Raw genomic sequence first — 121896 nt, 5'->3', positions numbered from 1 at the left:
TATTGCAAAAGAATAGAAACGGAAAGGGAGAAAGGGGGAACGGAACCCCTTTAATGTAACTCGAGTCGATAATAAATGCAAAAAATGCTAACATATATATAATCTTACCATCCCCTCGCTACTAATGCTACTAACTAAATATTACCCGATATACACCGATTATCCACACACACACACCGTGCAGTCCACGCGTGAGGCAATAGGAACAGCGTTAATAATGTACTTGCTCTACGGCGTTTGAAGCGTGATCGCGTCCCCAAACTAATCAGTCGGAAGAACCACTCATGTCTTACTCTATATACCCGGCAGCTAAAGACAAACCATCAACCAACTACAAAGCAATGAGCAAACCGTAGACAAAACAACAGAAGCGAACGTTTAATAAAAACAAACTACAAATAGCAGAACAAACAAAACACTAACACATTTTAATACAACTCTATTACAGCAGCTGTAAAAACCACGAAAACCAGCAAAAAAGTATCGATTCTCAGTGTAACGTTTTTGCAGAGTCAACATAAAGAAGCCGAGGGAAAGCAATGGAAAAACTAAGCATAATAGTATTTGTAGTTCAGTGTTCAAGCTCTCCTCCTAACCTTAACCCCCGAACGGCTAACCAAACAAAAACGCAAGCAAAAAAAGCAGGCAGGCAATATAAATTTAACTCGAAACGCAAGAAACACACCGCCAACGCAGCGAGACGGCGAGATTTTCTGTGACACAACAAAATGAAAAAAAAAACCACAAGCGGAAACGGAACTCTATTGTTTATCTCCCACGCGCAGGACGCCCGGGCTGGTGGACACACGGAGGGAGGACAAACTAGATGAGCAATCCTTTTTTTCTGTTGTGTTCTACCTTGGGCGCGCCCGGACGGGATGAACTTTCCAACGGACACTACCCAAACTTACTAACCACCCCCGCCAGATAAGCACGCCCCCCTTGTGTGCGTGTGTGTGTGTGAACGCAATAGCATCGTCTATGGAAAAGCAATTTCACAATAAGCAATTGCCAAAGTGCAATGTCGTAAGAATGATTTAAAAATTGGTAATTCAACCTCCGAGCTGGTTTTCTTGTGTTTCGGGCTGGGCGAGTTGAAAAACGGCAGAACTTCGCAGCGGAGGCAGCGATGCGCAGCTTCCGAACTGTGTCCGGGGGGGGTCGTAGATGGGAGCGCACTTTTGCTCAACTTTCCCTTTTTCTCAAACCCAACCCAAGTGAAAGACAAACACAATGCGTATTCAGTGAGGGGGAACGGTGGTTGGCAAAATAGACGAAATTCCTCGATGACACGAGATCAATCGTAGCTCCTTTGGGTAAATTTTGGATCCTAATTTTAGAACATTTTTCACGAAATAATGGAAAAAACCATAAAGTACGGCAATTGTCAAGCGCTCTTTTATCCGTGCTCCCTTCTCTCGGAGAGGTTGCAAGATAATAAATGCGGCGGGGCGGAAAATAGCGTTGAGCTGACGAACGCAGAACGGCCCCGCGCAGAGATGATGATAAGCATATAAACCAACTTAAAAACTGAATAATTAAACATAACTGATAAATCGCGTACGGTTTAGGTATTTCTAAAAGCAAAATGTAAAGCAGCAATTAGGAACTGATTCGACATACAAGAAGAGGAAAAAAAGAAACGAAACACGCAACAAAAAGCAACAACTACACACTCCACCACATGAGCGGCGACACACGCGCGCAGAGAGACGGCGGTGTGACGGCGGACGGACTTTAGAGGGGGGAACCAGATGGGAAAATGTTTTTTATACTTGTAGCTGACATTTTTTAACAAAAACTAAATCATTCAAAAAATACAAACGTCGTGTGTGCATGGAACACGGGAAGCGCGCAAAAGCAAAATACACGCAATCAATTCGAGTTACGCACGCGCAACACGCGTGACGCGTTCTTACCCTTAAACCTACACAGGCTATCTATGGGCTAATCAGAGGAGGTACAGTGGACACAGAACCCCCCGTGCCACTCCACACTTTTCCCACTGAGTGAACGAGAAGTTTGCGTTGTTCGTCGGCTGTTGTTCGTATTACTAATTTTTCTGTTCCATTATTGCGCAGCGCAGACTGGGTGTTTTTCAATCGGCAACCATTACCAAAAGCAAGGATTGTTTTTATACGGCCAAACAAAAATTACTAAATAAACTCGTGCAATACACCAGTTTGGTGTACTAGTAGAAGGAAGCTTCGCAATCGGTCGAATAAGTTTGATATAAAAAAACGAAAACTTGAAGAAAACACAAGAAAAATGCGACAAAAGAAGCGGCGGCGGTCGGGAGGGCAAGCGGGAGAACCCAACTGCAATCCACACTTTACACCACTCTGTCCGCGACGCGATTCGTTCCAAGTGTTACATAGTTTTGTTGTCTGTTACTTAGAGTAGGGTGGCGAGAAGGAAAGCAAACAACAGCTTCAACAAAAAGCTTTGTAAACCAATGGTGTGGTCCAATGAATGTGCGGTCCCAACAAGATGTGCTTGTTTACTACACTTCTGTTTTTAGCCCAAACATACATAATATGCGCCGCAATGACGATTTTCCTTTGGACGAAACATTGCAATGAGTTTTGTAGGCGAGCAGCCGCTTGAAGCCGCTAAGTTTGTAGCAAATTTTATAGCAAATGTATTCTGTTCTTATTTAGATTGTAAAACAAAACACAGACACGCGTTGTAAGCACGTTATCGCCCGCGAAATCGTTGCTTTTGGCTACCGTTAGCCTTGTTTAGATTTTTGTTACCAGAATCGGATAAGTCACGTTCCAGTTCGGTAAGTGGTGTTCAACGGCACTTACAGAACGATACACACACTCGTAATGCGTCCGAATATCAGTTCAAAAGACACTTGTAGCCATTTACTTGAATTTGAAACACGATATCATCGATTCCGTAGCGCGGATATACTTGTTAATAAGCTTACGAAAGAAGGGAAGGCAGTAAGGCTAGAAAAACCAAGCTGGAAATGGAAATCTCATACCCTACACCACAGACCTACACCGACTCACCTTCATTTTCTATCCCAAAGTCCCAAACACAACACACAGCCACACGCCCACTCGAGAACAGAAAGGATGGGATGGTAAAAATAAAATGTCTTACAAAACGGGCAAAGAATAACACTTACACAAACATTGGACAGAACTCACAGAAACAAACAAAAAACTGGAAGCAAAATTACTAGCGAATAATAATGAATAATTATAACAATTATTAATTAATAATAATAATTATAATAAAAATAAAGAATGAGAGAACAGAAAACGGGAAGGAAACATCCAACAAAAAAAACACATTATACATGTAGGGAGCGGAAGCAAAACAACAAAAAAATATTTAGAGGTTTATTACTGTTCTAGCTGTTTTTTATTACATCCGTCTATATAGACCAAATGTAGGCGCCATAGTTTGATGAACCTTTTTTTACAGTTTAGAGTGTAGGTTCTAGAGAAAAAAAAGAAATTAAAAGAATAAAACAAAATAAAAGTAACAATATATTTAGACAAGCAGGAAATCTGATTCAAAGATAAAGAAAATTAACAAGAGTATAATAAAGCAAAGGCAAAACAAACAAAAAAAAACAAAAATCGGTAGACGGCCGGCGCATAGCCGCGCGCGCGTCCACAGGATGCGATAAGACACAGGCTAACAAAGAAAAGTACCAGAAACCCGGCCACCACGAAGGAAAGATGCAGAAATATGGGCGACTAAATGCGATCCGAAACGAAAAATGAGGGGATAACGTTAACTCATTTCAAAAACGGCCACAACGATTTGATATGACGCATTATAATATGGCAACGGAATGGCAACGGAAACCGTATATGGCGCAACCTTAATGGGCCACTGAGGCTCAATTGCGAAACACAAAAGACCAATACAAAAATTGCACTCATTTCTGCAACGATCGGATACGGAAGGATGCGTGTCGTGGCCAAGGCGGGGCAACACAAGGAAGAAAGTATATGAAAAGAGCGAACAGAGAACCACACAAATAAAAGAGTAATAAAGATGAAGAATACGCAAAGCGCCGCGAATGTGCTGTTTGATGTTTGAAAGAGGAACAGATCGCGATCGCGTGCCGGGCTAATGAACACGACGACGCGATTAAGTGTGAACAGTGTAAACAAAGGCTAACACACGGGTTTGCAAGCGAAAACGAAACGCAAATGATTTTGGAGAGCCGCGCGCAATACATAAAAAGCGAAAGAAGGAGTCGAAGAAGAAGCAGAAGACGAAAAGAACAAAGGTAGAGCAAATTTTTGTATTCCTATCAAGGTAGTTTAATTTTTTAACTATTTTTTACTGATCAAATGAAAAAGGTAAGAAAAACTGAAAAATAAAAAAGTACTATTTTTTATGCTTCAAAAAAGAAAGCCGTGTGTTTTACTTGGAATTCGCCTTCATATCGTGGGAATGTCACAAGGTGTCCGCTCTTCTCAGTGTGCGGACAAGTCATAATCGTCGGTGTCCTTGTTCGTGGCGTGAATCGCTCGTCCTTGGTCGGAGATTTTTATGTTCTCTACTCATCATCATCAGGTTTGCCGAGCTCCACGCTGGGAGCATAGTGCCGTCATCAGAAGCTTCCGTCCTGGGCGATACGCAGCCAACGCCTTAACCTGCGTCCAGGTCCAAGTCGGGTCGACTCTCCTGATGTCATCATTGAGGCTGCGACGCCAGGTGCCTCGAGGTCTGTCTCTGCTGCGATGTCCTTGCGCCAACCCATCGCCACATACGCTCCAGGATCTCTGTTAATATCATTCTCTGGTGGCATCATCGGTGGAGCTCAGCATTTTAGATCCAGTTCTGTGGCCACCAGGTCTGAATTATACATTTCAGGCATCGATTTATCAACACCCGTAGTTTCTGCGTTTTTTTTTGTCAAGCTCCCAAAGGCAGCCTTCGCCTTCTTGATGCGTGCACAAATGTCGGCCCGCCATCAAACGCTATCTGGCTGCCAAGGAATTGGAAATTATCGACCCTCTCAACTGCTTGTCCATCTACTGTAAACCTGGAAGACTGTTCTCTGTTCTAAAAATAAATAAAGATCATTTAAATTTTGTATCCATTAACATCATCATTTAAATGTTCATGCTGTACAATGAAAACAGTGGCGCCCTCTGTATGTCAAACTGATGAAACGTTTTCGCATCACCCTGTAGCAGAACGTCAACAAACCGAACTGTCACTAACCGGCAACGCGGGATGTAAACAAACCGAACTCTGGCTATTGTTAGTTTCGAAACGGCGGCACCATGAACGAGATTAACCACAAAACCGTGTTCGTGCTGGACCACACGCCGTACTTTGGCATCTCGTGCGAAAGTCCCATCGATTGTGATTTTATCAAGAGCAAGCTGCCGATCCCGCCGATCAGCAAGAGTCTGTGGACGTGCGCGGTCGAAGCGTCGGTCGAGTACTGTCGCATCGCGTACGACCTGTTCCCGGCCGGCAAGCTGATTCGGTTCGTGGTCAGCGACTCGGCAGCGCACATCGTAAACACGTGGATGGCCGGCACACAGAACCTGGCGCACATCATGAACGCCATGTCGATGGTGGGGGTTCCGCCACAGCAAACCCAAACGAACGAGTACTCCGTTATCCACGGGCTGCGGGCGGCCATCGAAGCGCTGGCCGAACCGACCGAACCGCAGCGCGAACAGTTGGCCGCGCACGCCAAAAACGAGGGCTCGAAGCTCGTCAACCGGGGGCGCGTCATTTGTATCACCTCGGCCCGGGACGATGGCAGCATGAACAATTTGGCCGACATCTTCCAGACGGTGCTCGAGAATCAGAACGCGATTGCGGCCGGCCACAAGGAGTACATCCGGATCGATCAGTGCCACCTGGTGATCATCAACCTGTACCCGGCCAACATGGAATCGATGGTCACGAACCGGGCGCCGATCGACATCTCGCCGATCCTTCGCTCCGAGATCCACTCGAACAAGGCGAACAAGATTTCGAACAAACTGACGCGCCTGATTCTGCTGCACTTCGATCTGGCCAGCACCACGGTCACCGGGATCCCGATGAAGGAGGAACAGAACGCTAGCTCGAGCGCCAACTACGACGTGGAGATCTTTCACGGCCGCACGGCCCACTCGGTGTTTCTCGGCACGGAACTGGTGCTTCCGCACAGTCTCAAGGTGGGGCTGGACTACGAGACGGTGACGCTCAAGTGGTGCACACCGCGCAGTTGCGGCTCGTCCGAGATGCAGCCGTGCCTGGCCCAGTGCCGTGTGACGCCCGTCGATGTAACGTCCCGGCCGAGCTCGTGTCTCATTAACTTTCTGCTCGGCGGTCGCTCCGTGCTGCTCGAGATGCCGAAAAAGTCCGGCGGCAAAATTACGAGCCATCTGCTGTCGGCACACGGGGGTGAAATTTTCATCCATTCGCTCAACACTGCTCGCAGTTGCCTCGAGGACCCGCCGTCGATATCGGAGGGTGGCGGTGGGCGCGTAACCGACTACCGCATACCGGACTTTGGCCAGCTGATGCAGCAACACCGGCTGGTGCCCTTGAAGCCGCTGCCCGAAAGGCAACTGGATGAGGGACTGCAAAAGATGCGCACCAAACTCGGGCGCAACTCGCGCTACTGGCCCCTGACGCTCGGGCGGACCGTGCTCTACAACGTGCGCCAGTTCGTCGAACCGGTGCTGGTGCTGACACAGAAGCCGGACCTCACGGAAGAGGAGAAGATGCTGTGCCTGAAGTCGATCTACAATCTGTCCCAGCTCGAGGAGCGCCAGGAATCGCTGGCCATTCCCAATATGGGCCACCGGTTGAAGGGGAGTAAAAAGGAGGAACAGTACCGGTTGCTGTGGTGCGAACTGGAAACCATCGTCAACTGCAACGGATCGTCGCCGGCGCACAAAGCGATCGTGAGTTGCATTCGCGAGTGCCGCCGGCTGTACCCGTCGGCGGATGATGGCCACGGTACGGCCGGCGGTGGTACGGGCACCGGCAGTGCACTGGACGGTGGTACGACGACGGTCGATGCGCACCGTGCCAGCGTGATCCGGGCGACGACCGATTCCCCCATGTCTCCACCGCACTCAATGGGGACGGGTGACTCTTCTGCCGCAGCGGCAACCCTGCTGGGCGGCCGGGAAGCGTCCGGTTCGACGGTCACCAGCGCTCTGGCGTTGCTCGGGGCACGCGGCGTGGCGGGAGGGAACAAAAAGCTGTTCAACACCGGCGCCGCCCGATCGCTGCTCGATGTGCTGGCCACGACCGAGCGCACCCTCAGCCAGAAGCGCATCGATTTCAGCGGTCGCCTCTGTACACCCCCCGGCCAGGTGGCCAAGCTGTATCCACACGTGGGGCCGAAGGATCCCGACGCCGGCCAGGGACGACCGGCGGATGTAAAGTAAGGGTAAAAAGGGCAGATAGGGATAGGTCTACGTTGCGGAAAGGTTGTACATTTGTTTTTGACCCCCCATAATGCGTAAATAAAACAAAACATACTTTTAAGTCACTTCAAACTCATTTTTGGTTCGATTGTTTGAATTCCCTCGACCGAAAATTGTCCGCCAATAAAATTGTATGAAACGGCCAAACAATATTTCCGCCAATATTTCAATATTAGTGCGAGTGAAATATTTTGGTACAACATTTTCCGGGGAAAGCTTGCAAGGAAATATTTCGTAGTAATATTGCATGAAACTATATTTTTGGCAATATTTTAGTATTATTGCTTGCCAAATATTTGAATGCAATTTTCCGGTTCAAGTTTCGTCACTGGTGCTACCTACCAGTCGCTCCTGTTCCCCTAGTGTTTTTGACGCTTCAGAAACCCGAATTTTTTCGGGTCTTCTGGCCGAGACGGCGAAGTTTTGTCGAGAAGAAAAGGACGAGGAGCGTTTTCCTAAATGTTTTCCCTGGAGCTTCGGACGGAAACTGATTTTCTTTCGTGCGTTGCTACGAGTCTTACCATTCTTTCCTTGCCTATTCCTTTCGGTGGCCGATTTCTTTCCAATACCAGCGGAAAATCTAACGAAGGCTTTTGCGGTTTTAAGAGAAAATGTTTGGAATTTATTTTCACGGTCACAGGGTACAGGCCGAGGGTCTAAGGGAGAAACACTAAAATGAACAGCCCCATCACACAGCTGGACCCTGATCTCCTGCGGTAGCCGCTCCACGTCCACTCATGTCCTCGATCACGTCCGCTGCACCCTCCGCCAGCTTTGGTGGATAGTCCGGGTGACCCTGACGGCCACAGTCGACCGAGAGGCCGCCGGCGGTAGCAAACATAGACACCATCTTGCCCCACGTGATGTCCGCCTTGAAGAGGTCGCGGGCGATGGCGCTCAGCAGCACCGAGGCCTTTTCCAGCGTTTTTGGCTCTCCGCGCGCGATTCCGGTGTAGATGCGCGGCTACATCCGCTCCGGCTCCTCGCTCACCTGGTAGGAAGAAAGTGCAGAAGGACGATATCTGACACATCCACTGGGTGACGGGAACAGGCTGCTGCTAGTTACGTTGACCGAGGGCGTTCCGACGATGCTCTGGATCTGCTGGAGGCCCAGCTTCCGGTTGAACACCCCGGCAGCGGATGTACCGGCCGCACAGGCACTTGCCCTGCGAAGGAAACGCTTGCTGCTTCCAGCCGATCGTGCTCGACAGCATGCGGGTTACGACGTCGCTGACGTTGCTGAGACGGTGGCCCGCCGAGAGGGCCGTGCTCGAGGCAGTTCCCGTTGCGCCACTGATGGCGAGGCGATACAAGATTGGCGAGGGAGCTGAACTTACGTGAATTTCCGTCGCTACGAAAACAAACCTATGGCCCAGATCATTGCTATTTTCTTCCATGTTTAACACCATTACATTAAAACAGAATAAACACCACGTAGTAACAGAAATATAAGATTATCTATATTTATCTTTTGGTCGAACTACAAAAAAACGCAAACTTTTCGCTAACTCTCCGTACCATCGGCACGTGCACCGCTACTCACTTGGCCCTGTGTGTTGGCCTTTTTTGTTTCTACCGTATTCATCATTCTTTTGACTATCAATCGCTCTAAACAAGGATCAATTCAACTCGAGGCAAACAGAGAATAAATACTTCGCCCTTATTTCTGCGTAAACTTTCCGTTCCGTGTGGCAGGTACGATGTTCCGATATCTCTCTCTGTTGTTGTTGCACTACCCGTTGTTGCAGGGTTTCCCCATTTTCGTGTGCCCTTTTTGCGCCCCTCAACTCGATGTCGGGTAACGCGTTTTGTTGTCTTACATTCTGAATTCGTTTTCGGGCAACAGTTTTACTATTTGGTTGGTTTTATTTGGAAACAGTGCAACAAACGTGTAGCACGTGTCCACACACACACACACACACACACATACACAAACACACAGACAGACACTGTCGGTCTCTGCTCGCACTGTTGCGTGGAGCGCAAACACACACGCGCGTAAGTACGTCTTGCATGCCGTCTTAGGATAATAGCGCTCCAACTGACCTCCACATCGACGAGACTAGTGATCCTGTCCAATGTCCGAAGCGTCCACCACAGGACGGGCACTCTTCGTGCACTGTGTGCAGTTCGATACACTTTGTTCGCTTTTTAACTAACTTTTTGCCTTATTTTACAAACCATTTACAGAGGGGACAGTACTTTCCCCCGGGTCGTCGTTCGGCGGCACTCTTCGGATGAGCATACTTAAACCGGACAGTAGGGTAGAGGATGGTAAAAACGAAAAATGCGACTTCAACTATCAGGAATTCAGCACACACGCGCGGCTCAATAACACTCCCAAGGGGTGTGGTGGTAATCGTAGCGATCGAGAATTAGTAATAGTTGTAGTAATGGTAGTAGTAGTAGTAGCAATAATAATACGAGTCAAAGTCAACGTGGAATAAGGAACGGCAGTTGCGCCTCCCAGCGCTCGGGTCCCCCTAAAAACTCCTGCGCGGCGACAAGTGGGGATAGAAAACCGACGCGCTCACCACCGAATGAGGCGTCGTGTACGGGCGGGCGAAGTGGTAACACTAGAAGAGGAGTGTGGCGGAGCTGTACTCCAGTACGACGGCGACAGGATGGTAGGACGTGCGTTATGGCTTGGACAGGAGCGGAACACTGCTAGGGTCCGTGGAATCCGACGACTTTCGGTTTCCAGCAGCAGTAGTGCCCGTCGAACTTCCGCCGGTAGTTGGCGATGTCGCTGCGAAAGGAAAGGCAAAGTCAAGGGAGAGACCGAGAAAAAGAAACAATTACATTAGAACGGCGGTGATCCTGTTAGCACGACGGAAGAGGCCCCCCTAGAGCCCGAACCCGCAACCCTTTGTGCGAGTGCTGCCGGGTCTCGGAAGTGGGCACTTTAAGTGTGTGTGTTTGTGTGTGACAAAATGCATTTGCCAGCCTCTCTACCTATATTATTCTCGTTGACAGCAGCGGCACTGGAAAGATTGGCGTGCACTAATACTGTATGGTTGTTGGTAGGCACATTGAAATTCGTTTTGTTAGTATGATCCTTGAGATATGGGAAGAGATGAGAACATAGAAAAGAAAAGGAAACGGTTATTACGGTCACACAACAAAGAGCGTTATCACAAGGTGGTTCAGTTTCGGCCCCCAACTGTGGACAATCCCCGATGTCGATGTCGAAACACATGTTCGGAACATACAGAAACACTCAGAAACATATGTGAAGGATAACAAACCGGTCGATGGCCACTGGCCACTTACATTTAAGGCCATCGTCGGTGAAGCTGCCTTGCTGGACGCTTTGCTGGCCTTCGTGCCGGACTGCACGGTCAGGTTCGTCGTGTCGGCCGTTATACTGTGATCATCTTCATCAAGCGAGTGAAGCAGCTGTTGAATTTAGAGGCAAAACATGATTATTCGTATGAAAGCGAAACAAAGCTTGAGTCGCATTGGCATCCAGACCTTCTCAACCTCCGCATCCAGTGGATCCATCTGATCGCTGCCCATACGCTGCGAGCGTTCCATGAGCGTCGCACGCTTCGCCGCCAGGTACAGATTGCGGCTAATCTGCAAATGCAGCACCTCCGTCACCGCCTTCACCGTGTAGTCCGGGATGAACGTGTGGCGCAGGCTCGCATCGCGGTTCAGCGACTGCAGCGAACCCATGATTTGCTGCGGCGTATCAACGGCAATGTCTGTTGGATAGTAAACATTACAGCCAAATGAATCCAATCATCGTGAACTCCACAAAACAGTCAGCCCCGCGTACCGTAGCCCACGTTTTGCGTAAGCGCTTGCACACCAAAGTACGTGAATGGGCCACTCTCGAAGATGAGATTCTCCTTGCCGACGGTAACCTCCACGCGCCCCTCCAGTATCAGCACGAAGTAATCGAGCTGCGTCCCGCGGGTGATGATGCTGGTGCGAGCGTCGTTCTTTTCCTTGCCCTTGAACTTGATGTGATGCACAATGTCCTGGTTGAGCAGCCGACGCAGGATCGTGTCCGACACGTAGTCGCTCTTGAACGCATCGACAGCTGAAAATGCACCACCACACTTGGTCAGAAGGGTCTTTAGCATGGAAGAGAGCCACCATCCCACCAACAAAACTCACTCGTCGTAAGGTACTGGAAGGTGGCCAGTGTGAGCTGCGGTGAAATGCGCAAACGCTGCGTATTCGTGTCACGGCTCTGCGCGAACACGGTAAAGTCTTGGCGCTTGATCCGATCGCGGCGCACCTTGCGCGTGTTGTCGGTGAACACGTCCGTTTCGTCGATGATCTCCGCCTGTATCAGCTCCTCGATCACGTCCTCGAGCGTGACCAGACCGATCGTCTCGTAGAACGGATCCCCTTCGCCCTCGCTGTTGACACGGTGCACGAACGCCATGTGGCCTTTGTGGCCCTCCTTGAACTCCTTAAACATTACGTCGAGCGTTAGATCGTAGAACACGAAATGGCACGGGTTGCGATAGAACTCGCACAGCGTTTTCAGTGGATAGTTTTCGTCTGGATCGACGAACGCGAGGTCCTTGATGTACATCAGTGCGATAATGTTCTGCCGGTCCCCTTCGTACACCGGAATGCGCGAGAATCCTGCCGGCATCCACCAACCGTGGGAAGGAACAGCACACTCAATAAACTATCATGTAGGGCAAGGCAAAATGGGACTCTCGATCGTTACCCGATTTCATGATTTCGGTGATGGTTTCGAAATCCAACACCGCATCCAGCGACAGCATGAACGCGTCCTCGAGGCGCGTCATCACCTCGCTGACGGTCTTTTTGCGCAGCTCCAGCACGCCCGAAATGACGTTCACTTCGTCCTTATCCAAATCGTTCATATCGTTGGTAACCTACGGAGAGACACAGAACAAAGAAGGCCGAACCCGTTGCGAAAAACCGAAACGAAAACGAAACACTGGCGGCCCTAACTCACCTTTACCAACTCCTTCAGGCGCTCTCGGTTGTAAAAATTGCCAATCTCCTCGCCCAGCAGATAGTCCAGGATCTTCGAGGTGGGATACGAGAGCGGGAACGTTATCAGCATCACGCACTTGGTGGCGAAGATCGTTTTGGCACCGACGGCCAGACCGTGACGAGAACAGACAGCCTGCGGGGGATCCACCAGAAATGGAATAATTTGTTGTATTGCACAGGCGAACAAATCGAGCCCCGAGGTTCGAACCGACCTGCGGAGTGATTTCACCGAAGATGACGATTGCTATCGTGGAGCAGATGACGGCCACCAGGCCCGACGTGAGACTGTCCAGCAGAATGGTGAAGGTCGAGTTGACCAGCACGTTACCGAGCAGAATGCTGCACAGCAAGTAGTTCCCGTGATCGCGCACCGGTTGAATCGCTTTGGCGTACTGTTTCTCCTGCTCCGTACCCGTGTTGCACAGGATCTGGTGGTGAAGGTGGACAATGTTTGTCGGTCACTGTTTGTTTGCTGGAAGCCGCCGGGTGAGGATACCATACCTTAAGATCCGTCCGATCCAACGACATGAGACCTAGATTGAGCCCGGAGAAGAGGGCGGAAAATACGAGGCACACGCAAATGATGATCAACGATAGCCATAGGGGCAGAAAGGGCTTGAAACTCGTCATTCGCATCCACGGTTCCGAACCCTGATGGATAAACGGCTGAACGGTACCAAACACCTACGGAGAAAAGCATAAACAGTGACACAGTTGAATCAGAATGAGATTTGACGGAAAAATGAATAAAAAATAAAACTTAAATTCAACTTCGACATAACCATACGACAACATCCGCCATACACTGTCGCCATACGCTCCACGCGAAATGTCGCCGACGTCATCGCTCGCGCTAGTTTCAACCGCATGGTCCGCGGTGCTTACAATATTAGATTCTTCCATTATATAATCATCGCCGTTCGCCGGAGGATTTAAACTATGGCGCGGTGCATAACACGTGGCCCGGAGAGGCCATTAGAACCGCGAGTGCGATGGACCGAATAGCGTGCAGCGCAGACGGCACAAACCGGCTCCGTTATGTCCTTTCGTACCTGTTGCGTCGTGGTGGTCGTCGCGGTCGTCGCGGTTGACACTGGGTCAGTGGCCTCGTACTTGGCGCACAAGTAAAAGTACTTGTGCTTCGTAACGTCCGGCAGCTCCACCGGCACCAACCCGCTCGTTCCACTGACGTCGGCCTCCACAACCTACGGTGGGGGTAAACAACAGGATGTGTGTGAGTATTTAGATGCATAATCCATCCGTCCTATGATTCTCACTCGAAACTTCTCCGTCACCGGCACCTGGCACGGTCCACCGTGGCGCTGCTGCTCGTGCGTAAAGATGATCACCGTGCCGCGGGTGATTCCCGTGCCAAACAGGCGCAGCATCACCGGGGAATTACTGTGCACCGACGGAACGCCGCCGTCCTCCGTCTCGAGGTGCTTATCCGAATGCTCGACGCGGTAGCCGTCGATACGCGGCTCGTCAAACTGGTCCGTGTCCGCCGGTTGGCGCTTGATGGCGTTTTTGCTGCCCGCAGCATGGTGGTCGATGTTTCGTTTGGGACGCGGCGCATCTCTGCAATTAATATGTTGTTTAATCAACGGACAATTTTAAACATTAATTCGATCGGCGTGTTCGATCGGCCAAAAAATAAAAAGGCGTATTTCTAAAACAACCAGCGTGTCAACCACGGACGGAATGAATAATCCATTACACCTCCGAGCCGGCGAATCGGCCGGCAGAAATGAAAAACAGCTCAACCTGCCAAGGTCCCGTCGTCGCTAGTAATTAAATACATATTGGTAAGGATGGGACACCGAACATAGAAAACTCGAGCCCTGCGACAAGATGGAAACAACTTGAATCCTGGCAAGATGATCATCGCAGAAGTGTTGCCGCGAACAGAACTGAAAGGCGTCGAATCCTGCAGAAGATGCGAAATCGGGGGGAAAATAGGGTCGCCTTGGCCTTTCGTTTTGACAAGAGTGGGATAAGATTTACTCACAAATGTTACTGAAAACCCGTTTGACCATTCTATGCGCTGAACTTTTCACTTTCTGCACTTTCACACAAAATGTTTGCATGAAAAAGGCACAAAAAGCGAATAAACATGAGAGCAATATTGGCATTATTTTCAACTGGGACAACAGTAGATATTGAACAGACAATATTAAATCGTTGAAACCTGTTGTATTTTAAAGGGTTAAGGCACATTAACGAAACCACATTAGTGGATCAAAACAAATTACATGACTAATTCTAGTGACACGAGACTTGATTCGTGAAACGACTTCTTATCGGCGAAGAAACACGGACTTAGCGAACGGAATGAGGATCCCGAACTCGCATATCGATAAGCAGGCACTCATAAAGTTCGGCAAACAGTCGGTGATAAGTCGGTTTTCAGGTTTTTATACTGACATAAAGATAAAATGGTCCATTATCTCTCTCCAGCACCGCCACCAAGCGCGTCATCAGCATAGAGAGGAGTGTTATGTGCCCGGCCGGCCGGTAGCATGTTACCGACCGGGGTTAGGACCAGGACAAATCAAATCAAAAGGCAAACTTGTTTAATCAAGAAACACTCCTAAGCCACCCACCCACCCCCGGGGGAATAATGACTCAAAGGAGCGAGGATTACTGACTCCAACGTTTCCGTTTCTGTGCTGCTGCTACCGAACGCTACTGCAGCAACAAATCGGTCGATCGCGTGATTTGGACGCAATTTCAACATGCGCCTGGTGGGATGGTACAAGGACGAACTCTGGATGCGTTTGTGGCACACAGCCCTCGACCTCGTAGGGGGGTCGATGTCTTCATAAGTGTGGCAAGGTGTAAGTGGTATCCGACCTCTTGACACCAAAGAAATCACCGAGTGAGTTCCCGCAACAGCTGATAACGAACAGAATACGATAATACTGCGGACGACAGTGGGCGTCTTCGTGATGTGCCATTATAAACCCGTTAAGGTGTGGCCGGCTGCACAAGGGAATCACCGGAGGAGTAATTGAGCGGTTTGCATCAACCGAGTACGCAGATATCAGTTGACCCATCAATCATTCATGCGGAGAGGTTCACAAAGAAAGAATCCAGTAATTAGTAACGGCGTTACACGATCTTGACCCGTCTTCATTCCTACGCACATATTTATTTATCAAGAGGGAAAGAAAGAAGGGAAATATGATCGATACTAAACGGAAATGACAACCAGCTAAATGTCAGTCACTCTGCTACTGCTAAAGGAGTCCAAACAATTTTGGCCATAAACAAAATAAGAGTGGAAAAATATGGCGTTTTCAACACGAAGTGAACACCGTAAACATTGATCGCTGTAGCATTGCAACAACGTAACGGTCTCAATGATGACTGTTTAAAGGAGGCGAGAGTCGTACGAAAAAGAATGTACACCAAAGAAAACGAAGCCTAAAGCAGCAACGATTCGCACATTTTTCATTTCATGGTTTTCTTTAATGGAATGTCACACGAAAAGGACCGGGAATCAGGCAACCGGGTGGGCCACCAAGTATGCGCATTCCGCGGGTGAAGAATATGCTGACAAATTGCATAGCTGCGGTGCTAGGTGAGCTTAAGGTTAACTCGCGTGATCACCAGATCGCGCGTAGCGACAAAACGGCAGCGCCACCTTCGTGTTCTTTGTAGCACTGGTTCTGCGAATTGGAAGGAAATCAAAGAGCCCTTTGTGAAAAATGAGACTGTAAATATGGTAGGTTCCGAAGCAGAGCGGAAGGGAATGTTGGTTTCGTGAACTAATTAATTTTCATTGTCAAAACAAGAATGAAGAACGTCTAATAGGAACCGCATTCACGGGAAGTCGTCGAGCGTTAACCTGCTGGTAGTTTTAATAATTTTTTACGACTTTGTGTGTGGTTTCGAAAATGTTATTCAATCGATCAATACATTTTAGTGACCTCTACCGTTTACTAGTAATCCCCCCGCGGGTCGCCCGTTCCGCGCCGTAGTGTATCGTCGTGGTGTGACAGCGCGTTCTAAATCGTAGACCCCGCGAACGGTCGGTCGAACATAATCGAAGGCCACGGACGCTCGCGTCGTAAGTATGTTCGCTTTCGGCATCATAACGATTTTTTTTACTGTTTTTTCGCTGTCTCTTTCTTTCTATCAAGTGTCAAGTGGCCAAGCCCTGCCGAGTGCACCCGAACGCGGAGAACGCTGACCCACTGACTGCGGAGAGTAGAGTTGCCCCCCAACCCGCTGTCGCCTCCGCTGCGGTCACTTGGAGCCCTTCTTCTCAATAGAAATCATTTAAACGGGTGGCGGGTTCGTTAATGAAAGTGAGTTTCTTGGCATCAGCCGAGCGACGCGACGGCCGATGGTTGAATCAAAAGAATCAAGACACTGCGGCGGCGGCACCGCGCTGCATGCTGGGCTTTTGGGTTATTATTTCGTTGTTTTGTTGTTGTTTCTGTTCCGTTATTTCCGTTAACGGTTCCCTATTCAAATTATGTTGTGGAAAGAAACAAAGAAACTAATACTTACCGGTTTTCAAACACAATCGCAACCTTTTCTCCCCAACCCGAGATGCAATCGAGGGTCGTTCCACCCGGTTCCAGGTTAAGCCCAAGAAGGGGTCTTCCTCCGTCCTTGTCCAAAATCAAACCCACCGCAGTAGTAGTAGTCCGTTCGCCCGTTTGCCCTTGGACGAGGGCCACTTCCACACGCTGCCTGACACCACCCGCCGGCCACGTGTCGCACACCAAACGACGCAAATCGGGCGGCACGTCATCCGTTCTGCCCAATAATCCATCCGCCGCCGCTGCCGCGTCACCGATCGTCCAAAATGCGCCACCGAAGGAATCTCCGAACGGGACGGCCCGTACGTGCGTCGTGACGAGATCCGGAGTCGCGCCGGAGTCCGGTGATCCGGAGCCGGTCAGCGTCGTCGTGAATGGTGGTGCATTCGGCGTCGTCGCGTGGACATCGCCATCGGTTGGCAACGGTTGGCCGCCAGGTGTAACGCAGAGCAACAACAGTACGGCGGGTGCGAGGCATGGTAGGAATATTATTTTTAACATATTGCACTCGCCGCGCGAGGAGGAGGCCATCACAAAGGGCGCGCGCACCCAGGCCCCGCACTGTCCGCACGCGGGTTTCTTGTGGTGCTGTGTGTGTGTGTGATGGGGACGCGCGCGCGTACCTTATTATTTTGATGTTAATTGGCTCGTTCTTTTTTAACCACGCTTTTTCGCGGGTGGACCACTCGGCGGCCACTCGGCTGCGGCCTCTCTCACTCTCTCTCTCTCTCTCACTCTTTTAGCTCGTTAGCTCACAACCAGCTCCAACCAGATTTTTCCGTTGCAAAACACACGGAATTGCGATTTAAACCGCTAACCAAACACACACGGAACACGGAACCCGCACGGAGTACACAAAATCACGCTCCGCAGGATTTTAACAATTGGTCACCGAGCTGTTCTCGGCCGGATTCAATCGATCTGTTGCCGCCGCCTCTCGGTTCGATGCGGCACCGAAGAGTGAATGAATCGGGTGGATCAGCAGCAGCAAACGCACAAGTGTCCGGCAGTCCGATGGCCCGAATGACTCACCGTGGACACCAGCAGAAGCAGCAGCAGCAACCGCATCGGAGTGCCGTATGCGCCTCACGGGGTATATTTTTGCGAGAAATGGACACACAATTTTCACGCACACGTCTTATGCGCACACACTTCCAACGAACCCTCCATTCTCTTGCGCTGCGGCCGTAGCGCGGCTACGGCACAACAATATAAACATTTCACTATCAACCCACCGCACCGTAACCCACTTTTTATTCGCTCCCCGGTCCGGCACAAAGTGACCGGAGCCCGATTTTATCTCCGCGTTCAAGCACTTGACGTCGAGCGCGGCGTCCACGCAGAGGAAACAAAAAAACAAATCATCAGTACGCACGGCGAGCGGGCGAGCGCGAGTTCTGACCGCGTAAAGTGTCCCGAGACGAGAGAGTGTACCGTATCCGCCGTGGCGGCGGAGCGCAGAAACTTTTGCTGCGGTCCGGTCACCAAAACAGTGCTTCTTTGACTGACACAACCGAGCATCTGACAGCTGTTCGATAAGCAGCCGCCGCCGCGGCCGCCGAGTGAGCCGCCGTTGCCGCATCGCCAGCCGCCGGATTCCGGTTGTTTTGAACGCGCGATGATCGCTTCTCTGTTAACCCTCAACATGGGGCGTACGGCAGTCGGGAGAGATTCGGTGTGAAAATGATGGTACGATGGTTGGTTAGGTGATTACCTTTTTCGGGTTTATCGGTGCATTCAACTCCGTCCGAAGACTCGCCAAAATTGCAATTAAAATGCAAGCTAATTTTGGCAAGTGATTTGCATTTTTCAGATCCGAATCACGTGCAGGATGCGGTGGAAGATCACCAAACACATTCGGCATGATGATATCCTATGACTATGGTATCCTATGACTATGATATCCTATGACTTTGCCCATTAATGTGGGGATTCTGGAGGAAACAAAATTCTTCCATCAGTTCGGAAGAAACCGGTCCAGCGACTTCCACGAAAGTTTGTCCTCTGTAAAAAGGATGATGCAATAGCAACAGCATATGATATCACGCTTTGTTTCTCAATTCACCGCTCCTAATCCGCTGGTAAACAAAGTCGGAATCACAACGTCCAGTTTGGAACGAACCATAAATTTCTCCAGAGGGCACGGTATAACGATAACATTTTTCGCAAGCCAGCATGTTCAAAATAACTTAGAGGGGTTTTATTGACTTTATAATTTTCATATTCATCCCTAAAGTGGTCCCTCCGCGTTTCAGTCGGAACGGAATTTGAAAAAATACTATCTCAAGGTTCAGCAAAAGTGCATACTGTTGAAGTGTTCCCGATTCTTGAAGTGCGGACCCCAGTTTCCATTGGAGCCCGTCTTCGTGCGATCCGCCGCCGAATTTTGGTTTTGACCCGTGCTCTTTTTCATGTTGCCAACCGCGGGCGTATTGTAGGCAGACTTTTGGCTCTGTTTGGTCGCGGTGCACGAACGGTCCTGCATTGTGAAGCTTTCGGTTTCGGCTCGTTACTCTATCAGGGCACGTACTGGATCTGTGTGAGCACCTGGAACTCAAGATGATTGCCGGAGTTTCCCGTGCGGCTACCCTTGCGGATGTTCAAGTTGTTGATGAGCCTGCAAAGAGGAATAACAAATGCGTGCAACCGTTTAGCAACGAGCAGAAGTTGAACTTTTGCGCACCGAGAAGCATCGGTTTCGCAGTTCCAGTGGAACTCTCCTCACGTGAACCCATTACCCAACATTGCGATCTAATCAACAAAATTTAGAACCATGAAGAGGCCCCAACGGAAGACTGTATCGATCGTTCCATTAACCCATTGTAATTTCATTGGCCTGAACTGCAGCGGCCATGCCACGAAAAAGAAAGGAAACATTATCCCGAAAAGCTAGAGCTGCTATATTCCACGTAGTCACGCTTCTGGGAGCGTGCAATCTGGAACCGGTTTAAATATCACTCGTTGCACATCGTAGCGTAGTAGTAAAGGATGAACCATCGGAGAAGATCCTCAATTCGATCAATTAAAACAAAATGAATTACATTTGACCGTGCCAAGTTGAAGGAGAAACCTTCCTATTATTGCCAACTGAAGTGAACAGTCTGCTAGAATTCTCCTTTCGGCGTTAGTTCCCTAAAACTTTGCGCACACGTCACGAGCAGCTCCCGGAGATCGGTTAGAGAAAAAGAAGCAGTATGTACCTCACGGATGGCAGAAACTTGAGCGTTGAGTCTGGTTTGACTATTAACATTGACACCAATTTATTTTTTGCTTAGATTCGACAGTAAATGCAACATGCAGCCAATTTGGAATGGTTGCACTCTCGTGAAACAATCAGAACACGACGGTTGCGGACAACGGACTGACGGTTCCGAACGTTGTCCCCTTACTTTTATACGACGAGTGCTGCGCCGGGTTCGTGCGGCCGCACACGGAGGGACGGCAAGGCAGCCGGTCATCTCCACTGGTGGTGACCGTGTTCGTGGTTTTTCTCGCCGCAAGTTTGCCGCCTTTTTCTAAAAAATGCGAATCAAAAAACTGGTTCCCGTCTTGAAACGGCCACTAGTTAGTTAGGTGGCAGCCTTTCCGTCTACGCTCCGTCCCGCGCCCCCCGCAGCCCAACGCCACGCTGGTTTGTGTGGCGGTCCCACGAACGGGTTTCCTACTGATGAATTAATCAGTACACCACTGTTACAACAAGATCGTTGTAAAACGACGCTGACGGATGGTTGAAGGGACCACCGCTACAGGTTGCTGATGTCGGTCTTCGTTTGGTCATAAAGTGTGTATGGTCATGGTAGGGTGCGTATCGGAAGATGACCTTAACCTGTTGTTGATGGAAGAACTCATCAAATTATTGTTCACAATTTTCGAATATCCATACACACTCAAAGCACAACTGGGAACATTTTGTATGACGTATTAGTCGAAGAATAAAATAAACTGTAGGTACAGATACAGAAGTGCTTACGTGCATATTCTAACGTTATTCTCCACGCTGCATCACGTACTGGATACGGGTGTATGCATAATCGAACAATTGCCAAAGGATTAGGAGAGAACTGGGCCTTGGGAAATTCCGCAAACCGGCTTGACCTGGAGCAGCAGCATGCAATGAATTCTTACGATAGTTGCCGTAGTAGCCGTTGCACGTATACTTAGGAATATGAAGTTATATGCTGCCTACAATTCAATCCCTCTTGACTTTTTATGGCAAGCATTGCAAACACGCTGTTAACTAAAGATAGTTCGAAGGTTTAAAAACATCATAAAGAATTATCTTCCTATAAGTTCAAAGTATAAAGCAACTTGAACTTGATGCGACACAAATGGCGCGAGAGTGCACAATTAACGTGAATGGAAAAGTTTGGAAGTCAATTTTTGATGCCATCGCGCTTGCGAAGGGTACAAAGGTCGCTCGCGAACCAACCGATAGCCAAAGCCGGCCAAAAGGATGAAAACCAACAAAACAAGGCCTCCACAGCAAAACACACATCGCGCAGTAAGTAAAACTAGAAAACGAACGAACTGCAATACGTAAGAAAGAGAGAAGAAACTGTTAAAAAAGTGGCCGCATACCGAGTCACACAAACACAGAAGAAAAAAACCCGATACTTTGTTGACACTTTTCCGATAAATCGGCGCACCGCCTCGTCGTCTTTTCCATGCGAACCGGTTAAAAGCGGTTCGGCGGATCAGCGGATCTGGGTCTCATCATCATTCAAGCGAATTTGCTACCGCCACCACCAGAGTGCCACCGCGGCCGCCGCCGACGCTTAAATCCCATTCCGGTTTGTCTCGGGGCGGGTGCTACGTCACCCGTACGTATGGGGCCCGTTTTTAGGGGATGGATATCGTTTCACTAGCAAAGCGCGAGCACGCGGTCGGTGCATGATCAGTCACAGCTACGGTGCGGGCTGAACCCGCGCGCCAATGCCAAGTGAGCAGGACACACCGCACCGCACCGAAAGGAAAGAGAAGATGAAAATGCGTACCAAAACGAAAAGTAAAAACAAACCGGCTTCCCGGGAGAAAGGTTCTATTGTGGCGAATTTGGTTGGGTTGTCGGAAACGTTGCTCCGATCATGAACACAGGTTTTGTCGGCAATTATCACACTGCCAAAAAAAAAAATAAAACACTCGTTTGATTGTATAAAACCTGATCGGGAACTACACTAACCGGTTGTGATACTTAAAAAGCATTTTTATAAAGGTGTACGATAAAAAAGTAAGCAAAAGAAAGCGCAAGGATGAAACGGTCTGTGTTCCTCCAGGTGGTTGCTTAAACCAGTTTATAGTCCACGTAAGTAAACTGTTCGTCGAAAGACAACCGCTTGCCGTCCTTGATTCACCAGTCCATCTGCTCACAGGGCCGCTGCCTTGGTCTTCCTGGTGCGCAGATGACACACGTCCACCGAGCCGCCCTTTTCTTCGCGGCCTTGAGCCCTGGCGACCGCACAGTCCGTAAACTGGGTTAGACGAACTAACTGTGAACCTGATGGCTTATTGACGCCTTCGGACGATCATACACACACATTCTGCACGCCAAACATGTTTATACATTACTTTGCCTAATATTATATTTCTTGCGATCAATTGTTTTGTTGCCTTACTCGCTAACGTTGCGTCTCTGATTGTTATCATATGTTTCCGTGTTACGGCGTCCATTGTTTCACGCGATCGTTACTCACGAGTGTAAGATCCGCTCACGCTCCGCGATCGCTCTTTACTCGTCCCACAGTGGCGTTGCGTCGCCGAGGGTCTGCGAAACGTTTGGTGTCTGCTGGGCTTGAGCTGGGGGCGGCCCGGACGGTGGTGGCATTGGCGATCGGCCACTGGATGAGTACCTGGAAGAGTTCGCTTTCGGTGTCATGCGATGATCGTGCGAGTTGGACGACGACACCGAATCGCTCGATCTTCCGCCGTGATGCTGACGGTAAGATCCAGCACCGGACATTGAGCTGCAAGGAGGAATCGAAAGAGCAATTAAAGCATCCGTTGCACGTACTAACAACTCCTTAGCACCACAGTAATCTACCTTCGATCGGACGATTGATGGTGTCCCTTTGCCATGCTACTCCCAGTGCCGGCGCGATTGCTCCACGAGTCGGTCGCCTTCGACCAGCTATCGTACTCGACGCTCCGCGGTGGCTGTGTTCGATAGTGATGGTCGCTGCTGTTGGAGTACGGTGAAGGTTGCTGCTGGCTGCTCATCATCATAAGGCTGCTACTGCTGCTGGCCACACTGCTCGCACCGCCACCCATGCCCGTGCGGGAGGATGACGTTTTGTACGCGTGACTGCTTGGCGGATGGCCCGAGGCGGACATGCCTCCGTAGGACGATTTGTTGGAGTACTGCGACGGCGTCGAGGTGCCGTAGCCAGGCGTTTGCGAAAAGTGTGGCGTTTGCTGATACGGCGTCATATACGGCGTTTGACCGCTCGGTGTGTAGGGCTGTGAAAGTAGGGCAAACAAAACGGTAAGCGATCTCCGTATGATCTCCACCATTCGCGATGCATACCGTGGTGACATAGTTGCTCGATCCGTACTCCAGCGGGGTGAAGGAGTAGTGCGGTGTATTGTGTGCCGCGGCCGACAGCGAGCTTAGCATGTGGGCGGGCATGTTCTTTGCTACAGACTCGATGGCTTCACCTGGGAAAAGGGAACGTGCGTGTTAGAAAATGATACCGCGCTGTCGATCAATCGTGAACTTACTGTTAAGATCGCTAAACTTGGGCGTACTGCCGTACGGGGTGCGGGACGCCGACAGGCTACCGATCTTGGGTGTACTCTTGGGCGTCTCGATCGGTATCGGATCTCGGAAGTGCTCCTTGAACCACTTGAGCAGCGAGTTGACGGAATCGAACGCCTGGTGCCGGAACCGGTACCCGTCCGGAGTGATCGTCACGTATTCGTGCCGGAATTTGGTGCGCGGAAGGTACGAGAGCAGAAAGCGGCCCGGATACTGCTTCGAAACGGAGACGATGTAGTGGATCTTGCTCGGGTTCTTCTGCTTCTCCGCCCGTATGATCTCCTCCGCCTTCTCCTTCGAGCCACCGTCCGTGTCCCGGTAGTATTTGTAGTTGAGCAGATCGCGCACGTACGTCGCCATCGGGGTGATGTGGCGCGCAATGATTTCGTCCAGATCCTCGAACTCATCGTTACCGATCCACAGCGATTGGCCGAGACTGAACACGTTCTCTTTGCCTTCCTCGCGCACATCGATGTGTTGGTAGATACCGTCCGTCACCTTCCAGGTGGCGGTCAGGTGGTCCGAGCCCTTGCTGGACGGTCGTACGATCACGTCGCCCTGCTCGAAACCCTCCAGCAGCTTGAGGGCTTCCGCGTAGGAAATGTTATGAAACGACGGGTGCACGATGACGCGCTTCACGTACTGTTGCCGGGCTTGCTGCTTCTTGGAGTCGGCCTCCTTCTTACTGTCCGTCTCCTCCTGGTCCTGATCGTAGCACGGGTCTTTCCGGGGGCGCCATTCGTTCTTGCGATCGCACAGATCCGAACTCTTCGACGAGCACTCGAGCGAGAAGCGCTCGATGTCAATCTTTGTCACGCGCACGTGTACCGTCTGACCGACCTGTACCCGTTCTTCGGGATTCTTCACATGCTTGTCCGACAGGTTTTTGATGTGAATAAAGCCATTCAGTCCGTTGTCGAATCGTAACCGCACACCGGTTGCCTGGCCAGGGCATTCGCCCGCATCGAAGTGGTTCCACACCTCCGACAGCTCGGGGAACTCCGTCTTCATGCAGAACGGGCACTGCCAGAAGCCGGTGTCGTCGTTGCGCACCGGGTTGGCCTGATCGAGCTGATCACCTTGCGGTTTCCGGTACGTAAACCCGGCGACCGTGGCCAGCATCATCTTGCCCACATACAGCGTTTCCGGTGTCTCTTTCGTGAGGTAATCGAACAGTTCTTCCGCCGTCACCGAGCGGAACGGTGTCCGTAGGTCTTTGTACCGCGAGTTCAGCTCCGCACGAATATCGTACAGGGTTATGCTCTTGTTGCCGAAACCCTGTCGCTCGAGTTCGATTGCGAACGCGTCCAGATCGAGATCCTTGAGCCGTTCGGGCGCCTCCAAGATTTCCTCGAGCGCCCCGGCCGGATTGGCATCCTCGTCGTCGTACTCGAGCGCATCGACCGCCATTTTGCGTGCCCATTCGTACGTCTCCGGGTGCACCCGGGACCCATCCAGTACCTCCACGTACGCCTCCGTGCTGTCGCCGAGCGAGTTCGTGTCAATCTTGATGAAGCCGGAACAGTTGATAAACACCTTCGGCCCCATGTGGCACGTGGTCACGAGCTGCGTCCGGTTCTCCAACCGCTGGTTCGTCTGCTTCAGCACCTTCAGCAGGGCCTGACCCTTGCGTGGTCCCAGGCCGCAGATAAACTGCACCAAATTGGCCGTCAGTGGGTTCTGGACCGCCAGGTTCACGTCCACACCGACCTCGTTCGTGCGGTTAATAAACTCCAGATAGATGCTCTCCAGCAGTTCCTCCTTCGGGAGCTGATCCTGCAGCGTGTGGTAGCGCAGACACAGTATTTCCTCGTCCGTGTTGCACAGCTGCGAAAACTCCACCAACGGGTCCTGGACACGCCGGGCCAGCGATATCGCTTGCCGCAGCAGCGCCGGGTACTCGCGAAAATCGGTGCCCCCTTTGGCCGAGTTGGCGTACACCTTGGCCAGCTCGTTGTCCACGATCTCGACCGCCACCTGCGGGAACTGTTCGTCCTCCTGCAAGCGCTTCAAGCACTCGACAAAGTCCTGCTGCACCATAATGGCGTCCTTCGACTCACCGCCGATCACGATCACGTGCGGTTTCTTGCTGCGTATGAAGTTGGTGATCGTGCGCAGATCCGTCTCCTTGCACTGCTTCTCGGACTCGCGGTACGCGTTCTTCTTCTTCAGTAGATGCGGAATGCGCAGATAGTCCGTCACTTCACCATCCGGTGCGATGATCGCACCGAATGCGGACTGCGTGAAGTCGGGCACGTACGCCACGCCCATGACGCGCACACCCCGTGTCGTTTCCCACTCGTAATCGTCAAAGTCGGGCACGGGCGGCCTATACGGGGCCACCTTGATCCAGTTGTACAGCTTACGGCAGCAGACGCGCAGCACCGCATCCTTCGCCTCGGCCAGCAGGGTGTTGTGCAGTTCGCGCTTTAGTTCCGGCACCACCATACGGTTCACGGCCAGCACCACGCACTCGGCCCGCAACCGGTTCCACTCTTGCACGTTCTTGGCAAACTCATCCCGATAGTAGAGGGCCTTCAGTTCCTCGAGCAAATCGGCCGACGCGTTACCCTCGATCCGGTCGACGATCTCGATCGTCAGCAGTTTGTCTTCCTGGGCCATGGTCAGCTTCAGGTACTGATCACAGGTCAGATCGCGTACCGGCTTTTCGCGCAGATACTTCAATCCGTAGCACGGGTGCGTCTCGTCCATCTCCTTCATGCCCTTCTTCGTCGGACGCACGTTCAGTTTGGCGCGCTCGAAGAACAGCTCACGGATGCACTTGCGCAGCAGCGGTTCCCGGGCGAGCTGGCGCGCCACCATAAACACGCCACCCTGCAGTACCTCTTCCGGCGAGGTGAAGCTCGTCCCCATGTACTCTTTGGCCACCTCGAGCGGATCCTTGGTCTCCTGTTCCACCTCGTGCCGCTGATAGCTGTCGCGCACGTTCTCTGCGTACTGCTCCGGCGTCAGTCCGAAGCGTTTCGTCAGCCCCGTGAGCCCCCGCTTCCGACAGATTGCGTACGGTCCGATGTCGATGTTTAACCGAATTTGATCCTGACCGCCCTCGTCGCCCTCCTCGTCATCCTCGTCCACCCGCGGCTCATCCTCGTCCCCTTCATCTAGCGTCTCACCTTCTAGGGTTGTCCCGCCGTCCTCCTCATTCGCGTCGTCCTTCTCGGGATCGCCGTCCGCTGACCGTGGTGCGGGTTTGCGTGCCGCAGCATTGGGGCGCTGCTTTTTCTTCGCCCGTACCTGCTCGCGTGACTTTTCCTTCAACCGCGTCTTCATTGGGGCGATCTCGTGCGCGTAGTACAGCAGGAAGTGCAGATGGACATCCTTCAGCTCTTCGGGCGACTGAACGGCTCGCAACCGCTCCAAGTCTTCGTCCCGTATGACGCGCATCTCCTCCGGTATGGGCGCGTCCGGGGTTTCCATCAGCTTGTCCAGCTGGTAGTTGCGCATGTTCTCGTACAGCCGCTGCAGGGACGTTTTGCGCCCGAGCAGCTGACACCACATCGAGTCGTACTTGTAGATCTTCCACAGATCGTTAATGTTCAGGTCGGGCTGCACGTACTCCTTGCGGTAGAAAGCGATGAACGGAACCTCCAGGTGCTGGTTGCGCATAAAGTCGAGTGCCTGCTTGATCTTTGGCACGTTCGAGGGCGGCTTCCGTGTGACGGGGCCCTGATCGGAGACGTGCGGTTTGCAGAACGCTTGCGTGTAGATCCATTCCGCTTCCTCCTCGAGCTCCACCGAACCTTCGGCAATACCGGTCACCGGCACATCGCGAAGCTGCAACCGTTCCGGTATATCGACACGCCGCACCTCATTGTCCAGATCGGTAAAGTGACCCCGCTTCAGTTCGCTCGGCTCGTAAATCTCGTAGATCGACTTCTTCAGCGTGCGCTTGCGGGAGGCCTGTTTCGCGCCCTTCTTTCCACGACCCTCGCCGGCGCTCGGGCGATCCAGCTGATCGAGCTGCTCTTCCTCGTACTCGTCTTCGGCCTCCGAACCTTCCTCGTACTCATCGCCATACTTTTCAAACTCATCGTAATCGAAATCCACACCGAATATGTCCTGCCCCTCCTGCAACGAACTGTGGAGGGCCATAGGCCGTTAGCAACGACAACCATCCGTTTGCCCACCGTTCCGTGCCCTCTACTTACGCATCGGTGAAGATGTGCTTCCGCTTCTTGCGCTTATCGCTGATCGGAACACCGTCGTCATCGACAATAAAGTCGTCCGCGTCCGATTCTTCGTCTTCCTCTTCGTCGCCGTAGTGGTCGCGTGCGCTCTCCAGTTTATCACGCTGCCCCTCGTGGTCCGAAGTTCGATCTTCATCCTGGGGAAACGGAAGCAGCACATTAATATCCGTATTGCGATAACCATTACCACCACCGTCCTTACTTCTTCCGAAGCAGCCTCAAACAATCGATTCTCGATCGTTTCACGTATCATGCCCTCGTCACCTGACTCGCCATCGCTTCCATCGTCGTTGGTGAATTTTTTCAACCGTTTGAAGCGTTTCTGTAGGGGGGTAATAAAACGAAGTTAGCGTACACGGCTAGGGGACGAGCTCCTGTAGTAAACTAACCCGTTCGACCTTGACGCCCAGATTCTCTTCGATCAGCTCATAGTCCTCGTCCTCGAGCCGATCGTCTAGCTCGTCGTCGCTCTTCTTGCGCTTCTGATGACCTCCCTCGGACCCATCGTCCGAGTCGTCATCGTTGTCACTCTCCTCGATCGGATTATCGTCGATCAGATCCTTCAGTTCCTCGCGTAACCGTTCTTCGTCGTCTGGAATATCGATACAGTATATCTCGTGAGTGCATTGTATCGTAAGGGCTTATGCAATGGATGCTCCTGTTTCGTCACTCAATGCACTGCGCCATTTACTGTTTTAGCTCCCGACATTTGCCTTCAACATTGTTCTCGTTCGCGGTCTGCGATTCACATAACCGGTACAACCTGTTCCCGCCGTCACGATGGGAATTACGAGGCGGCGGTGCACATTCAGTAGGATGCGACACTATGCAAATTGAGTATCCACACGTGAATTATACCGTACTTTCCGCCTTTTGCCGGTTTTACAAGGCATCGGCGTAAATGAAGTGGTTCCGATAAAAATAAACCCGCCATTGCGAAAACTGGTCAAATCCAGTTCGGAACTGCAACAATGAAGGCGGCTGCGTCTCCGTGTGGCCATATAAAGAATGTGTCAGTCTGCCGAACATCAGTTACCCGGCAAACGATCCGTACGATAGATGGCTCTTTCTGGTTTCCATACATAATGACCTCAAAAAGGGCCTATTGCGGTGTTTTTGCTGTGCCCTTTTCGATGCACAAAAATCCGACATTTGTCCGTTTTGTTTGTCTTGTGGCTATCAAACATCGTTGAAAAGTTTGGAGCACACGTCCTTTTGATTCTGAAAACATCTTCAACTTTCCACTCAAAGGTTACTGGGATAAATAGGTTGGGTGGCTCTGGTGGTTATGTCAAATCAAATGACGTACTGTTCATTGAAAATCGCTTAAAGATAATATTACGTGACTTGCGTTTATGATACGACAATCAGCTATCGATCGTTTATGTTAGTTTGTTCTCGATATTGATGTCGTACAATTTTTCTGGATTAAACGCTTAAAAGACGATTTTTGAACGAATTGAATTCTAAATCCTGGTTTGGCGTACAACTCAATGCCTTTTTCTTACTGAATAAGAAGTTTCCATTTCTAAGAGACAGTTGCTGACTAACTCGATAAGAATTTTTGTTGTTCATTGAAATAAAGGAAAATTGTGGAGTGAGAACTGTCGGCTGCGCCGATAAACTCTTGCCCTCTGCACACTCACCGTCCTCCTCGTCCTCGCTGTCCGACACGGCTTTAGCTTTCCGGAGCTTCTTGCGCTCATGCGGTTCCAACTCCTCCTCATCCTGCAAAGGCAAAGGCAATAAACCAAAATCAGAAACATCCCGTGTGTAAACAGACAATTCCTTCGTTGACCCGGACTTCTTCCTTGTGGGACGAAAAAATGCGTGTTCTTCTTACAATCCTTTACCCGTTGACAGTTCGATACGACGGGTGCAGAAGAAGAAGAAAACACAATCGAAGGACAGGCCGACTTTCGGTGGATTTCTTACCTCACTCTCCTCGGCTTCGGAATCGATAAAATCGGCCATGTCTCGGTGCGAGCGTCCGTCACAACCGCCCAAGGAAAACTATGGCGCAGGAGAAGCAACTACCGCGCTTCCCGCTACCCACCCCGTCTCCCTAACGTTCAGCGCACCTACGAGAGACGCTTCCTTTGGCCGCCTATGAAAGCGCGCCCTGCATCTGCCGCAATCCGCCGTCCGTGGGCTGTTGTTGCTTGCCGCGCTCGGAACGGACCGACCAGAAAGCGATTTCTGCAGACCAAGCCGCCTTCGATGCTGACGACGGCGATGATGTGACGGTGTACCGTGCGTCCGTGCGTGCACACACGGTACGATAATCGCCACTTTTTACCCACCCGTTGGTCGTCGGTGTACCCTCTAACGAAACAGGGCACGCGCCTCTACACGATCCCGTGAAGAAACGCGGAATAGTGGGTACTTTTCGCCGTTTTTAGCACCGAATAAAATGGAACACACCGGACTAGCCTCCTGTTTTCTCGTTTGCTAAGAGTCCGTGCATGTTTGACAGCAAGCGACGTTTGGCTTGAAGTGAAAAATGCCACAGTTGATCGAGGCTTCTGCCGTCCACCGAAAATTCTATGCTCTATGAAGGTACCGTAATTGCTGATGCGTCAGAGAACAACAGAGAACATAAATCAGGTCACGTTCACAAACTGTTGCACTTTTAGAATCGTTTTATAGCGATCCCCACGGCCTGCGGGATCGCATCAGTCGCATAATTATCGTAAATCCGAGCGTAAAAATGGCAATTGATTTTGTGCAAAACGACATAATTCTAAATCTACTAGGTTTATATCTGCAGGTTCAATTCTTTTCCAATTTTGATACGCCTTATTATTTGCGCAAATGTTACATCATTATTTCTATATTTAATTAAATCAATAACAATAATAACAATAAATCAATCGCGTTTTCCGGCAGTATTAAACCAAACTTTCAAATTAGAAAAAATTCACTCGGTTATAAAACCAATTACCCAAATATAGAATATATATTAGCGACCTACATGTGCGAAGGATGTGTCCACCTGACTCGATCGCGCGATCCGCCTGCATATACGTGGATCGAACAGAAAGGCAGTTTTGGCAGCACTGTCGAAGTCGACCTCGGGTTCATTGTGCAGCGTCGGGTCACAAGGCATGCATTTTCTACAAACAATCCATATCACACAAGGGATTTGTGCATAACATTACCAAACCCAATCGGTTACCACAAACGTCTGCAACAGGTTCGCGTTTTTCAACCTCTTCCTTTCGAAACGGGTTTTTAAATTTGCTATCAACAGCGCACTCTGGATGTCAGTAATGGAAGCACCCGGCCATTGTGCGCCAGTGAGAAAAAGAAAGAGAAAAAAAGAAGAAAGAGTGCTGTGTTTTTTTGTTGATAAACGTCAAAAATACAAAAATTTTATATTTTCGTCGCGAATTAAGGCCCGTTCATTGTTCGCACGTTCGCCGACGCCAGTGAAATATGCGAAGGTAAATGCGCCGAGCCACAGGCAGGGCTTCCCCCCTATCCGCTCGTGTTGCAGCGCAGTGCGTCCGTGTGATTGCGTGCGTACCCCCGTAGCCCTCGTTTCGTGCGTGAATGCGTGCGTGCGTGCGTGCGTGTCCCCTTCGTGGAAGCGTGTCGCGCAGCGGAAGGGACGACGACGACGACGGAAGGGACGGGGTAGGAAAAGGCAAATATCCAATGGAACGCGCTGTGCTGCTGTGCGGGGTGCAAATTGCATTGGTATGTGGAATATTATTTTCGTCGATCAACGCCGCCAAACGGGGACAGCGCCACCAGCAGCGCCAGCAGCATCTCCCCGTAGCGCCAGCAACGTGAAAAACGCCATGGAATATTCGATAATCAGTGCGAGTCTCTTCCGGACGGGCAGCGCAGCGAAATGTGGAATGTGGAATTGAATGCAAATTTGTGTGTATGTGCGGCGGAGTTGTACCTGTGTGCGTGTGTGTGTGCGCTTTTGTGGTGGCCCCGTGAACGGGTTGGAGAAGCAAACCTGGCCTCCACTGTCTCGAGGTGCCATTTCGAGTAAACAAACGAACAAATGGGGCTTGCTCGGTCGGGAATGCCCGTACCCCTGTCCAGCAGGAGCTGTATATGATCATCGTCCCGATCTACACTCCCGATGTCCACTCTTGTCCTATTGGTACTTATCGCACAGTCGAACGGAGGTGGTGGAATGTGTTGCCCCTGCACCGCTCGGCAACACTTTTACCGTTCGTCGGGCGGATTAAGAGGAAGCAAAAACATTCCATCAGCGATGCGCGCTCGCTGTGTCATCGCAGGTTCCAGGCGGCCTCAACTAGATTCCCGGATTATGCAAATTGAAACGAAATCGTCCGCTCTGTTCGAAGGAATGCTATCAACCCCGGGCAGGCGCGCTCGCTTGAGTAATCTCTATTGCTTGCAATTCCTAAACAGCCTACTGTGTGTTTATTTTTTCCTGGCCCGTCTCTCTCTCGTCGTCATTGCCTTCTTTGCTGGCGAGTTTCTTCCTTCATCGGCACGCAACGGCTGGCGGCCGCTTGCGTGGACTTTAAAGCGAGCAGTGTAAGGTCAAAGATTTCGTTGCGGTTGCATTTCGTTGGAATTGGCGACAAGATTCTGCGGTCCGCTTCTGCTGCTGCTGGCCGATCCGGCCACACGGTCCGCACGAAAAAGCCCACACCACCTTCCCGTGGTTCTTTTCTCTCAACACACAGTGCAACAGTTCGCGGTGGGACATAGAAGATCGCGGCATGTGTGGAGAAAAACGGCCCACCGAGTGTGACGTCTTCCTTTTTTGCCAATCTTTTCTGTGCTTTTTTTACATTCCGTGCATTCCACGAATAATTAGAATAAACCGAACGCGCATGAAAGTGTGTGCGTTTTTATGTGTGTGTGTGTGAGTGTACCGTACATACACGCACACACGGTGTCTCTATAGACAGGGTCGCGACGGCGATGGTCGTTCTACGTGAGTCACGGTCTATGCAGTTGGTTTATTTCGTTTCATTGTACATTTTTCCCCGCCATCGGCGTAAATCCTGCTCCGGAACCGTCACCGTACGGTGGTTCGACCCCAGGCCGGGCTCCGGACAAGGATGTGATGATATGTTATGATGTTATGAAAGAGCATCCTTTGATCCTTTGATTAGTTTGGATTGCTTTGGATGACAGAGCATCCTTTGATTGGTTCGGAGGATGCTGGGTTGGACTATTTAGAATTGAACTTATTTCTGCCAATTTCTGTGTTCCGGTTAGCAACTCACTACAATGCCACTATTCCCTTTTTTGTTCTCTTTCCCCGTGCCACAGTTTTAGGAAATAGCAATAAGTTATGCATATTATAAGTCAAGATGAATGGAAAAGGCGGCAAAGTCCCGTCGTCAGTGGCGCGCCACTCGACGTACAACGCGATCGCACTGGAGCAGATCAAAAACGAATTGATGCCCTACGAGACGGGCCAGCCGTTGGGTGGTAGTCAGGTAAGTTCCGGGTTTTGTATTTTGTGTTTCCGTTTTCGGCCCACGGCAATGACAGCACCGGCCAATGACCGGCCAACTATCCTTTTGCAGATCACAGCCCCTCTGAAGCGCAAACCGAGCATCGAGAAGGATGCACCCCAATCGCCGCTGCACATGCAGCGAACCAGCCCAGCCCTCGATTCCGGGGCCGGCAGCTCGCGATCGAATAGTCCGCACTCGCAGCAACCGTTCGTCGCGCTCGGGCGCAGCTCGCAATACTCACCGTCGCCGTGCCCGACGAACTTTAGCGATGCGCCTCCGATCCCCCCGCCCCGCTGTTCTTCGACACCGTCGACTCCGCAGCCACCGAACCCGATGCATCTGCTGAAGCGCATGTCGCCGGCATCGGTGGCTTCGGGGCGGAACGGTCAGTTCGGTGCATCGCAGTCGCCGGCCCGCGGTTCGTCGCCCATCTCGAGCACCAACCAGCTCCGGCAACCGATCATCGTGCAGAACGGGCCGCAGGTGCAGCAGCAACTGAGCCAGCAGATGGCCGTGTACACGGGAAGCGAACCGCCACCACCGTACCCGCAGATCGGCCCATCGTCCCCGCCAAACTATTTGACGTCGTTTCACAGCCGCCAAAGTCCGACCCAATCGTCGCAGGATTTTCGCAAAAGCCCCAGCTCCGGCTTTTACTCGAACACCTCGATCGGGTCGTCCAGCCCGATCCCCGTCTCGCAACCGGGCGGAGGTGTCGGCTCATCCGGCGGCTCGTCCGCGGCATGCGGCGGCTCGATTCAGCGTCCGATACCGTTGCAACCGAAACCGTCGGCGCATGCGGGGCCACCGCCACCGAAGAGTGCCCAGCATCCGATCATCATGCATTCGGTCAAATCGACGCAGGTCCAGAAGCCGATCCTGCAGACGGCCGTGGCGCCACCGGCACCGGCCGGCGCTGGCGGAGGCCATCCACTGCAAGCCATCGATCGGCACAATCCACCACCACCATCGTATGCCGTCTCGGTGCAACACAAGCTCAGCAAGGCGTCCGGCTACGGGATGGCTACCAGCGTTACACCACCGCCACCGTCACCATCTGCCATGAGCGCGCACGATACCACGAGACCACTGGCCGGCGGGTCCTCCTCCGTCGGTCCGAAGCAACCACCACAGCAGCTTCGCGCCAAACTCACGCTGCCCGGTATGCGGGAGCATCCCACGAACGCCGGTACACCACCGTCGGCTAACGGCGGTGGCGGCGGCGGCGGATCGTCGTCGTCTTCGTCGTCGGCCCAGCCACAGGTGGTATCGGGTAACGGCGGCGGCGGCGGCGGCGGCAGTGGTAACGGAACTCCCACGGCCATGCACAGCGGTGGCGGCAGTGGCGGGAACTCCCCGCACGATCCGCCGTCCTACGATTCGACGATGATTCTGCTGCAAAAACACTCGTCGCCCGGCAAAAAAGAACCCCCGCCCTATCTGCATGATGGAGGGTCGGCGCCTCCACTGCCACCGCCACCCAACTGCCACGACCAGGCCGCGGCGGCGGCAGCAACCAACGATCACAGCAATGGCCTCGAGCATCACCAGCATCATCATCAGCTAAGGGCCGGAAGTGCCGGCAGTGTTGGTGCCAGTGGCGGTCACAATCTGGGGATGAGCGAGAGTGGCGGAGTGCCAAACGGAGGCAACCATCTGCCACCCAGCGGCAGCGGCGGCGTCAACAGCAGTAGTAGTCATAATGCTAACGCGAATAATATTAACAACAACAACACTAATGCTAATGCAAATAATAATAATAATAATATGAATAGTATGCATAATCACAATAATCACGATACTAGCACGATGATGCACAACAGCGTCAATAATAATGCCATCAGCAATGGCAGCAAGGCTAGCCAGAGTCAGGTAGCGGCGGCGTCGAATTACGGAAGCAGCCGGACGCACGGCGATGATGGGCTATCGCAACACCATCTGCACCACCATCATCACGCCGCCGCCGCCGGTCACCATCAGCAGCAGCACCACCCGTCGGCGAAGGTGATGAAGGGTCACATGAATGGACCGTATGCCCACAAAGGGCCCGCTGTGATGCATCAACAACAATCGCCTCACCAGCAACATCATCACCAGCAGCAGCAGCAGCAGCAACAGCAGCACCGTCTTCCGTTGCCACACCAGCAACATCAGCCGGTATCGCACGATATCAAGCAGCAGCGTGGAATGGCGACAGCGTCGGTGCGAAGCACTCTTCTGAAAACGGTGCGCTTCCCGACCATCAGCAGCAACGGTCCCGCTCCGGCCTATACCAATGGCGGTGGTGGTGGCAGTGGCATGACGGCGCACGATAGCAATGGGAATGAAAGGGAACCCTCTTCGCCATCGGCCGTTCATCCACCGGCGGCACCGACGAGTAGTGGTGGCAACACGGGAGCCGGGTCTGCCACCTCTTCCAGCGCCGGCAGTGGTGGCACCGGTACAGGGGACGATAACCCGCGGAAGATCAAACACCAGTCACCGATCCCGGAGCGCAAGAACCTGTCGAAGGAGAAGGAAGCGGAGCGCTCGGAGTGCAAGGTGAAGCACTACTCGCCCCAGGCGTACAAGTTCTTCATGGAGCAGCACATCGAGAACGTGCTAAAGTCGTACTCGCAGCGCAACTTTCGCATCAAGCAGCTGGAGAGCGAAATGTCGAAGCTCGATCTGCCGGAGGAGACCAAGATCGAGATGCGCAAGCTTCTGTGCCAGAAGGAGAGCAACTACATTCGGCTGAAGCGCGCCAAGATGGACAAGTCGATGTTTGCCAAAATCAAAACGATCGGCGTCGGGGCGTTCGGGGAGGTGACGCTGGTGAAGAAGATCGACACCACCAACCATCTGTACGCGATGAAAACGCTGCGCAAGGCGGACGTGCTGAAGCGCAACCAGGTGGCTCACGTGAAGGCGGAGCGGGACATTCTCGCCGAGGCCGACAACGAGTGGGTCGTGAAGCTGTACTACAGCTTCCAGGACAAGGACAATCTTTACTTCGTGATGGACTACATACCGGGTAGGTTCTCACTGGGAATGGAACCGGATACTCGACTGGAGTTCTTCAACCGCGTCGTTTCATCTATCTTTACACAGGCGGAGATCTCATGTCGCTGCTGATAAAGAAAGGCATATTCGAGGAAGACCTGGCCCGATTCTACATCGCTGAACTGACGTGTGCCATCGACAGCGTGCACAAGATGGGATTCATTCACCGGTACGTTGTACAAGTTTAAATGAGTGAAACACACTCCTTAATTTCTAACTTTCTCTCAACACCCCCCGCGAACAGCGATATCAAACCAGACAACGTACTGATCGACCGAAAGGGCCACATCAAGCTGACCGACTTTGGTCTCTGTACCGGTTTTCGCTGGACGCACGACTCGAAGTACTACCAGAAGAATGGTGAGTGTGTTTTCGGTCGTCTGTTTATGTCCGCGCGAACATTCTGTGTCCCCTAACGATCGTTCCGCCGCCCACTTTTCTAGACCATGCCCGGCAGGACTCGATGGAAGCGTGGAGTAAGTTCGGCTCCGATATTCCACCACCACTAGAGAGGTTCGTACACAGTGGCCCTCGAAAGAGGTGTTCCGATCGTTCATTGTTCGCTCTGTTTCCTTTTTAGGCGGAAGTTCCGCGAAAAGAATCGCGCCAAGGCGCACTCGATAGTGGGAACTCCCAACTACATTGCACCGGAAGTGCTGCTGCGCAGCGGATACACGCAGCTGTGCGATTGGTGGAGCGTCGGTGTCATACTGTACGAGATGCTAGTCGGACAACCTCCATTTTTAGCAAACACGGCAGAAGAAACACAGATTAAGGTACGGTACGGTGCCCTGCGACAGCGCTGAGTTTGTGTGAAAGAGTTTCGGCGAAATCATGGATGGTTCTCCCGTTGTTGTTCTCTAGGTAATACATTGGGAAAAAACACTGCGAATTCCAGCGGAGGCGCAGCTAACGCCAGAAGCCAAGGACATCATACTGGGGCTGTGCACGAAGGAGGAGGATCGGATTGGGCGCAACGTGGACGAGATTAAATCGCATCCGTTCTTCCGGTCGATCGACTTTAGCAAGGACCTGCGCGGCCAGCAGGCACTGTACGAGCCGAAGATCAAGTACCCGACCGATACGTCCAACTTCGATCCGATCGACCCGGGCCGGCTGCAGGACTCGTCGTCGTCCTGCGACGACGGTGGTCCGGGGGGCAACCTGGACGAACTGTGTGACAGCGGGAAACCGTTCCACCACGGGTTCTTCGAGTTTACCTTCCGGCGGTTTTTCGATGACGATTGTGATCACAAAATCACGCTCGACTCGAGCGAGGGACAGGCGGAAGCTATTTATGTATGATAATTACTCTAATATTATTAACTCTATTATCCCATTTATACAATTACTGTACGTAAAGGATATAACAAAAGGAAAAGGGAAACCGCACGCGACAGACGCGGGTTGCGCTCGAGGACAGCGAAACACAGCGGAAACAACCCATGCGTGCGATAAACAGTATCAATCCGTCGCTCCCTGGCAATAGCTTGTTCGGCACAGAGCAAGGCAGCAGCATAAGTGCACTTACAAGGATATCAAGAGTGATTCTTGGCTTTACAGAGAGAGAGAGAGAGGGAGAGTGAGTATACAACACCGGTTCCTCTCCAGGAGATAGAAACGAAAATAGTTCGTTCAAAACTAGACACGAGTAAATTAGCAAACGCGCCGTGCGGCTTCGTTATTCGAGCTTAAAGAAAAGGGACGGGACGCTATGCAAAACAAACGCCCCAGCGCGCGCACTGTGGGAGCTCATACAGGTTTAGTTTCTCTTCCTTGGATTATCTCTACTACTATTTTATTATTTTTTAATACGCGAATTCGTTGTACAGTGCAAATATGTGTGATTCTGGATTTAGAGAGTATTTAGAGCGTAAGAGAAGAGAGGCCGGATAGGGAAAGCGAAAAGAGCAAAACACCGGGGGGCAGGGTGGAAGCGTGAAGGGGCAACGATAAACGATAGAACCGTATTCTGAATCGTAATACTCTACAAAAGCGAAAATATAACTAAAACGCGAACAACGGATCGAAAATCCCACACCGGAGGCGGAGCGGAGCAGCACCTCTTGAAGCTCAACGCGGATCGGGAAAACAACGAGCTGGAATCAAAAATGGAGCAAACCGAGGGGGTGGACAGAGAGAAAACAAAATCCGTGCACCTGAGAGAGTTAGATGGAGGGCGAGCGATGTAGATGTAATTTAGAGCAGCCGAAGGGTCAAAAGCACCGTAGGAATTGGGGCGTATCTTTGTTCGGGGTAAGCGTATAGTATAGTCAAAGAGAAGGATAGGGAAAAAATCGACACCACGAAACCAGAAACTAAAAGCAACAATCAGAGTTTGGCCTTAAACTATTTATACACCATATGTGTGGAATCGGAAAGGGGGAAAGCAAAATAGCTGCGGTTTCTTTTTCTCATCACAAATAAAAAGGAATAAAGTGTAAAAGCAGAGCCAACTAGATGTTTTCTTAGCGATACAAAGGCCAGAGCGCACACGAGTCCTTCTTATTGAATCGCTCGCTCAACGGAATGGATAATTTGCGGTTCTCGGCATAAATAATTCTAATTTGATTCTCAGCTAATCAAAACAGTTGACGGGATAAATGTCGGATGGGTTTTTTCGGGAAATTGCGCTCGTTACCTGTCGCCACTAGTGAACACGAGGAAGGTTGCTTCGACTTCTATATTATTGTTTCGTTCACTTGCAGTGATGTCAATATGACATGGCCAACCAATCCCAATCATCCCCGAAGAAGTAATGACGATCGGTTTGTGTCACTATTTTGAGCACTATTTTCTAAATTCATGATTATCGATTTGCGACGAGAGGTACCGCGTGGCTCACTCAAGCACAATGACATCCATCGGATCGGTGGTTGCTTTCGCTGGTTGTCCTCCGGAACTCGTACCGATGGAAACGTTTTCCGTTTCGCGTGCCTTGTTCGCCTTCTGGCGCTCGGCCAGCTTTTGTTGCAGCGTTTTCGCTTGCTGCTGATTCGAACTGCTGTTGTGGAGTTGGAAATGGAAATAGTCATTAAGGTCTCTTTCAGGTCGGCAAGTAACGTGTTTACCTTCCCAACTGCTGCAGCATGGTCACCGACGAGGACGGCACGGATGGTGTGGCTGTGATCGACATGCCGGACGTGTTTGTTGCGGGCCTTCCGTAGCTGTCGACTGAAAATCCCGAAGGTAGTGGCGTGATGGTGGCCCCGATACGTGGAATATTAGTAGGGCCGGCCGTACTAAAGCCTCGATTGCCGGCACCGGACCCCACCGTGGTCTTTGTGGAAGCTTTGTTCGATTGTTTCGCCGACTTTGCGCGTCCTCCTCCGGTCGTTGTGCCAGCCCCACCGGCGATGACGCCGACACTGGCTGACTTCGATTTAAGCAAACTGGTCGCGGCCGAGAGGTCATTGCGATTGTTGTGCTGTAGCAGCAACGAACGGGCCATGTGCGGATACTTTTGCAGCAGCTCTGTGTAGGACGCAACTAGATCCATCATACTAGTGCCGGCGCCCGCGGCTTTCTCCGCTAGGCCTGCATTCGGATTGGATGTGGCAGTTGACGGCGGCTTACCTACGCCCGCTGTGCCCATCGGTTGCATTAGGGGCCCAAGCACGGGTTCTATCGATAAACCGGGAACAGCGAGCTGTGGTATTCCCGACGGTGGTGGAGGAGTTGGCCGAGCATATGGTGTAGGGCGTGCCTGTGGGCCCAATGCCTTTTTGCTCTTGGACTTGCGACTCCCTGTGGGTTCCTTTGATCGCGGCACGATGGGACCTTCGCTAGGGGTGATGGTCAGCATAGGCAATGGCGAAGCCACGCGGCCCGGAAGTTGTGACGAGCCAGCGAACGGTGATGATACGCGGTCTCTTTTTTGGGAAGACGACGACGAGCTCACCGTCGAAAGGGTGATTGTGGCCAGTTGATGCTGTTCAAAGCTACCGGGCAAGAGAGTGGTCGGGATAGACGACTTTGCGGATGTCTTTTTAACTCCACCGCCACCACCACCAGCCCCAGTAGGTGTCTGCTGGCCAAGAAAGTAATCTTGGGAACCCATACTAGATTTCGGAATCATCACGGTTGAAGCGGGCAGTTGAGGCGGAGTGTCCGTGTTCCGTTCGGTGTTGGGTGACAGGGCCGATGTCGTTGGTTGGGATAGTTTAAAGGCAGCTGAAATAAAATAGGAAGGCTGCCCTGAGTACAATCCGAATCGCACCAAACATCCCATCAACAGCATACCCAAGTACTCCGTCAGTGCCGCCTTCATCATCGGATTGTTGCCAATTGAAGCGATGTTCGGCATCGTGCTGAAGATTTTAAGATATTGTTGGAACAGGGTAGAACTTGCGTTTGCCGCACTCGAAGGGCCACCGGATGCCGAGCTTGGGCCTGGTGTTATCGATAGTTGCACATCTGCTGGAGCAGTCGATGGTAGCATTTTTGTTACGTTTGATTGTTGGTGCTGTGAAAAGGAAGTAGATGTGGCCATCGTTGACGGAATGGCACTTTTACCACCAGCAGTATCGAGCTTTATTGGAGTAATGGTTACTCGTGACGATAGATCCGTTATCATGCTGCTCATCGTTCCCGATTGGGCCAGCTGATGCGTTGGCATCGGATAGTTGTAGTGTTGAGGAAGCGACCCAAACGGTTCATTTAGCCCAGCGGTTGATGTGGTTACTTTGGACACCGGAACACGTCGGTTTTGTTTCGTCAGCCCCGGAATAAAGTTCTGCAATGAAAGCAGGGGGGACAATATGAGACCAAGCCCGATGAGTTAAGAGAACTGCACAATTACCGCCGATATTGGTTGCATCGGGACTATCATCATCGCCGGAAGATCTCCACTCGTGATGGTCTGCTTGCCACCGTTAGCTGCCGCTCCTATGGGCCCTGTACCTGCAGCGCCAGTGGTCCCTCCAGCAACACCAACGGCATTCTGCTGTTTCTCCTGCGTTTTGCGATAGTTCATCTCGTAAGTGCACAGTTTAATGGCCAGATCGAACATATTGGTGGTTTCCGGTAGCTTTGCCACCTTATCGCTAACGAATGCCCGGTATGCGTCGATCATCACGCTCGCGAAGAGTGGTTCCTTGGGCTGTATGTTCTTCACTATCTTACGGTACGCCTTGTACACTTCGATCATCAGCGACAGCAGATCGGTATCGTTCCGCCCATCGGCCGATTTTTTCAGCATACTCCGGTAGACCTGAACGCAGAAAAGAATCGCCTGCTGGACCAGCTCCTTGCGCTCATAATCGTTGAGATATTTTCTAGAACACAAGAAATTAGCAATAAGATTCTGGATCTACTTTAACCCGATCGAAAGAAGGCGCCTACTTATCTGGCTCCGGTGTACGGTGCAACTGCAACGCCAGTTCCAGCAGAATTTCGTGCTCCGAAAATTCCTTCAACGTTTCCATCAACACAATTACGCACTTTGAGATGTGGGACGCAAAATTGCCCGGCCGGTCGATATCGGACGCTGGAATTCTCCACAAACCCTAAAACGTTGAGGAAGCAGTAACCAGTTGGTATCTTATGAAGATAGAAAGGCATGAGGTCCACTTACGTTGAAAAAGTTCGTAGCTTTACGCTCCGTGAAAAGTCCTGGGATTTGATTGCCCAGTGCCGTGCGATAGTTGCCCAGTAGCAGCTGGCGGGCTTTTTCGAATGACTTGGTCGCACCAGGTGCGTGCATATAATGGTGAACCAGTCGGTACATAGATTTGTAGTGCTCCGGAAAGCGAGTGATGCATTCCTCCAGGTTTTTGATGCAAAGCTTAAATATCGTGTCCCTTTCGGTGGAATTTATCAATTGTTGGTTCTGTGGGGAGAAAGTGCACCGAAAATGAGATTTGAACATCCTTCTATCGCGACCTAGTGAGAGGTCCTAACGTACAATAGTTTCGTCATCTGTCGAAGAGCTGTCGCTGTCGGAATCCGATGATGAATCTGAATCACTGTCCGAAGAGTCGCTACTCGATGAAGATGTGCTAGTTGTGGTAGTGGTCGTTGTTGTCGTTGTTGAAGTTATGGCACTTTCCTGCGAGCCTCGCCGAAGTGCGGGTTGTGCATCGACGAGCTGTTTAATTTCTTCGACCCGAATGTGTTCAACGGGGCGGTGTTGCTGATTTGCCGAAGCCGGCGATGGAATACTCTGATCCACGTGCATCCCAGAAGGCGATTCGGAAGGTGCAACAATGGGTATCTCGGGCTGTGGACTGTTAACCGATTGCGACTGTTCCACGTCTAGCAGGTTAGGACTAGCCACCACACTAGCGGTTGTCTGTTCAGAGCTTATTTTGGGTTCCTGGACGTCCATTGCTTCCACAACACCAACAATTTCGGACTCTGTAATCTTAGCAACCTTTGGAGAAGCAACGGAGGTTTCCATACCAACTGTGGGTACGCCGGGATTACTGTTTCCATTATTTGACCCTGCTGCGTTGGATGTCATTTTTCGTTTCAGCATAGTTTCATTGATTTTGGCACGGTTCACCGCAAACGGACTGGTGGCCAGTTCCTTCAGGGTACGTAGAAACAATCTCGAAGTTTTTTTGTTAATCGGCGAGTGCTGCTCAACATACTTGATGACGGCCGCATTAATACGGTAGAAGATTTCCAGCGCCTCAATCGCTAACGGCGACGGGCTGCTGTGATTAATCTTAATCGGATACGTGGCACTGCACTCGTACAGATACTTGGCCGACTTGAGGTAGTGCGTCAAGTAAACGGCCGGATGTTCCTTTTTCTTCTCGGCTATCTTACCCAACATGTAATGATGGAGCCATATTTCGTCCTCATGATTGTTGCCACTCTCCTGCTGTTGCTGCTGCTCCGGTGGTGCCTCTCCCGACGACGTTCCCGCGAAGCTCATCTTTTCTAGACTCACCTTATTGAAGCAACTAAAAGCGATATCTAGGCAGCGCTCCTTGTGCGTTTCCACAAGTGCAAAACTGAACAAATGAACATCGGTTAGATAAATTGTGGAAAGTGTCCTTCAAATCCAATTTACCTCTCCATCGAAAGTGTGTCACTCAAAAGCTTCAAACTACGCGAGCAGAAGGAGTGAATGTTGTACGCGAACGAACCATACTCGATCCACAGTTGTGAATCGTCTTCGTTGAGTTGCAAACATTGATCAAAACACTTCATCCCGTTGTCGGTTTCATCCAGAAATTCTTGCAACCTATTTGTATCATGTTGGTTATGATTATCATCTCTTCATACGACCATACGAAGCGTGATGTAAACTTACGCTATCACTTCGGTCGAATTGAGTTTCGTTTCCACTCTGCTCGCTTTCGACAGCGATATTCCTGCCCACGAGTCGAACCGAGACGGTTCTAGCGCCAGATCCATGACGTAGTACTTGATCGCCCGCGTAAAGTCGCGACTCTTGAAGTAGTAATCGGCCAACAGGTAGAAAATGGGTTTAATTTCACTCTCTAGTACGTTGGCCGCATCCGGCAGAGTGTTGCCTTTGCCGTCGATAAATTCCGATATCGGACGGGACAGCTTCACGATATCGATTTCGGACGGAATGAGCAAAATAATGCGCTGCAACAGTGCCTCCATGTCGGCGGAAATGGATTCTAGCCTGCAGGGACAAGAGAAAACCGGAACGTTTGTGGATCGTAACGTACAGCAGACTGCGCGTTTGGTGCTTACTTGTACGAGTTGAATTCCGGCAAATTATCTGGTCTGTAGAGATCAAACAACTGAATGGCCCGTTCCCAGGTGAGCGCAACCTGAACGGCACAGTGATCCTGGATGTGCCGCAAACGTGGACGTTTCTGGGGATATCCGTACAGGCAGTACGTCATTTGCTCTAGATACTCGTTCAAAATCTCACGAAATGGTTCCAGCAGAGGTGACCGTATCTTTGGTACAACCACATCCAGCGTGTGGAACAGAAGCCCACTGTCCCCTTTGGAGCACCAGTTTTTCCTGTCATACGAAAGAGGGAAGGTTTAAGTCATAGTTTCACCGAAGCATTATGGAATTACAGCTTTTGAACCCACTTTCCAAGCAGCTCGTGTGCCACGAAGCACATCATGACGGAATTACAGAGCCGCTCGGGCTCTACTTCGAACGTTCCATTCTGATCCATGATGCAGGAGCTGCGGTTCACCTTTACCAAGCTTTCCAAGTCGTCTTGCCTGTAAAAACATAGGGAGCGTGTTAGTTTGACGGTTAGATGCACCCGGGACGTGGATTACCTTTCGAGGATGTGGTACAGGATAATCCACGCTCGCCAACACTCGATGAGACAGAGCTGGGCCGTGTAATTCCTTTCCACGCTCGGGTCCAGCTGGTGTGTGAGCAATCGGTGCAGTGACTGAATGAGTCTAGAAAGGTTCGCTCCAAGTAGTTCGACTGGAAGAAGGAAAACCTCGTAAACACCGCGTATGTCCAACGTGGCTTAAAATACGTACACATGAAGCATCCTTCCTGTTTGATGATCGATACGATGTACAGCAGCGCAAAGTTTACATTGCTGGCCCACTGTCGTGTCTTGCGGCTATCGTGCTGAGATGCCGCCGTCACGAACTGGTGAACGGAGAAGGTAAAGGATTTTTCTGACCATACGAAGCACCCCTAAAGCGTAATAATGTATAATATTACTTTATAAATAATATACAATATAATATCACTGCCACTTACCTCCATCTCCCCGATATTCCAAAGTGACTCCAGTAGCATCTGGGATTGCGTGACGAGGCTTAGAAAAGTCTCGTTCGGATTACCAACGGTAGTGTAGTAGCGAAGGGTATCCTTTAAAATATCAACCACCTGTTCGAAGTCCCCATCTTCGTAGTGACGCTTGACCTGTTCGATGCGCAGTTTGCGTTCCGTTTCACCAATTAGCTCACGGATTTTTTCACCACTAATGCTAGTGTTGGCTTGCTGATTTGGGAAGCTCAATTCCACCCGAGCGCCATCAGCAGTACATATAATTTCTTGGAGCTAGAACGACAGAGAGCGAACAACAATAGTATTTCTATGCGATTGTGGGCTAGCTCCACGATGGCAACCTACCAAGTACAAATGGTCGAGCGCGGCATCAAAATTTTTCACACTGCAGTCCAGAACGTAACCAATCCACAGCAATCGGATGCGGTAGATAGCAATAATTTTATCGTTGCCCAAACTTCCCATATAGAAACGGCATCGATGAAAAATGGAATCGTCAAAATCATCGAAAATCCCACTAAGCGGAAGAGAAACAACAAACCGTTTGAAACTGAGTTCAATAATCCCGTAGAGGAAAGTTCTTACTTCTTGTGCTCCTCACTGGGGTTCGCTAGTCCCGCGTCCAGTTTGAGTTCCAAGTAAAACACAGATATTTGGAATATTTGCTCCAACCGCTCTTCGGAAAGCAAATTCCATGCATCGTAATCGGTGTACTGCACGAAGGATCGGTGCACCTTGAGGTAGATCGAACGTAATTCTGCTTTTGTTGCGATGCCCCAGGACTTCGAAACGTGCATAAGAAATCCATACATCAGCGCGTAGACATCGATCTCGTTTTGCTGCAAATGGAAAGATTCATTTAAATATGGTACTCTTAAGAGCGGTACCATGGTCAAACCTTCATTTCGCCTATAAAGTTCTGCACATTACACTCGCTGCAATAGTCTGCCTGGTTTGTGACGCTTTCCGGAATGGCCACTTCACTATCCTTACATTCGGGACTCTCGTCCTGAGGCGCAACCTCTTTTGTGTCGACTGTGAAGGCTGATCCTTTAAACTGCTTCTCTTCCCTTTAATGGTGAGAACCCTTATGATCAGTCCAATCTTTAAAATATGTACGTTACAAAAATACTTACGATAAATGCTGTTTGAGTGATAGTCTGAAAAATGACTCCACCGTTGAATCGGCCGGATCGTTCAGCTCTTGGATGCTTTTCTTGCGGGTCGAGCGTCGGTTTTTGTGCCAACCCCACTGTTCCAGAATTTTCAACTCACTTCCTCGTCGCCTTGATTTATTTTTCTGTTCGTTAGCGTCTACGGAATCGGGAGAGTAGGACAAACGTCAGTACCTGGACCACCGTTTACGGATTAATATGTGAACGCTCTTACCAACTCCAGAATCGGCACTGTCTGCCGCAGAAGTACCGTTACCGTTGGCGTCATCGGTGGTTTTCGTAAAGCTAGCAGCCATCGTTTCATTTGCCTCATCTAAAAGACGTCACGCATTTCTATGTCTCGTTTCAATCTACTAGTGAATTTCTTATGGCTTACCACAAGTTTCGTCCTCTTCCATCTCCATTCGGCTGTCTTCCTTCGCTGTGATCAAATCGGCAACGCATTCGGTGGCCGCCGGTGTTTCCTGTACATCTTCTTCCATCTTTTCAAGTTTTTCCTGATGATGCTCACAGAAAAGCGTTTCCGTATCGAGTATGAAAACGCATCTCTAAAAGGCAAATAGCGGAGAATTAGCAGATTACTCAAATGCGTGAGCCATTAGGGCTTAACTAACCAAATCCAGTTCCTCCATGCGTTCGTTTAGCTTTACTAACATATTGCCGATCGTCTCGAAGCTAAGATCATCTATTTGCAGCTCCTGTTTGAGTATGTCGGGCATGATGGTGAAATCGGGCGGTTCGTACTTTGACTTCGGAGAAAATAGTTCATCGAATGTGGCCAACGCCAACGCTAGTGGACGGCGTTCTTCTTCCGCCTCGAAATCGGTTATCGGTGGCATAATGAACACGGTGTCGAGGTAGGGTAACGTTGACTTGAACCGCTGCCGGATGGCTCTCAGCACATCGGAGTACAGTGTGCTTCGGGTATCTTTCCGGTGGCACTGGCTCGCCCATCCGTAAGCTTCTACGACGTTGGATGCACTGCAGAACACTTTCAGCAATCCATCCATACTCGGCCAGTGGTTTGGGTTTCGTTTTAAGCACTTTTCGAAGTACAATTTGGATATTTGCAAATGGCCGCTCTTCAGTGCCATCCGTGCCAACCGGGACATCGTATAAACGTCCGTTTCATCGAGATCCATAGCCTGAGGTGTAACGAGACGTAGTAGAAAACCCCGGAACATGTGTACATGCTGATGGCAAAGAAAAGGCTTACCTTCATGAGGAACTCTATGGCAAGAGCCTCCTTCTTCTGCTCTTCGTAAATGAGACCAATGTTTCGGTAGCAGTTATACTTAACTGCGAACAACTTACTGTCCGTTTGGGTGGACGTGACCTACAGTGGACAACAATTAGCACGGCTAGCACCGGATAGTCGATCTGAATGTGAACGGTTTTCTCACTTACATCGTGTATCACTTGCGTTTCCAGAAGCTCGAGCAACAGTTCCAACGCTTCTTGCTGTCTGTTTTCTTTTTTCATCTGCAAAGCCCTCACGTACTCCGAGATGGCAATCGTTTCCTGAAGCAAGAACACCAGCAGTGCGTCCCAGAACATTAAAGGTGCTAGGTAAATTAAAGATTAAACTCACCTCCGCCTCTTTCGTGACAATAAGCTCACTATCGAACCCATTGCTATCATCGGATTCCTCCTCATTAAGCGCCGAAATGCGAATCATTTTGCACAACTAGTTTCAAGCCTTTCACGCTACGCCGGCCCAGAAGCAGAACGCAGAGTCTTTCGGCGGCATCCTTTGAAATTGTTTACAATTGCGATGACAGCTCCGATGCTGTCAGTTACGTCAGTACGGTTTTCAGTCACAGCATCGTGATTCGAGGTTCAAAACAAAACAATCGATATTCTCTTTTTTTGTGTTTCCAGACTGGTTGCTGCGAGCAATGGAACGAACACTTTTTGAATTACAGATCTAGCGTAAGGGTATTTATTAAATATACAAGCATCCGATAATATTAACACAAACATCTAAACGTTGGAAGGTTTGACCAAATAGGCCCCCTAGTAGCAGCATAGCGCATTTCCGGTAAGCACTCTAATCCTTCGGATATTGCGCGAAATTTAGCTGCTCATCTGGAGGAGCGCATTGATGACCGCATCTCGATCCTGGTTGTTGGCTACGGCCACCGACTTGATGACCTCTTTGTCGACCTGAGGGAACATCTCGTGGATGCGTGTCAGATCTTCGTCGGTAAGCACTGGCGGTGGCCGTGCGACCTGCGGTTGATTGGGGGCCACGAAAACCGGCATCGGAGTGCCGGTGGCCACGTTCGGTACGAGCATAACGGGTGCGTTGGTTTGTATCATTCTCGGTTGAACGACAACGTTCTGGAGTGGAAGTAGAACAAATGGAGAGGGGTTTAAAGACAATTTTCTCCTCGATCACGGCCCGTTACACTCACGTTAAAGCTCATCACCAAGTCTATGCTGCCCTCGAGCCCTTCTCCTTGTTTTCCGCTCAGCAGATACCACTCTTCGTGCGTTTCACCACGAAGCACCGACTGGGGAATGCGAATTTCGGTCCATGCAATCAGCTCGTCCATCGAGAAATTGCACTCATCGTATACTTCCATGGCAATCGTATCGACGCCGGCCGGTAGCTGGCAGTGGATAACGCGGTTCCAACGAGGGTTTCTTCCGCCGTTCGGGCACGTTTGTGTTTCGTACACAAAGTGCCCGATCCGCAGGCGCACGTACGGATCCATCCGCGTGATGCCATAGTTTTTCACCAGCTTAGCCTGCGCTACGGTAATGCTCAAGCGACCGACAATATTGGGAGCCTGCAAAGAAATAACATGACCCTTTCAATACGCCAAACGATTCCACCGCCGCTCGGCCGCTTCCTACCATGTACGGGGAGCAGGAGTTATGGTGACTCTGGAGGGCCAAAGCAGCTTGCCTGTCCGTAACCTCCTGGATGTCTTGCGCTGTGGTGACGCGTAGAAATTCATCCGGTAGCGGGCCCAGATAAGCCTAGGGAAGTAATAAACGGCAACAAGTTATGTACACGTCAATAAAAAAACATGATTGCTCATGCTCAAATTGCTAGGCGATGGTAGGGAAGCAGTGGGAACAACTCCTTCATCGCACGCACTTCAGGGGCTTCTGGCAATACCGGGGAACACTGAACAAAAGAAAAACTAGTCGTTCATCGGAACGGGGATTAGATGAATGTTTCAACAAATTCCAATCCAACATAAAGCACGCTGCCTGCACAGTGACGACACGGGGCCATTTCATACACCGTGCGAGTGATTCACGCAGACAAAATGGATCGACCCCTTATCACTGATAGAGAACGGCGTAGATAGAACGGGAAGAGATTGCAAAAGGGAGCCCGAAATGATAGCGGCAATGCGAAAGATTTACCCGTTTCCAGTATTCGTTCGATCTTGGTGTCACTTCCTCCATCGTTATGGCAAGGCTTTTGGCTTCGGGATGACCCTTTTTCGGTTTGCGAACAACAAAAACACGGCCACCAGCTGCTTCTCGTGCACTTACACACTACGCAAATGGCACTAGGGACTCAACTATTGCTACCAATACCCGCAGAACGGAGTAATAGTGATTTAGTTAGTGTTTGCTCCGTTGGTTTGATGTTTTTTGTGCAACTTCGAGCTGCATTGAAAGGTCCGTGACAGTCGCAGGTTTATAGTGAGTGGTTCAAGTACGATTCGGTTGAACTGAGACAACGTTGAACCACGATCCAAATTATTGTTTGTTTGAATTAGTGATTCGCGTAATTTTCACAGAAAACAATCTTCTAGTGTGGTATAAAACCCTATAACTGGTGCTGGTGAAGTCAATGGCGAAGCTGGTGCCATTCCAAATGGTGCCATTAGTCTGAATGTTGAACTGTAATTTTGTTTCCAGCATTGAGACATTCATATCAAAAATACACTTACAGAGTTCACCGGGATTATGGATGAAAATTATTTGCGCGGTATATTTCTTTCTATTCAAAGCTGTACAGTAAAATGGACGCCACGCAGAGCTCGTTGTTTTATGCCTACAATTTATTGATAACGCTACTTTTTGGTTCCGAAAGCCTAAATACACGCACTACGTGGTGCCATGGGGATCCATCGTTTCCATCCCTCTTCAGAGATAGGACAGGTAGCTGGAGGAACTACCTTTCTTCTTCCTTCCGTAGTCCCAACCGTGCTCGTCGTCGTGCGATTTGATGCTTTTCACCGGAATTCCCACGTGCACCGTTTTAACGATCGTTTTCGTGTGCAAGTGCGTATGATGTTTGACTGGCACGTGGATGCGGATCCTGCGGAAGACGAGATCGGTCATTGAAAAGGGCCATGAGCGAGCATAATTTGCATGCTTCGTTAGGCTAATGGTGCAGTGCTCTTACTTGGCATGGTCCGGAACGGGATGAGTGTCGAATGCGCAAACAAGCATGGTGATTACGAAGAATAGTGCAAATGCCTGTTGATAAGGAGAGAAATGATATTTAAAACGTAAAGCAACGATGGTAGTGTCTTTTCTGGAGCCATGCCCATTTTAAACGCCCGTTTTTTATGCCTATTTTCAGTTTACACTATCGTCAAATGTACTTCCCAGTACTGGCCCTTTCGTCGTTTCAAGAACATCTATCGTACTACTTTAAGTAAATGTTTCACACAGCATGCCAAAAAAGGGTAGTACCGAGTCGTGTGTTACCACTTGCTGGCATTAAAGTCCATTTTCGTGTTATCATCTCAGGTATGGTGAGCATTTCCATTTCCAGCCCATTTTTTATCAAACTACGTTAATTTTTTGAAACACGTTCTCGGCACTAAATAACATTTACAATCCCTTTCTTCATTTCTGTTCGGTTCTTCACAACGTATGCACTTTCGGTCACAGTCCTCTATCTTATGGGATTACTTACAATTTTTAATGCCATATTGTGTGTGTTTATAATTTCACGAAATTTCACCGCACACTAATCGAAGATCTTTCACAGACGACTAAAACTTAAACAAATTTCGCCTCGGCAGAGCACTCACTACCGCAATCAGTACCAGAGTACCAGTAACTCCACGTGCTGACCGACCGTGCACATTAATCACTGTTGATGACTGCGATTTCCTGATCGGGATTCGTTTTGGGTCTGGTAGCGCCGCCGCGTGCTGCGTGTCACTCGGTGTTCGCCGTGTTGTTGTGGCCAGTTTTCCAAAACGTCCGATCTTTAAATATCTACATTTGCAGTCCACGGTGAATGGGTAGAGAAAGAGAGAGAGAGAGTGAGAGAGAGAAGAAGCCCGAGCACCACCCAGAGAGCGGGGCCAGCTTTGTGCAAACTCTCGCCCGTTGCCTGGAGCGGTGGCGGTGGCCGTTCCGTAGCCTTTACCGGATTCGGCCAATCTTTACCGCGGAGTTTGGTGGCTTGGAACGCCTTCCGGAAAACACTGGTGGGGCATCGTACGCCCGGTGGGGCTGACATACAGGCACACGAAATCAAATGTTATCTGCTGTTATCGCTTTCCTCTTCCATCCCGCAGACAGACCCGTCGTCCGTCCCGGAGCAGAGCGAATGGGCGAAGTACAGACGACGGCGAACATAATGCCGATTTTGCCCTCCCTTCCGGATGCTGTGTGTGTGTGGCCCCAAAGCCCGCGTGGCCCGCGGTCAAGCGCGCCGAGAGGGAAATTTGTGCGATGGTGAAGAAAATTAACAAGCGGGCGCGCCGCTCAAAGCACAATAGAAAAGCGCAATTAAAGGCGCGGCGAGAGTTAAGGGGACGCTTAGAGGGTACCCGGGGCGCTTCAAAATCGCCGACGAGTCGCCGATCATCAATGTCTAGAAGGATCGGTGGCAGTTAAAGAGCTGCTGGAGGCTGCCGGCAAGGGAATGTGATACCAAACGCCGATGATTGGCGTCATTCGGGACAAAAAGCCGTAATGTTGGCACGTAGTTCTACGACACATTGTTGTTCCTTTGATTTGTGTTAATAAACTCAACGCTCTTACGAAGGGTGGTTTACTTTAGCCACAAGCGCAACCAGCTCTCAGCAAAACTGAAAGCATAACAGCAATAGAAGTGGCCTAACTCGAGCCGTATGCCAAACTAGTTCCTCACTAGAGTATCGTTGAGCGGAATCATGTTTTTCTCTTTCCGCTGCTGAGTGTCAATCAAAACGAGGCCAAATATAAGCACAGACTCCTGGCCCCGTCTGCGTCAACAGTGGTGGGCCGGTTTTCCCACCACGGGAAAAGCATTTCTTTGCGTTTCGCAGATTCCTGGTGTAGGCACCCAGCGGGCAAGGGACTCCGATGGCGATTTTATAATACCTGGTACACACATGCCAAATGGAACGAGTTTCTACAACTTATCTTTCCTGCTCCATAATAGGAACGCCATACGGAGAGATAAACCCGTTTCCCGGATTGACCGAGATCGCGTGAAACGAAGGGGTAGCTTCTACCAGGCGGTGCTTCGATCGGGCAAGATCGAAGTTTCCAGAAAACAGGAACATATCACTATTACTTTTCATTGCATTTAATTTAATAATATCGGCAAAGACAGACAGAGGTAGACAGCACGTTTCTCATTCGTCTGCGCCCGATGCCATGCCTCCGGAACCATGTTACACCATGTTCGTCCACGTCGTATTATTTGTCTCCGTTCCGTCCACTGTTTGGTGTGAAAATCACGTCGTTACATGAAATTCGTAATGAATTACGATTCCCATTTAGTGCGACGATGGGCGGTGAGCGGTGTTTAAACTCCGATCGGATCGGAGAATCCGTATTGTTTTCCTTTTGTTTTCCTTTTGCCTTTTTCTATTTTAATTGCTTGGTTTTCTGTGTCGATCTTTGCATACCAATACCGGGCCGGGGGCCCGTGGAAAACGACGTAACGACGGATGATTCCGTTCGATTGCGTAACTTACTTGGTCCGTATCTTCGCACCTCATTACGCACGTCTTTGCTGTTGTTGGTCGGTGTTGTGGCTACGAAAAATAATGCCCCTCCCAATGATGCTCATGATGATGGATGGATGGATGCACTCGAATTTACGATAAACATTATCGCTTTCTAGTACTTGGCCCCGCGGCGTCTGGCCGTGAGAAACGGACCGATCACGAGTGCCACCTGATCGCCATGCCTGCCATGAAATGAACAACGATGAAACTAACCCACATACGCTACAAGATTTGTTTGTTTGCATTCGTTTATGTTGCGCTTAGGCCGAGTGCCTGAACGGCTGGTGTTTTGCGGTCAGTTCGCTTCCCGCAGTGCCAAAAGCTGAGGCGAGAGTTCATCGCCGCTGCGCCCGTTGAAGTCCTTTGTCCGAAAGCCTTCTCTGTTTTCGCTTTCGGCAATGAGTGGATTACTAATCAACGCATCCATCGCGAAACTTTGCGAACGTAGATTAAAAAATGTGCAATTTTCTAATCAAGGGGGTTTTTGTGGCATTAATTAAATTTCTTTCACTCCGTTGTGCCGTTATCAACGGACTTCTCCGGCACTACGGCAGCTTAAAATAGCCCCGTCGATCGGCTCTGTCGGAGGATTCGACCGCTAGTTTCCGTTTCCGCGTGTATCGCGAGAAGCACACGCGCGCGCAGATCACGGGCGAGCGGGAGAAAACAACCACAACCGGCTTGGTGGCGGGGAAAATCCGGACCGTTTGAAGAAGATAATGATAAACAAGCGGGAGCGGGAAAATAAGGGGAGTAAATGTTTTCGCTTTCGTTGCACATGCGCAGCCGATGCTGATTGCACGCGTGCGCGCGCGCTTGCGCAACGATAAAATATGTTGGTGTTCTTTTTTTTCTCCCGGCTCCCCCTCCCAACAATCTTCCTTATCCCGCACGCACCGTGGCCGCACCGTCTCGGCATTGCATCAGCGGCCGTTCGGGATGCGCGATTTAAATGTGGCCGATTCTCTTGGCTTCGTTTATTTAATTTGTGAAAAACATTTATTCGCCATATCAGCCGGTTCTTCGGAAAGCCCAGTTCGGCGGGGCCCCGCCCCCGGGGCATCCAGATGTCGGGGTGGCATTTCCAGTTTCTAGCCGCGAGCCAACTTTTCTTTGCGCACTTGCGGCGATCGATCAAGCGTGATCACGCATACAGCGATCTGTATCATCATTGGGTGGTGTGCGCTGATGGTACCGTTTCGCTGGACCCGCTGAGCCTTCGGGCACACACACACGGTACGGGCACTTTCACTGTGGACGGTTTATATATTTTTTTTCGCTTTCTTTCTACCTTATTAGCCTCCCACTGTGACCCTGCACTGCATCTGGTTGATTATAGTGCGCGAAAAAAACGAACAAAAATCGTGGTTCGAGTTGTTCGAGAAGGAATAGGAAAATGTATCCCATCGTCGACGGCAGGCGGAACCGATTGCGTAGGCCCCAGAGGCCCGAGAAAGAAAGCGAATGAACCCAGGCGCGGTATGCTAAGCAACCGGGATCCATTGGACTGATGTGTGGCCGGGCGCCGGGCGATTCTTATCATCGTTTTGATTGGGTGATTTTCGAGCCCTAGCCCAAACTAATCAAAACCTCCATTCCAAGGTGCAGTGCGGTCGGCAGCGTGTCTAGGGCCGTGATTGAATCTGAGCCGATTTTGCCGATTGAATAACGAAAGCGAAAAACGAAGGAAACCCACACGGTGGACCGACCCGGTGCGGCTGGCGCGTGATTGCTGCTACATCAAATGACCGGAACCGACCGGAAACGGTCCTGCCAGGCCATGTAATGGCATCCATTTTATGGGACGATTTTCGTGTACCATTTCATGCCTTTGCTCGCAAAGCAAAGGGCAAGGTTATAGGCTATGGCCGGCACGGGGTAGCGTGACGTAGCGATGGCGGGACACACCGCGACCCGACCGAAGCCAGAGCTCCGTTTGATGTGAGCCCGTTCGCTAGGGGAGCAATAAAAAACTGGTCCGGCTGTCCAGGTCCGAATTCCGAGATACGGTGCACGGGCCCCGACTACCGCGACGACTGGCTGGCCCGGTTCGAGAAGATTCCGGATGGAAAAGTACAAAGTGAAATAAAACCCATAACAACGGCCACGCTCGCCGGCCATAAAGAGCTCACGTCGTAACACCGAGGTGATGACAGGTAACCGTCAAAGTGGGTCGCGTCCGCGGCTGGTGTCCCCGGCCGGTGTGTGTTCCTTCTCATTTCCATCACAGCTCCGGCCCGCGAAGACACTTGTGGCGCTGGGCGAGGATGATGTAACGCCGTCGTCTGCGGACAAGGAAATCGAGCAAGAGACGCGTTCGCGAAGCGCCATGCTGGGGTTGATATAATTTTATTTCTCATCCGAGCGGCCAGACGGAGGCTTCGCGAGGAAGCAGTCCTTCCGATCGATCAACGTCACCAACCGATGATCACCTTCGATCGTTCACGTTGTCGCCCGGGTTTTCACTCTCCTAGCGGTTAGCGAGATAATGTTTGGTGGGTCTTTGGACGTTACATAACCTAAAGATCATAAATAGACCAGTGCGCGACTTAAATAGCATAATCTCCTACCCACGATCGCGATAAGCATACGACGTTAAATAGTAATATATGATATTACTGCCCCATCCGATTCCAGCGTGCTTCACCGATAGATCTGGTCCGGGTTCTGCTTTAGTGCGTCCTTGAACTTGATCGAACCCCGGTTCCGGCTGTACTTGGGGTCAAACTTCTTCTTCGCGCGCTGCTCGTGCTTGACCGAGCCGGAACCGAAACTGTCGCCACCGGTGGAACCCTTCCCTGAGGTGGCCGGAGGGAACCTTCGGTGACCGGAACCGGTCGGTTCCGTGTGCTTGTGGGACGCTTTTTGTTTCTTCGTCGTCGACGTCGTACCTTTCGTTCCTCCTGGCGAGGCACCAGTCGGCTTGTGAGTGGTGGTCGAGGTGGTTCCGGTCGTACCGTCTGCACCGTGGCCCAACTTTGGGACGAGCTTCGAGAAGCTTTTCTTCGCGAAACTTGGCCCCACGTGCGGCACGCTCGTTCCGATGTCCGACGGTAGTCCGGCAAACGTCGTGACGGGTGGCGCCGGCTGGGTGCTGAGCTCCTGGAGCAGTCCCGAGGGCCCGAGCGGCTGAGTCCAGGGGCTGGCCGCAAACGGGGGCGCCAGGGTGCGATTGTAGTGTACCTCGACGTTGCTGTACGACTGAGCGAGAGCGCCGGAAACGATCCCCGCCGGTTGCTTACCGTCGGCCCCGTAGAACATGGTGGCATCGTACGTTGGTCCGTACCGCGGATGGGTGGACTCGTTTCTTGGCCCCAGCGGTACCTTGGGTGGTGGGCTACTGTGGTGCTGGTGGTGGTGATGATGCGACGACTGTTTCGTCGTCCCGCTGGTGGTAGACGAAGTGGACGAGACGCAGTTCCAGCACTTGGTGCGCTCTTTCGGTGCGCGCACCTTGGGGCGGTGTTTCTGTCCGGGCGGAGCTGTGGACACGGTAGACTTCAATGTCCCGCCGGTTGATGGTTTCGATTTCGCTGGCGGCTTCACACTGGTGCTGTGGTGCTGAGGACGACGCTTGTCCGGCGATACGGTTACCACTTGCGGTTCCGAGTGTTGGCTGGCCGCATCGAGGACGCCCTTCGGGTTCCGGTTCGGCGAGATCGGTTGCCAGTCGCCGTCGTCGTCCGGGAACAGCGTGTGGATGGTGGCCTCGACCTTCAGCTCCTCGCGTCGCTCTAGGTCCCGGATGACGGCGTTCTCGAAGTGTTTGTACCCCGAGATGCCCAGGTCCGACATCAGCGAGTCGTATTTGGCCGGTGAAGCGGCCGACGATGAGTGTCGTCCACGCTTTCCGTGGCCCTTGTGACCGCTCGACTCCGGGCCGGTTTTGTAGTGACCCACCACCTGCTTGCTGACGAACGGCTGGCCGTAACGGAGCTCGTTGGCCGTCCCATAGTGGCCGGGCGCACTGTGGAGTCCCGATGGCCGGGACGCTGCCCCATTCAGCAGGTTGGACACGGCACCCGGCGCCGATAGCGAATGCTGCAACGAAGAGGTCACCCCATTGACGGCGTGCGCCAACTTGGAGGAACCGATCCCGGTCTTGAGGTTGTTGATGAAGTGATGCAGTTTGTTCTCCAGATTCGTAACCGTGGGCACATAGTAGGACCGCTTCAAGGACCCACCGCCGGTGTGCCCTGCGCCGCCAGGTTTGGAGAAAGGAGCAGGCTTCACGTTGGACACCTGCAAATCGTTGGCCGCACTAGGAATCCCTTCCAGCAGTGCCCGGGATTGCCATCGTGGCGGTGCTACCGACAGGTGACTATGTTTTCTCGATCGTCTGGAGCTGCGATTGACAGTGGGAGTCACTCGGAAGTGTCATTCGTTTGGACCACAACCGGTTTTTGTTTTTGGGATACTCACGTTCCGCGACTTCCAGAGACCAAAACCGCACTCAGCAGTAGACAGACCAGTAGCTGGCGTAGGTAGGCACTATGCTGCAGTTGACAAAGGGTGGAGAGAAACATTTGAGATTTTGACCTCCATAGAGACGATCGATCTTCGGCCACCGCGAACCACTTACCGCCTTCCGGCCGATCCTCAGCGCTGGTGGCCGCGCCATGATGAACGGAAACGATAGCAGCGGTGTCCGATTGCTTCGCACGTGGTGCTGCACTCGGTGGACTAGAGCAGATTGCTTCGGACTCTCCGATGGTGAGGTGTTTTTATAACTTAGCTAATTGTGCTAAGCTCAGGAGCCACTAAACGCTGGGCCTCCCACCACCACAGGGCAGTTCGGTTATTGGCCGACCGGGCCCCATTCGTTGCACCATTTAGGAAGAATTCACACCCCGAAAGCATCGCACCGCGGCGACGCCAAAACGGAAGGAACTGCTGCGAAAGGAAACGGCTGCACGAGGTCCCCCGGTCCAACCCGCGGCACGCGCAGGGGAGCCAGCCACAAGCCAAACGATGGACTCCGCGAGGAGCACAACAACACCACGGTGTTAATGGCCTGATGGTCGCCTGACTGCGCGAGTGCTTCGAAGGATGAGCCACGCGCCGCCCCACGTTACGCACGGATTGAAAAGTTTATGGAACTTCCGATCACATAGTTCCAACCTGAAACCCCGTTTTAACAATCTTGTGAAGTGCGCTATAGAATCATTTCCCCTTTTTGCTTTAATGTCAAAGTGTGTGGAGACGATTCTTGTGGTTCGATAAATAATTTTATGGTTTCCTTGATTTTGATTGAAATTATGTTTATTGTGAAAATTATGGTGGCTATTTTGCCAGTTTTGCCGTACTACAGTAGTTTAATGATTTTCTCGTGTAGGGTTATTTGAACACGCGCACGCACCACTTATCAATCGATGCATCACTCGTTGAAGCCAGTGGGCCAGTTCCTTTCGCTTTTTTTTCGCCAGTACATCGATCGTTTCCTCGGAAACGGTTTAATGTTTCGCGCTCTCGGCGTTGCATTTGCGGCTTTTGTGCTTTGTCTGCGTGTTACTTATCGCATGTTGGTCCGTGGCGTATGTTGCAACACGAACGAGTGCATGGAAGAAAGATGCAAAACGGCCGAAAAGGATAGCGGCCGCTTCGAGTGCAACGTTTACTTTCATTCGATTATCACAGACCGCGCGCTGGGAAGGGCAGACGGGAACCGGAGGACGCTTCTCCCCCCCGGGGGGACCGCCAGAGCAGTTGGCGTGGCGTACGTCTTCACGCCTGGCAGGATCGACGGAAGTCTGCGGTATGTCTGCCATGCCGTCGGTGGTGCATTCCGAGAGCCGAAGCAGAATTGAGTTCATGCGTTGTTTGTGATGTACAAAGCAGCGGTACGAACGGCCAGGGAGTTTGCTTCCTGGCCCGACGATTGAACTTGTACGCATTGGGGTGAGTGCACTAAGGACAATTCAGGTTTACTTCGAGCGATGGGGCCGCAAGATTTAAGCAGGAAATATTCAACGGACTGTATTTTAACCCCCGCTGATAGAGCAGTCGGTAACGCTCTTCGTTGTCAGCGCAGCTGGCCTGGGTTCGAATCCCGGGATCGGTTATCACTCAACCGGCCATGGTTTCTATTCCCGATACCGGCGTGACAGGGGGGTTGGCGCGGGGCTAACAATCCCGTCCGTAAAAATTAAAATGTTACAGAAAAAGAGCATCAGAGATTAACATTGTCTCTGGTGCAGGCCAAGACTGCTCAGCGGTTGTAGCGCCAAAGAAGTAGAAGTATTTTAATCCCGAACTATTGTAAATTAATATTCTAGTTGGTTACACATTTTATTATATTCGGTCTACTATTCTAAAGCAAAGAAAATCTAGTAACAATGGAAGGTTGAGACTAAAATTAGCGTGAAATAAACAAAAAGCGTCACGTTATGCGTAATAAATTAATAAACAAATAATAGTAACATGATTTATAGTACAAAGAAAGGATTACATTCAAAACAGGAGTACGCACTTGTCTTAAATCTACGAATGCGTGAACCCTTTAACACATCAGAGGAACTGAAGGATGTGTTCTAAACGAAGATAAGTCAACCAGCACTGCCCGGCGAAGTGAATTCACAGAATTTCACAATCCAAGCGGCGCACCATTGGCTCTACCAATACCAATAGCCATCGCCTACGGTACTAACGCGGTAGACTCGCGTATTCCTCTGGAGTCATCCACTGCAGCGGACAAAGAAAACGAACCAATAGGAGCAAACATTTGGCATTAGGAGCAAGTTCCGGTTACTTACCGAAGTATTTGCATCTTTGCCAGGTACAGGTCCATTGGCGTCATCGAGTCCATCGCCATACCGCCGTGGCCGCCGTGGTACTTGTCCGCGGTACTATACCCAAGCACCTTGTAATCCGTCTTCTGGTAAGTGCGGTGGTGAACTGGCTTGATGCGGGTCTGCGTCGAGTGCACGTTCTTGTACGTGATCGGCACGTGAAACACCAGCCGATCGCCACCGATCGCTGACTCGCACACTCGCACACTGCACAGCAGGATCACGATCAGCACGGCGAATTTCTGTCATGCCGGAAAACGAAGGAAAAAAACGTATAAAGATAGTAGACAGGTTTTCGTAGGGTGCCGCCGGTCCTTTGGGGACCTTCAACCGGACTACGTACGGCCAACTGTTTCATGGTGCAAATGTTGTCACTGTCGATTTTACTCCTAATCTCAGTCACTCAAGTAATGGGAAGAAAGTTCCCATGGGCTGCTGCCTTTATACCTCCGGTGGAGGTCTCAGGTCGTCCGAGAGAACGTTCGAGGAAGAGGTATCACTACACATCGAAATTTAAGATGCATCCGCGGAGTAACTTTTCAGCTACCTACCTGGCGCCGATCGATGGGGTCGGATTGCAGTCAACTTTCAGCTCAACGCCTCAACTCCACGGACAATGACCACAAATGAATTGAGCAGTAACATGGGGCCGAAAGAAAGTCCGATGAACGCATTGAACCGGCAACGGTATGAACTGTCATTGACATTCACTCGCAGATCGTGTACGTTTTTAGCCACAGTTTTAGCCTAACCGTGACACTTCACGGCCCGCTGGTAATGTGCGATTGTTCATGATCGCCGGGACCTTTGCTTTGTACTTCGTTACATAATTGGCAGTGCGGCACGAAAGTGACAATCCCGATGGCTGAAGGGCACAACTAATCGGTCGTGACTAATGACGGGAGCCCGATGTAATAGCGGAACCAACAACCGCAACTCTCCAACCGGATTTAAGGCCATCAAAAATTGGTTCGTCCGATTTGCAGAATAAACTTTGTTGAATAATCAATAGAGCTGCCCTCAGCATTATTCACTTAATGTAGCAGGAGAGCTAAAATGGTCGTGTAACATCAAAATACAATCTGTTTATTCAAAAAGTAATTTATTTACGTTTTGCGTTAAGATACTTCTTTTTCAACTGTTCTGGAATATCGCGTAGAGATTCTAATTGTGAGTCAAACGACCGATTATTCGTCCAATTCAGTCACGTTGTTCGGCTGGTTGTTCTTCTAGAGTTGAGGATTTTTTCTCCTAGATTAGGTTAGATTTCCGGGAGACTATCAAGTTGTTATTGATTGAACATGTCAAAGAGAAGTGGGTCTTTGGCAGCAATATCTTTAGGGAAACATTGCATTTAAGTTATGCCCGTAAAAAGAATATAAAAAAGTGAATTGAGAAAAGTAAATCCTAAGATATAAATTTTTATACAAATGTTTTTTCTGTATTTAATGTAGTTCTATGTTCTAGCCGCGACAGGTCCTAAACCTAAGTAAAGTGCATACAATTCCTACATCAACCCGTACGCCTTTTTCTTTTTGGATTTTTTCACCGACAACGGTTCACTTCCGCTCCGCGGTTTCACGCCGAACGATTTGTCCCAACTGTTGTAGCCGATGTCGGAGAGGTACTTTGTCTGGGCAAAGTTCGGCAGCTGCAGCGCCTCTTGCATCATCAGCTGATCGGACAGCTTTTTCTGCTGCCGATAGTAATCGCGCAGGTACTCGCTGTCGGTGGCCAGATCGCTTGATCCACCGGTGGTCAGGTGGCTGGCAGGAGGGTCCATGTGGTTCCGGTAGCGCATCATGAGCTCCTGGGCGATCTGCGAGGACAGTTTGTTCTGCACCATCGACGAGAGTGTGGCGGCAGCGGCGGCCATCATCGCCGGTCCCGCCGAGGAGGACGCCGACGAAATGGCTGAGGCAGGGGACGTGGCCAGATGGGTCGGGATGGCCGCCGAAGGCATCCACATGCCGTGGTCCGTCATCGGCTGGTCGATGAAGGCTGCCGGTGGGTGCTCGTGGACGATCTTTTTCGGGTGGTACACGTGCATGAACTTCGTCTTGACGTGCACGTGCCGATTGATGATCTCCGGGACGTGCAGCTTGATGTGGACGCTAGGGTGATTGCAGAAGGGAGTGTTGTAGAAAATTACGATACCATGTGCCACCAGGTGCTCCACTACTCACTGTTCCGTATCGTCATCGCCGTAGCATTTATTTCGTAGAAGCGTTGTGAACACGCCCAAGCTAAGAACCATTTGCTGTAGATTCATTCTTACGATACGGCCTAAATCTGGCAACAAATCGGAAGCAACGGACGGAAATCAACTTTCAAACTCTCCAACCCTACTGATGGTTACATCAGTGCACGAACTGGCTTAAATACAGTTATTACAAGATCTGCCGCTCCGTGAAACGATCGCTGGCTGACCAAGCCAACCGGAACAAAACGTTTTGTAACTCGGTAATCGATAGCAACGATATCGCCGGGACGCCTCGCATCTCGCAATATATCCCTGGTGAATGCTATTGAATGTCGCTGGCTGCTGAGCAGTGCTTCCGCCGGAACTATTTCCAGCACGCAGGTTGGGAGTGGTTCGCACATAGACAGTCCAACCGAGATCGTCTGCGCCGTAGGATGGAAATGACTTATTGATTTCACTTCCATTGGGTACGGCGACAATTGGATCGCAAGCTGGTAGTTTGTTGTAGAACTTACGTCACTGCTTACGGTCACTCGTTGACATAATAATCTAAAAGCACCGATCGTACGTGTCACAAAATATTGGAACAAAGCATTAGACAGCGTTCGAATTATAATCATATTTCACATCTCACAAATTTTATAAAACGAAGGACAAAAAAATCATTACAAGTTCATAAAAACCCGGTTTGTTTCGACAAATCCGTTACGTGAGTGTGCCGCTACCAATTTTGAATAGAATCATTTCCGAACGAACCGTTAGCCTATAAATGCAACGGTTTCGATTCAAATAATGATGCACCCTTTTCCAGCCAAAGTAATCCTATTTAATGTAACCTAGCAACAGGAAACCCAAATACCTTGTTCTGTGTTCTTCCTCATCAGCCAGCCATCAACCTACTGGTTCTAGACCCAGAACCCAGAAAGTCACGCAACAAAAGGTCTACCGTTCGCTAATGTCTTTACACGATCGTTGTAAAAGGTTGTAAAACTTAAAGCCCACTGGTTATGGCATGCTCACACAGGATTACAAATTTATTGTATTCCAATAACCTAAAGAAAGGGTAGCGCTCATCACTCGAATGGCATTTCTTGGCTGGCCATCCATCGATCGTAAGAGCTCCAGTTGACTTAGCGGATCGTCTCCGCATTTAAATATTAAATTCAAACACATTGTTTCCACCCGGATTGCATCTTTCGAAGTGCAGCTGTACAACGGTACAACCGGTGCATTCTCGAGCCCTATTCAACTTTGGACCCGGTAAGAAGTCTCTCCGAAACTAGAATTCGAGGGCGATAAGCGTGAAACCTTGGCTGCCCGGTGGTGTTTAGGAAAGAGAAAGTGAGTCACACTCCCCAAACGGTGTACCCCATTTTGGAACCTTAAACTGCTGTTTGCTTTCCCATTGCGACCGGGCACAGTTTAGAATGGTTACGATTCTTCCCAAGTATCATAACTTTTAGCTACTTCATTCACCATCCTAATAACGCTTTAATTTAATAGCCTTAAAGGTCGCCGAACTTCGAACTTTCATCATCCGCGCGCATCGCAGTATTGAGGAAATGTTTGGTTTCCAAATCTTCGGTAACCCGATGGGTTACGACAGGTTGCAGGCCGTCCGTCCGCCGGTCGGTCGAGTCGGGCAATATTTCAGAAAAAAGCGGATTTAAAACCCTTCGATCCTTAATATTGGTCCTGTTCTCCTGCTGCTGCGGTCTCGCTTTCTCATTCTGCCGGTCCCACATTTGAATGTCGGACAGATAATATCTTAATCTCTTTTCTTTCGGTTCTACGCCCGGCCAAGTGTATAAAATGTGTGTTTGTTGTTTTGTTATTATTTTCCTATTTCCATTCCTGGCCGGTGTCCACCCCGCTCGAGACAGGAATCTTGTTCGGCAACATTTTTGGTCTTCCTTGTACGGTTTCGAAAACTTAAAAGGCGTCCCCCGAACGCTGCACTGCGATGTTACTGTCAAAAACGGTTTGAAAATGCTGTGTTGTTTGAGTTTGGCCGACAACTTTTGGATTTTTCTGGCGGTTCTGATTGGCGTTAAATTTGAGAACCATTTGGTAATTTAAAAGTATTAGAAAAGATGTTTACAAGCTAGACTCACAATCGATCGATAATTTGAGCGATCGAACGGTGTTCATCGATTCGAAAGTATCGTTGAGTATTTCATCTTCGATTCCAATTTCGTGTAAATGTTAAGTTGAGAATTTTTTTCTTTGTGTAACTTCTGTCGCTTCTAGTTTTTAAATTTACGCATAATTAACGTGAAAGTAGGAAGATAAGGACAATTGTTCCATTTATGAAACGACCAACGCTTCATTGTTCAATGAGGAACCCATCTAATGGGCCATTTTTCACCGTATTAAAGCCAGGAGTTCGATTCAGGGGAGTTTATTAACATTTTATTCAGCTGCCAATCAAACTGTATCGTCCCGAAATGCCCGACACGGAATTCCAGTTCGATTGCCGGCGTATGACCACCCGAGCGCTTCCGGGCCAATCAATGCTTCAGTGTGGGCAGCATTTCACCCATTTTCAGCCCTCGCACTTTCCCAAACATCTTCATCGCATTCCCCACGCGATGCGATCCGGCGGTCGACACGATGACTTACTTATGCGAGGCAAGTATGTTTGCCGAGGGCGCATCATCCGCCGACTAATTTCAATGTCTCATGCTCATCCTGCAACGGATCGATCAATCCGATTGTTGATTGTTTTTTTTCGGGCCGCTCCTCGGCCGATAATTCGAACAACAAACACCGATTGTCCTTAGCCCACCGCCACCACACTGGTGTATAATTAATGGATCAAATCAAATCACTTTCGTTGGGCCGGGCCTAATGGAGAAACGGATTGAAAACCTCCGGTAATCATATGTATTACACGGTTCCAGCTCAATCTCATTGGTCGTGGACCCTGCAGTCTTCTCCAGTGTTAAAAGCGTATGTTTATGATATTTACCGAAAGCCCACGGCGGTTCCCATCTCGATTCCCACACGATACTAGTGGCGGCCCGCTCTTCGATTGGGCGCAAAAAATGGGAAAGATGCCCACAAGACTTGGATGCTCCGGACCCTCCAGACGACTCCATCCGGTCCACGAGAGAGACCGCGGCCCCATGGACGGCGGCACCATCGGTTGTCATCGGCAGCTTCAGAAATAAATATGTTATTTCCAGGCACAACGAAAACATCAGCATCATCCTCTTGGGCAGATCGCCCGATGGGGTGACGATCGGTGGCTGATGACCAACTACCTTGGCCTGCCTCCCGCAGCGCTGAGCCAAATGGTTCCCCGGCTGGCGGATGGTGGTGGATGCCAATCATGGTGCGTCCCGCACTCTCAACCCTGACCTGGGGCCCTTCTTGGGATTGGTCCGGGTCGAAGCGAGAGAAGTAGGTTTCATGAAAGCGAAATCACCACGCCGACCACCGCAAGGTTCGATTTTCAATCAAAGGTCTATTCGAAGAAAGGGGGCACTCAGGGCGCATAGCTGGACCACCATCGTTACGCCGATTGACAAATTAGCCTATCATAGGCGTATCAAAGCGGCCGTTTGCCGTAGCATTATAGCCTTCGCGGCACGGGAAAAGCGGGAACCAGAACCAGGCCAGGGAGCAATAAACGAGAGCGATGGAGAACAAAACTGGAAAGGTCATGGCGAAAGGGCGGGTGAGCATCGAAAAGAGAAAATCATAGCCCAGGTCGAGGCCGAGGCCGAGTCTGTGTCGTGTTCTTTTACGGCCGAACCGCGGCGAGCGATCGAAGAAGTCAGAATGGTGGTTTCAAATAATACTCCGGTGATCCCGGCGGTCCACTGCCAGAGGTCCAGGAGCTGGATGCAACCCTTTTTGTCGGTTGTGGATAACTTAGGAATGGGTCCGAAACCCGTTCCGGTGGGACCTGAGCGTTGTTGATAGGGCGGGAAAGAAACGGTACCACATTAGGAAGCGCGCTTCCTGATAGGCTGTTGGGTGTTGGAAAAAGATGAAAGACGCTTTTCGCTTTTGAACTGGCGGCCCTGGCCCAAAGAACTCTAGAACTCTGGGTGACGGGTATCATCAGAATGAAACAAAAAAACACACAGACACAACGAACTGACCCACGGCAGGGATGAGCATTATAAATATCCCGGCTGCACCACATTCTCGGCCATTACGCACTCGGAAGGTTGACGGGCGACAGAATTTGGACGATTCTGCTGGAGCAGTGTTCGAAAGAAAAACTCAGTTTGTGGATTTTGGTTGCTGGAAGCGTGTCCTTTGCGTAGCGTTGGTGTGTTCCGTGAAACGGCAATAAAATTACTACAAGGCCTGCCTGGCGCCAGCCTAGAAGTTCCTGGTGGATATTGGTTCGATTCGTACTTATTGGATTATCCGTGTCAGTGCTGTGCATAAGAGAAAAATGGATGTCTTTAAACTTTTGGTAAGAATTGGTTGGCTAGCACCGATGAGTTTCAGTGGAGTAGTAGTTAGAAGTGGCTAAACTTCTGTCGATTACGTTACGGTTTCAATAATGAGTGTGATGTATAGTTTTCAACTGTATTACTAAATATGACTAGTGTGCTAAGACGGTTCTGGAATTCTATGAAACTGAGTTGAAAATTTTTGGAATATGAAATATCTGCGAAAATCGAATACTAATACGATTTTTCGAAGAAGGCGTCAGCGTCAAGTGGTCCATTTTGCTATGGGAAGATATGCATTCTAGGAACGACTTTTCGACTCCCATCTTTCGATTCCAAATTTACGTTGCGTAAGAGGTCGATACAACCCGATTGCCAGTATTCAAATCCACGCCACAGATAAACATTTATAGGCCAATGTTTTAGAACATAGTTAATTGACGTGTCTCATGACTGACTCCATTTCAGTACGTACTGCTATTATCGACGGTTTCCGTACGCGGCTTCTGGTGGTCTACGAACCAAAATAGGTAACCGAACGAACCATCCTCTCTCAGGCGATGCCATCTAACGCCAATGTTCTCTTGTACTTCGTCCTGACCCTCCAGTGAACCTCCAGTTAGCAAACAGATCCAGTACGTTCGAGCTTTCACGTACCAGCCGGTGGCTTTTCCGGCGCACTCGCTACTGGCACCACCGTCGGCGTACAAGTTCATCAGCCAGTCAAGTCCGGCCCATCTGTCCAACAGTCTATCGCTAGCGAAGCAGGTCACGCCGCTGCAACCGGTCGCCAGCCAGCCAGCGGTCCCAAGCCAACCAAGCGTCAGCAGCCCGTTCAGCAGCTTCTTTGGCAACGCCTTCGGAGGACAGTTTGGCAGCAGCTCAGCTCCGGCCGTTTCACACCAGCTTCCGGTGAGCTCATCTCACCAGCAACACCAGCAGCAACCGCAGCAACAACCGCAGCAGCAACAGCACCTACAGCAACAGCAAATGGCTCCACCGCCGGCATTGTCTCAGCAGATGCAGAATGATGGCCCCAGCTACAACCAGGGGGCGACCGTCCTGTCGCCACAGACACTACCGGCCCCAGCGTTCTACACCCAGCCGCAACAGCAACCGAGCAAGTATCCTTACTTCACCATGGACCAAATGCAGTACCTGTCGAGTTTGCCGCCGAGCGCCCACACACCGCAGGTCCAGTTCGTGCCGTGCATGTGCCCGATCGCGGTCAACGTCCAGAGCGTCGCGGAGATGGCCGACAAGCGGTTAGACGAAACTTCTACGACCGACCCGGAAGTGGCCGCCCCGAGCACGGAGAACGAAAAGTGACCGAAACGAACGGAGAACGGGTGTACAGTGTCGGAGTGTCGGACGGTGCTCTAGTTGGTCGCCGTCGTCGTCACCCGCCCGCTTCTGGTGTGCTATTTATTTTTGTGCTGAGCTTCCGCGCTTCGAAGCGGAACCGAGCTAAGGGTAAGAGTGTGAATCGAATTACTGTATGTATTTACGAGACCATCGCGTGTCATCTACTTGTCAGTGACTGAATAAATAAAATATTACAAAATACGTCGAAAATCCGACTCCACCGACAGTCTATGGCTTCGATTCAATTAAAGCAGAACCCACCGGACGACCCACAAAACCCGCGGCCGGAGAAGCCGTCGGGAAAGTGAAAATCAATCAAATGCCATCGACAGCTTACGCGCTCGTTACACGATCGAGGCTGAGACTTTTAATAACCGGCCGACCGATTACCGTATCTGCCCGGGTTCGATCTACATTCCTTTGGTTCCCGGGCCCTCCGAGAATGGTCTGGTGGCGTCTGAGATATTAATCATCCCCGGAGCCGCCCGCGTGCTTCCCTTTCGGACGACGCTCTCGTGGCGTGCGGCTCGCAGGTAATCGATTTATTCCGACCAGCAGCCGAAAGCACCTTGAAGGGTCGGGCGGCAGCATCATTAATCATCGTTCGTTGACGGATATCTGTCAATTGGCGGCCGGCGAGCGAAAGCGACCACTCCGGCCTTCGGGGTGCAGAGCGTCGTGCGGGGGCCCCGCCTTAATGGACGTGCGGCCGCGTGGAGGAATCGTAACAAATTAGCACCGGAGGAGGTTAGGTTTCTGACTCGCGGACTCGTCCCTTTGAGCCGATCATCTGGTCGAAACAAACAGTGTGCGGGATGTTGCAAAATGAACGATCGAACGAACCTCGACCAAGCTGCTTTATTGACGTTTCGCGTGGTCTCGAGTTCAGTCAAAATTGAAGCGACGCTTTCCGTCGAACCGAAAGCCGTAGGCTGCCGCATTCCGCACCTCCACCAGGGCCGGGTTGCGATGGGCGTAGAAGCTGCCGTGGGCATGGGCCGGCCGCGAGTTGCCGTTCTTCACGCCGTACATCTCGCGCGGGTAGAACGCCTCGAAGGTCCCGTTCGGGGGCACGATGTTGGCAATCTGCGTATCGGTCGGGTCGTAAGACGCCACCCGGCCGGGCGCGGCAACCGCGACCAGCAGCAGCACCAACACAAACACACCGCGGCGCATTGTGACACTCCGAGACTGGCGCACTGAAAAGCAACAGAAATCGGTATTAGATCTTGGCCGAATGGATGCTGGCGATCGAGTTGCCCGGTTGCCGATCGGGTCGACCTCTTCCAACGATGTCAATGTGAACCAGTTTTCGACTTGCGCCTCGCTGAAGAACGCACAACCGCTTGACAGCTTGACACTTCCACTAGTCCGCGGGCCCCGTACAAGGTCCGGTGGCCAGGTCTTCGTTCGCTCGCTCGCTACACCGACACTCACCGACTTTTTCCAACTCTCTTTCACTCTCGGGGGCGACACGTGTGGTGTCCACGCTCGTGACGGACAGCAGGTGCGTGACGCTCCGGAGTCACCGTGTAGCTCGTTGGCTAGGCCGTAATGGGTTAGGTTAGGGTTCGAACGGCTCGAAGCGGACTGATGCTGCGCTGCTCCGTCGCTCTCGGCTCGGGGTGATGAGCCGTGTGGCCCCCGGGCGTGCTGCCCTCGAGGGTGCGTTAAAGGGTACCGCGTCACGTCACGTCTCTCTTGGGGTCTGGGTAAAGTGGATTGACTACTTTCACTAGGCTCGAGTGTCTCGTGTCTCGTGCTCTCGTGCGCAGACCGCAACCGGAAACCTGGAGATCGTTTGGCATCGCTGCTCTAATCTGCTCTGCGATCTCTCTCTCTCTCTCTTCCTTAGTGGCCGGTGTAGGAATCCACACACACACACGGCGGAAGACAAAACGACTACGATTCTGACTAACGTTCTGCAAGCCGGAAGAATTGGGTTTTTAATTTTCAATTAATTATGTTATCAGACAGAGAGCTCACGCTCGATCGCACAGTCCACTACCCATAATCGATGTACGCACCTTACTACACTCAATCAAACTCACCGGCGGCGCGCTTCCGTTGGCTGTTAACACGGCCGAGTAGTCGGCCGAGAGTACAACTTTAATGGCCCAATTCCGGAACCGTTTGAGACGGCCGCCGCCATCGCACTTTGTTGTACGCGCATTAGTAGCTTCCCATTAGTCAGCTCGCAATTCGTATGCAGCCCCTTGTTTTCGGACGTGGCTTCCGACGTGAAGATTGGTCGGTGATTGCACCAAGAGAGAGATGCAGACCAATCTAACACATTTAATCACGCCTCGCGTTGTTTTACTACAATCGACCAATTGCTTCCTGAAGTCCGATCCGGCCTAATCACCCTACAAGAAGATTAATAAGTTGATTAATATATCTTTTATGCATTTCGCCCAACGAGCTTTTTTGAATTTGTATGCGCTGAAGTAGCAAATTACTTCGTAAGCCCTTTTTGCTGCATTGGAATGGATTGCGCTGACCACACACACACACACACACACACGCACACTGGTGGGCCATCCGTTCCAGAGCATGATGGGGTGGGATGTTGCGAAATGGGTTGCGGATTTGTTTGGCACGACTTAATTAGGGGTGCCCCTGTGTGGCACGAAGAAGCCTTGGCGCGCGCACAGAGTTTAAGGTAACCATAAATGCATAATCGTTCGCTTTTGCTCGAATGGCCGCAGTCCGCAGTCGGCGTTGAATAATGGTAGCGTCTAGCCAGTTGGACTAACGCAAACGAAATCATTTCACTCACTGTTACCCAATACAATACTTTCTATCGCCACCCGCTCGGTAGATAAGCAGAATTTGCAGACGATGAAAAAATGGTGGCTACGATCGATAGCGCCATTGGCCAATCGGGGTCAGTGATGGTCGATGGCCACTGTTCTAGCAGCATACTCAGAGGTAATTATTCCACGTGCCTAGGGGAACGGTTAGCGAGCCGCGCGTTTACTAGTGATTAGCTATGTAGAAATGTATCATCTTCAATTACAAAACTACATCCCAGCTGGCGCTGCGTTTGCCACACGCAGAGTGTCAGTTGGCGCTAGTAATTATGCTGTCAGTTAATTTGCAGTCACATAATCGTTGAACTGATTTCAGTTGGCAAATGAATTCGCTGCAGGTCTTCGGGTCTTTCTAACGCAACATTTGCAAATATATTTTACACAGTTTTGTGCTGTCTTTAATCCGAACTGGACGAACCGGATGTTAATTTGAGCCACAGCCTTGAAATGGGCCATTTGTACAACGTCTTTCGGGTCTGTCAGTTATACATTAGTCTACATTTTGAAACAAGTAACGCGAAACACGAAAGTGTTTAAAATTGAAAGTTTAAAGGGATGTTCCAAACCGTTTGACTTAGCGTAAAGTTAAGTTCACGGCTCCAGAAATGAAAAAGGGGCTTTTTCTTCAGATCTTCTGACCCTGACACACGATGGGCGGGAGAAAAGTCGCGTGCCAAGAGTATCAGGTGGGCTAATGCACAATCTTCCCGGGGGGCGCTTAACGAGGGCTAACGTGCGAACTGGGCGCTGCCGATGGGTAGTTGCATGATGCGGTGCCACGGGTGGACGAAGAAAGTGGCAGCCCATTCATAATGAGCTGCTGCACGGTGCCCTGCACGGCGGTGCATCAATTCTACCGTCGGTCTTCCTTTTTCGGTGCTGAGCCACGAGCTCCCCTCGGCTGGGCTGCATGCCCGGTGGGGGTGTCGTACACCCTCCTTTCCCCCTGGCCGGGCGGGCGATGCATTTGGTGCACCGGCCGCGTATAAAAGGCTCCCCGTATCAGTGGAATGGAGTTCATTTACTCATTATCAGCTAGCAAGGAAACACCCGACTAACCGGTAGATTTCAGCACAAACATGCGGCTCAGACTGATGGTGAGTTGGGTATGGTCGTGTAGTGTAAACGGGCGATAAAGTGTGTGACCCAATTTTCGGTGGTTTCGGGGCAAACTGCATGTTAACTACTCGAACCCCAAACATGTGAAGTGATGTGGTGTGGACCTTCCAAGGACATTGGAGAAATCGAAAGCAGGATAACGGTGTCAATTGTGAATCATCGTCAACAAAGTTCGGACCTAATGCAAAGGAGGTGTTAACTGCAAACAAGTCCTCCTAAAGACAAGCAAGTTAAGGGGAAAAAGTGAAAAGGGACTAAAAAAAGTAAATCAAAACGAGGCCTTTCACAAAAGGGCACAAAGGGCCATAACGAAACACACACACTTCCCGCTGCTGCTAATTGAAGCAAGTAAAACTGTTATTAATGGCTGTGCGCACATTGCAGCGCCCAGTGGCCATTAGCGCGCCTTCCCCGGGCGGCGCTTGTCCGCTCTAATGCGGGCTAATGAGCAGAAGTTAAAGGAGCAATGGCGATGATTTATCTTAGCTTGCACCTTTGCGCTACAACAACATTAAAAAGCCGAAAAACGCACGCGAGGCTAACGAGTGCAAACCACCTGTAAAATAAGCTCTTCAAACATAATCGCCTCAAACGGTGCGCCCCCTGTCCGAACCCCATTCATCGATTGCTCTTCACTTTTCTTTTTCTTTTCACCGGATTTTTGCCTGTGTCGATCGGTGTTCTTGTTTTAATCATCACGATCGCTGCCAACGCCGCCGGTCAAGATCCTAGCGGCATTTATGCTACTGTTCCTGCTCGTCGAATCCGCCAAAGCTGGGTAAGCGAACAGGATTTATGTTGCCCTCCCAGAGGGGTGTTGGCGGCTGTCCTAACGCGCGATCGCTGTTTTCTGGTATTTGGCAGCAAACGGCGGAAAATCATCATCCACGTACCGGTCAAAGTGAAGCAACAGAAGCACGTGCACACGGAAGTTAAAACAGTGCATCACCACCACAAGCCGACAGTGATCAAGGAGGAAAAGGTCGTGAAGCAGGAGATCCACAAGCCGGTCGTGATCAAGGAGGAAGTGGAACACGAGCATTTCCATCACCATTACAAGCACGACCACCCGACGTTCGAAATCGATGGCCACGACTCTAACGGGCTGGGCGGGAGTTTGATCAGCTGAGGAAAGCGAGCCAACACCAACAACAACAACAGCGACCGCCGCACGCCCGTACGCACGCACGCAGCCGGAAATCAGTACGATAAGGAAAATAATAATACAAATTTACAACAAGCGGGCGAAATGAGACGAAATGAACACAAACATGCAAAAAAACAACATAAACAAATGAGCGAAAAAAAGCATAAGTCGATCGAGAAAGAGGTGGAAAAAAAATCACAAACTTTCCTACAGTGGAATGAAAAAAACCCATAAACATCAATAAAACACTCTTAAATAACACTACCCATTGTTTATCGGCAGTTCAACGGTTCGTGCCGTGTCCCGAGCGCTTACACGCGGAAGGTGGAAGGTTCGGCCGTCGGCACGCCACATAAAACATAGCACAACATGCGGGGCTAACCACCCTTAAGCCGGAAAAGCGTTGCTGGCGATCACGTGCCGCGACGCCGCGGCCACTCATGCGTTGGGAGGCGGAACCGCCGCCTTGTTCGTTCGCCTGGACACAGCTGGGAGCCACAGCCAGCTGACGGTGGACCAGTTCCGTTTTGCGCGCCGTTTTCCACTTTCAAGCCCGGTGGGTCGGTTCGGTGGTTCCCAATTATCCCCTACCACGTGGCTGGCCACCGCCGCGGTGGGCTGCAGATGCTGCCATAGCAAAACAGAACTCCTGCGAGTTGGGCTGTGAGCCGCCCATTACTGGGTGGGTCGCCATAAGGGAGAAAGGTGCCAAAGTTGGGCCGAACCAAACGCTAAGCAGGTTCGTGGTCGGTCGCTCCAAAGGTTAAGTCACTCACAAGCTGCGAAGATTCGAGAAGCTTGGCACGTATTGGCACGTACGCCAAAAAGGCCCTATTTTGAATGCTGAAAGATAGGATTTTTTAAATAAAACTCTTCAAGCCTCTGTATCATTAATTTTGACTTGCCGTAGATAAGACAGCTTGATTATGATGGCTCCAAAGGTTAATTGCTAGTGGCGGCCGTGCTTGACTGCATGCATCAACATTTTCTTTATCTTGGCAAAAGGAGGAAGCCACGCGAGTGAGTCCTTTCAAACTGTTTGAAAGACTTTTCATTACATAACCTTTGCCGTACCAGGTGATTGATAGCTAAGCATCTCTGTCGTTTACGTTTTTTACAATGCACTTCCGTTTCCAAAGCTGGCTGGTTATACTCGACTGGTGGATAACAGTCTTCGTTTGCGGGCGGTGGAAGGATTTACTTCGACAGAACCGCCTGATTCCTCCTGATAGTGCCGCTTAAGGAATAAGTATCGAAGAAACAGCCGGATAGATTAACAGTGTTTCTTTAATAATTGTAACTGCCTAACACATTTTGTTACCAACATATTTTACCTTTCTTCTTTTAAACGTACACGCGAACACGTTTCATTCAAACGGCCGCAAGAATCGCAGAACGAAGCCAGATGTATCCAAATGGATGGAGCCGACATCCTGCCATGGGATATTTGAATCTCTCCAGTAGAGTATCATGCTTTCAATGTTTACAGCATTATTTACATACGAAATAGGCTTATGCTACACGTAACTGATTAACTGATTCCTTTTCATGTTCTTATCCTTTGTCGTACAAAGCTATGCACCACACTGTTTGACACATAATTTAACAATGGAAGCAACCCTTAGAGAGGTGAGAGATTCCACTTGAAATTGTTGAACAAATTGGAATTACTTGCGAATAACTTACGTTTACAAACGTTCGTTTGAAAAAAATATTCAAAAATTAAATCAAGGTTGGCAGTGCACTCTAGCGGTGAGTAGTGCAAACTAGGACCAGTCACTGGTCTTGCATACGAAATTGCCTACAAAAGTTCCCTGCGCGCACGCACACAAACACACAGTCCGCAAACGTCAAAACTGGCAAGACCGATGGAAACATTCTAGAAGGAAGTTTACAAAAACCCATCCCAGCGGCCTCACTTTCGTCCGGAAGAAACTAAATTAAGTACGCCGAGCCGGGAAGCAAAGATCCACTGGTGAAAACGCTTATTAAGGAGTTTCTGTGAAGAAAGCATCCACTGTCGGAATGGTTGACTACAGCCGGTGGAAGAATATCGAGGTAGGTCGTACAGGGTAATGCGTCGTCCCCGTCGATAGAAGGGAAACCGTAATCGTTTGTTTCCCTGCTGCGGTCTTCCCAGATCTCGGATGATGAAGATGACACGCATCCGAACATCGACACGCCGTCGCTGTTCCGCTGGCGGCATCAGGCCCGGGTCGAGCGCATGGAGGAGCAGGAGAAGAAGAAGGAGACGCTAGAGAGCAAGAAGAAAACCACCGAGAAGAAGCTGGAGGAGGTCAAGGAGAAGCTACAGCGCAACGAGGGCAACATGGATGAGCTGAAAAAGTGCATCGACGAACTGGAACGAGAACAGCAGCGTGTCCGGCAGGAGGAAGAGGAGCTGCGGAAGAAGGAAAAGATGCAACCGTGGAACGTGGACACGATCAGCAAGCCCGGCTTTCAGAAGACGGTCATCAACAAGAGTGCGATCAACCGGAAGGTTGAGGAGCTGAGCGAAGATGAGAAGGAGCGAAATTTGCGCGATTTCGTCAAAAAGTACGAGAAACAGGTCAAGCAGTACGGTATGCTGCGGAAGTACGACGACTCAAAGAAGTTCCTCCAGGATAACCAGCATCTGGTGTGCGAGGACACGGCAAACTATCTGGTCATCTGGTGCATCGAGCTGAGCATGCAGGAGAAAAACGACCTGATGTCGCATGTGGCCCACCAGTGTATCTGCATTCAGTACGTACTGGACATCGCGAAGCAGCTCGACATCGATCCGCGCGCCTGCGTGCCTTCGTTCTTCCATCGCATAAAGGAGCCCGAAGCCGAGTACAAGAAGCAGTTCCAGGTTGAGATCGAAGCCTTCAAGGAGCGCATTCGGAAGCGGGCACAGGAAAAGCTCGCGCTGCTGGTGGAAGAGCAGGAGGAGGAAGAGCGCAAAGCCAGACTCGGTCCGGGTGGGCTGGATCCGGCGGAGGTGTTCGAGTCACTGCCCGAGGAGCTACAGAAGTGCTTCGAAACGAGAGACATCACCATGCTGCAGGAAGCGATGGCCAAGCTGCCCGTGGACGAAGCCCGCCAGCATCTGCAACGATGCATCGACTCGGGCCTCTGGGTACCGAATGCTGGCGGAAGCGGTACTGATATCGATGGCAAGAGCGAAGCCACCGCGGAGGACCCATTGTACGTGCCGGTGAAACTGAAAGAAAAGGACGAGGAGAACGAATCGAAAGAGTGAACCGACCACAAATGGACCGATCCTTGGACTGCTTTGCAGGACCGTCAAGTATTCTCATTGGTTTTGTGCTGCGAAATTCGGCACCAACAGTTCCCTCCAGTTCACCGAGTAGAAACTGAAACCGACAGCAAATTGCCTATCATGGAAAACTCTTGTCCCCGCGACGTTTCGCTGATTAGTTACTGTACTTTTCGGAGCGCCTCAGACAGAGTGCATCATCGCTCGTCAGCTATTCCTTTGAAATAATTGTTTAGTCTCAGGTTCTAATAAAGGCAACAAGCGGATGACTATTAAGCCCTCCCCTGATTCAGGCTAGAGGATCGAGTGAAATTTGTGGCACGAGCCCTTTATCATTGTAATTAGTTCTTGGCAATTTGCCTCCAGCGATCCATTTTTGTATCATGCAACAAATTAAGAAGAAAATGACGCAGAGCTATTGCTACTGCCTCTCCGAATTCGTGTCGAACGGTCGGATAAATAAACTTACGTTTCTATCTAGATGAAAACAATCGTTTGTTTACTGCTGTGGGTAAAATTACAAGGAACGATCGGCCGACCGAAACAGTGAATTGGAGAGGTCCAAACCAAATTCTCTCGTTGCTTCATGTTTCAATTCTGAGTTTTATTAACTTCGAATAGGACCTCGGATCGGCTAGTTTTATGCACGTTCCCAGCACGATATCCTTTCCGACTCAAAGACAGTACACGAAGGGTATCAACGAAATAAACGTACAGAGCGTGCGTTAATGCGCAAGCGAACCGAATATGAAGATGTTTGTTTCGTAAGGACCTTCTGCAATGAATAATAAAAGAACTTTTTCCCCTTGAACAAAACTGAAGGCAATCTGCAATCGATTTTCCATTAACCTTCGAGCTGTGTCGAAGGGACAAGGTAAGAAGGATAAGGATGGTCACAGAACTTTCACTAGATTTGTCCGGGCTCCGTAAGATACAGTGCTGCGTAAGCATCGGCTTCGATCGGATTACTTCTACGGGACATTCTCCAGGACATCCACCATCCATCAAGTAGCTATTTTGTTCAAACTTCAACTGACTGTGACGCCAGGACTACGCCACAATGAGCCTCTTCTTTAATGCCGAAACTATGCGCTTCGAGCACACGCTGCAGGAACCGAAGCCCAATCGTAACGTGTTTCTCGACGTGAGACCGATCTCGGTGGAAAATGTGGCCACTCCGGGCCATTCCATCATTACCGGCTTACAGGGCGGAGCTCCGCACGCGTTTAATAATCGCATCGGATTTCCACCCATCACTCCGAAGGAAGCTTTTGTCAGTGGGGTGACCACAGGCGGTTCGAAGACGGTGAGTACCGGTAGACCTCTGTAACGTTGCTCACAGCCTCACCGCTTCCGTTTGTGTCGTCCGCCAGAGTACGGTCTACGAGAGCTCCAAACCGATCTACATGGTTCTGCGGGCCCTCGGAGTGCTACCCTATACGCGCCAGGCGAAAGGGGACTCCGCTTTCGTGCTCGCGTCGCCCTCGATGTTTTACTGTGCGTCGTTTTTCATGCTGCTCAGCGTGTACATAGCGTTCATTGCCCTGAACCGCATTGAGATCGTGCGAACCCTCGAGGGTCGCTTCGAAGAGGCCGTTATTGCGTACCTTTTCATCGTGAATATCCTGCCGATCCTGATCATTCCGATCATGTGGTACGAGACGGGCAAGATTACGTCGGTTATGAATGGTTGGGCTGACTTTGAGACCGTTTACCGGAAGACAGCTGGCCGCACGCTGGAGCTGCAGCTCCGCACGAAGGCCATGCTGGTAGCGGCTCTACTGCCGATCCTGTGCTCGCTGTCGGTGGCTGTCACGCATCTGACGATGGTCGACTTTAAACTGCCACAAGTCATTCCATACTGCATCCTGGACACGATCACCTACATGGTTGGGGGCTACTGGTACATGACGTGCGAGACACTCAGCACCACCGCCAAGATCCTGGCGGAGGACTTCCAGCAGGCACTACGCCACGTGGGACCGGCGGCGAAAGTGTCCGAGTACCGGTCGCTGTGGTTGCGGCTGAGTAAGCTCTCGCGCAACACGGGTTTTGCGACGTGTTACACCTTCACGTTCATCTGCCTGTACCTGTTCTTCATCATTACGCTCTCGATCTACGGGCTAATGTCGCAGATTTCGGACGGATTCGGCGTGAAGGACATCGGTCTGGCCGTGACGGCGTTCTGCAGCGTGGGGCTGCTGTTCTACATCTGCGACGAGGCGCACTACGCGTCGTTCAACGTGCGCACCAATTTCCAGAAGAAACTGCTGATGGTGGAGCTGAGTTGGATGAATACGGACGCGCAAACGGAGATCAACATGTTCCTGCGCGCCACCGAGATGAACCCATCCAGCATTAATTTGGGTGGGTTTTTCGACGTAAACCGTACGCTGTTCAAATCGGTAAGTGCGGCTGATGTGTGGGCTGCCCCCAGACTGCGAAATGTTAGTGATGTCCCTTCCCTGTCTCCCACTACAGCTGCTGGCTACGATGGTCACGTACTTGGTAGTGCTTCTGCAGTTTCAAATCAGCATTCCGGATGAGTCGAGCACAATGATGGTGGGCAACAGCACATTCTAGTCGTAAGCCGATCGAGCGCGCAATTCGCGTCCGTTTGATTATGAGCGCCCAATAAAGTCTCTCAGAAAGGCACGTTTGCATTTCTTTGGCACACAGGAAAATAATTGATCATTACTGTTCCTATTGATTACTGCAACTAAGATTGATGTGCCAACTTCGGGTAACTTGGCGAGTAAAGTCCGGTTTTATAGTCACCCGCCGCCGCTGGCAACTAGGTCGCTTGTCGCGGGTTACGTCACTGGTCGTAAATATTCTTACCGTAATTATGCATCCGTAGTCGTAGCGATCATCGGTCTCTGTCAGGTGCGGTGCGTATCTAAAACCTACATCAACTCGAATCCTACACGGGGTGCCTGGTAATTGCAGTAGCTGCAATCCGCGGCTCCTAAAACGACAGAAGAAACTTCGGCCCTGGTCGGCGGCCATTCAGTTCTTCCAATAAAGTTGTGGTAAAAAAGGCGAAATGGTTCACCAAATCCAGTCAGAGTGGCACATTTACGACCCGAAGCAACGATGGCCGGCGTCATCGCGCCTCGCGTAAAAGGAAGCTGTAATCGATTTAAATCGGCCAACGGTCGTCGATGGAATCAATTCTCAGGTTGTGGCCCACCAACTCGAACCGTAAGTCAACGGACAGCGTTGATCGACGGTCGCGCTGTCGGGGTGGAGGTTTCAATTAATTCCATCGTCTTATTAATCCGTTTGATCGTGGAGGTATGCAAACAGTGGTCATCATCGCCGCATGTGCCTTGATTGGGCGGCTAGACAACGTGCGGCGGTCTGTCGGCCACCTGACGATCGGCGGCTCTCCCAATTTGCCAACTGAACAGGTAGTTGACATCGAAATTATTATGCAGCTGCGTCTAGGTAGTACCGTTTTGCGCCTTCGGCGAAGGGATGGCCAGTTACCGGTTTGGCGTGTACTCGGAACTTTCAAGCTCTGGAGCTCGGGACAACTTCATGAATGAATCGAGCGTCGTGTCACAGACATTTCCACAGCTACGCGTACCACGCTGGAAGCCCTCCTTTCGGACGGCAGATTGGCCCGACGGATTGCCAAACCCTTCAGAGAGCCATTAAAATACTGTCCACAAACCGGCTAGGATAAGATAGACGTGGCAGCGCGCTGTATGTACATAGCATATGCAAACAGCCCGATGAGTGAGTCGGTTTTAATAGTTGAGGAATTGTGCACCGCATAACTGCAACCGGCAAAGTGTGCTTGATCTATGATCCGTCTTGGGCTAAAGATGGGTTACCACTGCAACCTTGGTAGGTGTGCATAAGCCCTTCGTGTCGGCTGTGTGCCACAAACTACACGGACTCGATCGTGTCTTACCTACATTTTGTCTGTTTCTCGAAATTCGATCATTTTCGGGCACTCAATTATGGTAACAAGCAAATGAAGTGTACTCCGAGCAACGACTGACGAAATGATCAGTTCTTAGTCCATTCTCGACAGGCCCGGTAAGCGAAATAATAATTGCCATAACTGTTTCTATGATTTTATGACCACTATCATGCTCTTTAACACCTCTGCTGATCCGCCCTCTACTCAGCTCCGCCGACTGTCGGGTGACCTCTTCTACGCGGCTCAATTGCCCATGTGCTTCATGATGATCGATCGGTCACGAGCGCCGCAATGTGTGACTACAAATAATCACCAGGTTCGCCCGGTGCTCTTGAGCCACGGAAAAGGTTTGGGGCTACATGTTGGTGTTCCGATCCGTGGTTGCCTTCCTTGGGTCCCTTGTTTGGGCTGTTGTTCTTCGCCTTGGCGCTACTAGTGCTTCAATGTGTACGCCCTATTTCCTTGGGACAAATCGGAATGGTGTTCTTTGGAAAAAGAAGATGTTAGTTGGCGCACCTTAGTTGGTCGTTCTCCAAGTTTGGCTTTATCGGGTGACCTACAGATGGCTAGAAACAGTTTCCGAAAACTCATTTTTTTAATCGACAACTTGCTGTAAATTTGGCAACGGTACGTAACGGTCTACTGAACAAGAAAGAAGCGGACATTTCGATGGATGCATCGTACATCCTTTAACTCTCCTTCCGCATCTTGCTAGGATTGACTTATTTTTATGTTAAAAAATGATGATGCTCACAATCGTCTTGCCCGGCAGCAAAGGTCACGATCACCAGAGGCCCGCGGTCCGAAATAAAACATTTTTTAAGCTGCTATCGAGCTGCTACTCCTCAAAAGGTATGTCACGGAATTGCGGTAGGTCCAGCGACGGCTCAAGATCGACGGGACGGGCGCGCACGATGAGCGCTGCTTGTGAGCGTAAAAGAGCGTAATTATTGTCACACAGAGATGTCGTGGCCCGAAGGTCACTGGAGGCCCTCGGATCTGCCGCCGCGATATGATCTTATCGGTTCCATCGGGGCGCGCGTCGTCCTCCGAAAGGCGCCAACGGCTCCGCCATAATACATCAATCGCGACGAGGCCACAGTATGTGTGCAGGATGCATTCTGGCAGGGCCGGGGGCCCAATGTGTTGCTAAATGGTGGGCCAGCTGGCCGGCAATGATGATTTGCCATTTTTGTGTTTTAGGGAGGAGAAGTAAAGCCCCCCCGTGGGGTCGCACTGCGGCGATGTCCATCGGCGTTGCGGCTATAAATAACTCGGGTCCAATCGGATAGGGCTTAACTCTCCGTGTGGAGCGACGCATTGCGAGGAATTATAAATTTTAATTCAAAGCGTACACACTACGACGACGGCAACGGTCGGTTTTGGCCATTTTGACCAATAGGGTGTCCCACAATGGGTGACAGCTGTTGGTCGCTGATCAAAATTATGAGTTCTTTGTAGCAAGGCAGATCAACTCTTGCGGTTATTGTGCGTGATTATTGATCCTTTGATTGAGAATAATTCCGTCGAACCCTGTTTTTATATATTTGCTTAATTTGTCCATCGCTCCATTTCACATTAGGCAATTTCAATATGTTTTTCTGTCCCAATAAATTATGACCACATAGCCCACTGTGGTCCCCATCTGCATCGGATGTGGTTGTTTTATGTTTCAATCACAAAAAAGAACTGCAGCAGTCCAATAAAAACGAAACCAATGGGCGAATGGTTTCGGCAAGAGAGTGTCTCCAAAAAAGTGTCGCAAGTTCCGCACCAAATGCCTCTCCCATTCGGTCCATGCTTCGTCACCATGCCATTAGCAGCACCTTGGACAGAGAGAGAGAGAGAGAAAGACTCACCCCAAAAGCACTGCAATTGGCGCGCTGCACAAAAACTGCATCGATCGCTGCTGCAACGTGCAATCGATTGGGCGAGTCACACGCGCAGTAGTCCGTCGCCAACGGATCCGTCGGATGGAACGGCGCATTCATGACGATCGACGATGCCGGCGATGGCGACGATGAAGGAACGGAGGCAGGAACGCGGAGAGTGCAGCAGCAGCAAAAAATCCGTACAAATAAAATAGCCCTCACACATTATATGCACACACATATTTAATTCATTCACTCGCCATATACGCCAACTGGAACAGGCCGAGTTTGTAGAGTCGTGCGAAGGTCGCTCGCCGCCAGGGGCCGACCGATCGACCGACCGGGCGAAGGAACCCATCGCGCGGTCTCCGCCCAACGTCGTCGCTTGGTGTGGCCCCCCTGGTGGTGCTGGCCATCTCTCTGGGAACGTTGCACCACCCCCCGGGGCGGTGAGTCCTTCGGGGCCGCGTCGTCGACTTCCTCGTCGCCGTCACCAGTGGGGCCGGGCGCGTTCAATACATAATTTAGTTTTTCAACGACGGCTGCGGCCATCGGACTTTTTGGGGGTAGCCTTTTTATTTATTACCCACATTAGTGGCTTAAACTGTTTGTCATCGCAATATGCTTTCGGCATCGATCTTACCACGCGCCCCGTGCGGACCAGGCTACCGAGTCGAATCGATCAGCGATTTAATCAACAAACTGGTACAGCAGCAATTAATATAGCATAAAACCACCACCGTTGGGCTGCATCGGGTGGGATGCAGGCCGTGGGCGGCCGGGTTGGGTGGTTTAATTAGAAAAAATGGCCACAATTATGGAACCGATGGTGCCTTTGGGTACGGTGCAAACGCGCGTCGACCGGTTGAAGTGAAAGATTTGGCAGGGGTTCGAAAGTTAAGCTCCGCGATGGCTCCATTCGGAACGACGTTTGTTGGGAGCAATTTGTATGTCTTCGTCCAAGTAATCTCCCTACAGTTATCGGTATTGCCGATGCGTTTTTAATCGGACTGAAATTACAAAATAAATTGGTAAATGGTAATGTCAACGCACTTCAAACAAACAGCTGTCACTGGACGGCGGAATCAGAGCAGTGATAAATGGCCCGTTATCAAAAACGGGGGAGATATCTGGAAGCCTTCTTTATCTATTGATAATGTAAGTGTGGTCGTGTCCTATCGATTCTCGGCTAAGCCGTTTGGTTGCCATCTTTAATCCTTCGTTTTCAAAAAGAGACAAAACACGAACAGTGCCGTAATTTGCACAATTGGCTGTTGATTGCCAGGAAGACCCGGCCGTGCTGCAGACTCACCGTGCAATCTGTAACGTCCTGGCGTCTGACGCAATTAGCATAACCCGACAGTGCTCAGCGCGTATCGATCAATTGATCACCATTAGAGAGGTGATGATGTAGATCAACTTGCGCACAACCGTCCTTCGGGAGCAACCTACGTCGTTGGGGCACTGATAATCGTTTAATTAAATCCTTCACGGGGTGACTGACGATGCAACGGACGATTGGAAGATTCACGTTCCGTTGATAGAAGGTATTTGGTGTGCTGCCGAGTGGTGCGAGTTGTGCCGGTCATTTGGTTTCCCTCGCTTGACGTCATTGGACCTCGAACTGGAGAGAACTGAAAGTGCCTTAGCGAGCAACTAACTTATATAGCTAGTCTCGTAATCTTAGTAATCTTTTTCACTGGGAAGCCCCCGATTTCCTATCTCCTTAAAGTTAACCGAAGCGTCTGTATGGTCCATCGGTTCCATCTAATCTTGTTCTCCAAATGGCGTTTAGGAATACCGGCGTAACAGTACGCCCTCAGTTGGTGGTTGCTGCAAAACATCGATTTTACGTCTTATCTTTAAGATTGAGAGCCACTGGCAGGGCCTATCCTCGGTTTTGGGCGTGAGTCTTACTTATCAAACTTCAGCTATGCTTCGTCGGGCCTCTTGAGGGGTTTCTTTTATGCTCAATTGTCATTCCTCATTGGCAACATTCTTTACAAACTATCCGCTTAAGCCGTTCAGCCACCGGAAGCGGAGCGACATTCCGTCGGACGGTTCGCGTCCGAAAAGTGACACATTTTTCGGCACATTCCCTACACAGCCAGCAGATGTTCTGCCATTCTGAGCGGGGGTTCGATCGCGGGTGCGATCACGCGTCTCATGCCATGTGGTGGCTCCACCAGAGAAAAGAACGCGCTCTCACCGCGCGAGACACCGTGAGATAATCCGCTCGCGCCATGCGTAAGCACTGAACGAAAGAGAGACCGTCGTGGTGCGCGCGAAAGCGAGAGAGAGAGGCGAGTTGCGATCGCGAGGGACACGAAGCGAGCACCGCGCATTATGCTACAACTCGGACGTTGGCCACCAGTTCGGTTTGAACCGTCGGCGCGATCGGATTAAACGGAAAACGGCGTCCGGTGGAAACGATCAAACAACGGCACACAGACACACGCGACTCGAAGAGAGGCGACTCCACCGTGTGGAGGTGGAGCTGTGCGGCTCATCCTTTCGGTCGCCTGACGCTCCGGCGCATCAGCTGTGTTGGATCTGCTGCGAAGAGGCCAATCGGCCACCGGCATCCAGGTGCCCGGAATGTGATGTGATTTAAAAAAAAAGACCGCACAAGTGAATGTGTCAAAACACAGGGTGCCTCAAAACAGTCGCGGCGTGACGTGGTAACAGAGTGTCTTACGATCAAGCCGAAGCCAACAAGTAAGTTTCGGAAGCCGGTGTGTGCTTAGTTTCAGTCACGGTCATTAAGCGGTCAGTGGCGAACCGTGCGGCGTCCGTGTGTGTGAGTTTTCGCCCGTTCCCCGAAAAGATGTAGCCCGTAGACTGGAAAGGCTGCGCTGGTCCCGCGGGAAGTTCTGTGGTGCGTCCTTGAGGGCGATTGTTGTCGCCCGTGCTGAGACGCCCGTGTCTGCCGATCCGACAGGAAATGGAGGCTTTGTGGAGAAGAGAAAATAATTAAACTCCCAAACGAAGCCCGAACGTGCCAGCGAACGTGTGCGAGAAGAAGATTGAGCCAATGTTTACGAAACCGTTCGGCGCTGCTCCTTAGGTCTTGCCGCTGATTTGGGTCCGTTTGAACCGATTTGAACCGCCAAAGTACCAAAGCATCCACACAAGCCCACCTGTCGGGACGGGGGGGCGGTCCGACGAGGTTCGTTGTGGGTTGGCTGCTTGGCTGGTTTGCTTCCCACATCTCGCTCGCACTCGCGGATTCGTTCCGATATCAAGGTTTTGAGATTTGAATTTTTATGACTCCATCGCGGATCGCGCCCGTTCGCGTTCCACTTTCTTGAGTAATTTCTTATCCTTTCTGCTGGGCCATCGACGGAAGCCAAGCCTTAAATTCTAGATTGTCTCGCTGCTTCTTTTGCAAAATCTTTTGCCGGGAGCTCTCAAGCTCAAGAACAATGATGGTGAGTGCCATTCGAATTGCATTTCACTACACTTTTATACATTCAAAACAGGAGTGACAAATGTAGTTTACAGTACTTTCAAACGGTGTGAGGTGCGGGCCCTGGCCCCGTGGAAACGGAATCGAACCAACCGAGCGGACCAGATCCGCCCACCCGATCCAACGGGGGCCAACCTTTTTCGAGCAATCCACATCTCTCGCTGGCCCCGCTAAATGAAGTTTTAATGGGTGTTAAGTTAAAAAAAAAACGTCACACACTCAAGTAGAGTTGCTGCTCGGTGCTCTAGCAGAGTCGTAGGATACTAGGTGCCTAGTGGCCCCGTGTCTGTTTGTCCGCTGTGTTGGATGGGGTGATCAATAGGGTGACCGTTTCGCCTCCGATTCCGATCACCACCAACGAGGGCCTGCTTTTCGCCAACTCGCCGTTGAGCGGAATACATTAGCGATAACAAAATTTTATTTCACTTTTCGACGTCTTGACGCAAATGCAAAGAGATAAAGATAAATCAAAAATACGGTCAATAGTCAAGGATAAGCGGGAATCCGAAAAGGTTTCGAAGAAGCGCCTTAAATCGAACCCCTCCAAGGTAATGGACCATTTCAACTAGCTGCCCTGCACGGTGCGCTAGAGGACGGAGGACACTGCTGCAATCAATTGCATAATCTTTTAAGTACTCTCTGCCCCGGCTCCGGCCATCGGCATCTTTCGGTTCGGGCTCCATAGGGGCTTCCGCGACGTTTATGCTAAATTTTATGCCACAATAACGACCGGTGATCGGTTTGCAACAAATTTTTATTTCTCTTAACGAACCTAACATGCAGCGGTGCGGTAGCCGCCGCCGTAGTAATGCGGGGCGAGATGGGCGAGCGAAAAGCTTAACGATCACGTTAAATTCGGCCCTACCACGCGATCGCCATTTAAATGTAATTAATTGAAATTTATCTTCGAAACTGAACGCGGCGCGGTGTTCTTGATTGGCTGCGCTGCCCGCTGCGGCCATAGTTTTACGGGGCTCGCCGGGTGCCCGAAAAGAGCTAGCCCCGAGAGGTCCCGTTCCTGTCTGGCTTCAAAATGATCCGTTGGCTGTCGAATACAACAGCGAAATGTGGTTAAATCATTTTTGCACGCATCCGTTCGCTTCGGTTGACCGCAGATGCAAGTGTCGGGTGTCGTGAAATCCGATCCGGAATGGGGATCTTGTAAGGGCGTGCTAAAGGGAACCATTAAACTATGAATGATAGGTTCGAATTCTAGCCTCGTTTTGGGGACGAACATAAGAATGCTTTTTAATTATGGCGCCCGTGCGAGATCTTAAAGGTCGCCCGTTGCCTAGATACGACTCTTTTGGGGTATTTATCTCTTTGGCATTTGATTGTAGTGTTCAAACTGTGATACACGAATCTTACATCACGATGGGAACCCTAAGAGACCCACCGAGAGTTGCTTTCCCGGCCGTTTCGAATACTCATCAAAAGATGAAAGGAGCATTCGAATAAAAGTTTTAATAACATCCTTTATTTTACGATCCGAGGAACCGAGGCTTCCGAAACATCGGTCCAGTTCCTGTGAAATACTGTCTTCATGACGTTGCGAAATGTTTCTTTTTTCGACGTTCACGTCCCGGCGTAGCGAATGAACCAAACTTCATTTCAATTTTCGGGTGATTAATTGTATCATTTTTGTTTTGTTTTAAAGCAGCACAACAGAAGTGCCACGGCCGCGTTGTGGCAGGATGAAGCCTTCCTTAACGACCGGGGACGGGGGGGCCTGCATGTAATCCAATTAACCGACACAGCATCCTGTGTGTGCATCGAATTTGGGGTTCCGCAATCTGTCGAAATGGGTCGAACCAGCGCCGCAGTATTTGCAACTTTCATTCGTTAATCCCCGCTCTGATCAGCCGATCGCGACCCTTTTTTTGGTTCTGTCGAGAACCGTTGGCCAGTGACATAAATCTTCGGATTGCGCTTACGAAGAAGCGATTCCGTTAAATATGGCGCGTTGGTCGCCAAGCTGCCAAGCATCCAGCCAAGTGGCATTCCGTGGTCCGTGGGTCCGTAAAATATGTATGTGACGACGGGAGATCGTAAAAGTACCCGTACCGAAAGTCAAAAACCGTTAATGACGGAGGCAGCTATCGGCGCAACTCGGGGTTGGGCTGGTCGGGGGATAGAACTTGGGAAATAAAGTCATAAAGCCGTGTCCCCGGCCAGAGCCCGTTTCTGGTGGTGTGTGATCCGCGATCGATCCTTTTAAACCCTGTGGCGGGCGCATTAAAGGAGTTCTCGTGGGGTAGGGAGCGGGCACAATATGCTCGTTCTTGGTGCGACCGTACGCCCATAAACGGTTCGGGGGCCGAGAGGGAGTTTTTGAAAATTTGAAATCCACAAGTGGCAGCGGCCGCCTGTCCCCTGGGAACGCCAGTCACACAGACAGACACACGCTGGCGCCAGACGATGATCGGAGGGTGTCGTAAAAAGCCACTTTTACTACGTGATAATAATATCATATTGGGGAGTGAAGGAAGGAAGCAAGTGACTTCCAGACGCCGAACGTTGTCATATAAGATTTGGCCTCGCGGTCGCATCGCGCACTATACACGCGGTCCGCGGTTTATTACGATTGGTCGATTTTAATCGATGGCCATTTGGCGCGACGTTGAAAACCGGGCGCGAGGTTGATTTGAAGCCGGCCACGATAAGTACGAATGGATGCAACGGTTTCGGAACACCGACGACGGGTTGGGGGATCTTATCTCTCTGGACTCGGAGAACCCTGGAGGTTTCTTTTGGATGCCGTGTTGTGGAAGAACGAGGCAGCCTTCGGCTTTGGGTTAACAAACCGCAGCCACTAATGATGCGTTGTTCCGAGACCCCAAATAATACTGCATCTGCATCTGCGTCTGGGCGTCTTGATGAAAACATCATTTCCACCGTTCAGAATGCATCCGACCTACAGCGGCGAAACGAAGCGCCATTAAAGTGTTGCACCACCTTCAGCCGCCGCCCGGGGGAGGTGTTTATTATCGGTCGTGAAGAAGCTAATGATGATTTCGTTCCATTCTGCTCCTTACAGCACCCTTGCCGACGAGACGAGACGATGATTGCTGGATGATGGCGTCAGCCAGCCGCCCGTTTGGCCGTGGACCGCCCGCTCACCCGCTCACCTGGACCTGAATCGCGTAAACATCGTGACGGTGACGTGTGGTTGTGTGCGCAGTGTCGCAGTGTGTGTGTGTGTGTGTGTGTGTGTGTGTGTGTGTGTGTGTGTGTGCGGTGCTAATGTGCCGTCCGTTAGTGCTCGGCACACGAGTATCGGCTCACCGAGAGATCATAAAATTGAACCTCTTTCGTGTGAACCACGAAATCGACGATCGACAAAAGGCGATTCCCTGTGGGGGATCCAGAAGGCCACAGAAGGCACAGCGCAGGGCCCCAAAACCGGCCAAGAACCTGCTTGTTTGCTTTGCGTAATTGTTATTTGTCTCTGTTTAATTAATAATTACTGCACGCCCATATACGGGCGGCCGAGGAGCGTTCTACCCGGTTTATGTCGTCGAACACACACAGCTCACGAGGACCGATCCCAGACCGTCAGTGGTGCGTAAGGGGCAAACCTACGTCAGATACTACTACGACACGGAACGCTCGTCCAGATATCGTCCTTAAAAAGTGCGTGCGCTCCCCCGCCCGGGTTAAGGTCGTTTATTTGGTGCACAAACATCCAACACAACTCCAACGAGTCGTGAGTGTAGAGTCTTCCGGTCGATGGAAGAAACAGACATAGAATTCGGAATCGAGAGAAAGAAAAGTGTGTGATAAACGGGTGTGTGTGTGTGTGCGGAAGTGGTTGCCGGTTCCGGTTCCAGTTCCATCAGCACCGCGAGCACCGCGATCAACGTACGGCACGAGGTTTTGGGCTCAGATACAGTCTACCGAAGGTAGGTTTTGGTTAGTTGAAATATTGAATGAAAATGCAAGGCACGTAGAGGCCCCCGGTCGGATTTGGATGCACTTCCGCTTACGTGGGTCCCCATTCCGGTCGGTCGGTCGGTCGGTCGGTCGGTGAATGGTCGCAGACGCTTGTGACGTTTGTCCTAAAATTTAATCCCAAACACAGGTGCTGCTAAACAGTTACGCAGCGCACTGCTTCCGCGCAGTGAATACAATTAGGGGTTTAAGGTAGCGCTTGACTCTAGGCACCGTTAAACTTCTCTGCCAGCATTGGCGGGGGGGGGTCTCATTTGAATGATAACAATACGAGGGCGCATTCAGGAACCGCCCGTAACGGCCATTGACCTTTCGTAGGGAACGGGGTCAATGCTTTCGGTGTTTATTTAGTTATGTATTCATTAAATTATTGTGTAATTATTTGTTTAATTTTTTTCAAAACTAGAGCAACTGCCATTTAACCTGATCGTAAAGTAAGTGTACAACATACTTGCATCTACCGTTTGTTAACATTTTATAACAAGCCTTGATGACAAATGTTGGTCAAAATTTAAAGACCCAAATCTGAGATCACTTTGTCCGGCAACCCACAGTGTTTTGTAGTGTCCGGGATAACAGGGTGTACATTAAAAAATAGTACAAATAGTACAACATAGTTAAATAGTACATTAATCCAATAAACTATACAAAACGATCGTTGTTAAAATCAATTCTAATCCCTCCAAGTGTATGCTGAAGCGTTCTTGAATGTAGCATGTGAAACATGAAGAACTTTTGGCAGGAGAGGGTGCTTTTGGTCCATACATTGTCCGTCGTCCTGTTTGGTGATAAACGGGTTTAAAAGAACCGTGGACGGTGTGCCGTCTAAAGGGCCTCGCACACCATTTTGAATATGGTAAATTGATATTAATAATCAAAATATCGCATAGCCAAGAGGTACACCCCCGACGGTTGGCCTCACCAGAGGCGGCACACGCACGGATGTTATTTTCTTTTCCAAGCATCCAACCCACCCAAGAGATCGATTCGAGCACCGCTTCCAGAGGGCCGCTTGATCCAGCGTTACCTTGGCGATTGTTCGTGTTCGAAGGCAAGTTGAAGTGGTAATAGGTGGGTGGGCTGCGCCGCGTTTCCATGGGAATCTCCGTGAGCCAAACCGATGGCGTCTTCGGCACTTTTGGCACTGAAGGTGTGCCGCCTTTCGGGTGCCCGATCGGGCCAATTCTATCCGATCCGGGCCGGGTGTGAGAAATGTGATCGCAGCATAAGCGGCCACTATCAAGCCACGGCCCAAGTCAGCGAGGGAGGACTACATTTTTCATCCGCAGCTCTCTAATGCGGATAGTTCCGCGTAGCGAAGTGATTTGCTGGAGCGCACGAGAAAGAGAGAGAGAGAGCCGGTCTTACCTTTTTCCCGACCATAAATGCTGATGACTCGGCGGGACCCGGACGGGTTGTTGTTATGCTAACGCGCGATGACGGGTGGCGGGTTGTTTGTTGACCGTTTGGGAGAGAGCCACCACCTACGGCGGGGACGCTCCGATCGGGCAGAGGGCGATCGGGTGGTCCGCGCACATCAATCTACCGCTCCTTAATCGGGCTGGCCTTATGTGTGGGGCAAAGTGGAGAAGAATACATGCAAATAAACGGCGCGATGATGATGATGAAGTTCATCAAATTAGCAAAACCCGGGTGAAGCCCGGTGCCCGGTGTGCCCGGTGACGTCGGCCTTTACGGCCGTCGACGGTCGTCGGCACCTATCGGAAGACCCCGCGAGGGTCTAATTGTGTGTGATTTATGGGAACCGCTCGGAGCGCGTTGGGAATCGGTGCAAGCCATCCGCCATGCCATGCCGCCCGGACCAACCCGGAGTCCGGAGTCAGGCCAACCGATACGACGCGCGGGCTCGGTGTTGAGTGGTTGCTTAACGGCCAACAAATTGAGGTTCGAACAGTGCGCCGCGCGGAAAAGGCGTGAGAATTTACGAGCCTTCTCTCCGGAGGGCCGCCGTGCCGTAAATTCATAAATAATGCTTCCCGCGATCCGGCTCTGCTGCTGATCCGGTACATGACGCGCTCTCAGACGTAGGACGGAAGAACGGGGGCTCCACGGTGTGTATATATTCTAGCCGGGTCCGCTTAGTAGCGCAAACCCTTATCGAGAGCGCAAGAGCGTATCGGTCGCCGAAGCGCAACACAAGGTGCTGCTTAATATTCATACGGCAATAAATGAATTTCTTGTTTAAAATTCACTCGTCGCCCGCGAAAAGGTGAAATCGAACATGTTTCGCAATCGCCGCGGCCGCCTTGGATGCCTTGGAGGCAAATGAGAGATAAAAGGGATTAACTCCGCTGCTCTGCGGTTCCGGAGCTTCTTGGGTCGCCACAGGGCCACAACTTTGCTGCGGCCCGTTCCCGTTGAACCGATCGGCGATGATAAGTTATTCGCTTTTCAATTAGTTGCATTTTATGGCCGGCGCACTATAAACAACCACTTTGCGCAGCGGGCGCAAAGCTACAACTCGTGTGGGGCTGGCGTGTGTGCTTATTTGCCGTGCTGGCGGCGTCTGATTTAGCATGTGAGGGACATGCTGTTACTGATACTGGGCGGTGTTTAAATGGTCGTAAATTAGGTACCGTAAGTACTGATAGCTGGCGATCTGCGATCCGTTTGTGTTCTCTGTTAGCTCCGTTTGAGTCACATTTTGAGTGCCTCGGTTGGTTCGTCACTGTGGAGACATCTAAATCACTAACTAATTTAGTGGACGATCCCTTGAGTGGCTCCAGTGGCGTTCGCAAAACGAATCCTAATCGTTGACCCTTAAAACGACCCCTTTCAGGACAGAGGAAAAACAAGCGACCGTAAACAATGTTTTTCACAGATTATCATTATCAAAGATTAAAGAGATTAAGATTATCTCAATGCATTAAATAGGATAACATAGGAAAAATCTTTTGAAACGATCGTCTCGGCAACGACTTGATTTTGGGACAAAAATTGACGAACAGAACAGAGTCGTGAAGGGGATTTTTTCGATCCATGGATCATCCTACGATCGTTGGAAGTTATCAGTTTTTGAATACGATTCCTTGCCTTCGTATTTCCATCAGACCAACAAGAGTTTTCGCACGCGCTACAGTGTTAGAAGATCACCGGAAGATGTTAGTTCACTTGAAATTACATTCTCGATACCTTGAGACGCAGCGCAGCGTCTATCTCTGGGATCTGTGTTGCCACACTGCGTCCCTTGAGCAAGCAGACCACCCCAGCAATCGCCATTCGGAAGCTCGGCGCGTCATGATCGTACATCGATCATGCGCTTGCGGGTGCATTGGCAACCAGTTTTTGTAGATCGTCGATCAACGCGGTACCACGTGAAACCTGCGATCGTAAATGGTGGCCACCGCAGTAGGTTAGGCAACCGCCAACCTCCCCGAGAGGACCGTTGGACATGCTGGACGATGGAGGAGGAGTCGCAGAATAGGAGTCTCATCTCGCCCACCGCGCCTCGGGGTGGCTCAACAATGCGCGTTTGAAGTGCTGGCGACGACGATCGCTGCCAAACGGGGCGCGTTATGGCGAAGGCATTAACGGCCACTCTCTAACGCTCGTCCGTGGGATCGGCTATAATTGCTTTCGGCTGGCTGGCTGGAGATCGTGGACCGGACCGGGCTCTTCGGAACACCGGGAGGGGGCTAAGAATAACCCAACCCCACGATTGTTTCGGTGATTCATTTTGCGCCGGAAACCTGTCTCTCGATTGTAGAGAATGCCAAAAACACTCGCCCCGGATCGGCTCTTTTTGAAGGGGGCCCGTCGCCGTGTGGGCGACGAACGTTCTTGGTTTCTTTTTTTTTGGTTCGTGACCGACGCCCATTTTCGGACACCTTGTCATCGTTGGCCCAAACCTGCCGCTCCTCGGAATCCGTCGGCCGGTCGGCCGACCAGCTCCTGACGAGCTCATTCAGTTCCTCAGAAACGCGCCGCGTCATATGTCAATTATTGGACCGGTACTGGAAGCACGCCCGAAAGGTGGCTGAGGCGGACATCTTCAGCTTCGATCAACCTGCGGAGGAGGAGTGCCCGTGACTCAGAACGGGTCCCGAGATTTAACCAGATTATGCCCGCCTTTGGGGTCAAATAATTTGCAAACATGTCTAACAGTCCGCTGGACTGGTCGACTGTCAAGTTGAGATGTTGCGCGTTGATGGCGGATCTTGAGCGAATTCAATGGCTTTCTGATTTTATGGCCAAGCGTGGAACATTTTGGAAGGAAACAACAAATGGATTCGTGTAAAGCAAAAGCTTTATCGATTTATGCGAGAGCTATAAATTTCGTCGATTTGTTAGCTCGCCATTTGGAAACTGCCATAGACAAGAGCCAATAGGTGGTCGTTTTGTTTCACACAAATTTGACCACACCTTCGGACCACCCGCCGTCGGTCCGTCTTATTTTGGTGAAACAATAGAACCGCGTGAGAACGAGCGCGCGCGCGATTTAAATGCGCAATGATGTGCAAATATCTACGCCCATTTGTCGCGACGATGTTTCGCCGACCAGGAATCCCGAGGAACGGGGTGAAAAAAAGGTGAGCCCGACTGTCCAAGGCAATCGGGCCGCCATTCGTCCAGTCCAACATCTCTTTTTTGGGGGTCCTTTTTTTGTTGGGGCCAGGTCACAAATAAAAAGCCGGTTCCGAAGTGGTCAATACCGTGCCGAGAGCCTCGGCTTCGACGGACGGGGTAACCTCCATGGACCGTGTGGACGCACTCGACTATTTTTGACGCACGATAAGCACTCGTATGTGTACACTCGAGTATGCAAATTGACTTACCGGCACCGAATTTGCGGCACCCGGCACGGCAACACCTTTCACAACCACGCCGCCAACCGCGTGGTCAATGTCACGGAGCGGCGCCGACCTCTCCTTGCGCCGACTGATTACGCGCGCACGACCCTCAAGGTCGCCAAGGCGGCAGGCAGAGCAGGGCACGGTTGCGGTGGCGTCGGTCGGTCGGTTGGTGACGCGAAATTTTCTCCTCGAACCTCGAACTTCGGCGACCCCGTTAGCAGCCCGCGGCTCTGACCTTCCGGCATTTGGTTTTGTTTGTTTTGAAGGCTCCTCCTGGACTTAACACGTTGGTTTCGGCGCACGGCAACAGGTCTCGCCAGAGAAGGACAAGATCGCAGACGATCGAAAGGGCTCGCGGCGCCAGTCTGTCAGCGTCCTGGCCTTCGGTGGCCTTCGGCCCGCTGGACTCGATAACGACGGGCGCCCCAGATAATTACCGTTGGGTCGACCGAGTGGCGCTAAGAGTGCCCGAGTCCCGGTCCGGTGATCCAGTCCCCCGGGGGGTCCCACCACGATGACATAAAGTACTGCCAAAGTAAGGCACTCCCCAGCAGCACAGAAGTCCACACAGCCGGATACCTGGGGAGAGCCACTCACTGGCACAGCCGGAGCCCTGCCACTATTACTCACCGAGTGGCAAGGATTCCCAGAGCGAGCGCCGGCCTTACGCGCGCTGTCCAGATACGGGGCAGAAAAAATATGCCCAAATTTGGCACTCGCCAAAGGTCGTAGCGTGGCACCAAGGGGCCATAAAACTAGTATTCTTACGAGTGGCCCCCGGGGACACGGCGGTGGGCTACCCTCGGCTATGACTCAACGAGGATGCGGACGCGGTGGATCCATTATGTAATGGCTGTCCGTGTCTTCGTCGCCACGGGGCCGGAGCACTGTGATTACAGACTGGTGCCGGGCCGTTTGCGATCGTTTATCTCTTCGTTCGGGGCCCGCACACTGGGCTGGGTTGGGTGCGGTGGCCAAAAACGGGGGTTTGAGCGCAACGAAGACGCGCGTGATGCGTGACTGGAAGTAATTTACGGAGCGATCAAGCCAAAACTATGATTATCCGGGCGAGCATGATTCTGTGATTGCCTCTTACACCTTATTAAGAGGTAATCGATTGATGGCCAGGGATGCAGGATCGTGTCTGGAGCCCGAAGGAGGAGGCCATGGTTTAGAACTTAACAAGACCATTGTGCAGGAAGTGGCACAGAACTCGGTGCCGCTACCAGTTTGGCAATCGGTATGCCACTCATATCTGCCGGCCACCAACTGGACAGCTGACCGGTGCACATACACAGACGCAGCGAACAGCGTGAGGCCCGCGATGCCCAATCACCACCACCCCCCCGGTTGCCGGGCGGAAAATGGCGCCGCTAGGAGTGACCATAAATCAACCGATCGATCGGGGTGCGCGCGGATCGGTGGACGACGATGAAAAACTGCTCAACAAATTGCTCATAAATAGGACTAAATGAGTGGTCAACGGTGAGAGAGTGGCGGCGGCGGCGGTGGCGGCACTGTGGCGCCAAGGTGTGCGGATCGAGGTAGGCCGCCGTTTGGATGAGAAGGATAAATTTACGCCAATAAATAAATCGCGGAAACCGACGCGGATGCTCAATGGAGCCGGCCAAAGAGCGACCTCACCGATTGCACTTTCGGCCCTTCCTATGGGGACTTGCGCGGTGTGGGGGGGGATCAAGGAGACCCAGTCATAGCTCATAGCTCCCCCTTTGGGGTAAGTGCTGCTACGCGGGGACAGCTGTTTTGCGTTTGCGCTCCAAGATAACGTGTCCGGCACTCTACGGAGGAGGAAATGCGGCCGCGCGAATGTAGCTGAGGATGTCCTTCCCCGTGGCCGCGCAGCGGCATTCCTTTCGAATCAAGCGTGACCTTAATTGCGTGGCGAGCGGAACGGATTCTCACCCAAGAGTGGCCACACTGGCTTGCGAGGCCTTGCGAGAAATTGACTGATTAATCGGCCAATCATGGAGTGGAATGTCCTAGTGTCAGATCTGGCGGGGGACCTGGTCCGTAAGCCACCGGTCCGCGCTGCGATGGGCGAGAGTAAGCGAAAAAGAGGAAGAGAGAGAGAGAGAGTGACGGAGCTCGAAATTCCATTGCTTGCGCATCATTATCGGGTACCGGGTCGGGGTTACGTAAGCCCCTGCTGGAAATAGCTTTGCATACGTTCGCTCTTCCGGTTCAGCACGATCATCATAGGGTGGTGTCCATCCATCCATCTAGTGTTTGAATTCCGACGATGGAGGCGCAAAATATCGATAGTCGTTGTCGCTGTATGGCACGGAGCGCCGTCTGCGCCTGTTGGAACCAAATGTCGTCCAAGTTTTCAGCTTCAATTTCGCCGCAAAAAATCCGCACGCCGTGCATTGGCTTCTCTTACACGACGTGTGGGTTTTCCGAGCCCCAAATACGACGCTTCTGCTTATTAACATAGGTGGTGAGAAAATCAGTGTTTAATGTTTCCCAATTTTCTGCCATTTCGAACATGTCAAAATGATTACAATTTCCCGAATGAAGTTTGATGTTGTAAAAGTCAAGTAATCGATAGTTTGCAATTCATACACTTCATAGATCACCCTATAGTAGTGCTTCGCCCAGCCAGCCAGGCAGGCGCAGTGTGCTGAAATGCATCACAGCAGGCTGCCATTAAGCCAACAGATGTTTCGAGCGTCTCCGGTCAAGTAGCGATTGATTAGAGAATGTTCTATTTTCGTGCAGCGACTCCGTCGGTACTCCAGAGGTGGCTGGTGCTGATGATAAGCCGCTGTGAGTGTCGATGACTCAAGGAAGCGGATGCCACTCCTTTGAAGAGCGCGCGCGCTCTACAATGTGTAAGTGCGTCTGGGCCACCCATTAGTGTCCGCGCATCGAAACTGCGAATTCCCTGCGATTTTATGGCCCGACTCGGCTAAGAGGCTCCCCGAGAGAGGGGGCTTCGACCCGTGCCTCGGATTTGTGTGGTTTTTCGGGGCCGTCGGTGAAGTGCCCGGCCCGAAAAGTGGTCGCAGGTTCTAATGACCCAACGGCGCCCGACACGCGTGATGTCACGCGGGGTTCGTTGAATACTGCTCCGAACCCAACCCATCGCCAGCTGCCGGAACAACTCCAGAGACAGAGAGAGAGAGGGGCCCGAGCGAGCCGGACGGAACGGACGGACGGTTGGTCGGGGTCCGGTTTGAGCCTGTCCGGCGTTGGCGCCATGGTCGTTTGCTTTCCTTAAAAGGACTTAGCGCGAGTCCGATCTGCTCGGGAGAGAGAGTGAGAAGGCGAAATCATAAGCCCCGGGCCGCGCGGCAGAGTGTCGACCCTTCTTGTCGATCACGGCACTCGCGCTCCTCGCGCGCCGGGATGTGTATTTATGTGTGATCATCATGGAGGACAAGGGCAAACGTCCACCTTCGGTCCGCTTACCTTCGGACGGAGTACTGACTCTGCTGCTGCTGCTGCTGCTCGATACCTCGGTAGTTCCACGACGGCCTGCTGGACCCGATACCGGAGATCCTCGCCGAACGATCGAATTCAATCAAACGGTGGATCAGTTTCACCGAACCTTCAGCGGTGCGGCCCGTACGCAAATAAGCCCGCTGCGTGCGCTGATTTATTGGTGCGCAACCCAACAGAGAGACCCGCACCCTAAGTATACGGTAGGATGGCCCCTGAGGGCCTCCCCCCTTAACTAGATCTCGGTACCGCAAGCGCTCTCTCTCTCTCTCTGTCTCTCTGTCATGATTTGCTAGGCGCGAGGCCCAACCAGCTTGCGACCATATTTTCGTCGCCCGGAGCGCCTGCGTGCGTAGGTACATATTTGCATAGGGACACGAGCGCGAACCTGCTAATTTGGCCGATTTGCAGGCAATCGAAACCAGCAGCTCGATCGGCCACTTGATCCACTTCGCGGCCCAACGTGTGGTGTAACGGTGACCAATTGGTGGAGTTTTGGTTGATGGTTGGTTGATTTATTTTGCTCTCGGCAAGGTGGTAACCCTAAACCCGAGCCCGCCTCCCCAACACGGGGGGAGGTTGGGGCCGTTTAATGCTCGCGCGGTCGGAGTGTGCCGAAGTAATTAACACTCCATTTTCTCGGCCATTGGATCGGTCAGGCCGCCAGCGAATGGAAGCAGCTAGTGAACCGATTGAGGTGGTCCGTCCGTGGATCATCCTGCTACGCTGTCGATCGGATTCATCACTTTCGGATGCGATAGATGTCAGTTCGAACCCCGGTGATAGTGACCGTGGTCTGCAACGGACAAAATGTCAATCTCTGTTGCTTTCTGTAACGTTGTGTTTTTGTGGGTGAGGTTGTTTCCACAGGGCTAAATATGAATGGGGTATCAGACGCGGCAATCTCCCCTTTGAGCACTGTCTTTGGTAATCCACTTTCTTCCCAGGGGCCAAATCCTGGTCCATCCGCAAGTGACGCAACACCACCATGTCCGGCAAATGTCTTGTTCGGGCCGCTGCGTCGAGGCCGGATGGAGGCGTTTGTCAAATCCGTCACCCAAAACGCCCGCTGTTCGCTAATTAAGCTCGTGTCAACAAACTCCCAGCCGAAAAAGCTCGGCAGCACGATGCTGCTGGTAGCGCGTGATGGATGATTTGCGCTATACTTGGCGGGTTTCGTTAGACTGACGGACTGGCCACCGAAGTTTTGGCCAAATGCGCCGTTGCGCAATCGTTGGGTCCCGCCGCGACTGCCAGCACAATCGACCGATCGTCTGATTGAGGCGACGGAAAAGACGGACAAAAAAATACGGAGGTCCAAGCCAGTATAATCCTGACGGCGCGTGCGAGTTGGCGAATTCGGTACAAGTGTCAAAAATTGACAACCGGCCTGTGGGTTTTGCGCCGTTTGCGAACGCCCAACTGTCAGTACTCCAAACTGCGTCCAAATGAGCGCGATCGGGACCCCGATCCGTGCGGGTTCTCCAGCACCGAGAGCCCGATTTCCGGTCCAAAAACCTGTCCACACCGCCAGTTCTTCGACCGGCCCCCATAAATGATGTCACTCGCCAACGGCGGCGGCGGCCAGTGTGTTGGTCCAGTTTCGGGGGGTTCCCCCTTCCTCGCGGCAAGGCGAGGCGGTTTGGTGCGCACGTTAGGCGTTTCGCGCTAGACCGAACGCCCGAATGGCTTTTCTTTGCACATCCAAACATCGCGCACACGCATTTCGGGGCTGTGTGCGTGCGCCTGTTTCGTAGAAACTCTCGGGGCCTTCGGGTTCGAGGGACGAGTGGGCCGCGGAAGAGAGGTTAACCGGATCCCGCGAGCTGTCGGGGCGGCGCGCAATCCGTGGGGGTTCTGCTGATGCTGGCCACGCCATTGATGAGAGTTGATTAGGTCTGGCTGGCTGGCTGGTTGGCTGGCTGGCTGGTGGTGGGCTTACACGCACGATCCACAAACCATGAATGAACTCGATGCGTCATTCAGCCCTCTAGGCCACGCCGGGCAGGTCCTAGACGAAGCGATTGGTCGGTGGGACCTCCGTTAATGGGGGTTGCGTGTGGTGTTTCTAATTAATTCGTTTAAAAACCAATTAATTGCTGATTTCTGCTTAATGCGTAGCTTAGCGAGTATTCGCCGAGGCGTTCGAAACATTATTGTTTAGCGTTTGGCGGGATATTGTGTAGTAGGGACACAGTGTTGGTACTAGAATATCGCTTTGATTCCAATTGGTTGCAATCTACTTTTAATCAATCTTCGTTTCTGTAAGTAATTCTCACAGTCTAACAGTGTTATTTTGCTTATTATTTGGCAAAGTTTGGTATGAATTAGAAGAGCAGTTTTTAAAATCAAACAATTCCATAAATAGCATATTTTGCATATAAAATAAACCTTCCTTGGTCAATAGAGTCAAAGCAAGAGATAAAGAGGATACACATTTGTTCGTAAAATAATTCCGAAAGGACGGATAACTCACCGCGTCGTTTGTGTCTTTCACAAGTTTGTGAACAGACCAAACGACATGCCAAACGAAATGTGTCTCATTTGCATGCTGCAATGGTGAAGTTTGGCCATTCATCTTGATTCGATTACTAAATCCCGACGCCGCGGTCATTCGCTGAAACAATGGCTCGCTTCGTCTCGAGAAGATTACGTAGGACCCAAATGGTCAGTTAATGTGGGAAAAGAAGCTCCAACGACGGCGACGACGACGAAGAAGATGGAGTCCCTTTTCGCACCCAATAAATCCCATTCATCATTTTGGCGTGTGCCCGCGCCCGCGTCCACGGCGTCCTTCGCCGCTGCCTGACCTTTCGCCCGGTGCTGTTGGCCCATTCGGTCGGTTCTTTATGGTCGAGCGCAACAAATTGGTCACGCCTGTGTTCGCTCGACGATGTGCAGTCGCCGTGGTTCGAATCCCGGCGGCGAATGGACGAATGGCGCCTGCAATAATCCCCAACGACGACCCATGCGTGCGTGTGTGGACGGTACGCATGTGCATAAATTACAGGATTGGAATAAATTAAGTTATTCACCGGCACACCGATCGAACCCTTTTCACGATCGGTCCGTGATCGCGTTAGCCCGTCGTAGCCCATTGACAACGCCTCGCGAGTCCGCAAAGGCGTTCGCAGACTCCAGAATGCGCCAGCAAACACAATGGATCGGCGATCTTCACGCGAAACTTGGTGGCGTGCGTCTGTGCGGTGCCACTACTGTGCCGGCGATTCTTGGCGATCCACAGTAATTCGCCTCCGGGCTTCGTGTGTGTGAGGAACGATTGGAATTTTTTTGGGTTTGGCCACCCGTAGCCAACACCCGCGGGTTTCGCGGAGCTTTTGCATAATATGCCGTGCACCGTGCAGCATATAGAGACGTTTTGCGCGAACGCGGACAGGTTGAACGCAGCGGATCGGAATCGATCGGGATCGCTGCACAGAGCAATTGTTTACGGTCCTCTGCCGCCTGCTGCCGGTGCCGGAGCTGATGGTGCTACAATTGAATGGGGGGTTGGCTCCATAATTGTTGTGCTTCGGCGGGTGGCGGCATCGACTCACGACTCTCGTTTTGCGAAGACCAAAGCTCCAATCAATCGCGGAGCGCAGCGCAGTGTGAAGGTTTTGCTGCGCTGTAGGTGAGCTCTCACGCTGCTTCACCGTATCATTATCCCATTCGGCGGGACCAATTTGAAATCGTTACGGCGCTACGATAGGTTAACGCTAATTGCGTGCAGTGTATCGGCTCAGTGCTTTACAACATTGTCTCGGAATCTATTGAATTACAAGTTTTGTTTTTGCCCAGTGTAATTTTATTGGTATGATTATCTATTTAAAATGTATTTTTTCCCAAACTGCGGGAAGCGCGATGCAAGATGGTCTGATCCGGTAATAAGGGTAAACGGTTATCAAAACGGCACCCAATGGATGATGCCGAGTTTTGGTTTTGTTGCAGAAGAGAGCAACTCATTTGAGAGCAAATTAATCAAACTAAATTAATCTAGGAAAAGCCCACTAGAAATACAAGTTAATTAGAAGAATTCGGCGACCAAATCCGGTATGATCGGTGATCATCCTCTTAAGTTTTATAAGTCTTAGATCGTCTAGTAGCGTATTTTATGATTCTTGTCGCTCGACTTTCACTCTTTCCGTTTGCTCTCACTGAGTAGTGGAAGTCGTTACTAACGAAAAGGTACGACTTATGCCGGATGGGAATATAAATAAGGAGCAAAAGTACTCCATGTTTGAACCATCGTCTTGAGACTTGAAATATCAAATTCTTTATTTTTAGTATTATCTTTCATCGATTCGCCAGAATGTTTTCCATTCGAACCGGCTCCATATGCCTGGGCCAGTTAAATCAAAATGAAGATTATCGTCACACACCCAGAGACAATTTGTTGAAGATTTTTTTTTCTTCAAATCGATTGTTTACGTACTTGTTTACGAGTCGCTAGGGCTACTAGTAGTCCGAGGCTGCCAAAAATGGACTACGCAGCTGAACCGAAGGATCTTTACACAGATTACAGCCCTTCGGAGAGTATCATAGTGCTCTTCCGCGTTGTACCGTGCGACGTCCTGCCATGCCGTTTCGCGGTCGCCCGCCAGTCGATTATGTCAGCAGGATTTATGGTCATAGCCACCACACACACTGCGGCCGGCGCATGGCTTGGCCGAAACAAGATTACACGATACGCACGTCGTGTCCGTCGTTAGAAGCGGACCCCAAATTTGGCCCGCTGAGGGCCTCACGTGCCCGTAACTAATCATCACCCGTGTCCACGAGGCTCATATTCATCGGTGAAGTCTCGCACCTCGCATAAATCCGTCTGAGCGACGACAAATATAAACGGAGGATACGGCGAGAGAGAGAGAGAGAGAGCAAAAAAGGAATGCGAAGCGGAAACCCTTGTGAGCCCGCGTAGCCTTCACGATCGGTCGGTCGATCGGTTGGTCGGGCTCGGCGTGTTCAAAACAGAAGAAAAGCCTACATCAGCCCTCCTACCTTCTTCTTCCGGACCCGCCGCCCCGACCTGTGGGCCACTAAACGCTCCATAAACGCGCTCTCCGGCTGCTCCGGTGCCACAATAAAGCCCAGCCAAGCCTAGACGCGACGGTGGCGGTGTGACGCGAGTGACGGGGTGCCGTCCAAGTCCAAGTTCGCGACGAGTCCGAGGCCGGCCAGTGGCAGCCTCGCGGGGCTCGGGGGAAGAAAGGTGGAAAAAATCATTCCTTTTAGGGAAAATTCAAGATTTTTAGTGGTTACTTGCGCAGCAGCGATCGTGCTGGTCGGGGGGGACGGCGAATCCTTGTGCACACGCTGGTCGGTAGGCTAGGTAGCGGGGAGGCCCCGGCCCCAGTCCCAGCGCCAGTCCCAGGCCCCCGGTGGTTTCCTGTTTTTCCGCTCTCGCAATCGATTTCGCGGTCACTGGACCAGCTTTTGTGCCCCGAGAGGAGGAGCCCATGATAATGATACAGCCGTGTTAATAAAAAATCAACAAAATTATATCGAGCGGCAATAACTTGGGCGGCGGTGCCTCTGATGCTGTTGCTCCAACGTTGCCTAGCTTCGGGTAGAATGAAAGTAATTCTTCTAAACATCGTAAGTCTTAACATACGTCTTTTAGAATGTGCAATAAATTGGCACAAACGGAATAAAGAGCTCCGGTTCCAGCCATCTGCTAATGAGCAGAGGCTTCGTCGGCACCGAGCGGTGCTGCAGACATTCTGTGCTCTACCCATGAACCTTTCAAACCCCGGGGAGGTCTTTAAGTGTTGTCTGACAGCATCATCCGATCGTGACAGTTACTGTTGCCGCTGCCTGGTTCGTTCTGTTCGCTTCTGTCGATGGAAACATGCCAACGACACCACCACCAGCGAGAGAGAGAGAAAGAAAGAGAGAGAAGAGACCCCAAGAAGGATGGTCACGTGCGTCCTCGGACACTCGCGGATCCGTACGTACGTGAAATGTGATACAGAGACGCGCGTATCTCGGCGTCTCCATCAAGCCTTGGGGAGGCCCTCGGGCACGGGCAGGCGCTCATAAATTATGTAGTGTGAAGATGCGTATCCCCATACGGTTCTTCTTCGGTCGCCTCGTCGTCGTCGTCGTCGTTCGCGATCCTTGATCATTTTATTCCGTTGCACCGCCAACGCCGATGGGGTTAATATTTCTCGGTTTGTCTCGTTTTCAATAATTTGTCGTTTGAAGCCTCCCTGTGTCCTTGGGCGCGTATTGGGTAATAAGTCTTCCCGTTCTTTTCCCAATTAGTCCGCATCCGTCGTTTGCCAGCGCAACGCGATTACCGTTTGTGCAATCCATTCCGGGGACTCCTGATCTCCCTTTTAGGGAATGGAATGGGACCCGTTTGTGTTAAGTTTTTGTTCTGGGGCCGGTCCATTGGCTGCGCTGCGTTATTGGGTTGCACTGCATTTGATTCGCGATTTCGGCAAAGGTGCTGTGTGCGGAAGGACACCTCGGACGGAACGGAATGAATCGTTATAAACTATGGTTTTATTTAGGGATCTTTTCGAGCCGTTAATTAGGCGGTGGACCCGAGATACGAGCATTCGTCGTATTCATTAGCATGTTTTTAACACAGCATTGACAATGTTTAAAAAATTTGAATCGCAAAGATGTCTCAAAAAAGCATCCAATCGATTTCACACGCGTGTCAGTGACAATGTTTTGCAGTGGTTATTGGTTCCCAGAGAAATACTTAAAGTATTTACCACTGTTTGCCTGTTAAATTACACCTACACCTGAATCAGAACCGTAGCTAATCACAGGTTACCAACTAAACGGTGTTCAGATTATTGGAACGTGCTCAACCGACATTTTTCATTGTATCTTAATCATAGTTTTGTAAGATGCAGGTTGGGAAGTTCCACTTGACTTATTTCGTGGACTTCTGCTGTGTTGCTCCAGGGATCCAGTTATGAGATTAATTATAGGAACTTGTCCGAAAATGTTTTTTTTTCTATTTGGTGTTAACTAATGTTTGCCAACCTGGTGATGCATATGTTATTGAAGGTCATAGAGCAGTAAAAAATCTGGCAAAAAATGTCGGAGTGAAAATAACAAAATGTCAAAGACTGCAGTTGACTTAGTTCACTTTGATGCGATTGAAAAGTGAATCGAAGCAAACTCTCACCAAAGCTTACGATCAAGATTCTTCTTCAAAAAGACTTCAAAGGGTGTGACTTTAGATTTAAAGTCGGTCTTTAAGGTAAATTCCAGCAAACGGTGCCGAGGAAACGAATCATCGATGCTTCGGCCGTAGGTTCAACCGTTTCCGCCCTTGCGCCACGGTGATTCACACTCGGCTCTCTCCCCAGCACCTACCTTTCGTAGAACTGTTTTTTCCCCAGGCGGATCTTTACTCGGTGATATTATTCACCACCGCGATTACCGTACCGCGTCTCGTCGGCGGCGGCCGGAATATGTGCACCGCGATTTGCGCGACTCTATCTATCTGTCATCATCTCGGCGGGATGAGCAAATTGTTGCCGGACGCAAGGCCGCATAGCGCGTGACCACTCGTTTCAATTAACGCACTGCTTTGCACCGAGCACCGTGGCGGTTGACAGTTGATAATTGAATTGTCGATGCACTCTGGCGGACTAAATCTACGGCGTAAACGCCTCGCTAAATGAAGTTGTCGCCACCGGAGCTGTGCAGCGAGTGATACCGCGACGCGAAGCGGTCACCAGCGGTCTTCTGAAAGATCCCACACCCAAAGTACTAACCCCCCACCCCCCCGTGTCTTTTCTCGTCCTTTGTTCCCCCAGCGAGCTCTCGGAAGTCGGAACTCGGAATCGAAAGGAAACCAACCGGCGGCACGCGAGCGCGAGAGGATGCGGAGCTCGAAACAGCTGAGCAGCAGCGTGGTTGGTGACTTTGCCACTCGTCGCCGCAGCAGCAGCACCGGCACCTGTTACAATCGCGTCCCATAACGCACCCTACGGTAGGTCGAATCGCCCCGAACCGGTGTCCATCGGAAAGGGCGCCCCATGAATGACCCCAATCCACCGCGCAAACCCTCTAATGGTCGGGCGAAAGTGATCTAAACGCCGTTTTGCCACTTTCGCGAGGGCGACGGCGAGCGACGGGGGAAGGTGCTGTTGTTGTTGCCTTTTTGTTGCGCCGCCGCCGTTCGCGAAGGCCTCGCGGTCGAGTTGTGCGCGGCGGGGCGCGAGAGCTTTGTTCAAGTTCTGGGACGCGCGAACTTTGGACGTCCGATGGCGCTACGATGGTGGCGGTGGCGGTGGTCCATGGCTCACTGAGACCGATCCGTGTGTGTGTGTGTGTGGTTGCCTCTCTCATATCAGCGTCACGGCGCGGCCGGAAAGGTCAACCGCGCGCGGATCGAAACATGATCATGATCGCAATGAGCAAACATAATAAGCAATCGCGCATAAGTGAGACGCGCGAGACCGGAGCGGAGCGGATGAATATGCAAGGCTGGCCGCGCGGACTCATAAGCGTCGGCCCTAAAAAGGGATACGGTGCCGTCGCAAAATGGCGCACGGTCGCGGCGATCTCTAATTGTTGCCCAGCCCGCTGCTGCTGCTGGTACCATTTAGCCCGATTTGGCGTTTATTAATAAGCGTAATGAGAGTCGGCCTGGGGATAAGCTATCGCGGACACCCTTTCTTCCTTCCGCTCCGCGGCATTCACCGCACCCGCGGCATTGAGCGGTCGGTTTTTGGGTATTTGCCAAGCGTGCCCGTTAGTCACGATGATCCTCACGAGGATCGCCTCCCAAGGAAGGAAGTGGATCATGGGAACTGCTCGGGCTCGGGCCATTGCGAAAGTTCTGCGATGTCCTCCTGACCTATCCATCCGCTTCTTGGTGGAGGGAGGTATTCGGCGAATCGGGCTGCTGATCGGGCTGCTGTAGGTCAAGGTCTTGGGCTCGGTCAAGATCACCACGGGCAACAGCTGGCTGGCTGGCTGGCGCCTTGAGTCGCCTTTCTTGGCGCCTCAGCCATCGCGCGTTTGGCACGCGGAAACGACGTGCGGGTTCCTTCTGCTCCGGCCGCCGGCCGCAGCCTTCGGTGGCTGCCTCACGGGCCCGTGCACGTTTTCGACGGCTTCAGCTAACGAGCGTGCGGCATTTTCACAAATATGGCAATGCCCGGGTTGGTCCGGCGGAGGTCCGGGCGCCCCGGCGGTAATGAGTGGCTGCAGTCGGATGGCTTTTTAACACCTTCGCGGCGACAGCCAGCTGTGGAGGTGGCAGCGTTTTTGAGCTTCACTCGGCGCCAGTGATGCGTAATGGCGCCCCATCCTGGTCCCCGTCGGAGAGTTCGGCTGCGTCAGCCCGGACGGACGGTGCTAATGAACGGCCTTGTACGATGTCACGTAGATTTGTGAGTGGTGCGGTTTTTTCGGTCATACTTCGGGTTTTTTTGCATTTTAAAGCCCTTTATTTACGCGCCAATTGGCGGGGACGCGGTTCCGAACAGTGATCGGTGACATTGGATTGGGACGGCGAGCGGGGTATGCAAATTGTTGTGACAGGCCGCAGGTCGTTGGCGTGGCGCGCGTTTTTCGGCGCGTGGGGCTTCTGCAGAACCCCCCCCGAATGCGCTGGCATTGATAAGTGACATTACCCTGTACGCCTTCGGGGACTTCTCCTCCTTCTTCAACTTCAAGCGCACTCGGGCGGGTGTTGGCGATCCTACGCACTCGCATGGTGCGCCGGAACTCTGCGGAATGATTCAACCCGCGGCCGGACCTCGACCGCCGGTGCAATTATGCGCCTTTTTGGGGCATCAATCAAATGCGTCACCGGCAGCGCACTACTAACCGCGCAGCGGCAGTGGGAAGCGGAAAAGGTTATCGCATCCGGAGGATGTTCGATCTATTTTTATCATTGTCCGTGGGAAGTCCGTCCGCTCTACGCTGATATGTGTGTCGTTATAATTTTATGCTCGACCTGGTATTTGGTAAAAAAAATCTACCTGTGTTTTTCGTCTTGTACTATTCTGAGGTTTACTGCAAATTGATGACTGCTTATACATTTACTGTACTACTCTTTGGATTCTGCAGCTGATTTTTTCTGAGCTGAGGTTTTCTTTTGGCTTTTCTCAGTTGACCTTTCAAAGAAGCTCGATGGTTCGGTTCCGCATGAACTGACGCGAAGAATTTGGAGTGACCAAATTTCCATAAGTGAAATGAGGCTGACGCGCTGCGAAACCATTTCTGAAGCATCTTCGAAATATAAGAAGTAGTTTAAAAAAGAAATTATTCACCGTAAGCAATCTAGTCCATCCAAAATGTGGTTTGTGGACTCCTGAGTTTTGTCTCAGAAATGAAATTTTGTTTCATAATGTGAGACCAAATACTTCTTGCTTGATTCTTCTTTGTTTGATAGGTATCCGGGACATAACTTGGCCAGTGTAATTTTTCAAATGCTTCAAAGCCGGCTTGTCAGAAACAATCCAAAGGTGTTAAATCGCATGATCTTGGTGACCAATTTACATTACCAAAACGTGAAATTATACGTCCATCAATGTTCTCGCCCAGCAGATCGAAAACTCTGAGAAAAATGCGTTTTCGAATCCCCACTTTTGTAGCAAATTCGAATAATTTTAACACGTTGTTCTGTTGCTAAGCGATTCATTTTCTAAAATGACAGAGCCGAGTATTCAACTAAAAGTTTGAAAATTCTGTCAACTGTAATTTCAAAACTACGAAATGGATAACTAATGGATAAAAGAGGTTTTTGTAAAGCCTAATATTAAACAAAAATGTCCAACATATATATTGAACCCTTTTAGATGTAATAGCTTTTAAAACAAACTTGTTTTTTCTGGATTCTTACGACATTCTTACGAGGCGTTCGCATTTTAACCATTTTTTCGTTATTAGTACCAAAAATAACACTTTACTTTTACATTTCATTTTACCTTTCATAGTTTCATAATTTACGTCGTGCATTAATTAGTCAGCTGTTTTTACACAATAGCTTAGTTTCGTGTTTCCCCATTCCCCTGATTAAAACAAACGAATTAAGTTCATCTATAATCAATACAAACGAACCTCGGAACTGGGTCAATTGATTCGAAAATGAGCAGCCTGAAGATGCGTTCTCCAAGCCATTTGCTCCAAACGAAAAATGCAAAGAAATGAAGCCGAGCCGATCTAGAACGCACCCTCGGGGTCACTTTCGAAATCGAAAGCCCGGCGTTCGAGTCTCCGCCGTGTGTATGTGGATTGACCCGGTTCGCTGTCCCGGGCGGCGTCCGTGTTCAGCGCCTATCATCCGATCCGAATTCGTGGACCCTTTTTAAGGGCCGGACAGCCCGCGGCCACCGGTGGTGCCGATCATAACGGGTCCGATGAAGGATGCAAACGCTTGTCCGCCCCGGTCGCTGGGTTTTCCCATTCGTGGCTTATCGATGCAATAATCATCACAAAAATGCATCCCATTACACGCGTGGCTTGTGTCCGAGGCCCTTTCTTCCGAGGCCGCAGTCGTAGCCTGGATGACCTGGTGCCGTTTCGGGGCGTGGGGAGCGAGCAAACGTTACTTCCTCGTGCCGCGAACCATCAGCGTCAGGGCAGGGTGTGTAGGACACTCGCTTCCCACATCCCAGTCGGTCGGCGTGCGTATAAATCAATTTGTGGCCGAAGGACGACGGCGACGACGACGACGCGCGCACCGCCCGAAAAGTTGTGGAATGTGTCGCTGGGCCGCATATATTAATGGCCGCACCGCACGTTGGTGGTGCCTTATTGTTTTTGTTTGCCCATATGTTGTGCGGATAGCTGCGGACGGCCAGGGCCGTTGTTTGCTGCAAAACCCACGAACGCGGGGAAACTTTCTCCCGACCTTCTGGAGGCTGCGTGGCCCGGTGCGGCGGCCCTACGCCTCACCCAAAGACCGGCGCGTCTATCACCATCGATCTACATTGCGACATTTATTAGGTGCATTTGGGGCCAGGCCGACACCCAATGCGCGCGCGTTTGCCTCATTAATGCGCCCCAATCGCGGAAAACAATCGAAACGCGCAAAGGTCGTGCCATATGCGAACGCGCGCGGCAAGAGAGGGTTGGCCCTTGGCGCCCTCGGGCAAACCCACGAAGAGGCCACAGCCGGACGCCTTCCCATTACGTGGCGTTGGTTCGCGACAGCAAATTTTCTGTTGATCTTTCGCGTGGCCCCGACGCAAATTTGACAGGTGAAACCTAGCATGTGGGGGGGGCGTCTCTGCCCACGTCGCGGGCGGCCCACGGTTCGTGACAAACGCCGTCCGCAAGAGAAGACTCACCGTAGACCCCCCGGTGCAGCCCCAGGTCAGTTGTGGAAATTGTCTTTGCGGCCGATACTGGCCAGGCCAAAAGGAGATCATGTGGTTCACGACCCCCGATAGGTGTTCGGGTTCCGCGGTTTGGCCTCGGGGACTTTGCATTTCCTCATACCAAATGTGTTTCCGTGGTCAGCGCACGGTTCAAGACTTCTTGTCAACGGGCGAGCTCAAACAGGAGAATTCAAACGATAGTTAACATTTGCTCGACAACCTGCCTCTTCAATGAGTGCAATTGGACTGGATATCCTATTGAAACTTGAAGGAGACCGATTTAAATGATTATACCCAAAAGTGCGTAGCACCAACGTGGTTGTGGAGGTCACTTCGAGTGGTGTCTCTATCACTGCACCACCTAAACGGAGGCATTTGATCCACTTCATTCAACTTCTCTCGCGGCCGAGGACGCGTCAGGTCCAAGAGCTGGACCACGGATCTGCGTAGATTCGGCCGCATCGTGACGTGGCGACTTTTGGTCTCCGCCTTGAGGCGAAATTGAAATTTTCATCACTCGTCACTCGTCGATCCGTGGGCGTCGTTTAGATGCCCATTCCGCGCCGCCGGCCGCCCGGCCGGCGGAGGGTTTCCCATGCCACGTTCCAGGGGCGCACTGCACATCCAATAACTTAACCAGTTACGAGGTGGGCTGCGGTCCCCTGAATGCTACCACTTATCTTAATCGTTGATCTATGCCACATATCGCCGTAGTTGAGCCGCCGCCGCCGCGATGACACGGCGAGATCGTCGATCAGCAGCAGCAGTGAATCCACCCGTTCCAGCACCGGATCCCTCGGCCTGAAAGGAAAGGAAAAGTTAAGGCCAGTGCGGCTTTTCACACCTCCGGGAGTGTCTCGGGACGGGGTGGTCTGCTCTGGGCAGAGATTATGCGCGGCGATGGTCGTCCCAGTTCGCAGTCGTGCCGCAATCGGCGACGTGCGACGTGATGAGCCTTTTTGTGGCCACGTGGAGGTTATGTTTCTATCCCTTTTTGTAGGTTAATGCGCGCTGATGACCATTTGAACGGTGTCGCCCGGAGATTATTCACTCTACGGCTTACTCGGGATCGCGATCACCGGCCACGGTGGCGGCATCGGCGCCTGGTCGTGGGTAGGCAACGTGTGTCGTACGAAACCAACGCATCTGCGCGAGGCCTTGGGCCCTCTTCGGCCGGCCGGTGGTGGGGTGCCGATTACAACATTACAGCCGTTTACTGGCCCGCCGTGATCGGGGTACGGCACGATGAAGATGAAGGTCGTCAGAAGCCCATCGGCCGGACGCGGATTGCGCGGGAGTGGGCGCCATTACCCCGGAGCTCCCATTGTCGGGGGTGATGTATCGATATGACTGCAGGGCGGGCGCAGGCGTGGACCATAATGGACCCGCCACCACGACACGAGGGAAGTGAGTGAGTTATTAAGAAGAAGTGAAAGACACCGATCAGTCGCTGATGATCTTCGATTAGTGTGGCTGATTGATGATAATTTTTCGGGCGGAAATGTTCCCATGTTGATGCGCCCCGACCGACGCAGATGGTTCGCTTTGTTGGGCCACGGTTAATAGACAAGCTTTCGGAAGTACTAATGCCTTGTGAGGGATGACACTTAGCCACAACAAATTGTCTGTATCTCCGTTGCGTTTGTATGCAGTATAATCTCTGAAGCTGAAAGATCTCAAGCTATGTCACGGTAGATCAAGTTTTTCTGTTTACATTTCTGGTCATGGTTTTGCAAACGAAGTCGCGCCAACAAACGCTCGGACGTAGACACAAATCGGCCCAACAATGTTGACAATCCGATTATGTCTCATTATGACATCGCTAAATCACACAGAATTCCTCGACTCGACTCTGTATGTTGGCAAACACTTCGACGAACGTTTGACTGTTCCTTTTCCGGCAGTCAGTTTGGCTGAGCGAAGCACGAGAATTTACATTCCAAAGTTGTTGCCAAAATGATGACAATGTCCCTTACGTTTGAAAGTGTGTATTTGGCCGTACAAAGTTTGTTAAAGCACAAAAACCATATCGAAATCAACAAAGGCCAAAGCCGACTTTTAATTAGCTTCCTTATCTTGAATTCTACAAGGTACTACATCGTGCCACGGTTATCGATCATTTTGAGACCAAATAGCTGTCGAAGTTCGCTACAAAAACATGGTTTGGCTGACCTTAGTGTAGCATAGACAAATCTTCAAGGTCGAAGAATTGACCAAAGTTTACCAAAGTCCAAAGGCCGTTATGGAAAGGTAGCTTGGAAGTGGTGTGCAGGAAATGACATCAGTATGTGGTCTGTGCAGACAATATCGCCAATTTTTGTTTATTTTTTCAAAAATAATTTTTTTATTCATGAATATCTATTTCGTCCCTTTACAAGCCCCCATCAGATATTATACACTTGTGGCCACTTTTTTTCAAATCCTCGAAGGACTTAAAAATATATTTTTTTGTGATTTTGTTCAGCTCCTCCAATTTTTGTGTTTCCACAAATCCAGACATTTGTGGCCCCGGGGAAATTGCGCATAACTTGCAGATAACATTCCTTATCTAGTCTGTGGCAAGAGCTTATGATGCATCATGCCTCTGCAATCGAATAAAACTGTAATACTCCCCAGAACATCGATCGGAAAAGTAAATGATGCACCAAACGAGAATCTAGTCGAGAATTTCGTTGAAAGAAGGTTAAATAAAAGATACTTTGGTTTAAATATACTACGAACTGAATTTTTACTGTGACTTTTCCTAGGGCTAAGCTGTCCTCTGTCCATCCTTGATGCTAAGGAATCCATCGATGTCCACACGTTCGTTAACCAACGATCGTGGTGATCGTTTCGTGCTCGTTGGAGGCACATCTGACAGGTCACGGGATACATTCCACAAATTTGCCCGCCATCAGCTTCTTGTCCGAGCGGACGATTATGTCACGTTTGCTTCGCGTTTGCAGAAGGCTAAGTACTTTAACAATGGCCACCCTCCCCCTAACATCCAGCTGCCGGTATGCTCTCTGGCCGTGATTGGCTACTAAGGCGCACCACCGTACCGTAAGGCGCATTTAGTACCCGTCCGCGCATGTCGCGCAGCGCAAAAGCAAATAATCAGCGGTTGTCAAAAGCGGACCGATCTACTTCTGTTCCCGATAGCCCTCGAGAAGCACCGTGCTGGAACCGAAGTGCTGCACTTTGGTGCGCGGTGCTGAAGAGAGCATCGTAAGTTGGCACCTCGTACGGGTCCGGGACGCAGCCACAAATTAGCCTTCCCCGTAGCCCGCGGCACTCGCGGGTCCCGGTTGTGTCGCGGGAGGGCAAACCAACAACAACATACCTGCTCTGCACCGCGGCTGAGCGTGACCAGTGAAAGTGATCGATTTGCATCTCCATGTGCCCACTCGGTGGCCAATGCTTCTGTTTCAGCACAGTCCCCCGGCTACTGTTGGGTGTTACGTGCTCCCTCTCGCTTTGTTTGCGTAGCCGATATCTCTAGCGAAACCTGCCGGAAATGTGGTCCGGACCCTAGACAATGGTACCGTCGGCGTAAGACAACGGCCAGCCGCAGTTCGCAGGTTCTGCGTACAGACGGACACGGAATCGGAACGCATCTTTCGCAACGCAACGGGCTGGGCAGGGCACACCGCTACGTTAGGGACATACCGGGTGGGGGTTGGAATTTGCATAGCAAAATGGTCCAAATGCCAGGACCGATGCCAGGCAACTGCAACTGACCCCGTTTCCCGAGTTCCCATGTGTTATGATCTATATGGTGGCGTTCTCTGCAGCTATCATGATCGACTAACGGGAGCTTGTGCCTTTCGGGGAACATATCGGGCTGTCATCATGAAGCGTTTAGCGGACTTCGCCTCAAGAAACCTTTGAAGCCGGCCCTTTCAGCGTATGTTCTTGCCTGTGACTTGTGGATATGATCAGGATAAACAGCTAAGTAATCGAACTGTAATTGCAATCGCGCCCGGACCTTGTCTCGGTGCGTAGAGCTGCCACCGTAGAGACCATCAAAGGGGCTTCGGTCACGAAAATGGCTTCCAGCGAAACATTCTCCACGTGCTTGTTGGCGTTGTCACAAAGGGCAGAGCCGCTTGGAGGGAAATTCCACCACTTACCGTAGATCTCGTACGCCCTAGTAGCCCTTCGAGTCGCGCTAGTTCCGAACGCTGTAAATTGCGCTATAATTGCCACTCGCAATAAGGGGGGGTGATCTTGTCAGCATTTGCATACCCCACGACACGATCTGACCATTTGTTCTGCCACCCTCCCGGCCCCTGGTCTCCGATGCAACGTTCTTGATGTGAGATAAATTTCGAACCAACGCGGAATGTGATTTACGGTAGCGGTAACCGATCGTTCCAAAAGTGCGGACGTGGCACATTTGCGGACAAGTTGACCGGACCTCCATAAATAACAACGGCGTCAGCCACGGAATTGGTTTACTACTGGACGTCTCTGGCCTTCTGGGTGCATGTAGCCGAAGAATTGGAAAATGCCTTTGGGCACCAATCGACGCTCCCAATCGAGTCCATTAATCTCTCGAGGGCTCCCTGGCCTAAAAACCGTGCCAGAGGTGTGTGTGTGTGTGTGTGTAAACACACCTCCCAACACTGGTCAGTGTCCAGACTCCTCGGTGGCCCCCTTTTTGCGTAAGTTTGTTTGTTCAGTTGTGGCACCACACTGGCCGGTCGGTCGGCCTCTCCGGCGGTCCACCGGATCCGGCGGGAAGAAAGGAATTCCGCGAGCCGGTTCCAGGTACCGGCCTGAGGCCTGAGGCTTGTGACTGACTAATTGAAATCCAAACAGTTGATTAAGGCGATTCGCGCGTCGTAATCGCGGGTCGCGCAACACACGCGCGCCCGCCTCGGCTCCGTCCCCGGGTTACGGGCCCCGGTTACGCTCCTCCGACTTCCGTAAACGCGCTTGTTACGCGCTAATAGAACCACTTATCCTACATTTCTTCAGACGGTCCCCGGTACCGGTATTACGCACTTACAACGTTAATCACCGTGTGTGCTCCACTCCGGGGTGGTGTTTCTGGGTTTCTCCCTCACCGGCGACGACGACGGCGTTCGACGAGGATTCGAGGGGCGACGCTTTCGGTGTTGCCACCTTTCGACCTTCGGCGTCGAGCTGGGGGGTCGGCACACATCAAACGGGCCGGTTAAGATTAACCATGCCGATCTTGTTATCGGTGCGCGCCGAGAGGACAAATTGGGGCCACCTCGGCTGATAATCACCGGCCGGGGGAGCTACCGGTGCACCGGTTCTTTGTGCAGGTGCAAGCCCTATGGGTGGTCCTCCAAACAGTTTTTTTTTTCTGACGGTAGCTGACTAAATTGCATTGTGCAGGTCACACGCGATTCGTCCATGCCCAACACCGTGGCTCACCGGATGATCTGGGTGCGCTTTAACTACTGTTCCAAGTCTCGAGTCCAAGACTTTGCCACTCCCGACTGATGACTGATGGAGCCTTCAAGACTGCTGAACCTACAATTTATGTCACTGTTAGTCAGAAGATGACTCCAGAGCTGTACGATAAATCAAGGCCTCGTACGGGCTGGGGTTGGGGTGTCTGATGCAAATCTGGGTTCCACAACAGCCTTCGAGGAGGTGAATCATCTTCATGCTCCAGCGGCGAGGCACTCCGCGACACACTCCGTAGACTCCTGCGATTAATATTCTATTTTATGGATCAATTGATTTCATCACCCGTACTCCAATGATTCCCAGGTCGAAGTGTCCAGACCAAGTGTCTCCCCAGACGACGACGACGACGGCGTGATGTCCGGCGGGATGTCCATCATCACTAACGGCGGGAGCCCAAGTGACAGTTACCGCAGAGATCGTAATTTCATTCGGAATCGTTAAACGCCTCGCCGGCGATGGGCGAGGTCAGCCCAGAGACAGGTCGCCCCCCGGACACACCATCCACGAGGGACGCGCGCGCGCGTTAATGGAAGGAAATTGAAGTAAAATGTATCGAATTACTTTCTGTCGTCCGACGTCGTGCACATGACAGTTGGGGGGATGTGACAGTCTGTGGCTTCAGCAGCAGGCGCTGCTCTGTCTTCTTCTTCGTGGACCTATGGACTTCTTCTCGAAGATATGACAAACCACCCGCCTGCTGCGATCGATTGCCGGCGGTGTCGAAGGGCGTGCGAATTCAATGGTCCCCATCGAAGTAGTCCTCCCAAAGGACCCGAACGCCCGGATGATGGAGTAGAGTTAGATTGAAGCAAAATGTGTCCCGATTGTCGCAAAATTGTCGCACACTGGAATCGAAACACCTGTGGCGCTGCCCCGGGGAGAACCGTTGCGCTAAGTTGCCGGCGGTTCTTGGCTGCCCAAACATGGCCGGTCGGTAGGGTGTGTGTAGTCGCATATTACGGCACATTACTGTGTGGACGTGGACGTGGACCGGACGACTTATGCCACCTCCGGCGGGTGTGACAGATTGCACCGATTAAGCGATCAACATCGCGGAAGAGCAAGAGGAAATATATGGCACACAATGGCGGCAGCACAATTGCGCCGTCCCCGACCGCAGCGCCCAAAAGTGGCGAACCATTTATTCATCGTCCCACGGACACGGCACGGTGGACGTGTCGCGCGGCGGCCGCCCAACCTCTCTACAGGTGGCAGCCGGGTGTTGAATTACCGTCGATCAAAAGTCGTCGATCGACCACAAAGTGGACAGGAAACGGTTTGCCGAGCCCGAGCGCACCGAGGAGCTCCGGGATGGTCTCCGATGGGACTCTCGTTCGCTCGATTAATGAAATGATCACGAATTTATTACCGTAATCGAAGTGACATGATTTCGCTTCGCACGCACCTCGTCGTCGTCGTCGTCGGGGTGGTGCCCCACACCAACACTGCTCCGGCTCCGCTGCTCCGCTGACCTTGACTGTCACAGTTGACGTTCCGGGCGTGCGTTCTCCGGCACCGGGACTTGGAACGCGTCCTACGCGAGTTCAGCGAGGCCACACCTTACCCTAATGTGGCGCTAAACGTTGCTAGCAGTCAGTCGCGGCTGGCTCTTCACTGGCGCGAGTGTGGGACTTCCTTAGACGCAGAACCCCGCAATTAACGGACATCGATTAGCCCGGTCCGCCTGTGAGTGCGTAGGGCTTTTTCGACGCGGGCGTCGTGATTTAACGAGCACACCCGTTGCCGTTTATGACTCAGTGCCCTCGTTATTAGGCCCGGGCACCTTGCTGAAGAAACGCCAGAGCACCCCGCGAAGGAAGGTCACACGCTTCATTCACCGAGATGCTCACCTCCTCAAGGTTACCAGGCCATTGTGTTGGGACACTGCACTGGGCAAGGGCCCTACTGCATTTAGGTGCAGGCGGCGATGGTGTACCGGAGAGGCACCATTAAAGTGGATGAGACGCTACAAATTCGGGGCGTCTTAACGAGATTTGTGCACCAGCTGATGGGACACACAATTCTTCGTTCTAATTTTAGCACGGGAAGCTGCTACGACAGACATCGCCATCGACAAGCCAAGTACGCCATTTTGGGATATTCAAATTTGTTGGCTGGACGACAATTGATCCATTGGTAGCCTAGCCGCCCGTCGAGGTTATCAGCGGAAAATTGATCCCGGAATCGAGCCGTTTTAGAAAGCTGGCCCAGCTGGGCTCGAAGCCAAACGGAATAAATCAATCACGCCCTACATTTGGGAGGGCGGATGGGAGGGCGATCGGAACCACGCCAGGAATGTTGGCCCGAGGGATGAAACTCGCGCTAATCAGTTTCAGCGTTGCCATTCTTGGCCGCCTTGCCGTGGGCCTACGGTGGCGCTGACATCCAGAACTCCCTCCGCGTTCTCCGAGCTTAGAGTCAGTGTTTAATGAATAAATTTAAATCTCGTTCCGAACGGCCCACCGTGGGGCACCCAAAGCGGATCCGTGGCCGACCTGGGCCGCTGGCCAGAACAGTTGTTGGCGCTGAGGAGTTAGTGGGTCGTCTGACGAGCGTCTTCGGCACGTGTGTGCGCCACCGATGCCACTACCAGCGCAACGGGTTTATTGTTTTTGCTCGCTTGCAGCTTCATTGTGATGCAGATGCGGCTGTCCACCTACTGCTGCTACTACTGCCGTTGGTGGGCCTCCTCCCCACCGGCATTCTGATTGAGCAACGCGGGCGCGCGCTCTCGTCGACAACTATCGACAGTGTTGTGCGGCCGATGTTTGTGCAACATCTGATGTGAGTGAGGCCGGGGCGGCTACGCGCCATGTTTACTTATGCCACGCGCTCCACGGCGCTCTAGAGTCGCTACTTTTGGATGACCCACCGCGCTGGTTCCGCGACGCGCTCGTAATCTTCGGTCGGCCAGCCATAGAGGGAGTGAGTAATGTTTTCATTTTGTAAAACGGTTCGTTCGAGCCACCTACACGCGGTGTCCCTCCGCAGCGGGTAGTTTCAATGGCACAAACACACACACGAGGAGCAATCGACCAGCTGCGTAGTTCTTGGCCATACGTGGAGCGCGGTCCCCGTTACACGCAGAACTACTCTCAGGGGAGCTATTAGGGCGCCCGGAAAGTTCTGTTCCGGGTTTTGCAAGCAAAGCGAAACTACCAAAGTTAATTTAGTAAATTGATTTAACAACCTCTCTTTTGTTAAGTTCTTAGTCCATAAAGACATGGTACAGAATATGGTACCATTTCAGGTATTGAGTTGGCTCCTCTTTGAAATCTTAGGGACAAGACGTCTTGTTCCCAAAAACCTTAATTTTCTTTTCAGAAAATTTGATTCCTGTTCGAATTGAAAGTACCAGATTTTTGGCGAAAAGGATCCTACTTGGGGTTGGACTAAACAATAAGGAAACTCCTGTAGAATGATCCATGTAACGATCGCCCACAGGTTGATTTATCAGAAAAAGACGCTTTTCACATTTTTGCATAAGTTTAGGGTTTTTCTACACGAACATTAGAGAATAGGAATTTGGAATTTCTTTAAAATATCATAAAAATATAGAATACGTTTCATGGATACTTGGAGTAAAACTTTACGGTTCAGTGTCACTCGAAAATGCCTCTGAACTTTCCGGTGGCCCTAAAAGTTTTGTGGGCAGGAAAATGGCGAAACCAAACACTCAGGAAGTCGAGTCATTAAAAGACCCGTGAAAATGTGGTCTTCAAACGAGGATCCCTAGCGTTGCTCGCACCTCCCTAATGGGAATGCGCTCTGCGCTTATCAAGGGTATCAAATGATCGTCCAGAAATCGTCTTTTACTTGGGTTTCCTAGAGCCCCTTGCGATCGTTCCATCAGACCGAGTGTTGTGATGTTCCAAATTTGTTAACATCTCGCTCGCCACTGATCGTGACCCACTGTCGCGCTCGCGTATTGATTATGATCGGTTGTTTTGTGTATCGCGCGTCAATATTTGGTTTGCCGGTGGCCCTCCGCCGAGACCATCCGCCATCTGGTTCCACTTAAGTGGTGATGCACGCCTTCCTGGTGTCAATTTAATTACGGACACTACGCGCGGTACTCGCCACGTCCACGGTCGTCGTCCACTGGACGTGGGCCTGGCCCGGCGGGGTTATATAAATAACCATCACCGCCCAGAACCACTTGCTGGGGTGTGAAATTGGATTCGTTTGTGTCGTTTTTGGTACTTGTTAGTGTCAACAACGTCAAGCCCGCGTGAGAGGGCTTCCGGTGTGCGGTTGGCCATGTGGCGAGCGCGCGACTAGTGCGCATCGTTACGGTAATCGATCGATCGATGCAACTTCTGGGATGCGTGTCCAGGCCGTGTCTGCGTTAACGTCTGGCCGTCTGCGCGAACTTTGGCGGTCGCTGGCCGATGTCCAAAACGCCAACAATCTTATCGTTTTCTTTTTTACTTTATACTCACGGTGCTATCTAAACAATGTCGCAGTGAGGGAGAACGAGAGCCAGGGAGCAAGGGAAGGTTGTTCATTTTATGTCTACGCTTTTTTATCGCGGTTCCCAGCAGCGCCGGCGCTGATAGTAGCAGGCTCCACGGGCACTGCCTGGGGGCAAAGTGTTTTATAATCCTTCCACCGATGCGCGCGGAAGACTTCTAGGTTCCGGCACATCGGTAGGCGTGACCGCGATAACGCTAAATTCGGACGCTGTTTTCTGTAGATAATTGCCATTTTCGCTCAACATGTCAATGAGAGGCTACGTGCCGCGGTGAGGATACGTTACATGGATGGCCTGTGCTCGGTTGGTTATGGAGCATTCTCTGCCATAAATTGTGGCCCACTTTAGACAGGGCTTCCACGCAGGGCTACTTCATAAATCGGGGTCCTACGCTGGGCGCTACTTAAATCGATGTCAAGTGATTGTCGATACTGCAAAGTGCGTAGGGCAGCTGCGCGTAAGGGCTGCAGCACGCGAGCACACACGCGACGCGATTCCTTTGCGTGACGGCCCGAGTGCGAACCCGAGGGCGGGACAATGTTTTACGATGATTTATGCTGCGCTCCCTTGACACGCCTGACACGCCGGGTGGTCAGTGCAATCGGTTCCCTCCGTAGCTCCCGGGCACGCTAAGCGGACTAGAAGTCTGTGAGACGGATCACGCAACGCCGCTAGAACTGTACTACTTTGCCGGGCCCTGTGGCCCCGTTCGGCGGGGTTCCCAATTTATGGCGGCCGACGCGAAACACTTTGTTGTGATGGCCATAAACTAATCACGCTCCCATCGTCCCTTTCTTCGCACCCTGCAGAGCCCCCGTTGCAGAGGACGACGTGTGCCGCAAACACCGCCCCAAAATGGATGCCCGAATCGGGCTGGAGTACATCATCGAGAACAACGACTACGTGAACAAGTTGGGTCTCGCGCTCGACACCAACAATGTCACGGTTAAGAAGCAAATTTTCGAGCTGCTGTCGACGCTGTGCGCCTTCAGCGGCAACGGGTACAAGCGGGCCATCGAAACACTCGAGCACTACAAGGTAAGCTTCGGGGTCCTTCCGACTTCTCGGTCCTGCTGCTGCGGTCTAAATCTTCCCTTTTCTTCGCAGAACATCAAAGGTGAACGGTATCGGCTGAATCTGGTCGTGGCCGAGCTGGACAAGGCGACCGCCGTGGAATACCAAATAGCGCTGCTGGCGTTCGTCAACTGCGTCATCATTTCGGCCGGTTCGCTCAAGGATCGGATACGAATGCGCAACGAATTTATCGGTGAGTCCCGTCGGGGGTTTGCTCGTATGCAGAACACGTCCGCCGGGCATGCGAAGAATGTTGGTGTCATGTCGTACCTTCTGGGTGCGCGCGGCGCGCTGTCGTCATGTCGAGTTTTCGGGTGTTATGGTACTGATTGCGCCCGAGACCTGGCACACGTATCGGTTGGCTTTGATTTATGGACCTCCTCGTTGGAGCGGTCCTGGAGATACGATTACATTCTTCGGCGTTTTTCTCCCAACCACCAGCAGCAGCCAGCATAAGTGGCGATGTCACTTTTTGCGGACCAATATATGCTGAGCGTATTGGGGGAACCGAGGTGAACGTACCGAGCACCGGCCTGCGGGCCCGTGATGTAACCGGATCGTTTGCGATACGATGCGGACGTGCGGTAAATCGAAAAATCGCTTTTTAAGGGTCCTAAAAGGGGTATGAATTATGGATTGGAAAGATTATGACGGAATTTGGCGGGAATCAATCTCAAATTCGCCACACGCCACACTGCTTCGGGGTTTTTTTGCCGTTTTGGAATTTTACTCTTCAGTTTAGTGGATCATGA

At 51.2% G+C, this 121896-nt stretch overlaps 16 protein-coding genes and 1 pseudogene across 16 annotated transcripts in view; 6 read left to right on the top strand and 11 right to left on the bottom strand.

Annotated features, from left to right (window-relative positions):
* Positions 1 to 5267: 5267 nt before the first annotated feature.
* LOC128273745 (protein asunder) lies at positions 5268 to 7388 on the top strand. Its single transcript, XM_053011779.1, has 2 exons — positions 5268 to 7134; positions 7189 to 7388. The coding sequence occupies exons 1-2, from the start codon at positions 5268 to 5270 to the stop codon at positions 7386 to 7388; spliced, it is 2067 nt and encodes a 688-aa protein (XP_052867739.1).
* Positions 7389 to 8115: 727 nt separating this feature from the next.
* LOC128270196 (uncharacterized) lies at positions 8116 to 8824 on the bottom strand (annotated as a pseudogene).
* Positions 8825 to 8907: 83 nt separating this feature from the next.
* On the bottom strand, positions 8908 to 17470 carry LOC128270195 (unextended protein). The gene is made up of 13 exons (XM_053007600.1): positions 16935 to 17470; positions 13694 to 13994; positions 13493 to 13621; positions 12918 to 13100; positions 12629 to 12844; positions 12376 to 12549; positions 12121 to 12292; positions 11553 to 12032; positions 11209 to 11475; positions 10902 to 11134; positions 10701 to 10826; positions 10383 to 10485; positions 8908 to 10176 (listed from the first exon to the last, which is right to left on the bottom strand). The coding sequence occupies exons 1-13, from the start codon at positions 17468 to 17470 to the stop codon at positions 10067 to 10069; spliced, it is 3030 nt and encodes a 1009-aa protein (XP_052863560.1). The 3' UTR covers positions 8908 to 10066.
* A 1677-nt stretch (positions 17471 to 19147) lies between these two features.
* LOC128273050 (uncharacterized) lies at positions 19148 to 19454 on the bottom strand. The gene has a single exon (XM_053010962.1). The coding sequence runs from the start codon at positions 19452 to 19454 to the stop codon at positions 19260 to 19262; it is 195 nt and encodes a 64-aa protein (XP_052866922.1). The 3' UTR covers positions 19148 to 19259.
* On the bottom strand, positions 19446 to 20339 carry LOC128273051 (uncharacterized). Its single transcript, XM_053010963.1, has 2 exons — positions 20170 to 20339; positions 19446 to 19586 (listed from the first exon to the last, which is right to left on the bottom strand). Exons 1-2 carry the CDS (start codon positions 20217 to 20219, stop codon positions 19487 to 19489), a joined length of 150 nt encoding a protein of 49 aa, XP_052866923.1. The 5' UTR covers positions 20220 to 20339; the 3' UTR covers positions 19446 to 19486.
* A 2204-nt stretch (positions 20340 to 22543) lies between these two features.
* LOC128275396 (transcription elongation factor SPT6) lies at positions 22544 to 30027 on the bottom strand. The gene is made up of 10 exons (XM_053013877.1): positions 29864 to 30027; positions 29575 to 29656; positions 28318 to 28520; positions 28146 to 28250; positions 27890 to 28065; positions 26936 to 27819; positions 23684 to 26842; positions 23490 to 23620; positions 23007 to 23422; positions 22544 to 22929 (listed from the first exon to the last, which is right to left on the bottom strand). Exons 1-10 carry the CDS (start codon positions 29900 to 29902, stop codon positions 22695 to 22697), a joined length of 5430 nt encoding a protein of 1809 aa, XP_052869837.1. The 5' UTR covers positions 29903 to 30027; the 3' UTR covers positions 22544 to 22694.
* Positions 30028 to 31348: 1321 nt separating this feature from the next.
* LOC128275419 (serine/threonine-protein kinase Warts) lies at positions 31349 to 38482 on the top strand. The gene is made up of 9 exons (XM_053013910.1): positions 31349 to 31374; positions 33203 to 33372; positions 33463 to 34640; positions 34725 to 36406; positions 36484 to 36604; positions 36680 to 36795; positions 36879 to 36948; positions 37016 to 37211; positions 37300 to 38482. Exons 2-9 carry the CDS (start codon positions 33244 to 33246, stop codon positions 37738 to 37740), a joined length of 3933 nt encoding a protein of 1310 aa, XP_052869870.1. The 5' UTR covers positions 31349 to 31374; positions 33203 to 33243; the 3' UTR covers positions 37741 to 38482.
* A 707-nt stretch (positions 38483 to 39189) lies between these two features.
* Positions 39190 to 47991, bottom strand: LOC128273099 (calcineurin-binding protein cabin-1-like). The gene is made up of 25 exons (XM_053011017.1): positions 47905 to 47991; positions 47721 to 47834; positions 47530 to 47649; positions 46928 to 47458; positions 46690 to 46861; positions 46528 to 46626; positions 46275 to 46452; positions 46037 to 46208; positions 45724 to 45977; positions 45484 to 45655; positions 45109 to 45411; positions 44880 to 45042; positions 44664 to 44820; positions 44466 to 44603; positions 44113 to 44391; positions 43700 to 44041; positions 43457 to 43630; positions 42341 to 43397; positions 42011 to 42265; positions 41779 to 41942; positions 41237 to 41711; positions 40678 to 41170; positions 39805 to 40608; positions 39507 to 39762; positions 39190 to 39439 (listed from the first exon to the last, which is right to left on the bottom strand). The coding sequence occupies exons 1-25, from the start codon at positions 47989 to 47991 to the stop codon at positions 39277 to 39279; spliced, it is 7122 nt and encodes a 2373-aa protein (XP_052866977.1). The 3' UTR covers positions 39190 to 39276.
* A 247-nt stretch (positions 47992 to 48238) lies between these two features.
* Positions 48239 to 49906, bottom strand: LOC128272910 (toll-interacting protein-like). The gene is made up of 4 exons (XM_053010795.1): positions 49698 to 49906; positions 49176 to 49301; positions 48731 to 49108; positions 48239 to 48656 (listed from the first exon to the last, which is right to left on the bottom strand). Exons 1-4 carry the CDS (start codon positions 49737 to 49739, stop codon positions 48390 to 48392), a joined length of 813 nt encoding a protein of 270 aa, XP_052866755.1. The 5' UTR covers positions 49740 to 49906; the 3' UTR covers positions 48239 to 48389.
* A 523-nt stretch (positions 49907 to 50429) lies between these two features.
* Positions 50430 to 51279, bottom strand: LOC128274347 (uncharacterized). The gene is made up of 3 exons (XM_053012509.1): positions 51211 to 51279; positions 50692 to 50765; positions 50430 to 50604 (listed from the first exon to the last, which is right to left on the bottom strand). The coding sequence occupies exons 1-3, from the start codon at positions 51223 to 51225 to the stop codon at positions 50430 to 50432; spliced, it is 264 nt and encodes an 87-aa protein (XP_052868469.1). The 5' UTR covers positions 51226 to 51279.
* A 4612-nt stretch (positions 51280 to 55891) lies between these two features.
* LOC128270193 (uncharacterized) lies at positions 55892 to 57869 on the bottom strand. The gene is made up of 3 exons (XM_053007599.1): positions 57831 to 57869; positions 57671 to 57744; positions 55892 to 57593 (listed from the first exon to the last, which is right to left on the bottom strand). Exons 1-3 carry the CDS (start codon positions 57867 to 57869, stop codon positions 55892 to 55894), a joined length of 1815 nt encoding a protein of 604 aa, XP_052863559.1.
* A 3674-nt stretch (positions 57870 to 61543) lies between these two features.
* Positions 61544 to 61882, bottom strand: LOC128274586 (uncharacterized). Its single transcript, XM_053012822.1, has one exon. It carries the CDS (start codon positions 61880 to 61882, stop codon positions 61544 to 61546), a length of 339 nt encoding a protein of 112 aa, XP_052868782.1.
* Positions 61883 to 68904: 7022 nt separating this feature from the next.
* LOC128270192 (uncharacterized) lies at positions 68905 to 69195 on the bottom strand. The gene has a single exon (XM_053007598.1). It carries the CDS (start codon positions 69193 to 69195, stop codon positions 68905 to 68907), a length of 291 nt encoding a protein of 96 aa, XP_052863558.1.
* A 2716-nt stretch (positions 69196 to 71911) lies between these two features.
* Positions 71912 to 73080, top strand: LOC128274263 (uncharacterized). Its single transcript, XM_053012398.1, has 3 exons — positions 71912 to 71929; positions 72677 to 72729; positions 72816 to 73080. The coding sequence occupies exons 1-3, from the start codon at positions 71912 to 71914 to the stop codon at positions 73078 to 73080; spliced, it is 336 nt and encodes a 111-aa protein (XP_052868358.1).
* A 1895-nt stretch (positions 73081 to 74975) lies between these two features.
* Positions 74976 to 76800, top strand: LOC128271639 (hsp90 co-chaperone Cdc37). The gene is made up of 2 exons (XM_053009241.1): positions 74976 to 75156; positions 75239 to 76800. Exons 1-2 carry the CDS (start codon positions 75124 to 75126, stop codon positions 76340 to 76342), a joined length of 1137 nt encoding a protein of 378 aa, XP_052865201.1. The 5' UTR covers positions 74976 to 75123; the 3' UTR covers positions 76343 to 76800.
* Positions 76801 to 77420: 620 nt separating this feature from the next.
* On the top strand, positions 77421 to 78943 carry LOC128270191 (gustatory and odorant receptor 24). The gene is made up of 3 exons (XM_053007597.1): positions 77421 to 77666; positions 77734 to 78765; positions 78842 to 78943. Exons 1-3 carry the CDS (start codon positions 77421 to 77423, stop codon positions 78941 to 78943), a joined length of 1380 nt encoding a protein of 459 aa, XP_052863557.1.
* Positions 78944 to 120925: 41982 nt separating this feature from the next.
* Positions 120926 to 121896, top strand: part of LOC128275520 (serine-rich adhesin for platelets) — a 14259-nt gene continuing 13288 nt past the window's right edge. Inside the window, exons 1-2 of the mRNA XM_053014055.1 lie at positions 120926 to 121108; positions 121178 to 121337. Of these exons, the coding sequence (XP_052870015.1) occupies positions 120926 to 121108; positions 121178 to 121337 (343 nt within the window). The remainder of the gene's footprint in view (positions 121109 to 121177; positions 121338 to 121896) is intronic.

Source organism: Anopheles cruzii, chromosome 3 (genome assembly GCF_943734635.1).
Source record: "Anopheles cruzii chromosome 3, idAnoCruzAS_RS32_06, whole genome shotgun sequence".
Classification (NCBI taxonomy): Eukaryota; Metazoa; Arthropoda; class Insecta; order Diptera; family Culicidae; genus Anopheles; species Anopheles cruzii.
This window is presented reverse-complemented; position numbering and strand designations above follow the sequence as displayed.

What these genes read in the sequence shown, in the direction of transcription:
- LOC128275419 (XM_053013910.1), top strand. Translation starts at nt 33,244, where the DNA reads ATGAATGGAAAAGGCGGCAAAGTCCCGTCGTCAGTGGCGCGCCACTCG. An exon ending in CGTGATGGACTACATACCGG is followed by an intron (nt 36,407 to 36,483) that starts GTAGGTTCTCAC and finishes ATCTTTACACAG; the next exon opens with GCGGAGATCTCATGTCGCTG. An exon ending in CAGAAGAAACACAGATTAAG is followed by an intron (nt 37,212 to 37,299) that starts GTACGGTACGGT and finishes GTTGTTCTCTAG; the next exon opens with GTAATACATTGGGAAAAAAC.
- LOC128273745 (XM_053011779.1), top strand. Translation starts at nt 5,268, where the DNA reads ATGAACGAGATTAACCACAAAACCGTGTTCGTGCTGGACCACACGCCG. An exon ending in GGGCGGCCGGGAAGCGTCCG is followed by an intron (nt 7,135 to 7,188) that starts GTTCGACGGTCA and finishes GCGTGGCGGGAG; the next exon opens with GGAACAAAAAGCTGTTCAAC.
- LOC128270193 (XM_053007599.1), bottom strand. Translation starts at nt 57,869, where the DNA reads ATGGCGCGGCCACCAGCGCTGAGGATCGGCCGGAAGGCG. An exon ending in TGAGGATCGGCCGGAAGGCG is followed by an intron (nt 57,745 to 57,830) that starts GTAAGTGGTTCG and finishes TGTCAACTGCAG; the next exon opens with CATAGTGCCTACCTACGCCA. An exon ending in GTCTCTGGAAGTCGCGGAAC is followed by an intron (nt 57,594 to 57,670) that starts GTGAGTATCCCA and finishes TGTCAATCGCAG; the next exon opens with CTCCAGACGATCGAGAAAAC.
- LOC128271639 (XM_053009241.1), top strand. Translation starts at nt 75,124, where the DNA reads ATGGTTGACTACAGCCGGTGGAAGAATATCGAG. An exon ending in GCCGGTGGAAGAATATCGAG is followed by an intron (nt 75,157 to 75,238) that starts GTAGGTCGTACA and finishes CGGTCTTCCCAG; the next exon opens with ATCTCGGATGATGAAGATGA.
- LOC128270191 (XM_053007597.1), top strand. Translation starts at nt 77,421, where the DNA reads ATGAGCCTCTTCTTTAATGCCGAAACTATGCGCTTCGAGCACACGCTG. An exon ending in CCACAGGCGGTTCGAAGACG is followed by an intron (nt 77,667 to 77,733) that starts GTGAGTACCGGT and finishes GTCGTCCGCCAG; the next exon opens with AGTACGGTCTACGAGAGCTC. An exon ending in ACCGTACGCTGTTCAAATCG is followed by an intron (nt 78,766 to 78,841) that starts GTAAGTGCGGCT and finishes CTCCCACTACAG; the next exon opens with CTGCTGGCTACGATGGTCAC.
- LOC128270195 (XM_053007600.1), bottom strand. Translation starts at nt 17,470, where the DNA reads ATGTTAAAAATAATATTCCTACCATGCCTCGCACCCGCCGTACTGTTG. An exon ending in GCGATTGTGTTTGAAAACCG is followed by an intron (nt 13,995 to 16,934) that starts GTAAGTATTAGT and finishes TATTAATTGCAG; the next exon opens with AGATGCGCCGCGTCCCAAAC. An exon ending in GCCTGAAGGAGTTGGTAAAG is followed by an intron (nt 12,293 to 12,375) that starts GTGAGTTAGGGC and finishes GTCTCTCCGTAG; the next exon opens with GTTACCAACGATATGAACGA.
- LOC128274263 (XM_053012398.1), top strand. An exon ending in GTCGAATCCGCCAAAGCTGG is followed by an intron (nt 72,730 to 72,815) that starts GTAAGCGAACAG and finishes GGTATTTGGCAG; the next exon opens with CAAACGGCGGAAAATCATCA.
- LOC128272910 (XM_053010795.1), bottom strand. Translation starts at nt 49,739, where the DNA reads ATGGAGGAAGTGACACCAAGATCGAACGAATACTGGAAACGG. An exon ending in CGAACGAATACTGGAAACGG is followed by an intron (nt 49,302 to 49,697) that starts GTAAATCTTTCG and finishes TTACTTCCCTAG; the next exon opens with GCTTATCTGGGCCCGCTACC. An exon ending in ACTCCTGCTCCCCGTACATG is followed by an intron (nt 49,109 to 49,175) that starts GTAGGAAGCGGC and finishes ATTTCTTTGCAG; the next exon opens with GCTCCCAATATTGTCGGTCG.
- LOC128273051 (XM_053010963.1), bottom strand. Translation starts at nt 20,219, where the DNA reads ATGTTAATAGTCAAACCAGACTCAACGCTCAAGTTTCTGCCATCCGTG. An exon ending in AAGTTTCTGCCATCCGTGAG is followed by an intron (nt 19,587 to 20,169) that starts GTACATACTGCT and finishes TCCTCTTTGCAG; the next exon opens with GCTCATCAACAACTTGAACA.
- LOC128270192 (XM_053007598.1), bottom strand. Translation starts at nt 69,195, where the DNA reads ATGCGCCGCGGTGTGTTTGTGTTGGTGCTGCTGCTGGTCGCGGTTGCC.
- LOC128273050 (XM_053010962.1), bottom strand. Translation starts at nt 19,454, where the DNA reads ATGCAGGACCGTTCGTGCACCGCGACCAAACAGAGCCAAAAGTCTGCC.
- LOC128275396 (XM_053013877.1), bottom strand. Translation starts at nt 29,902, where the DNA reads ATGGCCGATTTTATCGATTCCGAAGCCGAGGAGAGTGAG. An exon ending in AAGCACATCTTCACCGATGC is followed by an intron (nt 27,820 to 27,889) that starts GTAAGTAGAGGG and finishes GGCCCTCCACAG; the next exon opens with TTCGTTGCAGGAGGGGCAGG. An exon ending in CATCAATCGTCCGATCGAAG is followed by an intron (nt 22,930 to 23,006) that starts GTAGATTACTGT and finishes TCCTCCTTGCAG; the next exon opens with CTCAATGTCCGGTGCTGGAT.
- LOC128273099 (XM_053011017.1), bottom strand. Translation starts at nt 47,991, where the DNA reads ATGATTCGCATTTCGGCGCTTAATGAGGAGGAATCCGATGATAGCAAT. An exon ending in CGCTCGACCATTTGTACTTG is followed by an intron (nt 45,412 to 45,483) that starts GTAGGTTGCCAT and finishes CTGTCGTTCTAG; the next exon opens with CTCCAAGAAATTATATGTAC. An exon ending in ATGCTGCAGCAGTTGGGAAG is followed by an intron (nt 39,440 to 39,506) that starts GTAAACACGTTA and finishes ACTCCACAACAG; the next exon opens with CAGTTCGAATCAGCAGCAAG.
- LOC128274586 (XM_053012822.1), bottom strand. Translation starts at nt 61,882, where the DNA reads ATGGTGCAGAACAAACTGTCCTCGCAGATCGCCCAGGAGCTCATGATG.
- LOC128274347 (XM_053012509.1), bottom strand. An exon ending in CCCGTTCCGGACCATGCCAA is followed by an intron (nt 50,605 to 50,691) that starts GTAAGAGCACTG and finishes CGTCTTCCGCAG; the next exon opens with GATCCGCATCCACGTGCCAG.